At 36.6% G+C, this 144,179-nt stretch overlaps 2 protein-coding genes across 2 annotated transcripts; both read left to right on the top strand.

The window, feature by feature from the left end:
- Nucleotides 1–41: 41 nt before the first annotated feature.
- Nucleotides 42–16,985, top strand: LOC121391117 (the record flags this gene model as incomplete). The annotated part of the gene is made up of 7 exons (XM_041522855.1): nt 42–344; nt 1,466–1,771; nt 3,440–3,592; nt 4,686–4,744; nt 9,470–9,689; nt 15,218–15,318; nt 16,683–16,985. Coding segments are annotated over 7 exons (1,445 nt in total), but the record flags the coding sequence as incomplete, so codon positions are not given.
- Nucleotides 16,986–80,925: 63,940 nt separating this feature from the next.
- Nucleotides 80,926–134,534, top strand: LOC121391116. The gene is made up of 4 exons (XM_041522854.1): nt 80,926–81,049; nt 123,740–124,087; nt 132,435–132,549; nt 133,241–134,534. The coding sequence occupies exons 1-4, from the start codon at nt 80,956–80,958 to the stop codon at nt 133,305–133,307; spliced, it is 624 nt and encodes a 207-aa protein (XP_041378788.1). The 5' UTR covers nt 80,926–80,955; the 3' UTR covers nt 133,308–134,534.
- The last annotated feature ends 9,645 nt before the right edge of the window (nt 134,535–144,179 follow it).

The raw sequence follows: 144,179 nt of genomic DNA, 5'->3' as shown, positions 1-144,179 counted from the left end.
TGAGGAAAGTTATATGTGTTTACGCACTCAATATATTTCAGGTTCACCAAGACTGGACCATCGAGTTCTATTCCTGAAAGAGTTTACAGCAACAATAGGTGGTGACGTCACTCTGAAGATATCAGTGATTGCCAATCCAACACCCACATTCACCTGGTATAAACTTTCTGATGGAAACAATCATAGTCTTGGATCTGATATTTCATCTACAACTGACGTATCTGCTGTTGGAAAACTCACACTGACAAATGTTCAGCAGGGAAATATTGGGACCTACCAGGTTGTTGTGTCAGATGGAGCTAAAAACACAGATCTTGTGAAGAACCTGACACTTGATGTAGCAGGTATGAGTAGATGCATATGATAGTTGTATACTGTAGCTGTAGATCATTATCAGATTAATATGAGAGTTATTGAAATTGGATCTTACTATTACTCTCTCATGGTCTTAATAGATCTGACATCGCCCAGTGCTTTAGAAGGTATGAGTAGATGTATGTGCTAGCTGCAGACTAAGTAGTTGTAGCACAGTGGCGATGATTGTTATTGAAATAGGATCTTACTGCAACTCCGACTTCGTCTTTCTTTCAAATTATTTTGTGTTATTATTATAAAATTAATCACAAGGAACCACCTGAAAACAACATTGTAAGTGTAAGCAGGAAGGATTTCATTATGGTTTGCCTATAGTGGTTTGTTTTTCTTTTGTATTTAAAGGATTTTAAAAAAGCTTCCATTTCATATCATGTTTATGTCCTGACAGAAATAATTTCAAGTTGTCACGAGCTCTTGCAAGTGATAATGAACATTATTTCACGAGGTAGCAAGCGTAATATCATATTTGTTACTCATAAACGATTATTATTCATATCAATGAACTCATTTGGTTCACCTATGTCGATGAGTTTTATTTTATTGTGGGACCAGGGCCGCCGGAACAATTGTGACATTGGGGCGGCGGACTAGCGATGTTAAGTGCCACGAAGTGGTCCGAATTTGCTAGGGGGTTCTGAGAGCATGCTCCCCCGGGAAAATTTTGAATTGTAAATCTTGGAAAAACGATTGTAATGGATTCTAGACATTATAAATAATATTTGATTGTGATAAAATGTGTTGCTAATTATATAAAAAGAAATACAAATTATATAGTAAAACATTAAGAAGCGTTTAGTTACATTTTAAAAACGTTTTTGAAAATTTATAAATGCATTCAGGCCGCGCCTTCCAGTGGTGTGGCCTGAATGCATTTATAAATTTTCAAAAAAGTTTTTAAAATGTTGATAGGAACCAATATGTTTTAGCTATATGGGTAACAACATTTGTTCAGCATTTTATTTAGGTTGTATTATACATGCATTTTGAATTTAATTTAATGTTCACAGATAGTGTTTTTATTAACGTAAAACTTCATAAAGTGAATACTTGGAAATGCGAATATTTAAGTAAATCTCTTTGTTTCTCGAAGGTCCTCCAAATATTCCCTCTGATGTCGCAGCATGGAGCAGTGATTCAAACTCAATCTCAGTTGCTTGGATAGAGGCATTTAACGGAGGATCGGAGCAGACGTTTATTGTACAATACAGAGAAGACACAACATTATGGTGGAGAAATCTAACTGAAATCATTCTTGAAAATGGTCGTGGCACCATCCAGAAAGCTGTCATATCAGATCTTCAGTCAAACATGAGATATCTGGTGCGAGTTTTGGCTTATAACAGATATGGGTACAAAGACTTTACTGAGGAACAGGAAGCTTTGACATTACCCCCAGGTAATAGTCATAATGTACAGACTCACAGATAGAATTTTGCTGTAACGCTGAGACAGATGGAGTTCAGTGTCTCGGGTGCTATGAACCACGTGGTCAATCCACCAGGGTGGATCGAGTTGTTTTCCCATTCCAGACAGTTTCTCCATGATAGCTATATCAAAAGCCTTTCCTGATGTAGATGTGATATGATTTTTACATAGTATTAATGTTTCACGACATGCATCCAAAATGCATAGACGTGACTTATTCAAATGTTTTAAAATATTATTCACATAAATACAGCGTTTTATGGGTTTTAAAAAATTTAATTCATAGTAAGCTGTCGGGTTTTGTACCATATAAGGTAATATTCATAATGCACAGACTCACAGATTAGAGTTTTGTTGTAATGCTGAGACAGATGAAGGTCAGTATCTCAGGTGCGATGAACCACATGGTCAAGCCCCCATTTTGTCCCATTCCAGACAATGTCTCTATGATAGCTATAGTAAGCTGTCGGTTTTTGTACCATATAAGGTATTAATAAGGTATACTAATGTTTTAAGACATTCATCCAAAATGCATAAATTGACTTATTGAAATGTTTTAAAATATTATTAACATTAATATAGTGTTTTGTGGGGTTTTAGCATTTTAGTTCGTAGTACGCAGTCAGTTTTTGCATTGTAAGACGTCGCTGCTATTCTCATAATTTAGCCATACTGTATCATTGCTGTGTTTCTGGGGGTGGGGGTGGGAGGGTGTGGGGGTAGAAGGGCATAATGACTGCAACTTTTCCACAATCTAATTAAAATTAGCTCCATTATTACATGTGGATCTAACAGCAGCCCGTTGGAGCTCATGTCCAGTTGAACTTTCATTCGACTAATCAAAACCTTACTTCCAAATCATGCCAGTGATTTGAAAACATTCGGGATTATGCCGAGGGTATACGAAATGATTCGGGTGAATTACGAAGTATACCGGAAACTAATTTCAATATAAAATTTTATATAAAATATGTTTCAAGACGAAAATAAATCCGTGATGGTATAGCCATAAAATCTGTTTATACTAGTGTACAATCCAGAGTTTATTACTGCACTTTTCTCCCTGTTTTTTTCAATGTTGAAATAGACCAGCAAGTTCGACTATTGCATAAATAGTCTCGCCCGATATTTTTAGAATTTGTATGCTCCCGAATAACGCTATAAAAGGCGAAGTGTAATTGGTCGATATTTAAATTGTTATTTATAGATGAAATGTCACCTGGACATGAGAGTCCACGCAATGCTGTTAGATCTAGTGGTAGTAGACAGTAGAGCTAATTTTAATCAGATTGGCATGTTAAAATATTTTTCTACATTTAGGGTAGTGGAAATGACATAAATTCGAGTTTATGATTAATTTTGTTTCTCTTTTGTTTACTTTATTATGTTTGTGTTCATTGTTTTTACATGTTCTCAACAGACGTGTAGTATGAGAGCAAAATTTGTGATCTTAGCACCATGTATCTGTAGATGGTGAGTGATAATTATAGTTTATTTTATTTAAAGATCCATCTCTTCTATCAGCCTCATCAACTAAAGTATGTGGGCAAGGAATCGCAGTGGGGATTATAATTGGGATTCCTATTGCTGTCTTGGTAGTGACTGTCTTTGTGATAACTGCAGTTTATTTTATTTAAAGGTGAATGTCTTGTACCAGTTTCATCGAACAAAGTAACTGGAGAAGGAATTGCAGTAGGGATTGGAATCGGGATTGTTGTTGCAGCTGCAGCAGTGATTGTGGTTATCTTTATTTTGTGGCGACGAGGTTATGTGTGTGCATCTTCAAAATCAGGTAAGACTATTAAGGAAAACCGATTATGTAAATACAATTAAGAAATTTATTTTTGAGTTAATAATAGTTAATTGATAATTTCTATTATGTATATTATTATATTACAAGTGGCGTTATTCTGTCCCCACGTATACATCTAACACGTATGGCATAAATATGTAACACATGCATTGCTTTTGTTTGTATTGTTTGGTATTTTGGTATTATGTGTTTTACCATTTACCATTAAGACTCATTTTATACTCAGTAACAAACATAATACCCCGCGGATATTGATTTAGTTTATTATGTTTAAAATTAGTCTGTTTGAATGCCTTTAGGTTTTTTGTCTATTAAAATTATTAATATCTTGTGAACACTTTTGGACCATTTTGACAGTCTACTTACCAAATTAATATTATCATAAAAAATATTATTTTGGCATCTCTTTTGCTGTTCAATGTAACACAATTAGACACATCATGGCTTGTTTGTTTACACAGATGGGCAATAGTCTGAAAGTAGGGTGTAAGTATGACACTGCGTCTTTAATTACTTTGTATATAATTTGGAAACTTTCATACACACACGCATACACATACATACACACACAAAGACATACACACAAATGACACCATCATACGCAGTGATACAATCACACACAAACACACACATGGATAACAACAACAATCGGCGCATACGCACACATGAACACTTGTGTGCAAGCAGACACACATAGAAACAAAAACAAGTTGGCGTATTTTAAACATTAATTTATTAAGTTATGCATTAGGAGCCTTTCAGCAATTATGTAACACAAACATCAAATATTTTATACCCCTCATTCACATTGTGTCTAACTATAAGGTCACTCCTCCTATGACATTACCTAACGCTCGACCTCCCCCAAGCACTTTGACATAATTTGTTGGTATTTTTGTGTCATGCCTGAGGCAATGAATACTTAGCCAAAAATCTCTGGGTAAGGAACAAAATGGCTATATTATCTGCATTGTATTTTAGGAATAAAAATGAGACATTGTTTCTAAAATGTTACATAACATTTGAATAAAAACCCTCACTGAATATACCTTCGGTTGTTGCTTTCTTTCAGCCTTGTATCTAAACAGTTATACTCTGAATGAGAGGAATAGTGTGATAACTACAGTTTGGGTACTGCGAGAGAAATAGTGTGATAACTACAGTTTGGGTACTGCGAGAGGAATAGTGCGATAACTACAGTTTGTGTCCTACGAGAGGAATAGTGCGATAACTACAGTTTGTGTCCTGCGAGAGAAATAGTGTGATAACTACAGTTTGTGTCCTGCGAGAGAAATAGTGTGATAACTACAGTTTGGGTACTGTGAGAGAAATAGTGTGATAACTACAGTTTGGGTACTGCGAGAGAAATAATGTGATAACTACAGTTTGTGTCCTGCGAGAGAAATAATGTGATAACTACAGTTTGTTTCGTGCGAGAGAAATAGTGTGATACCTACAGTTTGGGAACTGCGAGAGAAATAGTGTGATAACTACAGTTTGTGTACTGCGAGAGAAATAGCGTGACAACTACATTTTGGGTACTGCGAGAGAAATAGTGTGATAACTACAGTTTGGGTACTGCGAGAGAAATAGTGTGATAACTACAGTTTGTGTCCTTCGCGAGAAATAGTGTGATAACTACAGTTTGGGTCCTTCGAGAGAAATAGTGTGATAACTACAGTTTGGGTACTGCGAGAGAAATAATGTGATAACTACAGTTTGGGTCCTGCGAGAGATATAATGTGATAACTACAGTTTGGGTCCTGCGAGAGAAATAGAAAACATGTTGGTAGTCAGTATCCTGTGTTAAATTCTAAATTGGAACCATCTTAATTTTATTTCTTGAGTGGTTATAAATGGCTTTAAATAGATAACAGACCAGTTTAGGTTGGAAGTGAAATGAAGTTGCCATTTTAGTATGGCAATATTCGGAAATTTCGACAACGTTAATGTATAATAATATAATTTTGAGCCATTTTTAATAGAGCAAAGTGTCCGTTGAACCGGAGAATCGTCCAAGGAGATATTTGTTTCAACTTTTTTAATATTTGTTTTCCTAAAATATGACTTAACGGAATTAACGACGCCATGGTATTCTAGAAAAGAAACATCTAACTCGTATATATCATTAAATTCATTTAAAGTCAAAAAATCTCCTCGCTTATTAACAAGATCGCAAATCTGCCTTTCTCAAGCCATTTCTTTTTCAAAAAGGTTTTCCTATCAATTTTAATTTGGGAATTATAGAAAATTGGTTCAGATAAGAAATCTTCAAAGGATATTACTTTTATTGCTGTCGAGAAGTCGTAAAAAGCCTGAATACAGTCCTTCCAAAACAGGTTATTTAAATTTTTGAAACATTTTGAGGGGAAGTCGTTACCAAATACAGAAATATTACGAAATTGAGGAAAACAAGCAAATAAAATAGGTTTCCATTTTGAATCTTTCGTTTCCAATTTTCGAATCCAGGTAATCTTTAAAGCCTTAATATAATTAAATATATCTATCATACCGAGGCCTGCTTCTTTAACAGGTTTACATACAGTTATTCTTTTTATCCTATCTGGTTTTTGGTTCCATACAAACCTGAATAATATTTTGTTTAATTCACACTGAAACGACTTAGTGGGGTTTGGTAAAGTTAAGAGTAAATAGTTGAGTTTAGATATTAATAAGGCTTTTATTATGAGTATTCTGCCAAGTGGTGTTACAAATCTTCTCATCCATCTATTTATAATCTGTTTAATTTCAAACAGTTTAGAGTTGTAATTAAGTTTAGTTATTTCAGAAATATCAGTACTAAAGATAATTCCAAGTGCTTTAAAAGTTGGAGGATTCCATTTTAGATTTAAATGTTGTAAATATCTTACTGAACTATTCTTTGGGGAACCAATCCAAATAACTTCAGATTTATCATAATCTTGATTTATCATAGTCCTGATAAATTCGCAAATCTATTTAAAGTTGCTATAGTTTCTTCAAAAGATGTTCTGCTACCATTAAGTATAGTATAAAATCTGTATCATCAGCGTATTGCGAAATAAGATATTCTTTGCTGTTTATTGAAATGCCTTTAATATTCTTATTTTTACAAATAAGCATTTCTACAGAGGAGGAATATATATGGAGATAATGGGTCTCCTTGCCTGCATCCTCTGTAAATGTTAAAGGATAATGATACATTTCCGTTGACTATAACACTGGATTTAATATTTTTATAGAACACAAAAATCCATCGTTTAATATCTTCTCCAAATCCAAAGAAATCAAGAGTTCTATATAAAAATGACCAAGAAACCGTATCAAATGCCTTTTCAAAATCTACTCTTCGAAACATTCCTGGAATATTTTGGGATTCAGTACAATACAAAATATCATACAGGATCCTTATATTGTCACCGAAAATATTTGACATAAACCCAGTTTGATCTTCACTTACGAGAATATTTTAGTCTTTCTGATATGCAGGCTGATGCTAATTTATAAACAATATTTTAGAGTGAAATGGGACGCCAGTTAGAAAACGTTTGGGTGTATCGCCTTTGGGTATGCAGGTAATTATTCCAAGTTTCCATAATTCACAGATCTAAGAACAAAATAACCAATATCTTTCCAAAATTGTTTTAAAAATTCAGCAGAGAAACCATCAGACCCTGGACTTTTATTGTTCTTTGTACGTTTTAAAGCATTTGATAATTCTTCATATGTCAATAAACCCTCTAAAGAGTCTTGACCTAAAAATAAGTCATGTAGGTCAGTATCAGCTATCGTATCTTCTTTTGAAGAATAGAGGTTTTCATAAAAGTGTTTTGTCTCATGCATAAGTTCAGTTTTACTTGTAACGATAGAACCATAATTTTTCTCAATTTGAGTTATAGACTTGCTAATAAAGTTCCTATTTTCTAAGTTACAGAAATAGTTAGAAATTCGTTCACCTTCATCTATCCATTTGGCTCTAGATCTGATGTAGACACCCTCCATTTTCTTTTCACGCAGGCTTTCTAAGTATTTTCTTTTTGTCTGTATAATTTCAAAATCTAATTGTTCGCTATTTTCTAATATCTAAATTTCTTCAATCAGCTGTTTTTCTAGTTTCTAGTTTTCTTTTTTCAAATATGATGAGTATGAAATTGTCTTTCCTCTAATTTCCATAAGTAATACTTCTAGGAATAATTGATCATTAATTGTAAAATTTATTTCAGATACGGGTATATCATCAACAGTATTCAAGTTATAGACAGACGCGGCATATTGTCTCTTAACATCAGAAATAACTTTTTTTATTATTGATATATAAGATTTATTTTTTAAGAGTGAATTATTAAATTTCCAATAAGTGTTGTGCCTTTCGTTTTCACTGAATTCGAGATTTAGACTTATAATAGAATGATCAGTTCTGTATCCACAATGTCTATTGGAGTTAAGGACATAAGAATACAACATTTCTGATATTAGAAAAAAATCTAATCGAGCTTGTTTTATTGGGTTATTCTTCCTCCATGTGTAATTACGTAGTTCGGGATTATGATCTCTCCAGATGTCCACAAGATCTAATTCACCTATTATATGTTATACTTCATCGCGAGCTTTTGGATTGTTTACATTTATGTAGTTATATGTATCAATATGTGGGTTTAGAACAAGATTACAATCTCCACCAAAAATATATTTATTTATTTTTAAGAGCTTTTGGTTCATTCTCCACTAAATCAGCACATTCTAACTTCGAAACTTGATAAAAAATAATTTTCAGTTTGGCTTTCAACAAGGCTTTTATTCTAAAGAAGTACATTTCAGGACACCATGTCTCAGTTTTCTTCTTTTAAGCAGTAGTAGATAAAACATTATCTGCATATGAATAAAGATACTGTGTTTATTAAAAAACCAGATACGTTACATGCTCAGTTTTCTAAATAATGCAACAAGAGCCAAATGACGATACAGTAATGTATCAGAAATACCAATTTCTGGAAAATAAAGTTACTGTGTATAGAAATACAGCTAATACAGAAAAAAATTATATTACATGTTTCCGACGCACTGGATACTCGTTAGGACATAAGGAAATGTTAAACTGTTTCACAGTTAGAATACACTTCCATTTTGAGTATTTTATTAACTTCAGCGTCAGCTGAGTAACTGTTACCATGAATATGCTTGCCATTATACTACTGTTTGATATTACAAAATACACATCCCAATCAGCATCCATTCATTGTTTTAAATAATCAATTTAAAAGTGAGTATAAGGTAACGTATCTGGTTTTGAAACCAATCATCTGTCCTCGATGAAATTCCAATCCACACAGCCTTTGCAATAGCATTGATCACGTATCGTGATTTTACCATTTCCATTTGACTGCACAGCGTGTAATTTCATAGTACCCTATATGGGTTTACACGAAAAGGTTTCACTTCACCATTCTTCATACTCTACTGCGTCAGCTGTGATATTCTTCAGCATTTCTGTAAGCTGGTCAACAGTGCGTCGGCACCCCCCCCCCCCCCCCACTACAACTTCGCCGAAGAGGAGGACAACGCCACCAGTGCAGACCACCTTTGACGCTACGGCAGGCCTACTGGACACCGTTATGGCCCAGTCGCCGCCACCGCCTCCTGTGTCGACTTCTACGCCTGCTCCGGTGCAGCGGTCAACTCTACCGACCGCTCCCGTTGAACAAGCAAGGGACTCTGTTGTTGCTGCGGCGAAGCGCAAGGCCACTACACCTGCCATCCAGCCCGACACGGACAAGCCGCCGAGCCGCCAACTTACCCCCCCCCCCCCCCCCCAAGCCGGAAGACGAATGGAAGATTCAAGTTAAGAAGATCAAGCCATCGTTCCGGCATTGCGTGCAGGGGGACACCACCGACCCCGGCAAGCTGATGGGGAAGTTCCTCAACCAGGGCTGGAGACCACTGCAGGATGGTACCGACTACGAACTACACCATCTCCGGACCAAGGAAGACCACTCGGGACTCGTTGTGACCCACCAGCGCCGAGACTGCTACCGACAAGCGATCCTGCTACGAGATATGGATAGCCAGACCATCCACAGGATCCTCAAGGCTATCTTCGGTACCACCAGGTCATACCAGCTATTATGGACAGGAAGCACGAAGTCCCGAACTTGACCACCAGACCCCTCATTAGCTCGATGTAGGCGTCAACCTTTCTCAGGACATATAGATTGGACTTTAAACTTTTAGACCTTCGTTCAAAATTTTATGTCGAAATTACTTTAAAAAATATATTATTAAATAGTCCGATCCTCTCTTCTTTCTCTTATTTATTTTTGGACTGTCCTTCTAAAATGCTCCAAATTATATAAATATTCGGCCGAGCAATCAATTCTTTTAATTTTGGCTCGTAACTTTTTTTCTTTTTTTAAAAATTTATTCTACTAACTTTTTTACTAATTGCTATTTTCAAAATTCTGCCCATTTTCAACACGTGAAGTTATGACGTTATAGTGCAAGTATTGAAGGACAACTATATGAAATTGTTTGTTATTCAAGCTATACTTTTAAGGAAATGTGTTTTAATGCAGTGCGTAGCATGAACATGCACTTGATTTATGTCACATAAAAATACCCACCAGTTACTCTTCTGTAGCTGGTTATCGCATGAAATGTGGTAACGTATCTGGTAGAAATCTCGCGCACTTTTCCACTTTGAACGAAGAAAGAGTAATACTCGGTTTTACTCTGGCTCCTGGAATTAAACCCTTGCTGAAAATGAGTTACTAATACTTAAAACTTTTCATCTCCGAAATAACATATCTCCTACACATTTATCTCACCTTTAAAAAACATCAGTTGAATAATGGTAACGTATCTGGTCAAGTTTTTAGCGACATAGACATTTTAGAAAAATCAACACATTATTAAAAACCTTGCTTAATAACTGACTGTGTAACTATTTCTTTGATATAAAACTGCAATAAATTCGGAATATATTCAAATGCAGGGTGATATTTTAACATAGTATACTGTGATTTCAAACTGGGGGGTTACCCGGTGACAGCATTAAATGTAGTATTTTGCTCCAATTAGAGTAAAGCGAGAGCTCGCATACTGATCAATGTAGGACAGGACAACATGTTTTCAGGAGATCGCATATGTAGATATATTTTGAAAACAATTTAAAACGATTTTTGTATTGCGGGGGTGCTGGGTAGTCCTAGGACACACATTTTACCTAATATGCTGGTTTAGTGGAGAATGAACCTTTTACTTCTTGTAGAACTTGCTTGTAAAAGATTGGTCTGTCTGAATTTGGTCCATATAGGTTTACTAGTGTTATACGTATATTGTAAATAGTTATATCCACAATAAGTAAATTTCTGCCGTCTCCTCTTAAATACTTTATGTATTTTATATTCAAAATTGTTATTTATTAATATAGCAACGCCACGAGATTGGCTGTTATTAGAATTAAAAATACATTCGTATCCCCATTCCGCGCGTATGAGAAGTTCCTTTTCTTTAGTAAAGTGAGTGTATTGTAGGAAATGAACCGAACAACATTTTGACTTTAAAAAATTAAACACATCTGTCCTTTTCTTTACATCAGCCACAATCTAATTAAAATTAGCTCCCCTATTACATGTGGATCTAACATGAAACATATCGTATACCCTCAGGATAATTCGGAATGTTTTCAAATTATTTTTAAATCACTGGCAGGATTCTGCAAGTAAGGTTTTGATTGGTGGACATGAGCTCCATCTGGCTGGTGTTAGATACACATGTAATAGTGGAGCTAATTTTAATTAGATTGCATCAGCCAAATCCCAGCAGTTCACCGAACAACATATAAATCTCTATCCATTTTCAAATATGAATATAAAGTATAGTAATATATATAGGAGATGCACATTAATTAAATATACTATTCCGTATACATTACACAGACCACTGACCAAGAATATATAAACAATTACCTCACAATACAATTGCCTACACATACATTCACACGCCATACAGATATAGATTACAAATACATAAACATGTATAAAAAATAAAAACAACCCTACAGGGTCAGAGGGAAACGTTGCAATGTCTATTTTTCCCTCACCCCACTTTTGTTATATTTTATATTAAATGAAGAATAATTAAATAAAAGTGAGAAATAATAGTAGCAGTAGTAAATTTAGTGGTATTGATAACAGTAGAAACTATTACTAAGACAGGCTAAACACAACCAACTTAAAGTACCGTAATATACACTGAGAGTAACATGAGCATAAATAATACACACGGTGACTATTTAAAAAATAATTGATACCATGCTTGATAGGTTAGGTGTGGATCCGGGGAGGGGGCACTGATGGTGTATGCCCACTTTTTAGCCGTCAAATAATAAAAGAAATAAAAGCCTATTCAAATGACTCTTAACATGAACAGAGCATACCCAAATGGATCAGCGAATATAGGTCATAAGGTGAAAATCAAAATTATGTTTGTTTGTCCTAACCCGACTGACCCACAAAAATCGGCTCGTGTCAAAATATTTTTTTATGCCTTTTGGGGAAGATTTTTATTTTTTATTTTTAGTACTATTATCATATATCTGTCGAATAAATATTGACATTCAAATTAAATTGCTGGTTAAATTTTAGTTCATCAAGATAAAGTCTCCGGCCGGCACGATATTTATTATTGTGATGTTTATTGCTGTGCTGTACGTTTATCCATTGGATCGAATTTTCCATATGCACTCAGGACTTAATAAAATCAGGCATATGTGATTTATTTCAGAGCCTCAACACGCACAACATATTTTAATAAATTTTAGATTAAAATATTAACTACAATACTTTTGGTAACCTTTCCAGGATTAGATTTTTGCAGATGACACATTTGAAAGTTGTCTTTATCCTGGCACAATAGAAAATCGAAAATGCGGAATGACAATTATTTGTATCAAGCATTTTATGTCCATCCAATAAAAAGAAATATATCGACACTGAATAGAATTGATTATTTGTTTTGTTATTTATGTTTTTATGTGTGCTTTGTGTGGGTTGCATTATATGCATTAGTAATATTTATGCCATTAAATATTTGTGGGTTTTTTTTATTCTTTTTTTATTATTAATTGTTTTTAATTGTCAGTACAGGTCATTACTTACTTGAAGGCTTTCATTTATTTACTTTTTTTAAATTATTATTTCCTTTATTTTTAAAAATATTATTATGACAGGCCATTAATTATTTCAAAAGTTTCTTTTTTTTTCTTTGTTTAATTATCATTGCAGGTCATTAGTTATTTTAAATTATTTAAAATTATTATTATAAATATTTTTTAATTAACCCGCACAACCCCCAACCTTAATTGATTTAACATTAACTAAGTTGCTGAGGACTCCCTTGCAACAATATGAACACTTACTGGAATTAATGTGTGATATAGGAGTGGGATTTAGCTCAATCGGTTCAGTGCTCGCTTGAGGTGTTTGCATCGCAGGACTGAATCACCTTGGTGAATCCATTCAGCTGATTGAGGTTTTTCTCATTCAAACCAGTGCACCACAACTGGACAAAGACCATGGTATGTGGGGAAAGTGCTTATAAAAGTTCCCTTGTTGCATTAGGAAAAATGTAGTGGGTTTCCTCTAATGACTACAATGAATGAATGAATGAATGAATGAATAATGAATGAATGTTTAACGACACCCCAGCACGAAAAATACATCGGCTATTGGGTGTCAAACTATGGTAATGCAAATAAATAAAGTGATGATCAACATCAATATAAAAATTCAAGACAAACAAAAACAATGTAAAGAACTGTGCAAAAACACAAATATCACAGAATTTTACGGATACTGAATTTTACTCAAAACTTAAATTTTGTGCTGTATTGGCCATTCTCAAAGAGAATGTTACACCCCTGCACCACGATGAGGTTGCAGCACACGGAGGGGCTGATGACTACAAGTCACAATTACCAAATGTTAGACATTCAACAGCTGACGATTAATTCATCAATGTGCTCCAGTGGTGTCTGAAATACTTGAAACTGTGACTTGGTGACAACTGCTGCTCTGTGTCTCTCCGTCTCTCGGTGTGTGTTAATATAATTTCCCTCTGTTTCAGAATGGTACTAAGAGTGGACTTTGGAATATCGAAAATGTCAAGGAAGAGATAGGGACATATAAACAAGCAAACAATAGCAGTGAAGTGAGAACATACTGTTAACTGTTGAATACATTACTTCTTTAATTGATGCCAATCTACTACGTAAATATGTGCGGATGTTATCTGGACGTTATCCGACTGATCTTAATAGCAGTATAGTCATTTCTGATGCATTGCCATTAATGCTACTGATTGATAAGATACAAAAAAAATATATAATCAGTTCGCTGTATATACACTAATATTTACACTGAAATTCACAATTTTGACAAAAAAATTGGTTTGTTTTAACAGTTAAGTCACTATACATAGTTCGTTCTATACATGGAATTTTATTAATACTATATAGTAGGCCTCCCAGCCACTTGTACATATTAAAATATAGAAAATATAGGAATTTACATACCCAAGTTTTATAGCAATTGTGAGGTCAAATATTGGAGTTTTATAGGAAAATTTGAACATATTATCATGATTATAGGCATTTTACATGGATTTCTAAAGAAATTTACATTACTAAGGCCAAACTTTTTTTATTTTTCGGATTACGGATCCGCCGACGTTCATCTTGCCAAAATGAAAATATTTTCTTCAGTTTTCAGGCAATTTTGGTTTTTTCCCCTCCGGCACTGTCGGGAAATATGAAATAAATAAAAGTACAAGCCTTAAAATAAGCTATATCAGCGTTTACAAGCCCCATCCAATTCCAACTGATTTTGTCATATTGTTAGAGATATCAAATATTTTCAAAATGAATAAAGATTGTGATTGATTCTAATTTCAATAGTCATGTTAATAATAATAATAATAATAATAATAATAATAAAATTCTTTATTTTCAGAAGGTAAACACATTCAGTTACAAGGTGACTGGTCTCCTATGAGACCCTCTCTAATCTATACATGATATTATACATACATACATTAAAAAACAACCCATCAACATACATGTAATATGTATAACATGAGGAACAATAGCACATATTATGAATATATAAATACTATTTAAATCAATTTGTTAAGAAACTTGAGTCAGTGATAACTCAATACATCATAATTATTTTAACAAACACATCAAAATCAACAACAAAGGTATATCTTAAAATTGATTATTATTTGAATAGTGCTTAAAATAACTGGATTTGAATGAGGCGAGGGATTGAGAATATTTTATCTTTGAAGGTAGTGTGTTCCACAGTTTAGCTCCCCTGCATGAAAAACTATGGCGATAAAATCTTGTTCTTGGTTTTAATTCATAAAGATGATTATGTTGAGTTGACCTCAGATTTAAGGAGTGAATTTCTGAAGTTGTTTGAAACATTGTGTCTAGATATGATGGAGCTAGTTTGTTGAGGACTTTGTAGACAAACTGGCAGGTTCTAAAGTCAATTCTCTCTTTGATTTTAAGCCATTTGAGAGAGCTGATTATTTCTGCAGTGGGCGTTTCTTTGCTTTTTTCAGTAATAAGTAAAGTCTTGCAGCTTGATATTGGATTTTTAAAAGTTTTTCTAGAGAATGTTTTGAACAGGTTCCCCGAATTGTGGAGCAATAGTCTAAGTGAGGTAATATGTAAGAGCTGTAGAATATTAATCTGGTCTTTTGGTCAAGATATTTTCTGTTTTGTCGAAAAATGTATAATAAATAAGAAGATTTTTTAATAAGTGCATTTATGTGGTTCGCCATGTCAGTGTTGGGTCAATGAATATAGAAGAAGTTTTTCAGAAGTGGAACATTGCACTGGTATGTGATCTACATATACAGTCAATGCTGTTGTGGGTTTTGCAATCGAGGTCAGTTTTTTAGATGTACCAATAAGCATGATTTTAGTTTTATTGAAGTTAAGAGACATCTTATTATGGTTGCACCAAAGACCCACCTCATTCAAATCGAACTGGACATGTTTTTCGAACAGAGATATGTCATCAGCTATAGATGTGGAGCTTACATCATCAGCAAACAGATCCATGAAATAGAGGGGCAGATCATTAATATATAATGCAAACAAAGTGGGGCCAAGTACTGATCCCTGTGGGATGCCATATGAGAGATTAAGAGGATCAGATCCGGCTTTGCCAAGAACAACAGTTTGTTTTCTACTTGAGAGATACGATTCAAACCATTTTGGAGATTTTGAATCAAAGTGATAGATGCTTAGTTTTTTTTATGAGTATATCATGATCTATCATGTGTTTGTGGTTTAAATACAATACCTAAAATATATTAATGTTCAGACGCATAGTGATATATTGATATAGTTTGCTTATGTTGTGGCCATAATAATTAAGTCATTGCACGGCATTTCATCTTTTCACTAGTAAGAAACACTTCGACTGAGTTAACATGGCTCCAGTGTTAGTAACGTAGCCGGTGTGCTGCTTAAGGAAACCCCAATTTGTATCTTTTTAAAAATCTTGGCTTGTTCTTTTTATATTCTTTTGTGGCTGGTGGATAGTAGTCAAATTAAAAATTTCACAACCATTTCATCTTTGCTAATTAGCAAATATGACAAAAAACGTGTTAAATAAGGTATTTTTTTTATTGTATGACATCCAAAGAAAGAATAGGAATACATGTTGAGTCAAAAATCTCTTCCATTCACCTACAGCATTCGTCAAAACCACAAACAGTCAAAATGGTAATTCACAAGCAGGGTCGACTGGTGAAATCACAGGTTCAGTACTGTGTATGCCCTCCATGTGTATCCACAACTGCAAGGCAATGCCTTTTCATCGACTGCCTGATGCATGTAAAGACTGCATTAGGGACAAGGCACCATTGTTCCACTAATGAGGCACCAAGTTCCTGCAAACTCTATGGAGGGTTCCTGAGAGTGCACAGGCATCTTTCCAGCACAGATGTGCTCCATGGGATTCAGGTCGGGAGATCTTGAAGGCCAATCCATGACATTGATGCCTGCGTTCCTCAGGTAATTTCTTGTCAAGATGGCCATGTGGGGTCTGGCATTGCTATGCTGAAAGATCAGACCTGGACCATGAGCTGCCACAAAGGGCACACATTCCTGGGAGAGCACCTAGTTGCAGTAAGAAGCAGCGTTGAGGATGCCACGGATGTCAAGTTGAGAACGTCCTTTTCCAGAGACAGCTCCCCAAACTGTTACACTTCTGCCTCCGAATCTGTCAACTTCACTGACACAACACTGAGCATCACGTTCACTACGTCGTCTCCAAACCGTCTGCCTGCCATCGGCAAATCACAGTGTGAATCTTGATTCATCGCTAAACACGACTATTCCATTCCCCGAGTCCATCACAAGTGGCGTTGTGCCCACAGTTGATGTCGACATCAATGAAATGGGGTCAAAATGGGTCCAACGTATGGGTGCCGTGTGTGGAGGTGAGCGGTTCGCATCCGATTTCGGATCATTTGCGCGGACACCCAACATCTTAAAAGTTCATTACTGGTTGCTGTAGATGTCATGAAACAGTTGCGGATGTGACGTAACACAATATGGCGGTCATCTGCCCATGACATCACACGTGGTCTACCCGGTTGGGGGCAATTAGCTGTGGTGCACGTTTGTACTCATGTCCGCAGATCATAAATTGCCCATCGACTGCAATCCAACGTCTTTGCAATGTCAACTACTGACGTTCTCGCGTGCAACATGCCGACGGCACGTTCACGCTGCACATTTGTGAGGCGTGGCATCAAAATAGGTCATAAGAAATATCAGTTAATGTGTTTTTTCGTTGTGTCAGACTACTGTGAGCAAGTAATGATGAAAACGTGCGTTATTGTAATCACGTGACCAGTGGCACGTGCAAAACCACTTTTGCCTCAATGGTGCTGTGCACGTGCTATGGATTGGGTCACGTGGGCTGTGATGGCCATTACAATATTTATTCCTGAAAAATATCTGCTTTCAACACTCATTGACTTTATTCAAATTTTAGATTGTGAAGTTTTTAATTTGACTCAGTATATATACCAAGGCTTGCCAGCAGTCCATGCCCATATCCAGGATACTTTGAAAGTTGGTGCATCTTGTATCAGTAATACATCCTCATCACCTCATTAGGTGATCAGGATCTTGATTGGCACTTGATACAGATCTCCCACATTCAAAGCATCTTCTGAATTTCTGACAGGCTGGCTGCCTTTCACTGCGAATATAACTTGGCACCATATTTTATTCATCGGCATTTTGACAAAGCAATTGAGTCAAATATAGGAAATGTAGGAAATGAATCTCAATATAACTCCTATATCTTTACTTGCGTAAAAAATTGTTATAGGATCCTATAAAAAATATAGGAAATATAGGTCTGGGAGGCCTGATATTGGAAAAAAATCGGGACTTTACAAGCGGTTCGTTCTAACCGGTAGTTTGTTGTAAGCGTGTTCCTTTTAAAAGTACTTTACTGTATGTATATATGCATATACATATATGTATACATATATGTATATGTATGAAGGAAACATAATGAAAAATCTGATAAGCATTTGTTTTTATTTAATTAATAATTTATTGATTTATTATTATTAAATAAATAATTTATTTATTAAGTTATTTATTTATTATAATTACTAATATTAATATTCATTAATTTATTATTATTATTAAGTATTCATTAATTTATTTATTATAGTTAATTCATTTGATATTACTAATAAATTAATTTATTATTATTACTATATATTTATTATTATTAAATGCGATATTCCATTTAATACTGTCCATCAGGGTTCGAATTTCACCACGGCACCCTAAAATATTATGGTGTCGACAGCAAAGTCTGAATGCTTGTTGGCACGTTAAGTGACAGGTCAGTTATACCAGGGTGTAAAACAAAATGTGCTAAAATGCCTATAAAAATAACATTATTTACAGCAGTTTGAGTTGACTACACTTATTCTTTGTGACTTACACATTATTGATTTTAATCATATTCACAAATATGTCATCCTACAGGTGGTGCAGGAAGGATGAAGTAGTCTTGTGCCATTTTTAAAACACTTTGATTTCTATATATACAATCTTAAAATATACTTACCATAATATTTGTATTGTAGAGCTCCTCACACTGTGGTTTTACATAATTACATAAATAATATTTTCATATGCTTACCATTGGTGACACCTAATAGCCGATGCATATTTTTGTGCTGGGGTGTCGTTAAACATTCATTAATTCATTACAGGTGTTAGTGTATATTGAACATTTCCATTTTGATGTATTAATTTTCACAAAATTATGCTTTTAATAATGTAGTATATCAGCTACATTGGGCATATATGCTACATGTTATTAACCTTGTAAAATACATTATTATGACATACATCTGTATCAAAAATAAAGATTTAGAGTTCAAAACCATACGGTGAAATAATTTTTGTCTCTGAAACTTGATAGAAAATAAGTTTACCTTCGTGCCCCTTCATCTTGCCTTGGTGCCATAAATTTTGTTATTAATTAAACCGAAGGCAATACTTGCCGTGTCCCCCCCCCCCCCCTCCCCCCATTTTTTTTTTTTTTTTTTTTAAATTGAAATTCGACATCTGGTCCATTGTGAAAGAAACTTGTGCACCTGAAACAAATAATTGTAAAAATAATCCTATTCCGCCAACAGGTTTTAATCACGTTTTAAATTTGCTTACAATAGCCTGCGGGAATATTTGAGATTTTATTTGTAACTGAAAATTGATTTACAGCAAGATTACTATTTTGACAAACTGTATTTATACGTGAAACGTAACTCGGAAGGTTTTCTTTATACAGTAATTTTTTATGTGTGTTGGTACATACTATTTTTTTGCCACGAAATAATTAATTCCATGATTTTATTGATTCCGCTTGAACATTGAGCAGAATTTGCACACTTGTTTTGTGGCTTATATAGACCTGTAAACATTGGAGGTCCAATTTATGTCAAAATGTAAAAAACCCGGACAGTAGATGTTTACCTTGGTAAACTAGTTAAAATTGTACAAATCATACATCTAGCTAGTTAGCACTGACAAAAACTTAGTCTGCAAGAAAGCATTATAATATCTTTGATTTGCTAGGTTTTGACTTGACAATCATGGACAAATTGTAATAACTTCGACTTACTAGGTTTTGGCTTGACAATTATGGACAAATTATGAGATATCGAAGACTTGCTAGGTTTTGCCAGGCAAAACCTAGCCATGACAAAATAAAAGAAACTAAGCATGTTTTTTTAATGTAAAATACTCTGTGATGAGGCCAAAGACAATAAGTCCAAAAATTACCCTAACCCAATTTTGACAAAAATGTTACTTACTACGTAGTCCGTCCCATCATTCTATAAAAATGTTTTTTTGTAAATAATTTCAGTTTTGTTTGACATAAGAAGAAAAGTAAATGTTTTGGAAATAACAACAAAAGTACTATTTTTGTATCAAATTTAGAAAACAATCATCTCAGAAGTATACTCTCACCCTATTGAGTCTTTGTCTCTATTAAGTTGTGCCATTTGGGATTCCCCCCCCCCCCCTTTTTAAAGTAATACACCACCCACCGTTTGTTTACGTTCCAAGTCTCACAGTAAGATGTGTAGACAATCAAGTAGCTAAGAAATTTTAAGTATTCCACTTCTTTGCTACAGTTTACCTTAAAAATTAGTTTTTCTACACATGAACCAAAATAAATAGGTCAACTATTGTAGTTTTCTTAATTTATGGTGATCATGCCCAAAATATATATCGAAGTGTCGTCTGCATATGCATGTTTATTTTTACCTATTTTTGAATGACGTCAGTAAAAATGTGCGGTCACACGTCAATAGTTTTTCCAAGCAAGCAAATAGGCTTAAGGGCTCTAAACTTTGAAAACGTAAACTAGGATGTAGATCAATACAGGTTTACATTAAAAATATGGCTATTACTGTAGCAGCATGGGTTTTGAGAGTTTACAGAAATGCAAAAGCTGCCCAGGGTTCAAAACTCATATTTATTCCAGGTTCGGGTCGTGTCCGAAATAATAATTAAAAACCCTGAAATGATTAAAATAAAATACATAAACATATATCCGACCAACACTACATATTACACATGTACATACATATTGTTCATGGCCATTACGTCGTGTATAACATCATCCATATTATTAATATCAAATCATCAATTAGGACAATGTATCCTAATGTACACTTACACATGTGACAATATCTGAACTGCACGTAGCGTACGCAATAAATACAACTTATGTAAATACTTTAAACACGCTCCTGCACTTACATACACATAATAGTTTAACCTTAAGTAGAGGGGATGACATTCCGTTTCAGATTAAGTGATTGTTATATCTTACATTTACATTTAGTATTATCTAAGTGTAATGAAATTAATATATATTAATAACTGCAAATAACTCGCCAAATATATCAGATGAAAACTCGGGTTTCAATGTATTCAGAACAAAATAATAAAGTTAAAAGCAAACACACAACCAGGACATCTGAAGTCAGCAAGTCAACTGAACATAACAACTGACTTGAGGCAGAAAGAAAAAGGAAAAGCTATGCTCAGACAAAAGAAAGAGTTCATGTGCCAGTGAACTTTGCTCATGCACAGTCTGTGCCTTAATATGCAAGTTAGACTTGCCTGAAATCAATTTCAATAAATACATTAAAACCTAGACTTTATCAAACTATATTAAATTAACTATATTAAAACCTAAACCTGCCATAACCTCAATATACAACAAATACAAGCCTGCCACATTACTACAAAATGTATAGTGATTATTATATTTGAATAAATATTTTAAAAATATTTACATAAAAAATACAATTAGAAATAACCAAAGCTATTTAAAAAAACAAAAATGAAGTTTGTCCCACCTTATCTTGCAAGCAATATTTTAAACATCATGCAGTAATCTGCTGAGTGTTAAATCAATAATTTTTCAAAATAAAAACAGGTTGGTTTTTTATTTATTTATTCAAGACATAAATTCAATCAAGCAAGTTGCAGCTATACACTTTGTTCTTATGACGTTTTGCGCTTTTGTACTTGAAAATAGTAAATAGAGTTACATTTTTTCGTTCAGTAGGCCGATTGTAAGCACGTGTGTACTTCTGATTGTAACAAATATGTAGATTTTTCTGCATTGTTTGTTCAAGTAACAATTAAAAAGTTTCTTCAACTAATAAGTATAATAAAATTACAAAGCACTTTAAAATATACTAATACAATTATTAAGTACCTCGAATCACCAGGGTCCCATGCTACATTACATAGCATGAAAAAAGGCGTTTCAGGTGGGACGGACTATCCTAATCTATCAAATTCCACTGTCTAGTGCACGGGGCACATTATTTCAATATTTTTCTTAAGAACCACACTTTCTACGTGACATCCCTCCAGACTAGTTGAGTGAGTTGTGAAATAAAACATTTCCTTCCTTCCCTCCAGACTAAACCTTAGTCTAAGTCTGTCCTATGAGGTTGGACTATACCAAATAAAATCCCATAGGTGACCATATTAACATTTGTGTTTAAAAAAAACACTATATGCAATATATCAACCAAACTATGACCTGTACTACAACCCCTACCTCAAAGTATTAACTGCAGAAAATGGTACCTTTCATGGCTCATTTTCAGTATTACCATCACTGTTGGAGAGAAATCCTGTATGCTGAGTGTGGGTGTCTTCAAGTTACCATGTGCGGGAATTTCAAATCCATCAGCTATGCAGATTTTCAAAATGGACCATCAAAAATACATTGGCAGACACCAATATTCCTGACTATATTTTATGTATACCCTACTGTAGTTGTAGGTTTTAAATATTTGTGATATCTGGAATTATCATGCAGCTTTCACATATTTATTTTTGATTCATTACTAAAAAAACCTGTTTTTAAATGACATAATTACCTGAACATCTATTTTATTGCATTATTTTCTAATCCACATCAATACAATATGTATATTGGACGTATTCCTACAATCTGTAATCCAGCAATTTATTTATCTATTAACATTGGATAGTACAGCTTTAACAATAAAATAAATTATCAACTTGCACCAAGGTAGCTAATCAAATCTGAAAAAAACTGGTTCTAGTATACACTTAAAATGCACTTCTTGTGAGCAAACTAAGTGATTATTTAAAAAATATATATTTGATTTGGAGACCTAAAGATATGTTTATAGCTTATTGTTGTGTATAAATGAAAACAGAAAGCACAATAGTGACACAAAAATTAATTATGGCTTTGGTAAAGTTTTTCTTCAAATTAAACAAATATTTTCCCTAAAATTACAAATTTGTCTAAAATATGACTTAGCACCCTATAAATATGTCAAAAGGACAATAAAAATCAAGGTCTTTAAAAAGTTAAGCTTTCAGAAGTACATACATGAAACATTAATTATGTTTATGGAAATTAAAGACATTAACCCAATATTGGCACGTTATTTTTAATATACAAATAAACTGCTATTAACATCTAAGTTCAGATTGCCTAGATATTATATTACCATATTTAAGAGCAGTTGCACAAGGCAAGTCAAACACCATGTAAATAAAAATATTCAAATCTTTATAGTATGAAATATAGGCCAAAACCAACTTTTCCTCAGTGCTAATTTTTATTCAAATTTATGTTGACGAATTGGAGATTTTGGCCCATATTTTTTACTTAAAATATTTTAAAGCTTATTTATCCAAGGTGTTGGACATGTCATATAACACTAATCCAATTTAGGATAATAAGTCTAGGCAAGATGAATTAAGCTATTAGTAATAATTTATTTTTATTTAAAAAATAATGTTAGCTGATATTAGGTTAATCTCTTAGATCTCCATTAACAATGTGTGTTTGAATGCAATTGATTTCTGTTGTTATTTTAATTTATTTTTTAGGATGGTGAATTATGTTTTAGGCAAATATGGAATTTTTTATCTGGATGTACACGCCACTAATGGTAATTGTATTTCTTGATAATAACGCGCATACCTCCATAAATTATATATAAATGACATGTTAAACATTCAATAAAGAATTTAATGGCTTAATTAATACAAAAGCTAAATCACATTAAAAAAAGTATTGAAACACTGAGGACCAAAATGTTTTTGTAGTAATATGATATACAGCCATTATTAGCCAAATGTGTTCAGTGATACAGATATAGAACACAATTGCACTTTAATTCAAAGTTTACCCTTTTTTTTCTCTCCCTCTTTTTTTTTTAGTGTGGGGGGGGGGGGGGGGGATTGGGGTTTTCTTTGGAAAATATTTAGTCACTGAGTGCGAATAATGTTTTTTATAGTAATTATATAATTATAGTAATTAGCCAAAAATTATTGAGTGACAGTCATTGTGTGGCAAAAACATGTTGTATAGTGTTTCAGCAATTGATACGTAATACATGGCCAAATGTTTTCATTGTTACAGCTTGTGAGATACCAGTGACTGCTGTTTGACGGGCGTGATTGCGTCCACACCCGTAAATCATATCTCGGCACCCCAAAAAACAAATTTGTAAGGTGAAAATGTTATACTGTTAACTTATATAATTTTTGAGAAATTGAAAATGAAACCAAAAGCTTTCGTTCAGAAAAAGAAAACAGTGGTGTCTTCCTTATTATTATCCACATGGTTCAACATAACCGAGTTAATAATAATCATACGAAGCACATGTGTAATAACAAGCGTGATGACGTAATTTTGGGAAGCGACATCATAACATGACGTTGTTTTCTCCAGTCCTAGCTCACACTTTGCATTTGGAATATGATGTCATTTCGTCGTTTCCTTCTAGTTGTTGAAACATTTTGAGACGGTCTTGTTATTCATAAAAAAAATATAACAATAATAACATGGATAATAACATGGATAATGTTTCCAAAAATTCGCCGATCGGCGAATCGGCAATTTTGTAAAACTTTTATTTTAACAAGAATTATGTTTGCACTTCATCCAACGCGTAGAACTGTTCATTATTATTTATATTGACTATGTTTACATGCACATTGTTATTAACAGCTTCAAGTCATAAAAGTGAAACACCAATTTTTAAAAATAAATAAATTGTGAAACTGACTCACGTGCAACTTGCGTCAGCTGTGGAAGAAATCATTATATATGATGGGTATCAGTTTGATCAGTTTGACTTTTCGATGTGCCGCCGATACAAAAAATAAATTAAAAAATGGGGAGGGGATTGGGTGGTTTGAGGGATGGATGTTTAAAACCAAATTGGCTATCAGACTATTTTGTTCCACACCAGTAACAACTTGCTGCGACTCTGCAAATTCGCACCGGTCACTTTGCTGCGAATCTGTGACCTCTTTATTTGTCGGTTGTTGTCAACTGCCGATATGTTATAAATTTAATTTTAAAAAACCCACCTTTTATGCCGCAGCGTTGACATATTTTTTTAAAGCAGAATTATTAAATTATTATCCTAAAACTTATGATATTGATATATTCCGATTGGCATCTTAAATCATTCACTCTATACTGACTATAATAAATTTAAAAACCAAACACATGATGTAATTTAACTGACCGGCAACTCTTGTAGATAGCTGAAAAAGGAAAACTATTAGTAGTAATAAAGGCAAAGGAGCGTCACTGCATGTTTCCGGGAAGGGGGGGGGGGGGGGTTGTTGTTAGGGTATTGCGGTTTTGAGAGAAAAGAAGTGAAATCGACAAATAAATGTGCATGTGGCTTGCCTAACAAAAACTTCATTTTATTTGTATTATTATTACATGTATTATTATTTAGGGTATTTTTTAAAATTTGTTTCTTTTTTTCTTTTTCTGTTTTTACCAATGCAGGTGCGTATGAAATAATGTTAGCAAGGGGGGGGGGGGGTCTAGACTGGCGAGCTACGTTTATGGGGGTGGGGGTTACAAAACAATGTACACAGGCGCATGTGCAGAAAATTGAGTATGGGTGTCTAGACTGGTGAGAGATGTCTTTAGGGAATGTCGACGCGGCAAACAAAAACAAAAATTTAAAAGAAAATTCGGGAAGGGGGAGGAGGGTAGACCCTGAAGCACACCCCTGTGCACACGCGCCTTCAATATCATTATGTTTGCGGCTGAATTTACCAACGACCCAAACGATCATGGGTCTGCAAGCTGCTTTGCTAATAGATGTCCAAAAGGAACTTGGGTACAGGTTTTATTTCAGGCTGTTGTTATTGTGGATATATTCCCTCTAGCCCCCATTTACATTTTCTTCACTATCTGTACCAATATCATTATACATGTATGTTTACCGCTGATTTGACAAATGATCGTTAGTCGTTTCGTCTGCGAACTGCTTTGTTAATATAAAAATGCGTTGGGAGTGATTTTCAATAGGAACTTTGGTACGCAGGTAACAATATCCGGGTGTGGGGGTTTGGAGCACAATCTGTAATGGAGGGAGCTCAGTCTCTAGTGGGGGAAGGGACACAAGGCAATTTTAAAAAATCTTTATTTATATATAGGACAAAAAACAATTAAAAAAACCCCCCAAAAAACCCGTACATATTCATCCACAAGTGGGAGGGTGTGTGCTACACGTGCCTGGAAGAGGTTTTATATGGGGATGTTGTTGCTGCAAATATGTTATATCTAACCCCATTTACCTTTTCACTAGCTGTACCAATATCATTCTGTTTCTGTTTACCGTCGATTTGACCAACGATCCCAATGATCGCCGGTTGTTTGTGTGCTGATTTGTCTATATGAGAGTTGGCGTGATTTCCAAAAGGAACTTCGGTAGAAGTTGTATCTGGGGCTGTTGTTGTTGTTGCAAGAATATTCTCTCTAGCCACCATTTACCCTTTCTCCTCTAGCTGTACCAATATCATGTTTACCGCCGATTTGTCCAACGATCCAAACCATCGTTTCGTCTGCGAGCTGTTTTGTTTAATAATTAATGTGAGTTAGCGTCATTTCCTAAAGGATCTTGGATACAGGTTTTATCTGGTGCTGTTGATATAGGCCCGGTATATTATCTCTAGCCCCCAATTACATTTTCTCTACTAGCTGTATCAATAACATTATATACTTGTTTACCGCCGATTTGACCAACGATCGCCGATCGTTTGTGCGCTGCTTTGTTAATATGTGAGCTGGCGTATTTTCAAAAAGGAACTTGGGTACAGGTTTTATCTGGGGCTGTTGTTGTTACTGGTGTATTCTCTCTATCAGTTTTGACTTTGATAAGTATTTACAATATTGTGACGATTTAAAAAAACTAAACAAAAAAACACACATTTTTATTCAAATTTTGTCTCGCAGCTGTTCCTTTTTAAGCACATAAAATTCACAGTGCAGCAGGAGTGGAGAAACAATTGCAGTCTGCATCCACGCTATATTTATTGTTTTATATTTTCACTTTCTGGACCCCCCCCCCCCCCCCCCAAGGTGCCTAAGTTCAAAAATAAAATAATAAGGCAGATGAAATAACACCTTTATTTATATATATTTATATATTATCCTAGATATATAGTATCTAGAATATTTTGTCTATTTCAGTTTGTAAAATAAAATATAATTATCAAAAGATATATTAGGTAACATGTAATTTAACCCTCAACCCTGCCTAAAACGACATGTTTTAAACAATTATGCTCCCCACAACCTAACTACAATCCGAAGTATGCAAAACATTTCTCTTTTACGGTCTTGTTTCGCCTGCTTTACAGCAAAGCACCAGAGGTCTCGAATACACAGACTCCAGACGTCTCGAATACACAGACTCCAGACGTCTCGAATACACAGACTCTCAAAGGAAGCAAATCACCACACCGTGCATGAGTGTTAATTCCCTCTTTTCCAAGTGTTATATGGGATGGCCGGTAATTGTAAAAAGGGGGGGGGGGGTATAGGTGTCATTGGGCCAGTTGGTTCTATCACATAAAGAAAGTACTAGTATATCAGGTCCGGACGCGGGCTTTTTAATGGGGGTGGGGGGTTGGAGGTGCGAATTCCTCGTGCTGGGACAGACAATGGGTAAGACTCGATAAAAATAACGTTACCTAAATTTGATAGAAAAAAACCCCTGTGGATCTTTGGTAAAAAAAAGAATAATTTTTAAAAATCTACACCATATGCGCAAGGTATCAACCGAAGGTAAATATATACATGGAAGATGACGCTACGGTACTACATATAGCAACTGAAATTTTAGATGTATATACTCTGCTTTTATAAAGTATAGGCACAGATCAAACATCAAAGAAACGGAGCCCATGATTTTGTTTATTCAAATTATTGCATTTACTTTTTAAAATCACCCCTAAAAATGTAGTTAGTATTATTTAGCACAATTAATTTATAATTTATATCCAAAAGATAATAATTATTGCGAAGACTAATCGTCGAACAGTGCACTGGCTAGTACTTAATCCATTATGGTGACCCAGACAATCTGTTAGAACTGTCCCTGATACAAGACGCAGGAGCTGCTTGAGAAATAGACATTGTTTTAGTTTTGACTTGGGCTTGTAGGTCAAACAAAAAGCAGACATGAAATTGAGAACGTTTTATCATCTAAGCCAAATCGCAGTTATTTTCGTGTTACTACATAATATTTGTAAAGTTTGTTTTATTTAACGACGCCACTAGAGCACATTGATTTTTTATCTTATCATCGGCTATTGGACGTCAAACATATGGTCATTCTGACACTTTTTTCTTCTTCTTTTTAGAGGAAACCCACTGGCGCCACATAGGCTACTCTTTTTTACGATAGGCAACAAGAGATCTTTTATTTGCGCTTCCCACAGACAGGATAGCACAAACGATGGCCTTTGTTGAACTAGTTATGGATCACTGGTCGGTGCAAGTGGTTTACATTGAGCCTTGCGGAGCACTCACTCAGGGTTTAGAGTCGGTATCTGGATTACAAATCCCATGCCTCGACTGGGATCCGAACCCAGTACCTACCAGCCTGTAGACCGATGGCCTAACCACGACGCCACCGAAGCCGGTACATAATATTTGTTTATATTACTCGTTTTTACTGTGGTGTTCTTTAAAAATTTACCTTTTATGAACATTTATCTTTACTTTATATTGTTAGAAGTTAAAGTGTATTGTTTAATGACACCACTAGAATACAATGATCATAGGCTATTGGATGTCAAACACCACGTTGTCATCAGAGGAAACCCCGCTACTTTTTTTTCTAATGTAGCAAGGGATTTGTTTATGCTCTTTCCCACAGACAGGAAAACACATATGACAGCCTTTGACCAGATGTGGTGCACTAGTTGGAACGAAAAAAACCCCAATCAGGTGAATGGATACACCGAGGTGGTTCGATCTTGCGACCCAAGCACCGCAAGTGAGCACTCAACCAATTCCTCAAGATATTGAGTTGAAATATTGTGTACACTTTTATTGTTAAATTGATTTAGCATTTTTGTACTTACAATTTTGAATCAGTTGCCATTTTAACAATATTTGTCCTAATGCCTACAATGTTTACTGAATGTGGCAATCGGTGTGTGTGTGTGTGTGTGTGTGTGTGTGTGTGTGTGTGTGTGTGTGAAACCAAGTGAATATTTCCTTTTCTGAACAGATCAGGCCCTTTACACTATGGGTAACCTGGGGAGACATCTCAACACCAATTAGGTCCCAGTAATGAGCTACACTCGGCATACTAAGTTCAAAAATATATATAGCTCCCCATTTCCATTTAGGCGGACCTTTAAAAATGCGTCAACTTTCCTACATTCAATTTGGCTTAATCCCTACGGGATATTCCAAATGCCACACCACCAAAACCACCTCCGCCTGCTACCTATTGGACGTGCTACTCTCTTACACATGCCAGTCCCCTCTCCAACCCACCACAACCCTTTCCTGTCCTGGACGGAGGAGCCAGCTGAGGCCGGCACCTGTGCCCATGACAGGCGTGCGCTAAAACAGATTGCTCTGAATGTGCACGTTAAATCCTATGACGTGACCTAACCTGATTATGAAAGCACTCGGTTTAAAATTTCTGTCAGGTCAAGTGATATTTAAATTGCACATTCAGAACAATTTTCGTTCTTATTGACGAACAAAATTTGAGACCACTGTCTGCATTTTTATTTTTGGTGAACCCTCTAAATTTGTGCCCAAGTTTTAATCTAATGTACACTTGCTTGGCTGAATTAGACTAAATGTATTGCATATTTCAGTCCATCGCATTTCCCCTTCTCCTCCTACTATGTAACCATTAACACAGGCACCAAGCTTTAGCCAGCAGAACAATACTGTAGAATTACGTACTATACATGAACATGCACGCTCTTTGAACTGAATACACATTACGCAATATGGTTTTATGGCTCTTTGCTGTGTAGCTTTGTACTTGCTTTGGTGGACTGTATGGAGAGATGGTAAGAACACATGTACGTACACCTGGTTGCGATGCAATACACATGAACACCTGCATACATGTGCATGTGCAGATGCAGACTGACATAAAAAGTTTGTCAACTGGATTTCGAATACGGGGTTGTTTTTTTGGTTTGTTTGTTGTTGAGGTTTTTTTTGGTTTGTTTGTTGTTGTTTTTTATCTGTTGCTTTGATATTGCAAATACTGTGCGGTCACGAACAAGCTTCATTTTGCCAATCCAATCTTGGAATAGTGGCAGTCCTCTTACTGCAGGTGTAGGAAGGATGAAGTTGTCTTGTGCCTAGCTCGGATGCATTCATTTAAGTCTAGAATCGTGGTCGATCCCCGCCAGTGGGATTATGTCTCGTTCCAGCTACTAAGGCATGGGTATGTACTATCATGGGCGAGGGGGGAGGGGCGGCATATTTATAAATAATAAAATTGAAGTGGAGATATTTTATTTTGATTTTTGGGGGGTTGGGTGGGGGAGGGATATAGCCTATAACAATGACCGCGGAATGTATTTGAAAGGGGTGGAGAGGGTGGGGGGCATGGTGTCGGTTCATTGGCCTGGGAGATGAAAATAAATGTATTTCACGGTCTGAACCTGCTTCCCTGAGCAACGTTTGAATTTCAGGTGTTAAAATGTCACATTTCCGGCCTTCTGAACAGAGTAACTGGAAAAGTGGGAGAATGAGGACTATTATGTCGGTACCTTTTAGGATATTAAGATTTATTCCATTGATAGTAATATAGCGTTGGATAAAAATGGGAATGACATGGAATTTTACCCAAAATATACCAGATTCTTCTTTGTAGTCTTTTATTATTTAGTTTTTGTATTTATTGTAACGCCTGAAAAAAAGAAGAAAATAAATCAAAATATTATAAACCAGTAAAAGATTTAGCATGGATGAAATATATCTTAAGAAGTTTTCCAAAAATAAAATTGTATGGATCAAATTAACAGGGGGACTATACCGGGTCCGCAACAATAACAGCACTAGCACTAGATACAACCTATATCAAAGTTCCTTTTGGAAATCACGCCAACACACATTTACATATTAACAAAGCAGCTCGCAGACGAAACGACTCGTGATCGTTGGTCAAATCGGCAGTAAACATACATGTATAATGATATTGGTACAACTAGTGGAGAATACACATGCAAAATAAAAGCTCCAGATAAAACCTGTAACCTAAGTTCCTTTTGCAAATCACGTAAATACATTTATGTAACTAAGCATATCGCAGACTGAATGAATGAATGAATGTTTGTTTAACGACACCCCAGCACAAAAATACATATCGGCTATTGGGTGTCACAAATGGTAAGTATATGAACATATTTATATACACTCATGTAAAACCACAGTGTAAGGAGCTGTGGGGGGAAAGTATAATACAATATATAAAATCAAGTTAAGTATATCTTAAAATTGTGCATAGAAGTCAAACTGTTTTAAAAACTTTACAATTAACATTGGATGGAATTTAAACGATTCCAAAACATTTCTGTAGCCAAACATATCATTTCTTGTCGGCTTGAGATGATCACACTCCACCAAAATGTGCCGCACAGTCAGTGTACACTGACAGTGTTCACACTGAGGAGGAGGGCCCTTCTTTAAAATAAATGCGTCAAATATGTATGGCCGATGCGGGAACGGCATAAGACTACTTCATCCTTCCTGCATCGCCTGTAGGATGACTGCCACTCTCCCAGGACTGCCTTGACAGAATGAAGCTTATTCGCAACCGCACCGTCCCAATCATCTTGCCAAGTCGAAAAGATATATTGGTTAATATGAAATTTAAAATCACTGTAGGGGACACCAACATGGACACGGGGCAAGTTCAAAGCAGACTTGGCAGCAACATCTGCCTTTTCGTTACCCCTAATGCCAACATGGCTGGGTACCCAACACAGTATAACATCTTTATTGGCAAGTGATAAAAAGACACACTTTCATATCACCATCCCAACTAACGGGTGCTCCAATTTCATGTACTGTAGAGCTTGAAGACACGAAAGTGAGTCTGTAAAAATAATATACTTGAATGCATTTGAATCCTTAATCTGTTCCAGGGCTTTAATGATTGCCCAAATTTCAGCAGTAAAGATTGATGCTGAATCGGGCAGTCTCATGGAAATGATTGCGTCTGATGGAAAAACTGTAGCACAAGCCACAGAATTCCCATCCCGTGATCCTTCTGTGTAAACAGGAATGTAATCACAATACCTCTCTTGGATTTCCATGAAATGTTGTTTATAAATAACTGCATCTGTGCGATCCTTTTTTAGATGCACAAGATCGAATACAATTTTTGGTGGTTTGATACACCGACGATCGTTTGTAAAGTTGGCGGTATAAACACACACTAGTGTGTGCATGTATGGCTACTGGTGAAAAAAGGCATATTTCATTATGGGGTGTTTTCCCAAATCAAATTGAATGGATAAAATTAGCATATAAATATATTTAAAAAATAATAATAGTAATGAAAAAAGCCCGGAATATTTTCCCCAAATCAAATTGTATGGATTAACATTGAAAAAAATGTATACACAAAAAAACAAAACAAAAACCCAGTAGAGAGAGAGATATCTACAAAGACAGTCCTATGAAAAGAAAATATACATATAGCTGTAATACAAACAGCCCCTGTACCGAAGTTCTTTTTGGAAATCACTCCTACACACATTTATTTAACAAAGTTCGTAAATGACATGTAACCCGCGATCGTTGTGATCGTTGGTGAAATCGGCGGTACACGTTTACAGGTAATATTGGTACAATTAGTGGAGGAAAAGGTAAATGGATGTTAGAGAAAATACATCTGCAACAACAACAGCTCCAGATAAACCCTGTACCCATGTTCCTTTTGGAAATCACGCCAACACACATTTATTTAACAAAGTTCGTAAACGACATGTAACCCGCGATCGTTGTGATCGTTGGTCAAATCGGCGGTACACGTTTACAGGTAATATTGGTATAGTTAATGGATGAAAAGGTAAATGGGTGTTAGAGAGAATACATCTGCAACAACAACAACTCCAGATAAAACCTGTAACCATGTTCCTTTTGGAAATCACGCCAACACACATTTATTTAACAAAGTTCGTAAACGACATGTAACCCGCGATCGTTGTGATCGTTGGTCAAATCGGCGGTACACGTTTACAGGTAATATTGGTATAGTTAATGGATAAAAAGGTAAATGGGTGTTAGAGAGAATACATCTGCAACAACAACTCCAGATAAAACCTGTAATCATGTTCCGTTTGAAAATTACGCCAACACACATTTATTTAACAAAGTTTGTAAACGACATGTAACCCGCGATCGTTGTGATCATTGGTCAAATGGGCGGTACACGTTTACAGGTAATACTGGTATAGTTAGTGGATGAAAAGGTAAATGGGTGCTAGAGAGAATACATCTGCAACAACAACAGCTCCAGATAAAACCTGTACCCATGTTTCTTTTGGAAATCACGGCAACACAATTATTTAATAAAGCAGCTCGCAGACGAAAGGACCAACGATTAGCGATAGTTGGGATCGTGGTAGATTCGACGATGAAAGTACAATATAATACATAAATCAAGGTAAGTATATTTTAAAACTTTGTATAGAAGTGTTTTAAAAACTTTACAATTAAAGGGACATTCCCGAGTTTGCTGCATTGTAAGATGTTTCCGACTAATAAAATATTTCTACGATTAAACTTACATATTAAATATACTTTCTTGTTTAGAATATCAGTGTCTGTATATTCAATGTGTTTCAGGTCGTCTTAATATTTGTAAGAAGCCCAAACTGAGTTTTGTCTTTAAATAATTTCGTACGTACGAAAAAATATTTTTTAGGAAATAAAATGAAAATTAACCTAGTACAAATATTAGAACTAGCATAAACACGTTTAATATACAGCCACTAATATTCTAAACAAGAAAATATATTTAATATGTTTACTCGTAGAACTATTTTATTAGTCGATAATATCTTAAAACATTGCAACAAACTCAGGAATGTCCCTTTAATTCTGGATGTTGTTTTATAAGTTTCTAAAACATTTCTGTTGCCAAATATATCATTTCTTGTCGGCTTGAGATGATCACACTCCACCAAAGTGTGGCGCACAGTCATTGTACACTGACAGAGTTCACACTGAGGAAGGGGGGAGGAGGGGGGGGGGGGGTCGTTCTTTAAAATACATGAATGTGTCAAATATGTATGGCCCATGCGGGCACGGCACAAGACTACTTCATTCTTCCTGCACCGCCTGTAGGATGACTACCACTCCCAGGACTGGCGTGACAGAATGAAGTTTGTTTGCAACCGCACCGTCCCAATCATCTTGCCAAGTCGAAAAGATATATTCATTAATATGAAATTTAAAATGACTGTAGGGGACACCAACATGGACACGGGGCAAGTTCAAAGCAGAATTGACAAATTTAACGAAGACACACAAAAAATAAGTAAATACTACAATATACTACTTGCCCCAAAACTTGTGGCAGCACATGGAAAGGTATCATAAAACATACTAATAGACTTAGCGTGGATCAAATAGCATATATGTAATGTCGTATTTTATTGGCGAAACAAAAAACATTAATTAATGTTTTTAAATTATAACACCGGCGAACAGATTCGACATCACAGGCCCGTGGGAAATGAGGTGGACCGGTGTGTGTGTGTGTGTGTGTGTGTGTGTGTGTGTGTGTTACAGCCAGCCCCGCTTGTACTCGAGGACGAAAATTGATAAAGGTAAAAATGTGGCTTGTGTCCCATCTCCACACTATGGAGGCTGTGATCCCCCGCTGTGATCTCCCATCTAACTCGCAGTATCCCCCCCCCCCCTTCATCCTTTTAAAAACATTTTTATTTTATTGTTTTCACTTTCTGTTTTCATTATTATTTATTTTACTTTTTTAAATACAGTAAACGTAAAAACAGATTCGACCTCCCCTCACAAATGAAATGAACTTTCCTGCTGTGCTAAATGTCACATACCAAAATCAAGCTTATTCTTTCTCTTCCCTCTTTTTCTCTCGATTTCACTTCTTTTGTTAGTAAAACGAAGAACTCTCCTTTTTTATTGTTTGCTTATTGTAATCGTTTCCCTTTGAACGATTTACAAGGGTTAATGGTCAATATAAATGTATTATTTAGTTATTATTTTCAGTGTAATGTGAATGCCTTGTAAACACGTATATCGCGATTTTGAAAAAAACAAACAAAAAAAACCTCAGTGAAATAAATATATATATATATATTTTTTTAATTCATAACGTAGTGTAACTGACAACATAGCGGCAATTGACAAGAAAAAGGTCAGAGGCTCAAATCAAGTAGCTCGTGCACGTTCGCAGTGACCGCCGATCAACCGTCTAACAGGATTTTTTCAATTTTCTCCCGACTAGCCTAGACGCCGTCTAGCTTGGTCGGCGTCGCCGTCTAGCTTGGTCGGCGTCGCCGTCTAGACGAATTATGGTTGGTTCGCGTACTGTAGTGATAGATATTAATTTTGTAAACAATAATTTGACAATTTACATAGGTAGTCTAGAACGAAATAAACCACGATTGAATTATCTTTTAGTTTAGACTTCAGCTGCAGCAAATAGTCTTGATCATACATAGTGTTTGTTATAAGTAGGCGTAAAAACAACGGACAGCAGAGAGGGCGCACATGAAAGGTCGGAAAACACCTCTTTACACCGATATTACATAATCACAGATACCGTAGCATATTAGCAGTACACACACCACTTAGATTCCTTGATCTCATAGTGAGCCGACTGTGTCACATGCTGTCCGACCTAACGATGTCTGCGAAATCTGTAGACATGTATTGCTTTTGCAAATAAGCCTTTGGTTAAACAATTAAAGGATTAACTTCGAACAATAAAATTTTCTATTTTCATATTTTGTAAACGAAACATACCAATCGTAGATGTCTGTAACCAAGTAATGATTAGACTGACGATGAATGTGCCTTGTTTAATATATTTAATGATGTTTTGTAAAAACATATTTAATGTATGTACGTGTATTTGTTGTTTTTAATAATAATTGCAATACATTATTTAAATGCTATCCAGTCATCAGTTAATATTAATTAGTATTTTTTCTAAAAAATATTTTTCCTACATTTATTTTTTGAACATATATACATGCATCGTGTTGAGGTGTATCTTTGTGCCAAATATGAACAATGGCATTAACATTCAGACTATGTTTTTGTCACTGGGCGATGTCCGGGCTCCGGGCTGCAAATAGGCTGACCGCATTTGGCTTGACGGATCATCGTCGGTGTACTACGGTTCAAACTGATAGGGAAGTACCCTAACAGATTTTTTCCTTCTTCCTCACCAATTGAGGTAGCATTAGAATAAATAGACAAATTAATGCGACAAGTCCAAAATGTTCAAACTAACGTCCGATAAGAATGAGCTATTTTCCGAAGAATCATTACATGCTGTCGCCATGCTAATCTACTAATGAATGAGTGGAATTCACCTGATGCTACGTCACAGGTCAGATGCGGGTCAAATCGACTGGATCAGTCCCCCCCCCCCCCCCCCCCCCCCCCGAGCGTTTTACAAAAAGTCGCTTTATTAATAATTCGGGTGGTATTTTTGTTTTATGGTTAATAATGTAATCTTTGTGTATGTTTTTTTTATATATTGTGTATTAATAATGTGCCATGATTGTGGACCTTTAAGTAACAATTAAAAGGTTTCTTCAACTAATAATTATAATAACATTACAAAGCAGTTTTAACATATACTAATACAATTATTAAAGGCATACTGTCACGGTTTTAAGGACCTTATATCTCTAAAAATGGATAATAAATAAAAATTACATTAATTGTTGGAAACCAAATCTAGCTATTGTATCACCTCAACTGAACCATTAGTCCGGCCATTTGGGGCTTAACCTTGTTTACAGTTTTGAATAATATAGTTTTTTTTTATTGCAGGGCGACCAACTTTCCGGAATTTTCCGAAAAATCCGGAATTTGTAACCCATATCCAGAATTAATGCCAAATATCCGGAATTTTGTCCAAATTCGCTATCATTATTTTTTGGGTTAAGCAACCATTTCTGAATATATTTTTAATTTTCTATATTTTTAAATCCCAAGTTTATTAAACAAGCGTTTATCATTCTGCATTCTCCACTGCAACCTGGACTTGGTATTATCGACTGTTTTGTGCTATTACTAAGACGTTTGTCTATTGGCTGTATTTGTCACCAGCCGACCAATGAAAATGTTTTTGACAATAGAGTAAACTGAAGCCATGTATGAAATTTGTCGTACTTGCTATGTAGTTTATCTATACATTTTAAAGATATTTCAAATATCATACAGTAATTACTACGGGGCAGACATCGCTTCTATGGCGATGCATGCAACTTTACCACGATGTGTAAAAACCTGAACATATAACAGAACACTTGCGATCGTACGAAAACAAAAGAAACTGATCCACAATTCTCTTCTTAAATTCTTTTCGTATGCTTTTAAGTGCAACATTTCACTAAATACCATTTGGCTACCAGTAATCTGTCACACATTCATGCCATTAATATTAATTAATTAATATACCTACCGATCTTGTTTTATTCAAGTAAGTAAAAGTATACAAATGTTAATGTTTACTAACCATTGTTAGATTTTGCTGCGAAACTAGCCCGAGTACTCTGACTGTAAGAGAGCTAGACGGACATTTGGACATAAACACGCTCTCATTACAGTCAGAGACCAGCCTATGTCTTTTTTTTGGCAATTCCTGACTACCAAACGGTAGGCAACGAGTCCCGCTCTAATACCACAACAATCCTATGTTTGACGTCAAATACCTTTACATCAATCATTTTCGAGTTAAGTGATACAAAAAAATCCACATATTAATCACTAATACACTTACTACAGAAAGAAACCCGACAGCACCCACATTTAGCTACGCTTCGTGACACTCCGTCGCAACAATTGCAAAGCTCGGCGATCTATTTCGAGACGTAGACAACGTGATCGCGCACTGGGCGATTCCGCCTTGTGCAGCAGTTACAGGGGCCGTCTCATATCAAGCGAAGTTACAACATGGAAGAGTTGGCTAATGCCGTTTTGGATGAATTTGGATTTCATTACGTCATTAAACCAAAACAATTACACATTATTGATTCCATTTTGAATTTGAAGGATACATTTGGGGTGTTATCGACAGGATACGGCAAAAGTATGTGCTACGTACTGCCTCCTCTTATGAGACGACCCCTGTAACTGCTGCACAAGGCGGAATCGCCCAGTCTCGAAATAGATCGCCGAGCTTTGTAATTGTTGCGACGGAGTGTCACGAAGCGTAGCTGAATGTGGGTGCTGTCGGGTTTCTTTCTGTAGTATGTGTATTAGTGATTAATATGTGGATTTTTTTGTATCACTTAACTCGAAAATGATTGATGTAAAGGTATTTGACGTCAAACATAGGATTGTTGTGGTATTAGAGCGGGATTCGTTGCCTACCGTTTGGTAGTCAGGAATTGCCAAAAAAAGACATAGGCTGGTCTCTGACTGTAATGAGAGCGTGTTTATGTCCAAATGTCCGTCTAGCTCTCTTACAGTCAGAGTACTCGGGCTACTGCGAAACGTGCTACGCTAATAGTAATGTAAGCGTAATGCAGAACAATAGCCAGTCTTAATGTGGGTATCAGACGTTTCGTCCCCGATTCAGTTAACCACAAATTAGTTCGACCCCACTGATGAAATAGTGCAAATGTGGCAATATACCTACATTAAAATAACATTTAGCTTCATATTTCGTAAAGCTTGAAGACACGAAAGTGAGTCTGTAAAAATAATAAATCTGGATGCTATGGAATCTTTAATTTCTTCCAAGGCTTTAATGACTGCCCAAACGTCAGCACTAAAAATCGATGCTGAGTCAGACAGTCTCATGGAAATGATAGTGTCTGATGGAAAGACTGTAGCACAAGCCACAGAATTTCCATCCCGTGATCCATCTGTATACACAGGAATGTAATCACGGTACTTGTCTTGAATTTCCATGAAAAACTGTTTAAAAACAACAACATCTGTACGATCTTTCTTCAGATGCGCCAGATCAAATACAATTTTAGGTGGTGTAAGACACCAAGGTGGTAAAACAAAATATGAAGAAGTTTCCAAAGTGTCTGATAAATCAATGTTGGAAAGCGATAAAAAAACGCTTAATGCGAAGACCAAATGTACAAATAGCATTTAGCCTTGCATCAAACAACTTCATATATTTGTTGTGAAACATCGCACCATGTGTAGGATGTGTTGGTAATGAGTTAATCTTGGCAGCATACTGCAGAGAAAGCTTGGCACGTCTAGCACCCAAACAAGGTTCGTGTGCATCAACGTACAAGCTCTCTAGAGGAGATGTTCTAAATGCACCAAGACAAAGCCTAAGTCCCTGATTGTGTATAGGATCTAGCATCTGCAAGTACGACTTGCGTCCCGACCCATACACAATGCATCCATAATCAAGTTTAGACCTCACGAGAGATCTATACAGACGGAGCATAACCTTTCGGTTTGCTCCCCATTCCGTATTACCAATAACCTTTAAAATATTTAGAGCTTTTAAGCCCTTCTTTTTAACATATTTAAGATGGGGCACAAAAGATAGCTTCCTGTCAAATATAACCCCCAGATATTTAGTCTGCTCCACAACTGGAATTGGATTTTTGTCCAAAAACAACTGTGGATCTAAGTGGAGACCTCTTTTCTGGCAGATATGCATACAAACCGTTTTTGCCTTTGAGAATCGAAAACCATTGTCAGTTGCCCATTGATGAAGTTTATTCAAACAAAGCTGCAACTTACGTTCAATGATACTCATATTGGACGATCTGTAACAAATCTCAAAATCATCGACATATAACGAGCAATCCACCCCAGGTGTTAAACACTGGGTGATGCTGTTAATTTTCACAGAAAATAAAGTTACAGACAGGATACTACCTTGAGGCACACCCATCTCCTGTGGATGAATGTCGGACAAAGTCGACCCCACCTGGACTTTAAAAGATCTATCTCTTAAAAATTGTGAAATAATTACAGGAAGTCGACCTCTCAGGCCCATGCCATGGAGGTCGTTTAAAATCTCATACTTCCACGTGGTATAGTAAGCTGTCTCCAAATAAAAAAACACTGAAACCAAGTGCTGATTATGGATGAAAGCTTCCCTACAAAACGTTTCAAATCTAACAAGATGATCAATTGTGCTACGTCTAGATCTGAACCCACATTGTACGTTAGTTAAGCAATTTGTGAGATTCAAGATACCAGATGAGTCTACGATTTATCATGCGTTCCATGGTTTTACAAATGCAACTTGTCAAAGCGATAGGGCGATAACTAGTAGGATTGGTTGGATCCTTACCAGGCTTGGGAATAGGAATAATAATAGCTTTCCTCCAATCAGAAGGAAAGTCTCCAGAAATCCAGATGTTATTAAAAATATTCAAAAGAACCATCAAAAATGATTCAGGTAAATGTTTTAATAACTGATAATGTATTTCATCCGGTCCTACTGAAGTATCATGGGCTCTACGAAGAGCATCCTGCAATTCCTTCATAGAGAAATGCCTGATGTACACTTCAGCATTTTCGGATGAAAAATTAATGGAATGCTTTTCAGCTTTAATTCGGACAGATGTAAAGGCATCTGTACTGAAAGCAGAAGATGAGTTATGAGAAAAGTTGTCTGCCAATGCATTGGCAATGTCACGATGAGACGTGACATCCGTGTCATTGACAGACAAATGATGAACTGTATTACTGGATTCTTTACCTTTGATTTTACGGATCCTATTCCAGACAGATTTTACTGATGTTTGTGAATTCAACTTGGAGACAAAAGTTCTCCAAGATGATTTCTTACTCAGTCTAATCTCTCTTCGAGCCTTAGCCCTAGCAATACGAAATGCATCCAGGTTGTCTGCTGTAGGTTCACGTTTGAACCGCTCAAGCAACCGTTTCGCTCTTTGAATGCATCTTTGCACGTATCATTAAACCATGGTTTATTGAAACGCTTTGGCACTGCCGAAGTCTTAGGAATAGTTTCATCTGCAATGTCCTTCAAGATGGAAGTGAACAAAGACATGGGATCATCAGCATCAGTAATGGCAAATTGTTGCAGACGAGTGCTGCACAGATGCTGAAACTGACCCCAATTTGCCTTCGCCAACTTCCACCTTTGAACCCTTTCAAGTGATGGTGGTCCATCATTCTCCAAAATAACGGGAAAGTGGTCACTACCACAAAGGTCTGAACCAACTTTCCAGGAGAAATCAATAAAAAGTGATGGACTACAAAGAGTTAAATCTATGGAAGTGAAAGATCCACTTGCAGAATGAAAATATGTACGACTTTTATCATTAAATAAAAGTAAGTCGTTTTTGAGAATTAAGTCTTCCAATTGTTTACCTCTAATATTGATATCCTCGCATCCCCACAAAGTGTGGTGACCATTAAAATATCCCATAATAATAAAGGAAGTAGGGAGCTCATGAATAAGATCGTGAAGATCCCTAGGATTAAAATTAAAATGATTGCGAAGTTGCAAGTAAACTGAACATAGGGTAACAGTTTTATGAGCTGTGACCTTTACAGCCACATCTTGTAAATTGGTATTTAATGTTACTATACTCTGAGGAATGTTTTCATTAACAAGAATGGAAACACCCCCAGATGCTCTATTTTCAGTTTCTTGAAACTTATGATAAAGGTTAAATCCTCTCATAGTAATATGATCAGTGTCCTTGAAGAAAGTTTCCTGAAGACACACTGCAAGAGGATTATGTTTTTGAATTGAAAGACTTAATTGATCAAAATTGGGCCTAAGCCCACAGCAGTTCCACTGAATGACTGAATTAGCCATTAGGGGGAAGTACTGGAGTTATCTTTGGCTTATGAGATCTGTGTGGTTGTGGAAGATCATCTGGCACTATATCCATTTGATCATCCACATCAGCCAAAGGTTCAAATGGATTGTTGGTCGGAACCAACTGCTTTTCATATTTCTTCAGTTGTCCCGAAGAAGAATCCTTGTTGTGTTTCTTAGTGTCTTTTCGTGGCGGAGGCTTACTGGGACCTGGCTCCCCAGAAGATAAGCCTCTTGGTGGATTTCCAGAATCCAAAGACACCTGGGAAGATTTTGAAACTTTGTTAGTAGCAGCTTTTGCAGCTTGCTTTTGCACCTTTTCAAGATCAGAAATCTTCTTAAATTTATGCTCACTGTTTGGCCAAGTCAAGTCAGTTTGAATAGCTACACTGGTTGTAGAAACCTTCACAGCTGTGGCATAAGATTTACCCGATGCCACGTGTGTGGAAGCATCTACAAATATTCTAGCATCAGTAAAGGACAGGTGTTTTTCTACTTTCCACTTTGGGAGTACGCAAAGTCTTTCCCTTTACAATTGGTACATATCACATCATTTTGACACTCTTTGCAGTCATGGTCAAACTGACCACAACGAGCACATGTCAATGTGTTGCGACATGAATTCTGTCCGTGTCCAAACTTTTGACATTTAAAACACCGTAAAGGGTTAGGAATGTATGGCACAACATGTATATTCAAATACCCTGCCTTAATAGAGTCTGGAAGGTTAGGTGTGTTAAATACTAGGATCAAAGTATTCGTCGGAACAAGTGCGTTATTCCGGCGAACATTTATCCGCTTGACTGACAATACACCTTGTGATGAGTGATTTTCGCAAATCTCATCCTCACTAACTCCTTCCAAGTCTCTAGACCGAACTACTCCTTTTGATGAATTAAGAGTAGCATGAGGACTAACATTGATGGAAATGTTACAAAACATTTTTGATTTAAGAAGATTTCTAGAATGACTCTCTGTTGAACATTCAATCAACAATGAGCCATTCCTCAATTTCTTAACACTTTTGGGCTCTCCAGCTAAGCCTTCAAGCCCTTTTTGTATCGCAAAAGGCGACAGTTTCATCAAGGCCCCATCGTAGGAAGAACCGATTGCAAGAAACCTTGGCCAAGATTTCAAAGAAATAACCTTTGATTTCTTAACATGCAATGTCATAGACTCTTCTTCTGACGACGAAGAGTCCGAAACTTCGGTGTGGACCCTTTTCAGTGTCCCATCGAAAGTTAGTGTTGTTGTTTGAGCCATAATATAGTTGATATAATTCATCAATCATGCTCCCCACCCACCACCGAGTCCAACAAGGGGACACGGTGAGGTTAATGCACATGCAGGGGGTTTGTGTAAGAAAACGTAATATGGTGACGGCAACGTATTCATCAAGGCATGTGCGTCGAGATACCTAACACAACCATAGCTATAAGATCCCCAAATGACAGTAAGAATTACGGGAACAACAGCAGACATAAATGAGAAAACAACGGAAGCTCCACAGAACACAAAATTAATACCAACAGTATTTCTATTAAATATACACGAACTACATTAAACTACCACCATGACCACAGCGGAATGTTTATAACCCAGCGACAGAGTGATGCCTATCGTCTTGTATTTTAGTTTTGTAACATTTCCATTTTGCAGGCCTTATTTCTATATATTGCAACTTAGTTTAGATTTTCTTCATGAGGACCTTTCAGGGCTACATATAGTCGTAGATTAGTTGATTGTTGTTCAAGAAGCCTTTCAACCTTCATTACACGGGCAATAGTTTGTCTCTACCGAACTATAGTGAGAACATTACAGCAGTTGGTTGCCCAACCTGCACAAAATATAGTGCATGCAAGCTTCGATTTGTTACACCAACATTTCATAGTGTTGCTCGGGGTGTCTGTTGCACATGAGCTATTGATGAGCTGCAAAATATCTCCAGGTGCAACATCTACATTGCTGGGTACAACAGTAGGTGAAAGGGATTTCGTTTGATCATCTTTCATCCAACCATACTGAACTGGATCAAGCTGGACAGGCTGTAATACCAGCGCCTCTTTCCATACATGTGCCTGCAAATGTGCCCTTCTTACATTTTCAACAAAAGGTTGGAGGAAGAAAACTAAGTTTCGGAGTGGATGCTGTTCCAGTCCCAGTTCTTAGAGCCCAAACTTTCAGACGTGCTTCAGACATTGTGACACAGTTCAGTTGTCCATAGCATGCTACAATGAACGCACTTGCTTGTTCGATGACCTGTGGTATTCCGACATTTATGTCACCCAACAGGAAGAGGGAGTATCCAGCCCATAGTGTCTTCAATACCTTGCCTTTGCCGATACCAAAATAGGATGCAACTGTGTCACATCCCGATAGAGCGTGAGCAACTATAAGTCCTGGTAATATGGCTTTATGCTTAGCTACAGTTGCCCGGATGTCTACAACAGCTCTGTCATGCACTGGAGATTTCATCAGGAATGGAGATGTCAGTTTCTGCTCTGCGTAGTGGTACATTGTTCTTGAGGTCTGTACAGATGACATTTATCAGCTGAATCTTGTTTGCGGTGATCAGAAGCACAACCTTTTGTGACACAAGTTCGGTATTAAGAGTCAGCTGGTGCACTCTATTGGCTTCCTTTCCAGTTCATGTTTGTCGTGTTACAGACTCCGTACAGTATTTACGATACCTACCAAACACGAGATGAACATCGCCTGTGTCCAACATTGTACCTATGTGTTTCTTGAAACTAGCTACAAAGTCACTAACTTAGCCATTTGCTGGCTAGTGTGGTATCCACAGTAAAGCACATCCATCGATCACAGTGCAAGAAATATCCTCGGTAGCATGCCTTCATGAGATTTTTACTTGAAACTGTTTTTTCAAGTTTGACTTTGATGTGGCTATTCGCAGATCTCCCGCATCCGTGAACATTGATGTTGCCACAGGTGCCAACTCATATGACAACACACACTCCAAGTCTACTTCCCTTAAAGCTTGAAGGCCCATGATTCTCTGGTATATGACGTTCGTGTCAATGACATTGGTCTCGCCAACTTTCACATGTTTCTTTGTCATTGACATTGTTTCGACTTTCTTGGAAAACCCTGCAGGCCACCTTTTTTTTAACTCTTTCATTTGCTGGCTACCAATTGCTAGTGTGTCATGGACATTCACCGATGATGGCGCAATACACCCACTGACAATATTAACATTATTTTCTGGGTGTCCTTCTGGATTGAGTGGGTCAATACAAAGTTCCAGTATTTTCCGAAGCCCTAACCTGTCCTGTTTATCTGACACAATCCTTGCATTCATCTCCTACTTGTGTACATTCTGGTATTTTGAGGTAGTTTCCTCACACATACGACTTATGTCTCCAACCAGTTGACTGCATGCATGGAGACTGAGTCAGGGCTCGTGCTGTATGTAGCCAAATTAGCCACTGGCTAATTTTTACAAAAAAATTGCTAATAAAATTTGCAAGTGGCTAAAATTTGGGCTAAGCCATTTTCTGTCTTCTGATGTGAACAAACGGTTACATAATCTATCCGACACCTCAAACATAATAATAATACCAAATATTCAATTAGCGTAATGGCGATCTCGCGACCGGTAACAAAAAAATGGTGTCATGCAGAATTCAGCGTAGGCCTTATAATGTTTGCTTATTTTAATAATCACGGTTATTAATTTTAACGGCATGCATTCAAAATGTATGACAGCAATGTCTGGAAGATCTGTAACTTCTTATTTTTACTTTGAAAAATCTTTGAACCAAAGTAATAAAAACAGCCCGACAAAGCGTGTCAATTTTAATACACATGCCAGTTCAGGGCCGAAAGACATGTAGGCTATCTCAAGGGAAGAGTTCAGCCTGACCGAGCGAAAACAAAACGTTCGCTAGACTGGTTTGTGCGCTTCACGTTAAACCAAATGGACATGACGAACACCAATCAAATAGTTCGTGAACGTTAGGAAGAACATTCGTTGGCTGAACTGAGGACAGCTCTCGGTGCGAATATACGTCACGCTTCAGTTAGCCGACACCCGCGTGTCAAGAGATATCGTTGCGGACATTAAACAATACGATTACGCAAAAGTAAATATTGATGTAAATTTGTAGAAAAAACAATAGTTCTTCACATCAATGAATACCTAACTGCAGTTTTTGTTTATTCCTTTGTCTTTGTTAATTTCGTACCCATGGTCGAGAGCACGCATGCAGATCACTATCGCGGGAAATGAACATGCATTATTTATACAAATTGCAGTTAAATGTACACTGAATAAAAGTAGTTTACAATAATCATATTTGTTAGATAATTTTAGCTATAAATTTGTAAGACTGTGAGGTGACATTTAATAAGTTAGCTGGATTTTAAAAAGACCGTACATTTTAATTTTATTAACGGTTTTTTTTTTGGAGTTTTTTTTAAAATAAATAAATGGAGTATACTGTGAAGTCGGTATTCTTAGCCGAGGTATTTTGCAAGCAGAAATCACAAGCATTTAACACGACGCTGAAATGACAGCAACAACATGGCACAAATTATGAAATTGTTTGGGGTGGGGAATTGATGAAGATAATGCATAACCCCATCCCCACCGCACCCCACTCCTGCTGAAAAATCGAAGTAATGTATTAACTGCCCGTACCCCCATTGAGGTTTTGTTATTCCTATTTATTCCAGTTTGTACACAATTAGCTGAAAAAGATACATTTTCATATTCATATATAAATACTCTATACAGTAGGCTACTGCGTAAAACAAATTTGGCTAAAGCATTTTCAATATGGCTAATAAAAATTCCATTTTGCTAATATTTTGGCTACAGGTATTTTTGATCCAGGGTGAGCCCTGCTGAGTGCCTATGTCTTAATGGTCTGTGGTTTGGTTTTAATGTTATTCCAATGATCCCACCTTTCCCATGCCCATATCGCATTAACGTTGTTTCTATAAACATATCACTCCATATCCCGTTCCATATGCCCTGGATGTGGCGTATCACATGTTCACCATCCATAAAGCGGTCTAACACTGCCCTTGGCAATGTTGTCATTGACTCCAGGTAATAGAGGCCATAACCAGCATAATTAGAAAATGACGTCATTAGAAACTGAAAGAGGTGAAGTTGACGATTCAAGGGTCTACATTTAGATTGTAGTATTAGATTGTAGCCAGATATTTTTTTCAAGAAATACCAAATATACAGTTAGTTCCGTAGATAAATGATTCAGTTTACAATGGACATAACCATATGGAGTTTTTAGATTTGCCCGGAAATGTTTCATTTTTGACCTGCAGGCTAACGCCTTCGGTCAAAAATGGCATTTGCGGGATAAAACAGACAATAACACCCGCAAATCTAAAAACTCCATATGGTTATCTCCTAAGTGGCGGGAAGCAAATGCAACGTGGTCTGTAATTGGACAATGCGCGTCTAACAATGCTATGCTGTTTTCTCAGGACTTTTTGCAGATACGCAACTGTTTCATTAACAATTATTGCCAATTTCAGAAAATCTACACCAGCTGTATATATCGAGAAATACAAGCAGCCATCATATTTCTGGAGGTGTTTAAGGATTGTATAATGGTAAAGGACAGAGTCCAAAAGCAGAATACTGTATGTTTATATGTATTTGCATACCAATTTTGCAATACAAAAATCTCTTGCAAAAAAGCTAATATATAGTAACATGTTCGCGACCTGAGAACAATTATGTGGCCAAATTTTGAGATTCGGTGGCCATCTTGGATTTTCTGAAAATACGAAATGATCTATTTACAATATAAATTTATCTAAATTTCGTTAGCAGTTTTAAATACATAAATGTATCATATTGTAACGACTGCATAAATTGTGCATACATATTCATGTTGTTTTAGTGTATTATACTCTGATTAGATTTACTTTGTAAATAAAGTCGTAACATGTGGTTAAAAGCCATGCAATGTTTACAAACACAGTATTCCAATCAGCGTCATAATAATGATGTCGCTACCATAACGTCACTTCCCTGCCGTCATTTTTCATGACGTCATTACTTAACGTTTGTGCGGATTTGAGCTAATAACATACATTTGAACTGGGAGTTCTTCGCTAGATTTTGAACGCGCTAGTCTTTTGTTCTTTTTAAGATGAGTCGGGTTGCCGGAGGGAAATATATGGCTATAGTTTTAAATAAATAAAAATGTTTACTTTTATTTATATGTATTAATATTTCCTGGTGGTATATATATTTTAATTAACAACAAACAAGTTTGGTTTTGGGTGACAAGTATACCATAGAATTTTATTTATTAATACATGTTAGTTACATGTAGAGGTGACGAGGATGCCTATTACATAATACCTCGATATACTACTATGGTACTCCATAACTAAACTAAACTATTATACTAACTACTTAAGTAAACATGGTGTGTGGTGGGTGGGTATAAAAATTTCTCAGCAGAGAGATACGTTTAACAGTGAGCTAGCCAATTCAAGAAGTGATTGGAATTGCGCGCAACTAGGACGTGTGTGCACCACACTGCAACATGGTTGGTGCGTTAAAAAAACGAGTGAGGAGTTAACCAATGGCGAAAGAGGGTGCCAAACAAGTGCTGTGGAAAATGTTGTACATTGTGCGATTGGTTAGTTTCGAAAGGTTCTTCGGAGACTGCCCCAATCAGCAGTGGGTATCATCCGGAGATGTTTCCCAAGATTGGAATGGTTAGCACAAACTAGACGAAAATAGAAATATATCGTATTCAGTCGCGCAGGACCAACTAAGCGATAACCAATTTATATTCTTTCCCCATGCGTAAGCTGCTTCACCCACCACACATTAATAACATATTAACACATTAAAAATAACATTAATATTTCCTGGTGGTATATATATTTTAATTAACAACAAACAAGTTTGGTTTTGGGTGACAAGTATACCATAGAATTTTATTTATTAATACATGTTAGTTACATGTAGAGGTGACGAGGATGCCTATTACATAATACCTCGATATACTACTATGGTACTCCAAATTCACCCAAAACCTGTAGAAGTAGGTACTCAGTTGGTTTGTCTGGAACTAGCAACACAGTTTACAAACACATTGTTCTGATTGGAATTATAATGTTCAGCATAGAGATGCAGTGGTTCCTACGTCAACGGAATACAACTACTGCTGGGTCACACATTGTTCTGACTGGAACTATAATGTTCAGCATAGAGATGCAGTGGTTCCTACGTCAAAAGAATATGACCACTGCCGGGTCACACGTTGTTCTGACTGGAACTATAATGTTCAGCATAGAGATGCAGTGGTTCCTACGTCAAAAGAATATGACCACTGCCGGGTCACACATTCTTCTGACTGGAACTATAATGTTCAGCATAGAGATGCAGTGGTTCCTACCTCAAAAGAATATGACCACTGCCGGGTCACACGTTGTTCTGACTGGAACTATAATGTTCAGCATAGAGATGCAGTGGTTCCTACGTCATAAGAATATGGCTACTGCTCAGTCACACCTCTCGACATTAACCTTCTGAGTACTGCAGGCGAGATATCTCACCCGACGTCATGTCAGTCGACATACTGTACACTGTATACAGTGCATTCCCCAATTCATATTTCCCGCCATTTTACACACGACACTCACCGGAAACGGAAATATAATAATTATTATTATTTATTTTTTTTAAATGGTGGCTTTTGTTTTGATTTTTTCAACTGAAAATAGCTTGAAATTTTGAGTTCAAAAAGTGGTTTTCGGCAAGTATTTTCGGTTGACAACAATGGCGGTACGTTGTGGTCATTTTCAGGGATCGATAGCTGATTGTGACCGCTAAGTTGATAATAAATTTGATCGTTTTACCAACAACTAAAATTACCAAATATTGCAATATGAATTGTAGTTCGGGTTTAAAAAAAAATTCTGGTCAGAAGACCACTGTTATAGGGAATAGTGGACATAAATACTGGACAGCTGGCCACAAATGCCCGTAAGTAAATGAAACTTTTTCGATTTTTTGCCTAATTTTAATCACCATTAGCTGATCTAAAAATAATAAAAATTACAAAAACAAAACACGAAAATAATACTTACCGATTCATATATGAACTTTATTTCATGTATTTATAAAACATTTAAGTGAATATATGTGAGTAAAAATTATAAACTTGTACCCACTCAACGTGGTTTTTGGTAAAAATTAATCCATAGTCATAAGGTTAAAGCATACTGGGTGTGCATGCTGTCATGGGTCAAGACCGCCTACCTTACACCACCAAGACACACAATCTGTTCTCTAACAAGAATTAAAATATAACAGTTATAATAAAAATTATATACACATACATCACCAAGTTTAATCAATACATACCTGAGGCTGTCCTACCTAAGAATGAAATTTTGCTATTTTGGAAGCTAAAGTATTGACTACTTGTACTCTCATGGCTAGGGAGGGGTCTAGATAGCTTTGGTAGACATTGCTAAGCCAGTCCACACTCTAGCGCAAATGTCGCACCCCCTCTACGAAAACTATGGCCTGAATACTGGGTTGGGGATATACATGCGAGCTGCAGACATTGCTTAAGGCGTGAAAGGAATCCTGTGTAGTTAAGTGGTGGTCAGCCCTCTGAGAGTAGTGTATGCGAACAGGGGGTAGGGCTTATTCTCTGTTGGTGACATCTTTATAGACAGAAGTAAAGCCTGTGCTGGGCAAAGGAAGGACCCTGGAATACGTGGGAGGGGAATATGCAAAGTGCGTTGTCGAAACCGGATAGTCTTTGTCCAAGTAACCGCCATAACAACCCCTTTTGTATGGAAGGATATGGATTCCCTCGTGAGATGTTGTGTGGGTTTGAAATCTGTCAACGAGTGTACCAATAGATTCGATTTCCGAAAAAAAGAAAAGAAGGCCACTTGGCATGCTCCCCAAAAGGTTATATCACGAGAATTACGAAGGTCTAGATGAGAAAAAATGCTTTTTAGAATACTGGGTGTGATGTGGAGTGTGGGAGATGAAGTGTCTCCCAACACCCTCTTAGCTCCCTTAATAAGAGAGAGTATATAGTGTGACTGATTTGGGTCCTTATAGCCTGCTTCCACATGAAGTAACCGTATAATAGACAGATACTGCCGCAGAGATCTAAAAGATAATCTACTGGATAGGTAGGCAATATATCGCCCCAAGTTAATTGGTGTAAGGGGAACTAGGGGAATGTCGATCTGTCTGCAAAAGTCCCTATATGAGGTTAGGTAATGTCTGTATGTCTTTTTCGTTGACTGTGCAAAAGTATTAGAGCGGAAAATAGCCACAGTGTTGTCCAGAGCTCTGGTCAGGTTCCCCCTGCTTGTAGTGCCTGTGCAAAAGAGAAAGGAAAGTCCCTTGTGACATGTGCGGTGTCAAATCTCCTAAGCCGAGGGGTTGATTTAGGGACAACATTACCTTATTGAAGGCAGAAACCTCGTGCATTCTAGATACTGCATCGGCGCTATCATTATTATCACCTGGAATATGCCTCGCAATAATACGAAAATTAAAGCAGGCTGAAAGCCAGAAAAGCGATCTAATAGCATGCATGTTTTAGTTTTTTGATGTGCCTTTATTAATAGCGCTTACTGTAACACTGTTATCTGAAAATATGTAAACTCTACTGTCTCGGAAATGTGGAGCCCACCTGTACACAGCTAAGACAGCAGTTATGATTTCTTTCTCATTTATGTGCATATGTGCCAAAGTTGGATAGTCTACATACCAGTTGGTGTAAAACCAATCATTTGCTAACAACCCCCTCCCACTGAACACAGGCATCTGTGTAAACTGCCGATATGGGGCGACTGTCAAGCAAAAGACATTTGCCATTAAAAACGGGCATAAACTGGATCCACTAGAGTATGTCCTGCCTAATATCTCCAATGAGCCTTTCTTATGGGAGCTATAATTGAGCGCTGTGCTACCATTAATAAGTCTGTGGATGAATACTCTACCACCAAAAATAATGGATGCTGCCCAATTTAATTTTCCCACCAATGATTGGAGTTGCTTTTTTGATGCCCGTGTGCGAATAGAAAAGACTGCCAATTCTTCCATCAATGCCTGCAATTTTTGTTGCGGAAGCTGTAAACACATAGCCACTGTGTCAAATTGCACACCTAAAAAGGTCAGTGTTTGTGTGGTGCCTACCACTTTAGACCAGTTTATCATAAACCCTAGATCCCTGAGCAAGGAAATTAGTGTGTCCACTGCTAGTGCACACCTACTTCTGTTCGCTTCACATAAAACGAAGTCATCTAAGTATGCGACTATTGTAAACCCTTTGCGCGACATAATGCATTTAACTGCCTGGGACAACCTATGGAAAATGCCTGGGGCTGCCTTAGACCCAAACGGCAATTTGTTGTCAACAAAATACCGCACACCATCTGGAAAAACCCATTTAAAACCTGTGACTGATTGACTATGCACACTTATAGCCACCGGCCTGTATGCCGATTTGAGATCTACCTTGGCCATGTAACAGCCCTTGGTAACCAGTTTGGCTGCGTCATCTACTGACTGAAAATGTTGCTTCTCAAAGTCACCAACATAATCATTGACAGCTTTTCCATGAGGGCGACTGCAGTCATGAATGAGCCGAACACCCCCATCCGACTTGGGAATTACCCCCATAGGGCTAACTATAATGGGAGGAGTGTGGACTTGGACATAATTGCCCTGTTGAATTTCATGCTCAATTTGTTTGGTAGCCAAATCGTACAGTGGACTTTTCTGTGATGCCGAATTATGGTTTTTTCTCTGGGACTGGAATTTGGGTCAATGATGTCGAACCCCTGTTTAATACCTGACAAAATAAAGTGCCTGTCTTTATCCAATTCTAATTCTTTTTCCCAGGCAGACAAACGCAATCCTGGCAGAGGGTTTACATTTATTTTTTGTTTGTTTAGCATATACGTGGCTTGTTGATGGGTGGGTTTGGCAGCACCCTTTTACTGAACAAACATGTTCGAACCTGCATGTAGTGAGTTTACAGCCCCTCCTGCCATTAAATAAGCGACAGATCTCCTTGCCTGATGGGGTATGAGATGCGTAATAACCTGTATTTGGAGGCCCCGACTGACATACCCTAGCTTGTTGAGGATGCAGTTGTTTGGGTTTTAAGTACACTGTCTGAATGTGTGGAATATCTGTACCCCAGCGGAATTTGTGAGTGTGCTGTAGAAGGCAGTACTCACGGTCATACAAAAAAACAGAAGTTTGATCAAACGAGGACAGGAGCTGATAAACCCTTGTGGTATATGATAAATAATCTAGTATCTGGTCCTGCCCAAGGCCCCCAAAATTGCTAAATTATCAACCAACCACTGGTTTTGGGATATAGCCTCCAACTTGGGTCTAGCTGAGCCAGACTTGTATACCAGTTGCCCGTTAGGCGTGCTGGAAATAAATTCCTCTGATATGACAGCCCCAGATACATTTACAAATTTAACAATATCATGGTGAACAGATTGTGGTTTTGGTGCAACTAAAGATTTCAGGTATATTTGCGGGTCTTGCCATGACAACATACCTTCCTGACTCGCAATCTGTGGTGTCCTGCTTGGCCCGTCCACCTCTCTCGCCGACGACTGTGCTGCCCCCGGCTGATTTAGCACTTCCTGCACGAAGGGGTCCTCAGGCTCGGGCTCCTCTGTCGTGGGTCCTCTGGTCTCTGGTACCGGTGTGGCAACTGGTGGTGATTCAGCCATATCACTACCCTGGTCCGGGAAGGTCTGTTGTATTGCCTTAAGCAAAAGTTTTATCTGGCCAACAACCATTTTTGGTCAGAAGGGCCAGGGGGCTTCCATGGAATCGAAGCCCAATGTTAAGATTTGTGTGACAGTGGTGGAGGAAAGTTTTTTTCTCTGCCCCCACACTTTTACCCTGTCCACATCGGACAACTCGTGGTAATTTTCTTCGGAGTCGCTCATGATTGAAATATTTCTAGTTAGGCGATCGTCTGTTTTCTTCACGCTTCACGCGCCGGAGTGATACACTGACCGGATGTGCATATTGGCAAGAATTCTTCTGGCTCGCAAAACAAGCAGCCTTCACACATGGAATACCCACATTATTGCCTCTGCGGCATTTGTCGTCTGGGTCATGTAGAGCGCAAGTCTTTTTTCCTCACACTCCGTTAAAACATACCAAGCCGACAATCGGAAAAATGCCTTAACTTCCGCCATAATCTTTGTGCACCGTTCACCAGTGGCGTAACAATGCTCGGCTTTGCATAGATTTAGTAGTATATAAAATTATATATTTACGAACATTAGCCGATATAAACATTTCTCAGCAGAGAGATACGTTTAACAGTGATCTAACCAATTCAAAATGTGATTGAAATTGCGCGCAACTAGGGCGTGTGTGCACCACACTGCAACATGGTTGGTGCGTTAAAAAAACGAGTGAGGAGTTAACCAATGGCGAAAGAGGGTGCCAAACAAGTGCTGTGGAAAATTTTGTACATTGTGCGATTGGTTAGTTTCGAAAGGTTCTTCGGAGACTGCCCCAATCAGCAGTGGGTATCAGATTGGAATGGTTAGCACAAACTAGACGAAAATAGAAATATATCGTATGCAGTCACGCAAGACCAACTAAGCGATAACCAATTTATATTTTCCCCCATGCATAAGCTGCTTCACCCACCACACATTAATAACATATTAACACATTAATAATAACATTAGTGCAGTATTTAAGTTAATATGTATAATGACATTTTAGTACAGTTTTGGTCTGGCGGAGATCGCCAGTTGTTAGCTAAAGAAATGTACTCTCTCCAGGGAGGAATTCTGTAGGAAAAGTGGAGGAACACCACTGGAGGGCCACCAGCCTCCAAAGTTGGTTTTTTAGATTTGGAAGTTTAGTCACAGAAGAATTATTTAGTTTGACGTGTTCCGCCAGTGTTTGTTGATGCTTTCTGTTTCTGGAGAAAACGTGGAGGAACTCTCTCTCCAAGGAGGAACCCCTCCAGGGAGGAATTCTGGAGGAACTTTTTTATGTATGCAGCTGTACATGCCATTAGTGTTAATTAGTTGTTAGAGACAACTAATTATATAAACTATAGTCATATTTATACTAATAGGAATACAGAAGAAGAATTAGTTGACACGCTGATTAAAAAGAAAGAAAGAAAAATAAATGTATACATTTTAAAACGCATTGAATTACATGTTTATTTCCATATTAGTTTTTATAAAGCCGATGACTCGAGCAAACGAACCCTAATACTTTTGTCTGAACCACTCGAAGAGAGGCCAAGCGACAATATATATAGTGGCGAATATATGAAATAATATTGATAGTTGGTGGCCATCTTGTATTTATGCAAATATCTAAAATTGCTCAAGGATGCCAGCGTAGCATCACTCGGATTCTAAATGTGGATGGTCTGGATATCAAAATCGCCAATAAAAAAACTATGTTATTCAAAACAAGATTCAGCCCAAAATCTCATTCTGACAGTCGGACTACATGATGGGAGTGAAATCCATGTCAACCCTCTCAGCAGTTTTACTTTTTGAATTATGGACCATTGCCATAATTCAATTATTTTTACAAAATGTCATTAATAAATGGAGAATGGTGGTTATGAAGATGGTTGAATAAAGTACATTTAGGGACAAATCAAATTATGTTTGTTCAGGTAATACTTTGTTAGACCATTAAATAGGTCAGTGGTCTGTGACAGTATGCCTTTAGGTACCTTGACAGGGTGTGCCCTTTACAGTCGTCCGATCTCCCATGGCGAGTCAAAATAGCGTCAGGCAAGTCAAAATCTTATCACGTGTCGCCCGCCTGGTGAGCGAAAATGTCCGCATATTGTATTATATATCAAAATGCAAATAACTAATGTTTGTAAGAGATCAGAAAGTTATTTTTTATTTATTGTTTTCAACTGGTTTCCTATTAATATCTGCGCAAACAAACCCATACAGGACATAATAACGGCCACTTCCCTAGTCTATCGAACAGTGTAAAGCCATTCGGAATGCCTTGGGCGGTTTTGATTATATATTCGAAAAACCTCGGCCATGTAAATGTATTCGTAGGTTCAATCGGAAAACCTCGGCCATGTCCGTATTTACTTTCAATTTAGTTACAATTGGAACAACTAATCACATTCCGCTACGCTATGTTTTGCAGATTGATTGATAACTACTTTAACATGCCCATATACCACTAGGATTTCGAACACGCCCATCCAGAGTCCGACCTCCGATAAGATCGGTGGCCTGACTCGGAATGGGGGGAGGGGGAGGTTAGAGTTGAAAATAGCAATTAGTAAAAAAGTTAATAGTATTTAAAAAAACATAAAAATAGAAAGTTACAAGCCAAAAATAAAAAGAACTGACTGCTTGGCCGAATATTTATATAATTTGCAGCATTTTAGAAAAATAAATAAGAGAAAGAAGAGAGGATCGGACTATTTAATAATATTAAAAAAAGAAAGTAATTTCGACATAAAATTTTGAATGCAGATCTAAAAGTTTAAAGTCCAATCTATATGCTCACGTGAGTGGCCTCGTTACGGCTATTTGGTTGCACAGCTTATAGGTACGAGATGGGTTGCATCCCATCAAGAAAACCCCTAGATTGACAGTCAATAGACATTGAAGGTGTAGTACTGTGCTGAAATACAGATCTTGAAAAGCCGGGTCCGTCTGAACGAGAGAGTATCAGACTCGGGTTTAGTCAAGTCGTAATGGGTTGGTATAGTGGTGCGGACAGGCCCCGACTCCGGAGGATACGAGATGGTATCAATATAAAGCAAATTAAAGTCTAGAAAAGAGTAGTAGGAGCCGACCCCGCTTCCTATTTCTTCTCACAGGCTCAGACATGTAGAGACTAAACGCGAACAACCATGGCGTTCTGCAGAATGGCCGTCATACGAGTCATGAAACAACAAGTCGACATAGTCAGCCGGAGAAATGACGTAGAGGCAAGGAATCTCGCTAAATAAAAATCCAACCTAGTGATGCAGGCTGTCGAAACGAGAAGCGTTCCAGCGTTCAATCAGTCCCAATGGCCACATACATCCCAGTAGAAAACTTCATTACACTGATAAAAACAACGAAATGAACGATCCCCAAGTCGACCACACAAAAGCACATGCAGTGTGTACAAGCGAAACAAACACATCTTACCGCGTCGAGCGCCAGACTGGGAATGTGTTTTGCAGAAAGATTTTGTTTACGAGCCTAAGGTTTTCCGAAGTTACATTGTGTTTGAACGTTTTCGTTTCTTCCGGAATATACCAAGTCTACTATAGAAATATTGTTATCGTTATTATCCATTTCATAATTAATGAGTGATTATGCCTTTAAGTTGTGTTGTGTGTTTATTTCTTATTGTTTATTGTTTGTATACTAGTACATCATGTACCAAACTCAATAAGTCACAATGCAGAGAGAGAGAGAGAGAGAGAGAGAGAGAGAGAGAGAGAGAGAGAGAGAGAGAGAGAGAGAGAGAGAGAGAGAGAGAGAGAGAGAGAGAGAGAGAGAGAGAGAGAGAGAGGGGGGGAGGGAGGCAGAGAGAGAGAGAGAGAGAGAGAGAGAGAGAGAGAGAGAGAGAGAGAGAGAGAGAGAGAGAGAGAGAGAGAGAGAGAGAGAGAGTGAGTTTAAATGTATACAGTAATCCAGAAGTGTAAGTGTAAGTGTAAGAAAATTGGAAAAATATTCACATCGCAAAATTAGCTTTTTAAAAACAAAACATTTGGAACATCACTGTATTATATAACCGCTATGATATTAAAGAAAAGTGAAAATAGAATGGCAACATCGAAACGAAAGAAAGATTCTTGAGGTATTCACAAAAAGACGTTTAACAAAAATAGTTTTTGTATTTTGTTTCATCTTTATATTATAAAAGTTTTATTTTATTAGAAGTATTATAGTAAAATCCTGCACATTTTTTGTATTGGGAATGAGACTAAACAAAATGCGTCAAGTTATTATTGCATCGATGTGTTCGCATTAATTACTTGCTCGCATTAATTTCATGATTTACAGTATATGGATTACTAAAATCAGTGACTACAAACAGTGTTTTTCTGAATATTGATTGTGGCTGTATCAATGGCATGTAATATTATGAAAATATTTGTCATGGTTACAATGTAGCTCTGACACTTAACAAATCCGCCATTTATGCATTTTGAAAGCAGTTGGCAAATTTTGAAATAATTTATGTAATAATTGACAATTTGTTAGACAATTAGCCTACTGAGTTTCTGCAATTTGTGAAGTTTAGTAGTTCATTTTCTAAAATGTGACGAAATGTTATGCTCCCCCAGAGTTAGACCTGTTTGTACTAGACATGTATATTATTTGCTTCTTGACCACAGTGATATTGGATAGCTGAATATTAATGAATAGTCACATTGTTGTATACTCGTAGATTGCTGTCAGCTTAGTATTTTTTAATTCCTCACCATATGGCCATAAAAGCACCTTATTCATTCCAAGACCGAGACTTGGTAAAACATTCCAGATGTTCGATTGTGTGGGTCCCTTGACAACGTAATAAGTATACTATAATTACCAGGGATAGCTCTTGCAGTCGCCAAATTCGCCAATTGCGAATTTTGAAAATAATTGGCGAATTTTATTTTGATTTGGCGAAGTAATTTTACTATATTTTATCAGAAAATAAATTGTTTTCTGCCATGTTTGAAGTTTAATAGATAAATTGGTGAAACTTTGTGTTCACCCAGAGCTAGGCTCAGATTACAATAGTTTGTATCCTCCCATAATATGTTTTTGAACAGATAAGCAAATATTGCAAATTTCTGTAATGAATTCTGAATTAAAACCTAAATAATCTTTCTTAACTGTTCATTGCAATATAATCCAAGAAACAGACATAATTATAGATGTTAAACACATTAATGGTTGCAGAAGAAACGTTTTTCCGACATCGTGTCTGGATATATTGTGAGGAAGTTACGTCATATGTTTTCGAACACATGATAGTTTCTACAAATAAACAATGTTCCGTAGCAGCACAAGAATATGTATATATGGTATGCCATGTCTTGGCTGTGACCAAGATGTTTAGCTTCCTCATTTTTAGATAAAGAGGTTTCAGGTTCAGATTTGCTACATGACACGTTAATCTCCCTCTACAGCGGTCATACAGTGTTGTAACTGGGACTGAAAACCTTTTGGCAGCCTTATGGATGTCTACGCGATCGTTTATTACAGCAGAATATGCCTTAGAAAGATGTTCTTGGGTGTATTGACATATTCTGTATCTCTCAGTGCGAGTAGTAGTCTAAAAAAGAAAAAGGAACCCTTACCTTAATAAAAGGAATATTGTAAAGTCTCGCAGATGTTAATAAGAAATGGTCTAAGCAGGCTTCCATATTTTTCTAAAAGAATCAGATTTATTTCCCTTTAAAGTGAATGACGTATTCAATATTTATATAAACAAAGCAGACAGCACATCGAGTGCAGATGTAGCCGATGCAGTAAAGTGCTACGTTTGTATAAAAATTTACATGAAGGTATGTACCCAAAACTTGGACAGCGATTCATTAACATTATTTTTCAATAAATTAATTGCCATAATTACACACAGAAGTTTTATACGCATCATTTTGGTAGCGAACGATGCACAACTTCTTCTTGTCAATCTGCGATGTTTGTTGACGTCACACGTTCAGTACGCACGTGGAAAATCGCGTATAAATGAGCTGTTCGAAAACATATGATGTTCGAATTTATATGACGGTACGATAATAAAACTAAAACAAGTTCTGTTTCCTTCTTTAGTAGTTCTGTGAGTGGCCCGATTGGCCAGTCAAAAAAAATCCCAAGTGCATACCCTGCCTCGACTAACCAGGGTCCCATGCTAAATGATTTGATTTGATTTGATTCTATAGACAGCGGAAATCATTTTCGAAATGTGACCAAACATTCTGAGCTGGACTTGAATCGTAATATCGAACACTGGAATTTGAAGATAATTTCACAAATATAAATGTTCAAAAACACTTACTTAGAACGTGTTCAATAACAGCGATAGAAAATAGTATGTACACAAACACAGCCATTGATCTGTATAATCCGATTTTCTTCCGGGTTGTGTGTGGGATATGTTCGAGTCTACTGTCCTGAACGTGTTCGGTCTGGTGGCATGTATTCAAAACTGCGTTCGCGAACGGCTCTCGACTGTCCCAGTGTTCTCAATGGAACACATTTTAGTTTACCAATTTACAGATCAAATTTATGTGATAGCAAATACCGACTATCTAGACATGGTTAATATTTTACATATGTTTTTTGTTTTTTTTGGAGATATTTTATTGATCAAAAACGAATCAAAAGGATTGCACATATAAGTGCTCTCCTAAACAAGATGGACATCAGACAATATTCATAATCATATATACTGAACAAAAAAAGAAACTTCCGATTTGTACATATAGTATTTGTTGTGTTAAAGAATTCATTGTGTAATGAAATTATATAGGTAGTATTAGCCTTGAGCTGTATTATCAGGATTCATGAATTTTATCGATTATTTTTGCACTGTTAATCGTCGACAACGTGAAATTCAATTTGCACGTGCATGCATGGTTCGACATGTCCCGTGTTGTATTCGGTCAATTTGTTTTACTTGTCTTACTGACATTGTTGTCAAGTGAACGAAAACGCTTCAATTTTTTTTTTTTAAAGTAACGTTTTTTACATTGTAGCATTTTTAGTATGCCAAGAATACCCAATAATTTTACGCGAACGGCGATTGGCATGCGTGATGCTGGCATGTCGACAAAAGACGTTGCAAGGCATGTTGGGAGTTCTAGTGGAGCGATACGAAATCTTCGCGTAAGATTTCGAACGACAGGAAGCACCAACGACTTGCCACGTCGTGGACGTCCGCGTGTTACAACACGTGGTCAAGACCGCTATATCATGAACACACATTTGCGCAATCGATTCCAAACTGCCAGTGCTACTGCTGCTAACACACCTGCGCTTCATAATAACCGAATCAGTGGGCAAACTGTTTGTAATCGTCTGCGGGAGAACGGTTTACATGCACGACATCCTTACGTCGGATGTGTTTTAACGCAAAGTCATCGTCTAAATCGTCTTACTTGGGCACGTGTACACACTCGTTGGATACGGCGACGCTGGAATACCGTTCTTTTTTCGGATGAATCCAGATTTTCTTTACAACGTGGTGATGGCAGGGTGCGCGTCTACCGTAGGAGAAATGAACGCTATGCTGACTGTTGTGTTCTTGAACGAGATCGTTTCGGGGGTAGGGGTTGTGTCATGGTCTGGGCAGCCACTGCCCATGGTTATCGTTCACCTCTAGTCGTCATTGATGGCAATTTAAATGCTCAACGTTACCGCGATGACATTCTCGCTCATCACGTCATTCCTCTGTTCCATAACAACGCCAACATCTCGATTTTTTAGCATGATAATGCCACCTCTCATACAGCTAGAGACACTGTAAATTTTCTTAGGACAAATAACATTGATTTCATTGATGACTGGCCCGCTAAACGTCCTGATCTCAACCCCATCGAGCATGTCTGGGATAGTCTGGACAGACAATTGAGGCGTCGTCCCAACCCACCCGCTAACGTCAACGAACTTTGTCAAGCGCTCATTCAGGAATGGAACAATATTCCACAGGCAGAAATCAGCACTTTAGTCAATTCTGTACACTTGCGATGCACTGCAGTGGTCAATTCAAGAGGTGGTCATACCCGTTATTAAGTGGGTTTTTTTTTTTTTTTAACCCCTACCACACTTGGTCAAAATTTCTCCCAGTTTCTGTTAACCTATGGCCATGATTTTTGCACCAAACGATGCATCATGGAACACTCTTTAAACGCATATAAAACAATTATTCCCGCGGTTTGTTTTCATCAAGTTATGTTCAAGCAAAGTTAGCGGAAGTTTCTTATTTTGTTCAGTATATATATAAAACATAATAACAATGTCCAATAGCATAAAATATTTAACATAATTAATATTTTTTAATATATAGTAATAAAAGGTAAAGAGTAGATAGAATAGAAATGGGATAGTCGAAAAAATATGCTAGTAATGATCCTATTGTTGGAGATATCCTTATATGGGGCAGTAAAATCAGAATAATAAGTTAGTTCAACTCGAATCTCTTTCTTTCAGCTATATATTTATGTACTGCTTTAAAAAATAAATTGTTTTCTTCAATTGGTAGGCTTATTGACCCGGATAGTAGTAGATCAATGTCTAAGATATCAAGGTAATTCCGTAACGATGCAAATAAATCATATCTTTGTCTGATGAACAGAGGGCAGACATAAAAATAATGAAAATTATTTTCACAGTTATCTCCACATGCACAGCTTGGGCTATCAGAAAGATGGCTTAAAAATAAATGATAGTTTAAGCTGCTAGCATAGTTACGAAGCTGACAATGGATAATGTTACCTTTACGAGTTCCATAAAGATAGAGAGTAGATGAAGGATTGGGATTTCCCTTTTTTATAAAAAAAAATTATAGGTACGCAGACATGGTTCATTTTGAATTAAACTGTCAAGATCATTCCATAACTCCAAAATATTAGGAATAAAGCTGTTTTTATATGAATTAGTATGGCATGTTGGTGGAGTGAATGGACGTTGATTCTGAGTGTAAAACGATTGGTGGGATTAACATATGGCAAAACTTCATCCAGTAGATATTGAGGTGTTTCGCCTTTAAGTATTTTATGCATTAGAATTAATTTACTATTTTTACGACGTTTATATAAATGTTCCCAACCAAGTTCATAATATAGTTTGTCTTTCCTAAGTCCTGTAATGCTACGGCAGCTTCAAGTTGCACTGACTCAATTGTATTGGATTCTTCAGCTGTACAATTATCCCAAATTATATTACCATATTCTAAGATTGGTCTTATAAATACAACATACAATTTAGTTAGGGAATTTCTATTTAATTTCTATTTTAGCATACGAAGAATGTTAAGTCGTTTACAAGCTTTAGTATATATGTCATTAATATGATCGTTCCATCTACCATTGGAGTTTAAAGTAAGCCCTAGATGTAGTAATAAGAGCATCTTCCACAATAATGTCATTTCCACCCGGATCAAGATCTACATTCACAAGATGAGTTGGCGGTTCATCAGATACCTGCTCATTCGAAAGATCATCTTCTGATATTTCTAACACAACATCTTCCGTATATCTGCATCTCCTTCTAAAACCTCATCCCCAGCACTAATGTCCTCTTTCTCTGGTCATCCTCTACTGCTTCCATTTCAGCCGGCCTATCAGCTGTAATATCAGCTGACACTGAAGTTTCGGATGGCTATGTGGAGATTATAACCAAATCTTCATCCCCAGACTCATCATTATCAACCACAGGAGTAGCTTTAATTTCAGTGCTATCTATTAATGAAGATGTTAATGTTCTTTTACCCTTTGGTTTTGGAACTGGCCCCAAAGGTTCTTAGTGAGGAATGGATGCTATGGGAAGTAACAAGTTTCTATGTAGGGTCCTCTTGCGATCATCTCCATTTTCCTTTCCAATGATAAAAACTGGAATGGATGGATTTGGTTGCTTCTGAACAATGTACACATCTTCTTCCCACTTATCCGATAGCTTGTGCTTACCATCGAAAGCAACATTCTCCACTAGCACTCTATCTCCTGGCTCTAACACTGCAGCTCTAGCTTTCTGGTCATAATAAAGCTTCTGTCTTTCTTGTGACTGTCGTGGAGGCTAAATCATAGGCATGCTTTAGACGTTCTCGTAATTCTGTATTGTATGCTCTAACAGATTTGGACTTCTTTGACTCCATATCCAATCCAAAAGCTAGATCTATGGGTAGACGTGGTTCACGCCCAAACATCAATGAGAATGGAGAGTAACCTGTAGTCTCATGTCGTGTACAATTATACACATGAACTAAGGGACCTACATGTCCTTTCCAATTCTTCTTGCTGTCCGGGTCTAGAGTTCCGAACATGTTGCAGAGTGTCCTATTAAAGCGTTCACACATTCCATTACCCATTGGGTGATAAGGTGTGGTTCTAGACATGCCTATCTGCAACATGGCACACAACTCTTGCATCAGTTTCCCTGTAAAGTTAGCTCCTTTATTGGAATCCCATAGTGAACTACAACGTTGTTGAAGAATGTCTCTGCCGTAGTCTTTGCAGTCATGTTCTTAGTGGGATAGGCCTGCGCATACCTGGTGAAATGGTCTGTAATAACCAAGACATACTGTTGCCCTCCTTTCGATGGTTCTAATGCCAGGAAATCCATACAGACAATTTCCAGAGGATGTGATGTTTCTATAATGACCAAAGGTGCTCAACTTGTGGGAGTCTTTCTGCATAGAAAGGCACACAGTTGTGTACATGTTCCTCAACATCTTTGGTCATTCCTGGCCAGAAAAAGCGGTCTTTAATGAGTGACAATGTTCTGTCTCTGCCCGGATGTCCAACATTATCATGTAGACTGGTCAAAGCCACAGATCGGCATCTTCTGGGAAGAACCAAATATTCACGTGTTTCACCATCCACTTCAGTGATTCTGTACAAAACACCATGCTTAAGTCAAAACTGTTGAAAGGTCTTCAAAAGTCCAATCATCTCCTTGTTTCCAATATACTGCTTTCTGTCAGGTCTGGTTCTATTCGTCAGGTGTCCAATTACTGCGGCAAGTGTTTTGGGAACGTCTCCATTCACGGGCATTCAGTTCACAGTTGTGATCTGTAATATTTACATCATCAAATCCATCAACATCAATAGACAAACACAAACTTTCTACTAAATTCAAAACACAAGTAGACTTACAAATTGCTTCATTGGAATCCTTTGACAAACTTTTCATTTCGTGTGAGTCATCTGTGTATTCTGGCACTCTTGACAAAGTGTCCGCATCAGCATTAGCCTTGCCTGGTCTATATCTGATACTGAAATTGTAATTAGCCAACGAAGCCAACCACCGATGCCCAGTGGCATCAAGATGAGCAGAAGTTAATATGTAAGTTAAAGGATTGTTGTCAGTCACCACAATAAAATCATGTCCATATAAATAGTCATGAAATTTTTCTGATATTGCCCATTTCAGACATAAAAATTCCAGTTTATAAGCTGAATAATTATTTTCAGAATGGCTCACTCCTCTACTGGCATAGGCAATGACTCTTAAAAGTCCATCTTGTTTTTGGTATAATACAGCTCCTAACCTTGAGCACAATTATCTGTGTGAAGTTCAAATGCTTCAGTATAGTCTGCATATCCTAATATGGGTGGAGAAGACAGTCTACTCTTTAAGTGTTCAAACACCTCTTCCTGTTCTTGTCCCCATCTCCAATGCACCATATCAGAAGCTTGTCTTCTTGACTTCTTAGAAGCAGAATTTGGCATAAGTTCATTTAATGACTTGGCAATCTTGGAAAATTTTGGTAAAAAATTTCTATTATAATCTGCAAACCTAAGACATTTCCTCACCTTTTCTGGATTAAGTGGGGTAGGTCATTGTCTGATTTTATCCACCTTGTCCGGATCTGCTTCTATGTCATCTGCGGTAACAATATACCCGACATACTTCACTCGTTGCTTGAATAGATTGCATTTCTTTGGAGCAAGCTTCAACCCACAGTCACGAAGTCGTTGAAACACTATCTCCAATCTCTGGACGTGTACTTCATCAGACTTCGAAAAGACAATCAAATCATCAATGTAAATCATACAAATGTTGAGATGCAATTCATCAAGACAAATTTCCATTAGACGCTGGTACGTTGCCGGAGCATTAGACAATCCAAAGGGCATCCTGTTAAACTCATAAAATCCAAGAGGCCCAACTGTAAAAGCGGTCCATTTTTTATGGGTTTCCTCAATTTCAACCTGATGATATCCGCTTTTCATGTCAAGAACTGAGAAATATTTCATGCCTCCTAAACAATCCAAAAGTTCGTCAATCCATGGCAATGCGTATGAATCCTTGATGGTTCGGTTATTCAACTGTCTATTATCAATACACAGTCTAAGCTTACCATCTTTCTTCTTTGCTAATATAACATTCAAAGCCCATGGACTGTGCAATCGTCGAATAACTCGAGCGGATAAAAGTTGTTGTAAGTGACTGTTTACCTCTTCAAACATGAATGGAGAAATCCGTCTATGTCGTTGTTTGAATGGAGTAGTGTCATACAAATCAATAATATGCCGGACTTGCCCAGAGTAACCAAGATCTTCATCGTTTTTGGAGAATATATCGTGAAACTTTTGAACAAGATTTATTCCTTGTTCCACCTCCTCCTGAGTAAGACCATTTTTCTCGATCACAACCTGACCTAACAATCTTGGTACATCAATCGGCTGTTGAGTTGGTGGATCCTCTAAAGTCACTGGGTGTAGTTCGCAAAGCAGCGTTCGTTGTGGAATAATTACCGTTCGAGATTTTACATTACAGATATGAACACCAATAATGTCCACATTCTCACTGTCAAAATTGAAAATAGTAGGTTCAATATCAATGTCGTCAGTTAAAGATGACCTTAGTGTCGGTTGGAGGAGTGCACAGATCTTCGGCGATCTCAGAACTTTATCCACTTGACTCTTACAACCACTCTACTGTTGGGAGGAATAAAAATGTTTTGATCTTCTACATTTTGGACTAAACCCAAACGCCAGTCATTCCTTATCAAGTTCTTCTCCAGCAAAACCATACTTCTGTAAGCCAAGTACCAAGTAGTAAACAATGGAGCTTTTTGCAGAAATCTGTTTCCATGTTTCGCCTTGCATTCTGCTATCAGACAACCTGTATGGAAGGAGCAGGAGGCCACTGGGGAGACAACTGGTATTATTGCAATTGGCAACTTAATTTACCATCAGCATTTCACCTTCATATTAATGAAAAAGAAGTCCTTGCAGTGGTTATGGCTGCTCATCACTGGGGGCACATGTGGGCTAATCACCGCATACATGTCTTTTCAGACAACATGGTTACAGTGTCAAGTATCAACAAATGCACTTCACGTAATAACACTATCATGGGATACCTGCGATATTTATTTTGGCTCTCAGCAAATTTAATTTCCATATTATCACGCGCCACATTAAAGGAAAGCACAATAAAAAAGCAGACATATCTAGGCTGCATGAGCCTAAAGCATTTAGGTCCTTTTTAAGCTATTTGTCATGTCTTGTTCTCATAGGCATATTGCTTGAACACATCTCATCCAGGTTTCTTTCATTTCTCCTGTCTAGGCACGCATGGAGGTGAACCGCTTGCAGTGCTGGATACTAGAGTTCGAAACCTGAGATGTAGTGTTTTCGCACAGTCTACCAAAAAAACCTTACTCAACATATTTGAGAACATATCTACATTTTTGTACGTTGTTCAGTATACTAGTTTTCCCTATCTCACACACTGACCTAGGGCAGTATGTTGCCTATCTGTCATTCAAGTTGAAATACAGATCTATAAAAAATTACTTAACTGTAGTCCGACTCCTTCATCTGGAAGCTGGTCACCCCAATCCTTTGGACTGTCATTTCATAAACTCCATAATTAAAGGGGCGCGCAGGATGTTGGATGACACAGTGTGTCAGAAAGTGCCTATCACACTACAGATTCTGCTTGACATCTTTGGCCACTTGAATTTCAAATGTACAAAAGATCTTGCATTTTGGGCAGCATGTGTAGTTGCCTTTTTCTCCTTTTTCCACAAGTCTAATCTGTTGGTCCCTTCCCTTTTGGCCTTTGACCCAGCTAAGCATTTGAGCCGACACAATGTGCAGTTCACTATACAAGGAACCATTCTAAAAGTACTTTGGTCCAAAACCATTCAGTACAGAAAAAGGACCCTAATAATTCCCCTGCCTTTTATTCCCAATTCTCCCCTATGTCCCAGCACTATACTCTGGCTGGCCATAAAGACAGTGCCTTGCCACTCCCTGCAGGCCCCAGTGTTCCAGTATAAAATTAGTGTAGGCACCATTCCCTTAACGCATAGGGTGTTTGTGTCTCATTTCAAGTGTTGCCTACAGGCATGTGGAGTTGATCCTGCCTTAGAGTGTGGAGTTCCAGTGGATCTCATACAGACTCAGGGAGATTGGCGTAGTGATGCCTATAAAAATTACATTGATCCATCCCTGGGTGCACGGCAGTTGAGTTTATTGGGTCAAGCAGTGGGGAGAGTCGAATTCAGTTAGTGGTTACTGCCCCCTTTTAGTGCGTACAGTTATGGTTTAGTCTGTTATCTGCCAGGACAGCTACCTACATTGTAATCATCAGTGACAACTGTATATCTGCTATGCTTGTGTGTTGTTGTTTGTATTTATCTGCAACTGCCCACACAGTTTTTGGATTCTATGATACAGTTGAATAATCCACTATAAGGTGTGTCTTTGTAGTGAGTAAATCATTATCTGGTAACCTGTGGCGGATAATAGCAGACTTTACTGATTGTGATTTTCACAAAAACTGTGGGAGACAAATATGTGATACATATGCCAAGTGTGTGTAACGTATCAATTATTGCCAGGATTCCTTTTGGTTCACCTACATCCTACAAATAGCATATTTACCACAGGTTTGGGTTGTTTTGGAATACATGGTTATTATTTTGTGTTTAAATTCATTATGTGCATTCAGTAAATACAGGGAATGCATTTGCGTATTCCACTTTCAAAATAAAACCATGATTTTCTCCCAAACCTGTGAGTTTTGTTTTGTTTACTTATATATGTATGTACTGATGTTAATGTAAATATTATTCATATACTGTGTTATTAATAGCAGGAATTAAGCCTGCACTTATGCATGCTGTGTAAGAAAGGACACTTACACTAAGTTACAGTGGCGTTTGGCTCACCGATCGGCTGGGCATAGGCCCTTCCGGCTGTGGCTCGTCAGCTAGGTTTCCCTTGTATATGTTTAGCCAGCTGTGCGAGTTAGCTGACGTTAACTTACAACTAGCAGTGCACGTAGCATATAGCTGGGTTTCCCTTGTATATTTTTAGCATATACATTGCTGAGAGGGAACGTTTGCATTGAAATAGACCAACAAGTTCGCCTATTGCATAAATAGTCTTGCCCGATATTTTCAGAATTTGTATGCTCCCGAATAACGCTATAAAAGGCGAAGTGTAATGGGTCGATATTTAAATTGTTATTTATAGATGAAATGTCACCTGGACATGGGAGTCCACGCAATGCTGTTAGATCTACTGGTGAGACCAGTAGAACTAATTTCAATTAGATTGATATAAAATACTACCCAGGACAGTAATCCTTTAAAACAGTAGAGACAAATACGAGCAAAATAAAAACAAAACTGAGGAGAAATAACAAGAAAACAAAAGAAAACACGCACAAGCGCCTGCTCAGTTGCTACCCCGAACAGTAATGCTAGAATATAAAAGTTGTTCATTTCGTTGGTAAAGAAAACACGGCTCACCCTACAAGGCAGAACATGTAAACCAATTAGTTTCTTCTACTTCATAATTCGGCAAACAGGTACTACACACAATAGGATTTTCTACGTCCCGGGCCGACACCCACTAATGTTGAATAGTTTTTGCCGTGTTTGACGTCATTGCAATAATTGTGCTTTCACTAAATCAGGAAAGAGGACAATGCTACTAATTATGCATACCCGATCAAACTTGATCTTCTCGAGTTGTTCAGAAGACAGACCCCTGTCACGCAGGCAGCTCTCCACAGCGTCCATGATTTTCAAAGTTTGTCTTCGGTACAGAAGAGTTCCAACGTTATGTACGGATTAACTAAATTGTACGTACGGATTAAGCAAACCGTACGTACAGATTAACTAAACCGTACGTACGAATTAACAAAACCTCCTCTGAAGCAAATGGTCCGCGTTCAGACCTAAAACATACAGGTTTATACATATGAAGTTTCTGGTGGTGCAAAAACAAAATAGAAAAGGTCCACTTGGTTCATATTCGAACCACCCCCACCCCCCAGGTCCAGCTCACGCTACGCCCCTGATTAACTTATACCATCAGTTTTGCCTGTTAACAAAATCAAAAGCTTTTTTAAAATCTACAAAAGAACAATAAAAACGTTTTCTATTCTTAACTGTTTTATCTATTAAGTACTGTGAAATGAAAATAGCATCAGTAGTGGACATCTATTTTCTGAACCCAAACTGTGCATCAGTAATCACGTTATTTCTTTGGTCAAAATCTATCAATATATTACTTAAGATAGACGTGAACAGTTTTTAAAACAGCTAACTAGAGTAATACATCTGTAATTATCTGTATCGTTTGTATTTCCCTTTTTAAAGACAGGAACTATACAACCAACTGACCAAGCGTATGGGAAATGACCAGATTGAAAAACGTTATTCAACAACAAGAGTAGACATGGCATTAGAGAATCCTTACAGTTAATAAAATATTCATTTAAAACGTTATCATAGCCACATTCTTTAACCCGTGTACAGCCTCAGAAATTTCCTTTTCAGTAATGTCTTGGTCTAATGCGTTAAATGATGAGTCACTAGTTATAATTTGATAAAAAAAAAAAATCATCTACTTCATGGTTGATGTTAGGTTTATTACTAGCAAGATTACAATTTTTTTTTTTTTTAAAGTCTTCATTACTTAACTCCGATCGGTGATTTTGTTTTTATTTCTTAAAATGTTTGTAGAATTGCTTTGGGTTATATTTACGTAAATAATTCAACATGTTACCCTGTTGGTTCTTATATTGTCTTTTCAATTTGAATTCTAAATTTGTATATCATTTTTTCACTCGGATAAGTTCAGCATGATTATCATTTGTTTTGTTTGCGTTGAAAATTCGAATAGCTTTTTTGTATTCTTGGTACTTTTTTTCAACATATCATTAAACCAAGGTTTATCTTCACCTTTAATCTTGGATGATCCTTTAACTTTCGCACTAGTTTTGTAAGTCCCCACGAGTCCCTATACTGCACTGTCTCTGGATTCGGATGATCCAGATGGGCGATGGCTATCTGATGTTGGAGTGGAAGACGCCCGTGGTCGTTTCGCTGTAGGTCGTCTGCCACGATCGTTGGCCTGTCCATGCTGCGAATCATGTGGGGTATTTTGTCCATACCGGGAATCTCGTGGTGTCCTCGGTGCAGCTTGCGCGGCATCTCTATAGGAGCGATGGTCAGTGTCCGTCGTTTCGTTAATTTCGTAAAGGCGTCCGTCTACGAACAGTTTGTCTCTAACCATTTTAGTTTTCGACATATATATAAGTGATAGTATTCTGAGATAGATCTATGTAGTCCATCGAGTTAGATATTTGCAATGGACGTTCAAGTGCAGTTTAATATATTGCTGAAGTTGTGAAAAGGGAGAACTGAAATATAGTTGCAGTAGTTGTGGGTGATGTAGTGCCACCCTACTGTAGTTCATAGTGTTGAGGCAGTAATTGAGGGTGATGTAGTGCCACCCTGTGTAGTTATTATAGTATTGAAGTGACAAACAGTGATGTAGTGTCACTCTGAGTGGAGACACATAGTATTGAAGTACATGTTGTAGGAAGTAAAGTGAGAGGTAGTATTAGAGATAGTGTAGTGAACTGTAGTACTGAAGATAAAACAATATGTTAAACTAGCACATCTGAAGTTAGAGTATAAGTAAATCTAGAAGTAGAAATTTAGTTATAATGGAAATAGTTGTGTAGTTGCATAATGTAGTTTAATGGTAAAATAGGTAACCTGAATACTACTTACCTTAATTAATACATTAGCTGAGACAACGTTAGTTCTTAATAACATTTAATAACATATTGGTCAATGTGTATGACCTAAAAGTACTTGTTGATAGCAAATACTGATTGACATACAAATAACACAGTGAAGTGCAAGAAGCATTTTATTGAGACTGTTGAAAAACTGTTTACCCTTGTTGATACAGAATAAATGATTAAACTTTACAAACTTGTTGTGTCTTCTTTGCTTTCTGTAATCATTTTCGAGTTTATTACACTCATTCAGACACAATAAATCCACTTAAACAGTTACCATATAAATACTTTCTAAAATTTGGATTACGCTCAAACCAAATAACCCACTGTAGACTGTTTAGATTGCAGTGATTTAAATGCCCATAGATTCACAAGACATATACATTTATGATAATCCTTATTGTAGTTGTGGCCATCCTTTTAAAGACAGTCCACTTTTTATTCTCTTGCCCTTTGTATGATCATATTCGCCCAACCATGTTTTTTTCTTTTTTTCACTATAGCGCTTTTGATATTATTTTAAAGCAGTGCTATTTGGAAACAAGGACTATCCATCCGAATTGAACTTAAAGACAGCGCAATCTATACACAATTTCATCATCTCATTAGAATGATTTACTTTATAAATTATGCATGTTCAACTATGCTGTTATAATATTAGTCTGGTGCACCATTTGCATGTTTCGCTTCAAAATTCTAATTATGTACAATGAATTCATGTATATAGATATTGCGTGCGCAAGTTCTTGGCTTGATTCAAATATGTGTACTGTATATTTAAACCCAACGCAGTATTTGTACTTTGTATGTAATGGCTGAAATTATATTTTTGTAATGTTATATTTTGTTATTGATTGAAATTTATACAGTATGTAACAGCATCTCTTGTAGAGGCATTTATATAGGCTTATCGCCTGTTTGCCGATCCATTTCATTTACTTGAATAAATATTGTTTAAAAAAAAAAAAAGTCAAAATGTTAGGTAAAATCTATCTACACAAGTAGTGGTAAAACTGATGGTTCTGGCGCACTTTGGCACATTCACTTAGCATGGGAGAGGTGTTACCCTCTTAGCGTCACCCCCCCAAGAGGGGATGGTGACGTCACAGCCCAGATGAATTTTGATTGGCTTACTAATGGCGATTTTAAAAACATGGAAATCGCATAGCCCGCCATAACCAGGACGTTCGATCGTATACAATATTAACTAACAGGTAAACCAACAATAAAGACAATTTCACAAATATTAGAGTGTGTAAATTTTTCTAGCCAAGCAATTAGTGTACGTGTCGACAGCAAAGCGCTTTAGGTGCGCGCTGAAAATAGAGCCCGGCTGGTTAACTGCAGTTGATAAACCAGATCAAGCATGGGACCCAAACAATGAAAGCTGTGACTAGCACTGTGCCGTGTTTACATGCCATATCATTTATATATTGAAATATGTTTTTCTACAGGCGAATAGCATAGTATACATACAGTTACAATGATACTCGAAACGTAGACGGTAGGCTAAAATAGTTGAATCCAGTAAATAATACATCAAAACAGCTCTCGATCGGCTGACCTCCATTCATAACCTAACCTCCATTCATAACCTAACCTCAAGCTATGTTTAGAAAAACAAATACTCTGTGTAGTGAAATGGCTCTACAACAACCCTGTGCGTATAGTTTAACAAAACAAATCTTATGGCTATAAACCCTTTGAGGGTTTGATATTCCAAACCAATCTAATGCAGCCACCTTTTAATAACCGTGAAAGCATAATGACATTTATAAACTAACCGTTCCATTCGACAGTTGACTGTTGTGTACTCCAGTGAAGGGACACATCTTCAGACAGAGACTGTCAAAACATGTCTTACCTCTACGGAGGCTGATGAGCGAATGAGAGCCAAAAATGGACCAGTATTTGTATTTGTCGGGTCTTTTTATGCTTCAAAAAAAAAGATTCTGCTCGTATTAACATATATATTTAAAAGAACAATGTCCAATATGCGAATATAAACAGGCATACCATATGTAAACAATAATTACAATTATATTACAGGAAACAGAAGCAGTTTTAAACTTTCCTACACCCCCTAGCTATGTTAGACCCGTCCAGAGGGTATATAAACCGAAAATTCACCCCAATTTTCAACTCATTCAACTCATTAGCACTAGCACAGACGAAATTAAATCCAAATGCGGCTTTAGGAACAGGATGTGTAAAGTTTATTAAAAAAAACAGGGAAACAAGACTATCAAACTAAATATGAAATAGCCAATTAACGAAGTAGGTAAGCTTATCATCAATGCTAAATAAGCCAGGTGGCATAAATTTTGCGGTGAAATTAACAACAGAACATCTATTAGAGAAATGTGGAAAAAAATTAAGGCTATTCAAGGATAAGGCGCTAATTCCACTGTCCTTCAAAAACATAAAACAGCAACTATTAATAAACAAAAGCCGACCTTCTCAGTAAAACATTCGGTAAAAACAGTAGCAACGAAAATTTTCCTAAATTTTTTTTTTTAGAAACTTAAGAAAGATAATTCTCTGCCAACTAATGATACTAAAACAGCAAATCACCCAACTACTGATAACTTAGAATTTAATAAACCGATAACAATGTTAGAATTAAAAACAGCTCTTAAAGTTAAAAAAAAGTACTGCCACCGGGCCTGATCAAATAAGTTACACTCAAGCACATGCCGGACGTAGCCCTAAAGGTAGTGTTATCGCTCTTTAATCGAATTTGGAGGGATGGTCACATGCCCACTGCGTGGAAACATGCAGAATGCTTTAGTCGCCCTAAAGTGGGAAAAGACCATTCCCTCCCAGGGAGTTATAGACCGATAACACTCACATCCCACATGTACAAATCCTTAGAGACTATTATCAATAAACGACTCAATAATTACCTACTCGAAAATAACCTAACTACAGAGCGGATTTAGAAGTAAACATTCAACAATAGATCAAATAGTTAGATTATAAAATAGCATTAATGATGCATTTCGAAAATCTCACAAGGTTTTAGCAATATTCATAGACATTGAAACAGCTTTTGATATGGTATGGCGTCAAGGTCTACTAAATAAATTACAGAGTAACGGTATTAAAGGTAATATGTTAAATTTTATCAACAATTTGATCTATAATAGATCAATCTCAGTTAGAGTGAACGGTCTCTATTCAGATAGAACTGAAATAATTAATGGCATAACCAAGCTCTTAGAATCATAGCTAAAGTTCCATCAAATACCTGCGGACAGAGCTTAGAAGTTGAGTTTAACATTATGCCACTGAAATATCGTCGCAATCTTCAAAATCTTAATTATCATCTAAAAATCCACTCTCTTAAAGTAGATCACCCAGTTCAGGAACTCACTCCTATCATAGCGAAATCAGGACTAGTATTCAAAACCAATAAAAAACTTAATGATTCTTTCGCCACTAAAGCTAGTAAAATAGAAATAGAAGTAGGAATAGATAACACGCTAGTCGAGTGCCACACACCATATCTAATTAAAAAAAACTACGGATTCAACTCCATTTCCACCATTTAAGAAAATCCTGTTCGAAGCCGCAGTTAATGAAAATTACCCTGAGCACATCCATATTTACACGGATGGCTCTAAAATTCCAGATAATGGTAGGGTTGGCTATCTAGACATTCTAAACTAGTTAAATACTCCAGGCTGTCAGATAATTTATCAGTATATACAGCAGAACTGACAGCCATACATGAAGCTCTCCTTTGGATTGAAACCTAAAAATATTCAAATAGCGTTATCTTTTCAGACAGTCTCAGCTCTATCCAATCACTTAAAACAAATAAATCTACTAGACCAGATATTATAGCAGCACTCGACCTCGACTTTGCACTCTACTCCGGTTGTCAACGGTGGAACGATCACTTTATTAACCATGATAACAATAAACATACGGGCAACGTAATAGCAATCAGTGACATAGATAAAATAGCAAAGACCGTCCCGCCTGTACATCCCTTGGATGGAGCAGCGCCCCTAAGCACTCGACCTCGACCCTGCACTCCACGCCGGGGGGTCAACCGCGGAATTGGTCAATTTAAACAATCTATGACGAGCGACACTGCCGCGCCGTCAGCCCGTGGGTTCCACGGATGGAGCAGCGACCCTGCGCACTCGAGCTACGATTATGCACTCTATTTCGGGGAATCAGCGGCTGAAGGACGGCAAATTATGACTGGCATACGACTAGTTTTATTATATTTTCTGTTTTTACTATTAAGCATAACTATATATATATAAGTGTATACCTTGTAGATAAATGTTTACAATAATGTAAATAAACCGCACGAATTTGTCTTTGCACTTGTACCATGTACTACCAAATACAAACTTTATTATAGCAACATAAGGTGAGTCCCTTAGGGTTCCAGAAGAAGAAGCAAATGGCTCTATTACAAAGATACCAAGAAACAACTGAAAGTATCCTATGCTGACTTCGAATGTTTATAAGTTCCAATTTCGAGACGTGAGAAACACCCAACCTCTTCCTATACTGAGCAAACTACCAGTCACGTGCCTTGAGGATTTTCTTACAAAGTGGTGGGTCTAACACAAGAACACTTTAATATCGCTAGTGGTGTACCGAGGACATATGACAGGAAAGGATTGGCAAACCTTCAAATATGCAACTCACTGCCACATCTGTAAGAAAGAGTTGGGAGAGGATCGAGTGAAGGATCACTGACACATCACTGGAACCTTTCGAGGAGCAGCTCTCAGTGGATGCAAACAAAAGAAAGGATGCCAAAAATGATTTTGAAAAATATTTGTTTAAACTGATGAATAAATCAGTATTTGGAAAAAATATGGAAAATGTAAGGAAGAGGGTGGATGTCAGACTCGTCAATAACAAGAAGAGTATGCAAACTGGTGGCCAAACCCAACTTCCATGCTTTCCAGATCTTTAATGAATACCTGGTGGCTGTCCACCTGTTAAAACACAGGCTGTATTTGAACAGACCAATCTGCGTAGGGTTCACCATTCTAGACGTGTCAAAAATATTGATGTACAACTTTCATTATAACTACATCAAAGTGAAATATGAATCAGTAGCCCAACTCCTCTTCACTGATACCGATTCATTGTGGTACAGCATCCAAACAAAAGACATTTTTGGTATACAAACTGCTAAGGGATGCTAAAACCCACTGCATCATCAGGCTCTACAAACGTTGGCAGCCTCTATATGACATTATCAAGACACCTGTAAAGGTCGAATTTGTCCAAGGCATACCCGATGACTTGGAAAAAGATCGTTATTTGGATCCCAAAATCAGAAATCTCATCGTGTTGAATGACCTGATGTCAACAACTGGTATAGATTCTCGCATCACTGACCTGTTCACAGAAAGAAGTCACCACAGAAACCTCTCGGTGGTTGCCATCAACCAGAACTTGTATCACAGCAAAGACCCGACTCAGAGAAGAAACTGTCATTACCTGGTGCTGTTCGACAACCCCATCGACAAGCAACGTTGGCCCGACAGATGTATCCAGGACATAATGAAATGTTTATGCATCAGTACGAAGATGCAGTGAAAACAAACATATGGTCACCTCTTTATCGATCTGAAGCTTTTGACCCCTGCTGCAGAACGATTACGACCCAATGCTCTGGAAAAAAGAAGTGAAATCCCTGACACTGGCAAAGAGGTGACACATTCTATAAAAGATGTCTTATTCTTTGTGACGGAACATGCTCTTATTTCTTTTTGCCTGTGGCGATATTAATTGTTTTAGCGCGCCGTATGCAGTCTCAATATGCACTTAAGCCCAGGTGGGCACTTTGTTACGTAATACCTCTGCGCGACAGTGGTCGAGCTGTACCCTCTAATACACACCCAGTCCAGGTGTGCAGGCCATGTGGCCAGTAGTTATGTAATACCTCCGCTAGTTCGGTACGATCGGGGTATTGCTGGCGAACTAGGCGACGACCAGTCTAGGCTTCTAAGCTGTGGAAAATTCACATGATACGTGAGGTGCCGCGTTGTACCCCCAGGCGATAGCGCGTCCGTTTGGACTTGGTAATTATATATTTTCTGCTCTGTTGTATAACTTTGATGTGATTGATGTGACTTTAAATATTTTAATACTGTATTATACCAATATTATTTAGACGGTGCTGCCGGTAATCTGACGCAGTAAACTGTAGGCTCACTGTTCTAATATATATAAGGCTTAACCAGTCATCCTAGAGGACCTAGGTAAACTGTAGGTTATTGTCTTTATTGTGATAGGTACCAGTATTAAGTCTGTATTACAAAGTTATTGAATGAGTAGTTAAGGGTTAATTAAAAATTAACCAGTTAGGAATAGAGTTGTAATTCCTTTATTAATTAAGTTCCCCTGGAAGCGTTTCTCAATTACCACACGTGTGGGTGTTGTGTCACGGTGAAGTAATTAGCATATTGTGTAAACTAGACACCTAGAGATTAACTAATTAAGTGATCAGTTCTGGGTTGTTATTATTTGTTGTTGTTAATTAACTACTGCGGCTGTACATTTGTCAGCGTAGGTTAATACAGATTCCAAAGTGTATTGTGTTTTTGTTGTGTTTTCTAGTGAACTAAACGTGCTATAATAATATATACTTTATATAAGATCTTATCTCTGATCATACCTAGACGAGCCATGCGGGTTGAACTGCCCGTTACAGAGAGATCTAATAGATATACAGTTGGGAGAGATATTTGGATAATCGTGTTTCATTCAGTTACGGATATTATAGGATACCCGTGACATTCTTATTCAGACCTTTAAAGTGAGCAGACGTGTGAAGAAGAGCTCCCCGAAATGCATGCTTGTGACGATTGTGGATTAGTGTTTCCGGACGTTCACGATCTGCAGAGACATGTGAAAACATGGTGTCCAGAAAATGGTGGGGAACCTCTTTCAAAAAGAGCTAAATAGGAAGAAAGCCTTATGTTGTCTGTTAATAACTCCAATTACCAAATGCGTTGTTGATATCAGGCGGCCATCTTGGATGTTTAGCCACTGATGAGCCAGTGAAAATCCATCTGTGTCACCATTGATCAGCCAATCAAAATTCATCTGGGCTGTGACGTCACCATCCCCTCTTGGGGGGTGATGCTAAGGGGGTGAAACCTCTCCTATGTTAAGTGAATGGGCCAAAGTGCTCCAGAACCATCAGTGTACGTGGACAATAAACAAGAACTGTCCGTGCTGCGTTACTAACATCCATTAACATGTAGGCCTATTGGAGCACAATGGACCCTTTTTTTTTTTTTTTACTCCTGAAAATAGCATACACATCTTAGGGTTTAATTTGTATAGTGTTTAATTTGTTTATAAAATGTAGTACCTCCCCACTAGGATTTTGATTGTGGACTAGGCATTCTCTTCAGATTTGGCACTTTGGGGCGGGACTCAAAACTATAAATTGTCTCTCTCATACTTGACCCACATCAAATAAACGTGGTTTAAGTTTTACCCTTTTTTTTCAGTGAAGGCAAGCGCTTCTTAAACAAAACAAACACAATAAGGGTGAACACTCTTCAACATAGTTAGCATAATTCTCCCCCTCTCCTTGTATTTCTTTAAATCCAAGGGGTGGGGGTTGGGAGGGGGGGGTTGGGGGGGGGGGGGTTATGTTAGTCAGTACGATTAGGGTGATAAGTACAACCTAAACAAATAATGATGCTCATTAAAAATACAGCACTCATATTAATTACATCACTATCAACTTTGGGTGCATTGACTAATAATAACAATGCATCCGAACACAAATAAACAAATGATGACCCAGCACGTACTCATAGGAGTTGGACAACAGAATACCAGCTCTTAGTACAAAATTGCAAATCACCCTCAAGGGGTTTGGACAAAAGAATACCAAACCTCCTTAACAAATCCCAAACACTTTCCTTGAGCACACTTGGCGTTGAGGCAGGATCACATCAGAAAGACAGAAGCGGATCGAGGGGAGTCGGTCGATCCCCGCCCCCCTCGTACGGTGACTTGTTTCCTCAATATGCCCCCGGACCCCCCTAAGCAATGCGGGTGCATCGCGCCCTCGTGTGAGGCACTTCGTGTCTCACCATAAGCCTAAACGACACACATACACACACACACACACACACACACACACACACACACACACACACACACACACACACCTCGAAATCCTGGCTACGGGCCTGCTCGGCTCACTAAATTAAAAAAAAACATCAGAATTGTTGAATCATAGTCACTTCGTACCTTAGTCATATCGTACCATCCATTTCGTACCATGTTGCTTGGTCATTTCGTTCCCTAATCATTGCGTACCTTGGTCATTTCGTACCATTGTGAAAAGTCATTTCATACCCTAGTCATTTCATACCAGTAGGCCTATATAGTAAACGAATTGACCATAGAATAAAAGCAGTGTTGTGTTTTTTAAAACTTTATTTTGATAGTTTGAAATCCAGAACACGTTATTGCGCAGCATATCGTTATTGATAACCATAATACCTGTCAATTATTATTTCCATTTTACCTGACAAGAACCGTATTTGGTATTTACTACTAACTGCTTGTTAATACACGGTACGATATATATGAGTTCAGTTATGGTACGAAATGACGTATTACATGACCAAGGTACGAAATGACTACGGTACGAAATAACTTTTTGCAATGGTACGAAATGACCAGGGTACGAAACGACCAAATTAGGTACGAAATGATTATGGTACGAAATGACCATGGTACGAAGTGACTAGCAACCGAATTGTTCGTCATTTTTCGTCACAAATTGTATAAAGTTGCTTAGCGTAACGATGCGATTTTATACTAAATTTGTGACTGATATTTATATGCCCCCGGCAATAACAAAGTCATTTACATATATACATATGTGTCCACTTTAAACACAAACATTAACTTGGTCGCCAATGGAATTTCATTAGGTATAGTACAACAGAATACGCAGCTGTTGGAGCACATTCGAAAGCAGCATTAATCTGCATTAGAACACGTCATATCAGGGCAGTAGACTCGAACGTAAGCGCGTAATCACCCAGAATCCATCGCGGTAAAAGGGAAATAATCGGAAGTTTTAAGAAGAATTTGGATCGATTTTGTAAAACACTTAGAAGATGGGTTTAATCTCACAGGTTCTCACTTTAGCATGCGGGAGGATATGCGTGTCGTTTATGTTGGTGGTTTTGCTGAACAGTGACGTTTGTTTAGGTTAGTATCCTTAAAAAACTAAATTTTCTGTCTGTTCTCGACTGTCCGCTTTCCAGGACCAGGCGGTTCGTCCTCTGGACGTTTCGTCCACCCACCTTGGACAATTCGTCCACTCGATTACAACATTTACTAGATTTAGACCAATAAATCTAAAATGTTATTCCTTAGCTATTGCAATGGTTATTTTCGTTTTCTGGTAAACTACTAAGGTCGACGACAGTCACTTTTCTCACCCGTGTTTTGGGTTCGTACTAGCCCGAGTAGGCCCTACTCTGGCCTCAGACCACAATTGATTTCGCTATATGTTTCTATATAGACTTAGTGGCTATAACATTTTTATTAATATCAGCAGGCCCGTGAAATGTTGTATGTACCTTTGCCTGCATGGGGGACACATACCCTGAAAAGGACAACCCCTGTTGTCCAGCTCTTTCTCCCAGCATATTGGTTTAAACAGACACACCCTCTAAACCAGGCCGGAGTACACCCATTTTACACAAAAAGCACTACTTTTGCATAGGCCGGAATTACCACAAACAAGTCTTCAATGTCAACAAGTTACACATGTTTACAAACTACATGCTATCCCCTGTCACTTCAGTCAAATAGTTGCCACTTCATAGCTGTCTGCCATGAATCAGTCCATTTTCCCCCCTAAAAACAGGTCCACACTAATGCATTCCAATGATATACATATTGAAGCAATGCTCAGTAAGTATCAGGATGTCACCTTTAAACTGAGAGCATACAGAGGCTGTGTTAAAACACCTACCACAGTGCCTTGCCATGGCCAATTTTAGCAAAGGAAACTTGAGGGACACCAACTTCAAAATGTAATAACTTTATCAAATGTTGGAATTTCTTCATACAATGAACAGCTATTTTTTCTTCTACATATGTTCTATCTACACAGTGATGTCTTGGAAAGATTTTAAAATATTTAAAGGAAAAAAAAATCAATCATTAGATTTTACTTCATTTTTAATGAAATATTAAACTTAAATTTAAATTTGTGAAAAAAATTAAAATCTGAAACTGTAAAATATGATAAGTGGAGGCTTATTAAAGATATGGTGACTGAATTGATGGTACATTATTAGAAATATGTCAGAAGGATGGTGAAAGACACAAAATTGGGGCCATTTCCAACAAATTTTTACACACTAATTTCAGGGAAAATTAGACATGATAGGCCTCTGATTCAATTTTGACCTGCTATATTTACTTAATCTACTTCATTTACTGTATTAGACATGTAGCCACTTTGTAAAAGGCAAAACAGCCCATATAAATGCATATTAATATGAATATGCCCTACAGGTGTTACTTAGGTATACACCATAATATGTTTTTTGTTGACGACAACTTTGAAAATGAAGATTTTATCACAAAATGCTGATATAAATCCTACCAAGAGGTACTTGCACCATATTTTTCAGTTTCCAGTGATAACTGTTAACAAGTGTAATCATGTACCAGTGTCTTGGATACCTCAGTGTAGTATTTCTTGATTGGAAGGATGTTTGTAGTAATGACCACTGAATATGCATTATGGATTATTCTGCCATATGTATTACAAGCCAAATGTTAACCTTTTTGGCACATTTTCTGCAATAAACTTGACCAGTGTACCAGCATCTGATTACTGAACACAATAAATACATTCACACAGCATAGAATATTAGCCTATTAGATTTTCTAAGGATAAAAGACCATTTTTGAAAAATGACTTAAGTGTGTAATTTACATAAATGTAGGTGAAATGTATTATTAGAGTACTTAATCTTGTTAAAAACTGTATACTATTTATTTAAAGTGTTTAATTACATTTAGTAGTGATATATTCATTATATTTAGATCTTCTGACCAATTGCAATAATTGAGAAACTCATTAAAATTCAATTTGTAAAAAATAAATTAAAATCTCAATATTGACCAACAAAATCCAACTTTTGCTCTTTTTTACCAAATTATTAGCTCAAAACTGTTAAAAAAATATTGCAACAACATGTAATAACATCAGAGGTAATTTTATGCTATTTTGGAGGATATTGAAATTTAAAAGTTGAAAATTTTAATTTTAATTTTTAATAAATTCCAATTTTTTTATTTATTATTTAATAAAATATTTAGAAAATAAATAAATGAGTTTTCATATTCCTTGTGGTATTCACAATCAGTCTGTGTGATTTCACCTCTCTGGTTATAATACTTTCATAAGAATCAAGCATTTAACCGGTGTAATGTGTGAACTATATCAGGCCTCAGACCACAATTAATTTCGCTATAATTATGTTTCTATATAGCCTTAGTGGCTATAACATTTTTATTAATATCAGCAGGCCCGTGAAGTGTTGTATGTACCTTTGCCTGCATGGGGGACACATACCCTGAAAAGGACAACCCCTGTTGTTCAGCTCTTTCTCCCAGCATATTGGTTTAAACAGGCCGGAGTACACCCATTTTACACAAAAAGCACTACTTTTGCATGGGCCGGAATAACCACAAACAAGTCTTCAATGTCAACAAGTTACACATGTTTACAAACTACATGCTATCCCCTGACACTTCAGTCAAACAGTTGCCACTTCATAGCTGTCTGCCATGAAATAATCACAGTCAAACAGCAGACTACTTGCGCGGTCAAATTTCCGGATTTTCGACAACCAAATGGGAAGATAACTGTAATCTGAGGCCCTCTGACTGTAAGAGCGCTAGACGGACATTTGGACAGTTATACGCTCTCATTACAGTCACAAGGCGGAATCGCCCAGTGGGCGATCACGTGATCTACGTCTCGAAATAGATCGCCGAGCTTTGTAATTATGGCGACAGAGTGTCATGAAGCGTAGCTGAATGTGGGTGCTGTCGGACTTCTTTCTGTAGTATGTGTATTAGTAATTAATATGTGGATTTTTTTTTATCAGTTAACTCGAAAATGATCGATGTAAAGGTATTTGACGTCAAACATAGGATTGGTGTGGTATTAGAGCGGGAATCTTTGCCAACTTTTTGGTTGTCAGGAATTGCCAAAAAAATACATAGGTTGGTCTCTGACTGTAATGAGAGCGTATTTATGTCCAAATGTCCGTCTAGCTCTCTTACAGTCAGAGTACTCGGGCTATCACGGCGTCTGCCGGCAAACCTCTTTACAGAAGATTTTCTTCAAACACATTCAGATGCATTAGTAATGTTCAAAAAAAAAAAAAATTCAATAGCAAGTTTGTACTGGAATTTGTCCAGCATTCTTAAAACGGGAACGTCATGTACCCAGTGTATGGTTATTGTAAGGCGATTCAAAGTGACGTCATTAAAATTTGAAATTAGCTATATTATTACAATGCTTTGCCACATTAAAATAAAAAGCAGGGTATAACTTAGACAATATTTTAAGGGTCCTTTTTTGGTCAATTGGGAAAAAATTACTTTTCAAATACCAAAAAAGGGGATTTTCAAGAATAATCAATACCAATCAGGGTGCAATTTGTTTTTAAAATTTTGATTAACAGTTTTCCTACTGGATGGAGAATTGATTAGCAACTATTGGAATTTGATTAGCACTTTAATAAAATGAGTAAACATGAATAAAACACATTCTTTTCAATAAAATTGCATATTTCTTATACATGTATCTGTATTGTGGGCTGCTTACCCCAAAATAAAACAAGTACAGAACAGTACATGTGAAGGGTCATCACTGTCACTTGTTTACAAGGCCGTATCCTCCGGAGGTCAAGGGGGGCAGTTGCCTCCCCCCCCCTCCCCCTCCACACACACACCCAGATAATCTCACTTTGGTTTTTTTTGGCTATATAGAAAATAGCATAGAAATGTCAGGGTTTAATTTTTATAGTACAACATATTTCTGAATAATATTTGTCAATGGTTATGCTAAGCAGCTTGGTCATCTTTAGAACTTGTTCAAAGTGATTTTTTAGTCTTTCCTGAGTTGATTTGTATGTCTGATCCAAAGTGCGATTGAAGCCCGAGAAAAATTCGTCATTTGGCTGATCATTCCAACGTATTCGGTGTTCATTTTTGTTATGAAAATTGACAATTACGATATATATACGTATTTTACCGGAACATTATTTGCCGAGGCAATTCGAAATTAAAAACGCCAAGCTGTTAAGGCCAAGTAAAAAAAATTGTTTGGTTCCTGTTACATGCCAAAAACAAATAGGGTAGGTAGGTAGGGAAAACTTCCCCCCCCCCCCCCCATTTTCGAGCTAATATTTCCTGAATAGTATAACAGATTAATATATTAAAAGCTCTTTCTTTGTTTTACAGTGCAACTGACAATACATACTCTAATGAGAATCATTAATTATCTTCTATAAAAAAACCCATGTCGTAACCTAGTCAAACCACAATCGGTATTAATGTAAACACCACCCAAGTCTAATACTACACGGTAAGGTTATAAACTACGATAACACTAAAATAACACTATAATTTGTTCATTGGAAACAAGTTTTAATATCAAAGGTCTGATCCACAACATGGTTACACCCCCTCACAACTACAGCAACAACACTGATCTTCCCGGCCTATTTCATTGCCAGTATTGCAGTAACAAAATGTACATCATGAACACAACGAAGATGTCAATAAAAATTAACAAAATAAGTTAACAAAAAGATCTCCATACTAACTATCCTCATAGCAGAGATATCAAAAGAAAACAACTATTTTCAGGAAAACAGTTTCCCTTTTGGTCGTCCATAAGGACACTGCACAGTATCTTTGCACTGTTGACAAAGAGGTAAAACAGGTTTATAATTTTGCTTTTAAAGGTCTGATCCACAACATGGTTACACCCCCTCACAACTACAGCACTGCAAACGCTAATAAATGTGAAAAGAGTTGTCATTTCTTAAGGTTTTGGGTACTACCAGTTCATTTCAAATGCCATGGATATCATCATATTTAATAATAAATACAGGGGTTATTTGTCAAACAAATGCAAAATATTGATAGAGTTGATGTCTAAATATTTAATTTAAGTAATCTTTTCAGCATAATCGGCTATTTTCATGTTTACTCTTTATGTTTAACATTGAATCGTAACTCGGTATTTCTAGAAGTTCGATTACGTTTTAGGGAATTCCCCTACCAAATTAGACTGGAAATTTGTATCATTCTGCTTTTTAACAGTAAACTAGCGTAACATTTTGAAGATTGGATTCACAAGTTCCGAGTAGTTCCGAAAGAGTACGAGAACACGTCCGAGAGCATGTGGTGTCAATGGCGTCTTCCATTTACAGAGTAGAATGTCAAAAATGTGCTCATTCAAATCAAATAATATTACACATGTATTTAAATCAATTTCAAATGAAACGACATTCAAGGAATCGGAACACCTCGTCACATTCCGCTACGCTTATATTTCGTGGAAATGTACGAGGAGTTCCGAATGGCTCTCGGAAGCTTTTCATTTGGAACTCTTCGGAAGTAAAATTGCGCGAAGTGTTCCGGGTCTTCTGGTAACGAGATCTTGGACTGACAGATCTCTGCAGTTGTTGTTTTTAGAGTCGACGAAAATTAGGATTGATATTAATGGATTATTAAATAAAACAGGTGGAAAAAAAAAAGGGTGGGGAAAAGGTTAAAAAAAGTTTAGGGTCGGCACCAAAAATTTAGGGACGGTCGGGTAACCGGAACCAAACAATTTTTTTTACTACGCCTAATTAGTCGATAATACCGTATGTATACGCAAACATTTTCGCGGCTAAAATAATTCGCAATCAAGCTTTCATTTTACATTTTCACGATAGTTTTGGCCAATAATAAAATAAAATCGACCAATATCAACTGAACTCCTTTCAGTGACAGTTTCACGTACGATATAATTATACTCGAGACATTCTCGCCATGCGGTCCGCGTGCCATTAGTCTTGTCCGCATGTATGTCTGATAATACATGATGCAGAAAACTTGAAAAATCACAAACTAGACCAAATACTATTTATTAGTAGTATTCATAGGTTGCATTCAGGTTTACAAATAACAAAAACCACAAGTATGTATCAAATATAAGAATAATCAGTGTAAAAACAACAAACTGAAATCTCGTAGTCACGAGATACCAGACGTGAGTTCAGCCAGCCGTTTGTCGCTAATGTTTGCTTGACTGTTTTTTATGCAACAAGTTAAACCGAACGACCACTTCGACAACCGGTCAAAATAATTATCAGACATTTTGACTACTGGCTATCGCTGAACGCAGATCATGCACAGCACCGAGTGTCACTTGTAGTATAAAACCACGTGGCAGGTAATTTGACGATAAAAATAAAGTGCATGCGATGCGCTATGTGTTTTGTATCTATAGGCATTATTCAAAGCTAAATCGGAAATAAGTTAACGCGTAATTAAATTCGTGGAGCTATCAGCATGTTCACAATTTTCGCGGTATATTTAATTCGTGAACATAATATATTTGCGTGCACGGTAGGCTACAAGTTCAGTGTACAAGGTCATAGCTGCTTGCAAATTAGGTTACCACGATGACGTAGCAACTAGTACGTTACGTCACTGTTCTTGTTAAAACGTCAAAGATCCTCCGCGTATTCCGACAATATTTTCTATTTGAAATACTAACACACGCGAGAAGGTTGTACACTGAGATACATTTTAAAAATTACCTTGGCTGCGATCATGGAAAATCGACACCCCTAAGTGCGTTCTTCTCCCGCGATCTCAATTCAAAGATCAATTTGGTTACAAAAAACATGCATTGCAAACTGCTAGTCATTGTTACAATATTGCATCGCGATCGCAAGATTTTGCATCGCTTTTTGCGATGCGAACCCGGTCATTTTGCAGCCTGCCAATACATTGATCAAATTAATGTTCCCATTTTATATACATCATCATATAAATCATTAAAAACTATACAAAAGCAATTGTTTCATTTATTTTAACAAGTTTCTCAATGTCTTTTTCATTGGTATTCCTAATATTTAGTACAGGAGATGACATCAATAAGTTTATTAAAGATGGAGTGTTTGGGGTGAGGGGTGGGTGGGGGGGGGGGGGGGAATAACCACTGTATGATGCTGCTTAATATATACATGTATGATATATTGTTCAAATCTCATAAGGGATTAAATCTTCTTACCTTTGTATGGCTGATGCAAATTAAATTAGTGGTGTATACACAAATTTATAATTATTTGACACCTAAAACATTGTTATTCTCAAAGTTGTATCAAATGTCACAGAGGGTGGTTTAAACAATATTTATTGCCGTCAAACTGCGGTTTGGGATTGGCCAACAGGCAAGAGCCTATATTAAGGCCTCTCCCTACATTTATAAATACAAGTTTGATACATCAAGATGACAGAAATAGTATAATAATTTAAATAAATTCAAATTAGCTAAGATGAGAAGAATGGAAGAGAGAGAGAAGAAAGGAAAAATAAAAATAGATAGTTGATATGATATTATTTAGTCACAGTAGGGAAGGGAGAAGGAGGAATAATGAATGGTTAGTTATCGAAACGTTTGCTATTAATTATAAAGTCTTGAACAGATTTAAATATAACACTATTTTCGTGGGTACTAAAATTTGGGTCACCAAATAATAAAGTCTTGCAATTAAGATTGTGATATTTTGACAGGTGAGTATTACGAATTACATTATATAGTGGACAATAACATAAAAAATTTTCTGCATCTTCAATAAGATGTCCACAAGTACAAAATGGACTGTCACTTACGTGTCTTGCAAATTTATGACCATTTAGATCGCTAGTTCCAAAGCGGAGTCGACTGTGTAATATCTGTTGCCTTCTATCACCATCGTAAAAGTAGCACGGTACAATTGGGTCTGATTTATTTAATTCTGATTTAAATCTATTTAACGATGAAGAATTCCTAATATCGGACGTTATATTATTCCATAATTTAACTGCAGAAGGAAAAAAGGAATTCGCGAAAAGTTTAGTTCGACAAAAGTATGTAAGGAGGCGATCTACATTACGAGTGTAATATGGTTTTTTTGCAGAAATGGGGCGTGGTAATTGTAATGTCAAGAATGTGGGGAGCAAGTTATTAGAGAGTTTATACATCATACATAGTTTATGGCGACTTCTCCTTTCTGATAAAGATATATAGTAACTCGTGAGATGTTCCCCGAACAGAACCACAAATTGTATGCAAAGCATCCAAGTGTATATTTTCAAGATTGTATGCCTGTTGGAGACTACAATTATCCCAAAGAATATCGGCATAATCAAAAATGGGAAGAATAAATGATCTATAGATTTTTACTAATGATTTTCTAGATAATCTATATTTAAAGGATCGAAGACAATTTACCATTTTACTGGCCTTACTTACAATATTTTGTATATGGAATTCCCATTCCGCAGATTTCTGGAATGTAAGGCCCAAGTGTTTATGGACATCAACCTCTGATACTTGTACGTTGTCTAAAAATAACTTAGGATTGCTGGGGGTTTTAATTTTTCGGCTAAACAACAAGGTTTCGGTTTTTTCGGGACTGAACTTAACAAGCCACCGTTTAGCCCACTTGTTAATATGCTCTAAGTCAGAGTTTAAAATATTACAACATAGTTCAGGATTTTCAACAGTAATAAATAATGAGGTATCATCAGCGAACAATCTAATATTTGAAGTAATCCCATTAACAATATCATTTATATATACCAAAAACAAAATAGGACCAAGAACAGAACCTTGCGGAACACCTGCGGAAATGGGTTTAGTATGAGAGAAATGGTTTTGTAGTACTACACATTGTCTTCGATCAGATAAATAGCTTTCAAACCATAATAAGAGTTTTCCCGAAATCCCAACAGTTTCTAATTTATAGATCAGACCCTTATGCCAAACTCGATCAAATGCTTTGCTTATATCGCAAAATACTGCTCTAACTTCTTTCCCTTCATCCATAGAATGACAAATAAAATGATAAAAATCAATTAGTTGGTTAACAGTTGAATCGCCAGGAATAAAGCCAGACTGGAATTTTGTTATGGTGTTATTTATTCTAAAGAAATAGAAAATGTGCTTAAAAATGCATTTTTCGAAAAGTTTGGAGAGATTACTTGTAAGTGAAATGGGTCTATAATTACTTGGTTCATGAATACTACCCTTTTTATGAATAGGATTTACGTTAGCAAGTTTCCAATCTGAGGGGAAAATGGAATGGTGTAATGATAGATTAAACAAGCGTGTTAGAGGGTATGAAAGTTCTTTAGCTAGTAACGTAAGTAATCTATTGCTAATGAAGTCGGGGCCGGATGATTTGGATGTATTAAGGGTGTTTAAGATATCTTCTACTTCGGATTGTACTAGCTCTATTTCCATAAGTGGATCAACTGTAAGATTGTTTAATAAAGAATTCATTAGGATTATCAATAACGTTACCATCGACAAGCAGCGGTGTTATAGTTGAACTAATACTCCCACGATTTTTAAAGTGAGAATTAACAAGTTTCCACCAATATTTTGTACCAATAACGGTTGAACTGTTAATTTTATTGTCTATTTTCTTAAAATATTCTGATTTGGCTTTGCGTACCTCCGATATTACCAAGTTACGGGTTTTCCTAAAGTTGGCCCAGTCATTAGGAGTATTATTGTTTTTAGCTTTATTGTGAAGTTTATGTCTTTGTCGCATTAATCTTCGAATGTTGCCATTCATAAAAGGTTTATCTCTAGGTCGGACAGTAACTATTTTATAAGGAATAAATGTTTTCGCTGAATTTAATAAAACGTTAGTTATATTTGTCGTTATTGTATCAATGGACTCCGATTGGAAAATGTTATCCCAGTTAAAACTAGAAATAAATGTTTTTAGACCACAAATATCGGCAGAAGGGTAATCCCAGATAGTTCTTTGAAATGCATGTATTTTGTTCTCGCGAGGTCTAGGACCAATATGAAGCACAACTGGAGAATGATCACTACAGAAAGGAGTAAGAACATTGGAAGATACTATGTATAATGGACAAGAAACGAATATCAGGTCGAGCGTACTTTTACTATTTTCTGTAATTCGTGTGGGTTCTTTAACTAATTGGGACAATTGAAATCGGGCACACAAATGATCAACTTTAGGATGGACACGTTCGAAAACGTTTGCATTAAAATCACCAATCATAATGACTTTGTTAATACGATCATCAATACCACTACTAAACGATTCTTCAATTAAAATCCACGATTCGGTAGTACTAGATGGTGCGCGATAAAAAGTACCTAATAGGATTTCACATTTATTACGGTTCAATTCCACCCAGAGAGCCTCCAGACCGGGGACATTTATATCTTCTCTATGTTTAGATATTATATTGTCTTTTACATAAACCGCTACTCCGCCCCAATTATTATATGTCCTATCCTTGCGATATGGTTCATGAAATCCTTTAATAATAATATCTTGATTGGAGATGTTAGGGTTCAGATGGGTTTCAGTGATCGCAATTACATCAAAATCGCACATTTCCGTTTCAATGAGATCTACTTTTGGCAGAAGTCCATTCACGTTCAGGTGGGCAACAGATATACTAGATGACACCGTAATGGGTGGACCTGGATTCAAATGGACATCACCAGATAAAAACAATTGTAAAAGAACTAAAGTTATACCTCGTTTTCCTAACAAACTACAACATAAATAAAAATACAAACTCATCAGATCGGTAATCAGTTTGCCGCATCCAAAACTATGGTACAACCCTACTCTTGCCCGGTACACAACTATATCAACCGACATCAAGTAACAATATTAAAAATAAACTGTGAATGGGCAAGGCAAGGGGTTCACCTAATATGAAGCAAAATAATACTAATAGATATACATGGCAACAAGCTTGACAAAATTCTGGTACATTAAACGTATCAAATACTATGTGCATTATCTTATAATCAGCAGCGACGCAATACCCACCTGTCAATAAAGCAATCTTATCATAGACAACTTCATATGTGTTTTTTTATCTGTAACCATTCAAAAAGAAAGGGGAATTTAGAGTAGAAGATACGACAGAATAAAAAAGCAGATAATAAAAAGGGTAAAACAGTACGTATAACCACAATTATGAAATGGTGTGGTTCGTAGCATTTAATTTTAAACAATAATAACATTACTAATAAAAACAAAAATTATATATACGTGCGACTATAATCATAAATGCACGTAAACTCGCTCACACAAATCCTTTGGTGTAACGCAAGGGTATTTTCAATACATACAAGCAATGAACATGTGTAGTTGTAAACATGTATATACACACTTCCACATGCTCGCACACTCACGTGCTCGCACACCCACGTGCACGAACCGTCAAAACGGTAGGACTTCACCAACCAGTCAAACAATAACCAAGTGTCAATACACACACATACGCACGAACGCTCACATATACCCAACATGTCGTTAGCATATATTGCGGATAATTATATCTGCAGTAAACAATATTTATTACAACAATATATCCTTTCACATGAATCAGAAAATTACCTTTGTTGTGACATTGATATTTGAAGTTACCAGATTTTCTAAATTAACTGCACGAGTTGCCAAGTGTGGATGGACAGAAGGACAAATGACAAGTTGACAAGCTTGACTGATAGACTGGTAGTTCAAACATATTTATCACCGTCTAGTCAGACACTACGCATACACGGATAAAACAAAACAAAACTCCACTCAGTGGCTCACGCGCTTTCATATACACATACTATTGATACGTGGTACTAATCGCTGTCAATTCAACAATACAACCTGCATACAGGAATATCCAGTGCAATAAAACTAAAAATTAACACAAACGTAATAGTAGCCGATACATTTGGTATAGGATTAATTTATTATCCGAGTGTCATACAAATTGTCTATTTACACCACACACTTAATACATGTATTTCAACTGTCACGTATCCCTCGTGTGTGCATACATCGTCAGTATTTGAAAATTAGATTAATATTCGCAGATCATAGATAGGGCAACACAAATTAGTCAACAACTCGGGTGTTTGTGGGACTGTCGTTGCGACAGTGACCTACATGGTGAGACGAAAAACATGTCACTGCTGTTGGGATCCAGGTAAGCATACTTTCACTTTCAGAAATTTTGTCAGCTGATCCAGGTTACGAATAATTTCTGGTTTTCCCGCTTCTGTATACTTAACAAAGAGTTTGCCATCAGTTGACCAACATTGAAATAGTTTGCCTACTCGTCGGAGCTTTACACTTTCCATGAAGAGATGGTGTTTAGTTTTAGTCATATCTTCGTTAATGAAAATCTTGCTTCCTTCAGGAGTGGCGTAGTTTTTTAATGTGGATCGGGCTTTGTAGAAGCGTCTGCGTGCTTGGTACGTTACAAACCGGACGATTATTGCTCGGTGTTTAGTTTTTGAAGGGGGGCTCACCCTGTGGGATCTGTGAATCTCCCATTCCTGAAGATCAATTTTTAGTGTGTCATGGGCCAAGTCAATAATCAATTTATCAGTATTCTCCGATTCAGTTTCCTTTATACCGGTCACGCGTAGACTGTACCGACGGGTATATTGTTCCAAGTCATCAATTTTTGCCTCCAAATTGTTATTTTCATTAATGAGGTCGGAATTTTGTAAACGTAATTTTTCTATTTCGACTCGCAAAGGTTTATTTATTTCTTCCATTAATTGACGGATATCAGGGATAATAACATTTCGAAGTTCTTGAGCAATGAGTACAATATCGGATTTTGTCAATACAGACTTTTCTAGGGTGGTCGTCTTCGAGGGCGGGGATGTATCCAGATCGGAATCCATATCAGTTATGTGTGGTTTCGGTCGTTTATCTTGCGAGAGCTGCAGTGGGCTTACATCTTTACGTTTTAGATCACCGCTGGCCATTAACAATCAACCTAGTCATACACAGAGCAGTGCACCGATGAGTGTAAACAAAGAGAAAGATCAGTTGGTAGTGGAGGCGTAACACTAATGCGCTGTGCACGTGTATTTTAGTGCTCGTGACGTCACCAATCTATTGTTATATCATTATTGCATTAAAACAAACATTTTACAAACAAAACGAAGGCAACACGTATGCCATAGGAACGTAGGCAATATCCAACAAGTTTTAACAGCTACAAACCAGTCCTAGCTTAAAGTTAACAGTCACATTGTCTGTTCTTCATGGGAGCCAAAATCGCCCGTTCTTGTGTGTCCGCCATCTTTCACAGAGGTTGATCTCACTGTCATGATTATATCATCATTCAAAATGGTAATGTTTTATATGACAATTGTAGTCCACTTTAAACATGTTTTTCACCCATCCCACACCCTGCTATTTTTTTATTGGACAAAACATTAATTTGATGGGTCCTGCAGTGAACCTATATTAATGAAAATAGTCCTATTAGGCTGACATTTGCTGGGGTGTTCATTCATAAGCTATGGACATTTTTTAAAAGTTTGCATTATTACCTGGTATTATTTATTTGTATTATATCAGACAATGTAGGCATAATTGTTACTAAAAACTATGATACAACAGACTGTATTAAAACAGGATAAACCTAATTTGCATTTCCAGGTCAGACTTGTTCGTCGTGTGTTCCTAATCGATCGGAAAACGGAAACGAAACCTTTTCGCTGTCAGTTTTATTTAAACTATACAATTAGCTAAGTTTGTAAACAAAACCCTTCTCCCAAGCAGAACTCTATTCTGCCAATAGCACATCTACACACAGTACCCAGTCATACATAACAACAAAGGGCTGACGCCATCGTTAGGCATTGTGGAATGGACATCAAATTACAAGACAAAAGAATTGCTTGTCGAGTGGGATGTGACTGGGATTATGAGTTCCAAGTGACCACAATAGAGCAACTTTGGGAATCTTAATTGGGAAAACTGTTGGGTCGTAATTGGGAAAAAGTTTGGTATTGGATTGGGAAGTTACGTTAGGGGAATGGGGCCGTTCACCGACCCCAAAATGTATGGTAGATTATACCCTGAAAACTGGTCTACTAACCTTGACCCCTGTCAAATATCTATAACAAGCGGACAACGTTGTTTACAGGTTGTTATTTTGTTATTTTTCATAATTCTGGACAAAATATTAATTTTAAGTTTCAAAAGATGAAAGAAATAAAAAGTACCTTTTGTCAAATATATCATATCAAAAAATTACCATTGGATATGTTTTATTTACTGTGTACGAAGCCAAAACAAGGTTGCAAAAAGTGACTGTCGTTGACCTTAGTATATGAAACAAACTAAATGTTAGTGGCACTATCAACTAGTTATTCATTGTCTATCTGTGTCCATTATAGTACTTTATTGATATGTTGTACTTTATTGATATACAGTGGAACCTGGTTAGTCCACGGACTCCAGTAGTCCGGAATCCTCACCTTATGGACGTTGTTTTTGCAAAACGAAACGACCACTCAGTATAGTTATTCATTAATCCAGATATTCAGCTTCCGGAACCGGACGGTCATAATTCTGAACCAAATGTAAAAAGTAAAGGCAAATTGCTTCGTTTGACCGGTCGCCGCTGATTGAACATAAAAGTAATCCGCCAATTAACGCTCAAGGAATCGACAGAAATAAAATGGCTGCACATGGTTTCACACCGCAGTTTATTTAACCATTTACCTGTGTCTATTTAGTGTTAGTCGGATAGAGCACAAGTGTTCACAAGTGTTTTGGTTTTTTTTAAAATATAATTTCTTTGATCTATGACCAGACTGGCTGTTTTGTTTTATGAAAAAAAAAAAGTATTTTATTTTTAAAAGTGGGTAACTCTTGATCATACCCTACGGTACCCCATGACCTCGTTTTGTAACTACCCTCCTAATTTACCTGTATGATTTATTACTGAATACTGTTCATAATTGTTTTGGTGTCCAACTCAAGAGTATTGCCAGTCACCCAAAATAAAGACAAAGAAAACGTCTTTATATGTTATTGCTATCAAAACACTGGCTTGCGACTCTTTCACAAGTGGAACAATGCTCATTCAGTTTCATGCCGGTTTTGAGAGAGTTGTATTTCTATGCTATAGGGGCGGACGGATGTATCATGTTGGCATTTATATTATATCAGTAGATATAGCAGAAATGAATTATAATTTCGCCATTTAATATGTTTAAAATATAACCTGTAAACATAGTAACTTTAAACTAATAATGATTGTATATAAGTGAGAAACAATATGCATTCCTCAACAACGTCCACTGCGCATGCTGTAACCTCACCGTGCTGCAGGGGTGTAACATTCTCTTTGAGAATGGCCAATACAGCACAAATTGAAATTTTGAGTAAAAGTCAGTATCTATCTGTGATATTTGTATTTTTCCACAGTTCTTTACACTGTGTTTTAATTGAACTGTTGAATTTTTATATTGCTGTTGATCATAAAACAATTGTTTTTGCATTTACCATAGTTTGACACCCAATAGCCGATGTATTTTTCGTGCTGGGGTGTCATTAAACATTCATTCATTCATTCATTCCTCAACAACGTACCCACTTTGTGGAAATGAACTCAACCACGTGGCGTAGATTTACAACATTAACCGGTACAACAAAACACGACTAATAAAATTTAAAACTTGTTGTCGCTAGTAATCAAACATTTAGTATCAACAATGCAACATGTCTTAAACAGTATTTCATTTTATTTAATCGCATTTTCTAACTTTAAGACAAGCACCTGACAGTACACTACTGAATAGTAGACTGGCCTCACGGACATGCAAATAGCGCTTATTCACACCACAAGGCGGATCAAGAGAACAAAACTGGTTGAAGAAATGTTTGGTTCTAAAAATCAAATGTGTCGTTTTTATTTTTTTTGTGAATCAAGGGAGGTTACTCATCACATACATTTCAGTAATCCGGAAATTCGTTAATCCGGACGTTTTTTTAATAACCATACTGTCCGGACTAATGAGGTTCCACTGTATTGTTATTCAAATTGCTCTTCAATTACACCTATAATTCTAATGTATTATTTAGAAAACAAAGCTAGTAACTAAACTCTTGCTAAATTACCATTTATACATTGTGATTGCTGTACACTCATGTCACCTTAGTCCGTGCGATACAAAAGTCTGCACACGTTAATTATGTTGGGGTTGTTTTGTAAACAAACATGGAAACAATGTTAATTTAATTCATAAAACAACACATCTTGATTGTGAATATATAATGCAGACTTTTAATTTTGACGGGCACGAGTGCTATCACGCCTGTGAACCCCGTCAACTCAATCTGATGGGTGCGAAATAACGTGCCCCTAAATTGAACAAATCACGCTTGCTTTTTGTTTTAACTCTGCCATTTTAATTGTTTATTGAATCCAATCCACAACGCAACAAACCTTTCCATTCTGTTCACAATGAACTTCCTAGAATACTTTTTATAAATTGAAATGTGATTGGTTGGTTATCTTTACACTGAGCCAATCAGCTAGGAGTTCACATATTATTAAGATCTTGTTGGTTTTGTTTTGTTTAATTTCGTACAATGCAGGTAATGATCGCAAAATTTATTTTACAATGTCGTCGTTTTGATCATGTACAGAAAAAATAATAGGTGTGTGTAAACACGTACACCAACAAAAACAAATTTAGTAAAGCAGGTTTTGTTTTCGTTAATAGCATAACGATGTACTCCAGATATTTCTACTTTCCGTTTCATAATACTGCCACATGATTTAAAGTCAAGGACATTGACCTTGGTAGAGTCAGATTTCTAGTACATGTAATCAGTTGACAAGCACCTGAAACAAACATACACCAATTTAATTTCAACTCAGTAATTTGAATTTACCGAATGTAAAGCATGTATATTTTAAAATTAAATTTACATTAGGGTGGTTTTGTTGGGGTTTTTTTTTGTTGATGGGTTGCTATGATTCGTGTTAGTAGTATAATAAATGACGTGTTAAATACAGTACCCCAATGATGATATCAAGATAAATGTGATAACCCTGTGTCATGTGGTTGACTTGTTGTAACCGTTGTTACAGGGCACAATATTTCATGAGGACTGTTGTTCTGTTCGCGTGTTGGTTAACCAACTTTAAAATCATGTGAACTGCCAATTAGTTACATGGTGAACTGTTACATTCTAAAATTAAAAGTGCCATATCAGTAGTCAAATTGAAAATCTTCTTGTTTTTAAAAAAAATACATTTGAACCATCAGTGTAGCATAGAACCGTAGTTTAAATGTTTTAGGATTAGGTAGGTCTTAACTCATCGGTTACGTGAATTATATTCGGTTACCTAATTAAAACTCACGTGAACTGACTTTCGGTTACCTAAGATTTTGAAATATTGTACCCTGTTGTTACACTTTTACATTCAGTTCACAGGTTTGTGTCCATGGAGAAAGCATATCATTCTGCGATGAAAACTAAAATTATTGTAATTGTTTTAAATAAAACAGAATAAGCACAAACAAATCAGTTTCAATTCCTTATTCATAAACAGTCAACAGATTATTATGATTCAGAATTTTAATGCAACATGATTTAGGAGATAACCATATGGAGTTTTTAGATTTGCAGGTGTTATTGTCTGTTTGATCCCGCAGATGTCATTTTTGACCGAATTAAGACGTTAGCCTGAGGTAAAAAATGAAACATTTGCGGGCATCAAATAGACAATAACACCTGCAAATATAAAACTCAATATGGTTATGTCCATTGTAAACTGGATCATTTTTCAATGGAACTATCTTCTGTATATTTAGAATTTCTTGAAAAAAAATACCTGTCTACAATCTAACTAGACCCTTGAGTCGTCAAATTCGCCTGTTCCAATTGCTAATGACGTCACTTTCTAATGACGTCATTAGCTTTCTGGGTGTTATTGTCTATTTGATCCTGGAAAAAGAATGTAATTAACCAATCACAATACAGAACACACTCGCCATCAGTTTAGAAATGCATATAGGGCAATTCCACGAAAAATGATACCTCTGGAGTGAAATTCCCCCCCCCCCCCCCCCCCCCCCCCCCGTTATGCCTTTATTTTTACATAGAATTATTTGTTAATAATCAATACACCACAAACTACTCAGGTTTTAATTCAAAACTGTGTCATGTGACCTGGTGGCCATCTTTAATTTGTGCTATTTCCTCCTTAGAATAGAACCCAAATTGCACTGAATTTGTGTTTTTTTAAATGTCATTAAAATTGGATGAATATGAGTATTGTATTTTGTTTCTAAGATCTTAATGGTAATTCCCAAACAACACAAATTAATAAATTTGGAATATATTTTTAGGAATAACAACTTGAACTTATAGCATGACCTCGTTGCGTCAGTTACCTTTTGAAGCTTAATTTTAATATTGACCTACAGTGCTACCATATATTATATATTTTTTATATTCTCTTATTTGTGCCATGGTTATACACAACATGGCAACATAATAATCTAAGTGGGCACACCAAGAATTAAAATTTATTGGTAACTGACGTAACTCCCCAGCCAGTAACTGACGCAACACATTAATACATACATTATTTTCCATTGTTATATTTCTCGGAGGCATAATGTAAGATTGTGAAATGTGTTAATTCCCAAACTAGAATGAGTGCAATAATAAATGTAACAATAAGTTTAAGAATTTTCTTCACCTTTGCACTTGTAAGTTTTATATAAAAAAAAAATATTATCACATCTGTGTAAAACTATACAAAACAATAGTTTTCAAGAACTGCAAATACTGTCACTCTTAATTAAATGTTAATCCAAAGATGTCTATTTCACTAAAATAAAATAATCATGACTCAGTTGACACTGTTTTTAAATAGATACATGTATGTAGATGATAGCAATTTCACAAGCATCAGTGCATATACCCTTATACTTCAAGATATATATTGTATAGCTTTTGACGTCAGATGCACATATAATTTGTTTCATTAGATATATTGTATTGCTTGTGATGTCAAAGGTAGACATTATTTCATTAGCTTAGATTAATATATGTACAGCACCGTTTATTGTAAACAGTATCTATAATATCTATAATATGTTCCAATAATAATTACTGGCAACACTAATTTAAAATTGCAGTTTCATACATGTAGTGGCAAGTCACTTATTTTGCTATTTTCACATTTATTTATGATAAATAACTACACATTAGATGATTTCATACATAATCTTTCATAATTAACTCAGAAAAATAAATCAACATTACACCTTACTGCCACAGTGGGTTCCCATGAATTCTTAGCTAAAATTGTAAAGTACATAAACAGTTTGCATCAGTTATTCAACAAAACAGTCAATCCTTTGTCATTGTGCAATTGCAACTCAAATTCAAAACATGATATCATGCAATTAACTGTTGGTCACCTGAAATTAATTTTGTAATGATATAATTCTTTTTTTACCTCTAAATGAAGTTATTTGGTTGTAATGTTTTATGGACATGTAACTTAATTCAAGAATAATCTTTATATTTCAAACGATAAATAAAGTAATAATAATAATAATTTTTTGAAATACATTATGCAACTATGAGATTGCCCCTTTAATAGTTCTAAATAGCAAATGTTCTTTCATTTGATAAATTGATTACTCCTCCTAAAAATATCCCAAGTTGCTGATATTTTTAGTAGAATACCTCCCAAGACAACAACCTAGAAAATAAACGAGAATCGAGCACATTTGAACGAAGACAGAAAGAGGTTGGAGAGGGAAAAGAACAGAGAATAGTGAAAAATTTAGCAAGATAAATTGAAATCAAAAAAGAAAAAAAATGAGACAGGACAGCATGCTGAGAATAAAAAAGCTCAGATTTTAAAGAAAGAATGTATGGGTAATTTACAATATCTGCCTTATTCCCATCGATTTCTTACGAAATATTTGGTTCGGTTCAGTCATATGGTAATGTCATAAGAAAGTGAATGCAGTATATATACTTGGAAATTTTGAAAACCCCAAATCATTACACTTCGAATCAAGCTGTTGGCTCATTGTTGAGGCAAGTGTGCAAAACATTTCGAAGGGAGTGGGGGTTTAGACTGACTGGCATCGAGGGTGCAACTGCCCAAATTTAAGTTACTTGGGAGGGGGATATGTGAAAAATTGTGAGAACCTGATGTCCTAAAATGCAATTTCTTGCATTCTACAAGTAAAATTCATCATGACAAATGCATGTATATGCATTTTAAAATAATAATTTGCTTTGAGCAGGGATAGGATTGAGTAATGGGGGTTTGACCCCCCAACCCACCACCCTGAACATGCCCCTATTGTTAGTTTTTTTTAATTCGCTTTAACATATATGTATTTCTTACAATTTAGATGAACCAGTTGCCTGAGACAAATGTTTCATTTTTAAAATATGTTCTGATTAGTTATGATTCGCAAATGTTGCGTCAGTTACCCATTAATTAAAAAGTTAATAAAAAATTCCTTGTAGAAAACTTGGTTCTCTTGTTCTAGTGATCATAGATTACGTGTGCACTACACATGTCTATATATACCTGAACACTTGATACTTCAGATTCAGAGAATTTTGGTAAGTTCAAAGACATGTCAAATACAAGTTACTTTTTTGTTGCGTCAGTTACCCACACTTCATTTGTGATTGTAGTTGCGCTCAAATTGTATGCAATGAAATTTTCTTTCAACATGACTTTGTCACAACATATTTATTTCAATCAAAAACATTCTTAAATTTTTTATTGAATACTTAAAAAAATAAAAAAATAATCAAGACGTTAAAAAATGTCTGAATGTTGCGTCATTTACCATGGAATTGCCCTATAATACATAAGAAATTGATAAATGTTGTGATCATGGTGTTTCTTTTTCTTGTGTAAGACTGTAATATGGCCCATATTCCTTCATCTTTGAGAACAACCATCATATTAGTTAAATTAGGATATTTATTTTTAAAACACAAAACATTAACCCTTAAGATATTTAATTTACAAATCATTCCTCAAACTTTATCATGTTCATGGGTGCAATTCCTCTTGGTCTCTTGCCTCTAATTCTGAATATTTTGAGGGGTGCGATATTTCCCATCTCTGCATTTTGAGGAGTGTGATTTCCAAATCCCCCCCCCCCCCCCCCCCCCCCCATTTTGAGGAGTGCAATTTTTTTTAGCACTTTAATTGTGGGTTTTTCAAAAACGAACGTCTGATAATGTATAAAACTGGTAGATAAAAATTTGATTGAAAAAACCCCTGAATTAATGCACTAAAAGTGATACGTATCCAAAAGCTTACCGCCCTGTGCAGAGCCGGCTCTGCCCAGGACGGTCATGTGACGTGTACGGGTCATTGCAGCCAGCGCTACACGGGACGGCGCTACCCAGTACGTTCATTATGTGTGCTACCGGTTGTGTTCTGTCAGTTTATATCAGTATAGACCTACAGATATATCAATATTATCATACATACATTTCAATGAGCTAATGGACATTGCTAACTTTAGACTATATAAACGTTTGTCTACCCTATATAGACATACCGTATATAGACACGTCGGTTTTGTAGATCAAATTTAATTCACTATTACTAATAGAGGAGTGATATCTGTGTAAACTATTGTGTACAATCCATGTTGGGTGTATTGGATATATAAGAGAGAAGAGAGAATGAGCGAGTTCTGCAACGTACATGGACCAGTAGCAGCCCCCACCCTCCAGTTAAAACTGTCCTTTTTTTTTTGTAATGAATTCAGTTACCTACCTACCCCACTTCTGGTACTCACATAGTGTACAGGGTGTTCATATTCAACCCCCCCCCCCCCCCCCCCCGTTAATTAAATGAAGAAAACAGTGAACAAGCATGGAAATCAATATAAATTTATTTACGTACATAATTCTATAGAGAAACAAAATACATCAGATACAATACATACCGAATAGGCCTGAATGTAACTCGACACATTTTTATTATGGTTATATGGCTATATTGTTATACTTTTCTTATCCATAAAAGATATCTTTATATCTTTATATGGCTATATGGTTATACCTTTCTTATCCATAACAGATACCTTTATACCTATATATTAGTACTTAATTGAATTCATTTAAATTATTATCTATACACGGTTAATAACTTGCAGCCCGACTCGAAAAACCCAGTAGAAAAACCTTTTTAAAAGGTAAAACAAAAGTGCTGAATGCTGGACAAGTATAGCTTGAGAGATTAAAGCTCACAGTTGTTAATTAAAGATATGGTTTAAACAATATTTACTCCCGGCCCTCAGTATTCATTTCATCAAACACAATACATACCTGTATATCTATACCTATACCTATATTTATACCTATATATTTATATCCATATACATATATACACAAGTAGCATAACAGTACTTCAAACACAATACAGACCTTTATATCTATACCTATATTTATACCTATATATTTATATCTATATACATATATACACAAGTAGCATAACAGTACTTCAAACACAATACATACCTGTATATCTATACCTATACCTATATTTATACCTATATATTTATATCTATATACATATATACACACGTAGCATTTAAATTGAAGATATACCAGTATGTCTTTATTTATAACTCTCAATCTATTAACGGAGACATAGTTACACAGGTATAAGAAAACTCTCAGGATTCCACAGGTGGCACAAGTACGTCTTCATGATGGGAAACAGATACATCTTGTCGGATGTACACTGAAAAATAAAAAAGTAAACAGCAGTATTTCGCAGAAACTATGGATTTCTGTCAACAATCGGGAAAAACCCCATCTTGTTTTATGTGTGTAAGGATGTAAGGTGTTCTTCATCGCCGAAAATATGTCTATTAAATTAAAACGGTTTATTTAATTATTTGACATATAACATTTCATTTTAGTTCATTACATCAAATTCTGTATTTAACAAGCATTAACATTGCAACTTTCAGTGACACCAAATATTATTTAACTTCTATACTTAACTCAGTTTTTTTTTCATTTTCTGCCGGACAGTTCAGTATTTCGTATGACCACTACACCTCTTGAATACTAAGTCAGTGTGAATGTACAACTTAGAAAGCAGTACGTGCTGAGGTACAGTGTTAGTGATCACACACAGCTCTTGATAACCATATTACGAATATGGCTCCTTTCTCGAGGAAACAGAGAGTTGTGATGTTTCACACTTACATGCAATCATACGCATGCTCCCTATATTTGCCCTGTCATCAAGTTAATTACACTGAGAACAGAACCAATTAGTCTTCCTAGGCACCCGTTTCAAGCCGGCACACAGCAGGTGCATCCACAGCAAACAGTGGCCACACGAAATACTGATTTCTCCTTCAGTAATGTTGATGTTGCAGACATGGCATGTCCAGGTCTGTTTTCGTTTATTTTTTTGTACTGTCTGATTCAGACAAACCCATGCATCTCTGGACATTAGTGGCTGTATTTCGTTTAGTATGACATTGGTGTCCAGAATGCATGAAGATATACAGTCGGGTCTAATTTCCAAGTCTTCCTCTTCAATTTTATGTCCATCTAATATGTCATCTATGTCACTAATTCCTATCCATTTCATAATCATAATTTGTCGAGTTTGTCGTGGTAGGTCTGTAAAGGGTGTTTGTCCAGTCTTCCGTTTCTTCACCTTCATGCGATCGGTTGGCTCTGGTTGTTTTCTCTTTTTTGCTGCGTTGAAAGCCCTCTCAGATCGATTGGTTCTTTTGGTTGTCTTTCCGTCTAGAGGTATCGTTGCATCGTAGTGTCCCGAAAAGTCGAACAGAACGACGAACAGGTCAACGGTATTGATTCCTTTTGGTTCAAATATCTGTTGTTCCTGTCCGGTTTTTGTCTTGTAAGCCACCATCAGTCCCACCTGAAATCATAATTGAAAAAAAACACTCACTTTCTTTACACACTTAAACAAAAAACAAACCAAAAAAGAAACAAACCTTGCTTTACACATTATTAAGTATGTAACATAATCTGCATTTAATTTACAATAAATATTATTTATTTATTATTATTATTATTATTATTATTATTATTATCCATCTATATATATATATCTATCTATCTATCTATCTATCTATCTATCTATATATATATATTTTCATTTAGTCATTTCTTGTTGAATAACAATTAGAAATATATAAATACCTGTAACACATTTGCCAAAGCAGTCAGGGCGCACTGTCCTACAGGTGTGTCTGGAGTGGCTAGTTCCTTCAGCTCGTCGTCGCTGATGTCCATGCTGTTCCGATTTTCAGAACACCACTCGAACGCTTTCTTTCTGAGTTCTAGGTGTTGTTGTTCAGTCCATCCTGGAAAGACAACACCTAGATATCGAAAAAGACAATTCCCATCCCCAGCAACTTTCAGTATTTTGTAGTTGGTCCCGCAAACTGTGATGATGTTGTCTGTTGTCTGTGTCGATGTGTTGGTGTCATTTCTTGTAATGTATCAGGCTCATTTGTTGTTGGATGTGCCTCGGGGCTGTTGTTTGTTTGGCTGGGTCCAGAAATTGAGGGACTGGTTATAATTGCTTGGTCGTAATGTTGTTGACTTGGTATTACATGGAGATAATCGGGTGCGTCTCCTTTCACGAGTTGTCCAAGATCGTTCAGTTTCAGACTGAAAATGGTTTTCGACTGTTTCTTTATTGTGTCCGCGTTTATTCTGTAGTTTTTCAGATGCGTTACGAGTCTACAGAAGTTTACATAGAAGCTTCAATACATACCTCATTGTAATTTATGAATCCATAAATGAAATCAATCTTTTATTTAACATAAACATCCAAGCATACTTTGAATTTCCGTCCGAGTGACAACATAACAAATATGACTGCCCATGCCGATATAAAGCTTACAAGTTACAGCATGGCCTATTTTAAGCTATAGTCTGTTTCAACATTATCATAGCTAGATTGTCCTATATTTCTAACGAACACTATTTGTGCTCATTTGCACAGTTAATAACAGACAACTTTTATTGAATAATGATCATACATTTTGACATTGACTTTTTTTATATTATCATTTTGTGTTATCCAAATTAAGGAGCATGAAAAGCCATTTATATTTATCTCATTTGTATAATAAAAAATTCCTGAAACAGACTATAACAGGAAGTGTTAATTTTGTTGTCTAGAACTTACAGAAAGTCGGATCCATTATCTGTTGTTGTTTCTGTGAAAATTAACGACAGTAGTGGTTGTTTTAATGGTTGCTGCGCAGACTTATGTGCCATCATGCAGGCCAGTAAATACAGTGGGGGTGCCACTAAAAATGTGCTCATTACTTCAGTTTAAAATTTAAAAAAAATTAAAATAACTTTCAGTAGTAATGCGTTTATTGTTCCATTGTACTGTGGCGGTGAAAGATTTTAACTTTAAAATATAACACAAATGCTTAGGTGCGCAGACTTAGGCGCCACCAGTGTATTATACCGTACACATTTCATCCACAGGCGAGTATTTGTCCACACGCTCATACATCATTTTCGTCGTTTCTACTAGGAAGTTTGCGTTGGAAGATTATAGTCCATGCGCACCGGATGAAAATTTCTTCATTTATGTCAAAAATACCATAACGTGACGTCGTTCAAAGTAACTAACCAATAAACAAAAATATTATCTCCATTCCACTACCAAGTTCCAGCCAAGTTCTATCATCTGTTACATCCATAAAAAACACAAGACATGCTCATGCAGGGCTCGAACTTAAGAATTTATCATCCACGTCAATTAAAAGAACAAATTGCTGTCGGTGAAAGGGTCCACCGACGGCAATTTTGAGTATACCGACGGCAATTTTTTAAAACAAGACTCCTGCAGCAAATAAACTTGACTGAAAGGTTATTTTTCTGTATATGTACATGTTGTAAAATTTCTTCAATTTATACAATAAACTTCAATAAACAAGAATTTATTATAATTGGAATCATGGACTACTAGCATATACGCTAACATTTACCGGAATCTGGTGTTTCTGAGACGAAGTTGCCCAAGTTTTCAGTGAATATGACATGAAAATAGTTTTATGGATGACATTAAATTGTGCAGTGTTCTCCATGGGTGAAAATTAAAAGAGGATGGTCGCGCCCCCCACCCCACCATTTAAAAAAACAAAACAAAACACTGAAAAGCAAAAAGAAAAGAAAAAAGGAACGTTTGGTTACCGTATATCTTTGTGTGTTGGTCGACTTTGTGGAAAATACCTATCGCTTATTTTGCCCCTCGGTATCTGGTACTTAAAAGTTGGTACAATGAAAAGCTTCCTTATCGGTTGTGCACTGTTAGTTAAAATGTAGTTGATCAGTTAAAACAGTGTCAGTCTGACATTCACAGGTATTTGTTTTGCTAAACCGATCAAACTTTTAATATTATTTTAATAAAGATTTTAATAAAGAGATTTTTTAATGTGATTCCTTATTGTGTGATAAAAAAAAATTCTATTCTTTTTATATCCATCTTCATCGAGTGAATCGATCGCATTGATATTGACAGCAGTTTCGTTTTTGTAAAGGTGGTGTATATTTTATTTGGCACCCAAGATAAATGATTTTTAATAATGACCACTACCACTTTATTTTTATAAGCAGTGATACCCCCTCCCCCAATTTTTTTATATATTTTTTTAAACATTTCTAATATTTTATAAGGAAATTAGGAATTGCTGAATTAAACAAATGACAATAAATAAAAATCATCAGCTACGACCAATTAAATCTGCAATTGAGGTTAAAATATTAGACACGAGTTAGTGGACACAAAAGACAGAATGACCGTTGTTTTTTTCAGTCGGAGATTGCCGAAACGATAAAAATAAAATGTTTTCATTGCTAAAATAAAATACAACTCAAACATACAAATGGACACTGGTATGGTTATTATTTCTTTAAAAAATATGTTTTGATAACATCTTTGTAAGTTAAAAATAGTTATTACAGTACATATACAATGTAGTTGTAAATTAAGTGAAAACATTAATTAAAAGGTGCAACTTCCTATTTTTGAAGTAATGTCCGTGCTCATTATGCCAACTCATGTGGCGAACAGCACGTGCGTGTTTGAACACTGTTAATAGTTCTGCTCAGCGACCATTAAATTGCTAGATCGAGTCACCTCCAGCCCTCCCCTTCTTGCTATGTAGGGGAACTACATATCAATAAGGGGAGAGCATATAAAATTATAAAATTCATCTCTGCCTTAAGATTTACTACAATTATATCTTTTGATTCAGAATTATTGTTGTGTGTGTGGTGTGTGTGGTGTGGGGGCAAAATGTATAAACTTGTATGAACATTATCTGCTAGTATTTAACATCTAGGCATTTGGGACCTGGTTGGAGTTAATGGTTGTTTAGTTATAGTACCATTCACGGAACGAGTCATGCGCTCACCACGTAGCCTATTGTTGTTTAATATATGTTATCACTGCGGTTTGCTGCCTCTCTTTCGTATTATGCCGCTCCCCCACCCCGATTTCAAGTTCGGTCGCCCCGCTTTATTTGTCAGCGCTCCTTTATGTTTTTTCCACATCCCCCTATAAAATTTACAGCACCCAGCTTCACTATTTCAAAATGAAGTCATTTTTCCATACTGAAAAACATCAGTCAGTCTGCACACTGAACATCAAAGAAACAAGCTGCTGTGTTTACGGAAACGCGACTGACGAAAAGCTTCAGTAACTTACGACAATTACTGTAACATAATTTAACAGTATTTTTAACAGCCTTATTTGTGTCTCATATCAGTATCCATTTGTATGCTTAAAACAACCAATGAGCAATGAATTTTTTGTTTTTTCATTGCGGTATTCTCCAACTGATAACACGCCACTTATATGGTGCCATATTTGTCACGTTATCAGAAAGGTCATTCTGTCTTTTGTATCTACTGACTCGTCTGATATTTTGTTCTCAGTTGCAGATTTAATTTGTTGTAACTGGTGATTTTTACTTACTGCCATGTGTTTATTCAGCTATTACTAATAAAACATTAAACACTTTTAATTTTGTTAGGTATATCGCCGCTGATAAAAAGCAACGGCAGTGGTAGTGTTTATCATTAAAATAATTTATCTTTGATGCCAAATAATATGTACACTGCCTTTACAAAAAAACCCTACTTTTATTAGCTTGAAATATGATATCAATGGAATCAATTTCTTTTGGGAGGGTCCTGATGTTTTTAAGGGCGAGGGGTACTTTTCACCCAGTGAGAACAGATTCCATGTGATATTCACATAAAACACTGTGGGCAACTTAGTCTCCACTTTGCAAGATGATTGGGTCGGTCTGGTTGCGAACAGTCTAGCTTGGGAGAGTGGCGGTGCAGGAAGGATGAAGTAGTCTTGTGTCATTCCATATAGAACATGCATATTTAACGCATTCATTTACTTTAAAGAAGGGCTCCTCCTCTGTGTGAACATTGTCAGTGTACACTGACTGCGCCACATTTTGGTGGGATGTAATCATCTGAAGCCGATGAGAAATGATATATTTGGCAACAGAAATGTTTTAGAATCTTTTTAAATTCCACCCAAAATTAATTTTTGAAACACTTTGATTTCTATAGAAAGTTTTAAATTATACTAACTTGATATTTGTATTGTATTATAGTTTTCCCTACAGCTCTTTAAAGTTTACACTGATTTTACATAATTGTATAAATTTTATTTCCACATACTTTTCTGACACCCAATAGCTGATGTGTATTTTTGTGCTGGGGTGTCGTTAATCATTCATTCAGTCATCTCAGAAACACCAGGTTCCGTTAAATGTGAGCGTATGCAACTAGTCCATGATTTCATTTATAATAATACATTTTCCTTAGATTGACACCCAGTAGCCAATGTATATTTTGTGCTTGGGTTGTCATTAAACTTTCATTAATTCCATTTATAACAAATTCTTGTTTATTGAAGTTTATTGACATAAATTGAAGAAATATGACTATATCTACATACAGAAAAATAAAAAGTCAGTTTTAAACAATTGCAGTCGGTAGACTAAATATTGCCGTCGGTGGGCCTTTTCACCCACGGCATTTAATTGTTTCTAAAAATTGCCGTGGGTGATAAATTCTTAAGTTCGAGCCCTGAATGAATTCCAAACTATATGGGTTACGAATATCTGCTGAACTAGTATGGAGAATACCTTGACCTACATTATTTTCAATAACCAGTCACCAAACATTCTCGTTGCATGTCACATAATTATGTGGCGGCACCGTTTTTTAAAAATTATTATTGGAATAGATTAAAGCTAATACTGTACCAGTGGCGGATCCATGGATTTTATATATATATATATATATTTTTTTTTTTTTTTTTTGGGGGGGGGGGGGGGGGGGTGGAGGGAAGCGCTGTGCATGTTTTTTATGAATAAGTTAGCGTAATATAAGCAGTGGAATGGTTTGTACTTATTTTTGTATGGTGGAAGATTATTTTTAAAAAACAAACTAGGTGTGTGTGCTGGGATTTTAGTTGTGCATGTGTGGGGTGGAGAGTATATAGAGAACAAAGTTTCTAGGAGATTTCAGTCATGTTCCCCCGGAATATGTGTTGAAATTAATTTTTAAAATTTAATCTGTTCGAGCAGGTACCGAGAAAGGGGGGGGGGTCGATCCACTTCCTGCACACACATCTGCAAATGGTATAAAGATAAATTAATCATGAGGTAAACTGCAATTGTGTGGGATCTATTGTGTTTTGATAAATATATTAGTACCAAAAGCTAAAATTTGGGCGAAAACGACAGAGATATTCAGGCAAAATTAGCTGGCCTGAAACCTTTTCATTATGTACTAATATTTCCATCATTTCTCCCACAATATTAGTTGTATTCCATGTAAAAATAAGTAGTGCTTCATTTGAAACCCTATACATGTATTATATACTCAATAAAATAAATTAAGGGCCAGTAGATATTTTGGAATTTTTTATTGTAATATGATATAAACTTTATCTGTTTTTGTTGATATAAAAGCATACAAAGTTGGAGCTTTTATTCTCTGTTGAGAATGCGCACTAGTCGTATGGAAAACTGACATTGAAAAATTAAAAAAAATTAGTGATTGACAATGATTTTAAACAGAACAACTCTTCAAACAATAACACTTTTCCGTTCAGGAAATTACTGTCAATAGCATGTGTGACCTCCACATGCTTGAATTACTGCTCGGCATCGCCTTGGGAACCTTTGTACCAAATTTAGAAACTCAGCTTGAGGAATTTGGAGCCATTCTTCTTCCGAGGAGTCTGCAAGTTCTTGAAATGTATTTGGAGCTTCTGGTCGGTTAGAAATTCTTTGTTGAAGAATGTCCCAAGCATGTTCTGTTGGGTTGAGGTCAGGTGAGTAAGCTGGCCAATCCATACGTTGAATTGTTTCCCTGTTGAGATAGTTATTCACCAATCTTGCTCGATGAGGTCTGGCATGAACCCATCTTCAATAGCACCAGCATACGGTCGAACAATTGGATCACGGATCTCATTTCGGTATCTCATAGCAGTCAAACTTCCATTTGGAATGACGTATAGGTCTGTAGACCCATCCAAACTAATGCCTCCCCAGACCATAATGGAGCCGCCTCCAAAACGATCATGTTCCACCACACAACAATCTTTGAACTTTTCATTTCTCTGTCACCAAACACGTCGTCTACCATCATGAAAGTCCAAGCAAAACCTGGATTCATCTGTGAAAAGGATAGGACGCAAATCGTCTCTAGGAATGTCGACATAATTTCTGAAAAATTGGACTCGATATTGACGATGATGCGGGCATAATGGAGGGTGTACAGCAGGTCGTTGTGCGTATAGATGAGACTTATGCAGCCTGTTTCTAAACGTTTGTGTAGAAATGTTTATGCCAGTGGCATTCCTGAATTGTCTATTGAATTCTGTAGCAGAAGACAGACGGTTTTGTTTTGCCATCAACGTGATTTATCGGTCTTGAGGAACTGTTGTTTTCTTTGACCGACCAGTTTTTGGTCGTCTTTTGACAGTTCCAGTGTTTTGGAACTTATCCCATAACTTATCGATTACACTGTGACTAACGCCAAACCGATTCCCAACCTGACGTTGGGATGAACCCAGCTTGCAATAAACCAACGGCTCTAGCAGCATCTTCGGTTGTAAGGTGACAACGTTATGGCTTTCTTCCAATTTTAACGATTTAAACAGCAAAAAAACAGCAAGCAAAAGGGTGTGGGTTGTACGGGATTACCATAAAATGAAATTAAGGACACCACGAATTTCCAACACATGTTGGGATATTCACGAAATAACTGCTAGTCCATGGTCCAGATACCGACCCAATAGATACATTGTATTTTAGCATGTTCCTTTAAATATGGGGGAAAATACAACTTCTTCCGTTGAAAGTTGTCAGCATTGTGGCATGTTCTTAAACTTAATGACTTAAATAACAATTTTGAGGGAACACAATGACAAAAAACATTCTGAACAAATGTGTAACAAATACTTGCCTAATGCTCATTTCAATATTTTTCATAAGTATGTGAAATCCCAGTGTTTTTTGCGTGTATAACCAGTAAAAGTTTACTGAAACAATGTATAGAAGCCATATATATGACCAAAACATGCTAAAATAATATGACAGTAACAAAGAATTATATTATAATATAAGAAAGTTTACTAGCCCTTAATTAATTTTGTTGAGTATACATGTATGTGCATCAATATTATGAATATGTCCCTCTTTACTAAACTCCAGTATTAAAAATTTAAAGCATCAGTTTTGTGTACCTACCATAATTTCTTTTGCACTACATGTACAAGTCATCTATCTCACAGAAGTTCATCTTATACTAGTCTGTGTTTGTAATATGTTTAGATTTGCCTTTATATTTACATTGTGCTTAACTTATATAATTAGTTTCTACATCAGATATTGTCTAGGAAAGTTTTGACTTCCTTTCATATTCCTTTGCATTTTCATGCAATTAAAGTATGTCTGTCATGTTCACAATTTCTGGTATTCTCCTTCTCCAGGCTCTGCTCTGGTTCCCCCATCAGTATGTCCATCAGCTCTCATGGTATCATATCATTATTTCATCTCTGTTTGCCTTCTAAAATTTCTCAGCCATATGACAATTTGGTTGAGGAATAGCCTGGTATGCCTGGCATGCCTGATACCAAATGACAACTTGGCAATTTGTTCTCCTTATTGTTCTCCTTATTTCCATATATTTCTCAAGTCATGATGTTTTTGAATGTTATTGGCACCTGCACTCCCATAGAGAAGGTATATGAAATGATCTGCTTCTTAAATATATGAACATCAATTTTTGCTGAACTTCCATGAACTAACAACATTTCAAGGAAGTCTTGGTGTTGCTTGAGAATGTTCAAAACCTCCAGTTTTCCATTCTGCATAAAAGCACTGTTGGTATCATAGCCAGTAATGGCAAGCACAGCTGGAATTGCTAGTTGGTGTCTTCCCTACATCCTTAATGATGCTGTGCACATCTATAAGATGCCTCTTGTTGCCAAATCGAGTGTATACAAATGTCCGTATCTGGGTTGGTGAACTGGCAGCAATGTACAGACATTGAAGTATAATCTTTGGTTCTGCATTTTCTTGTGCACTTTACAACACCCTCAGACATAGTTTGCGTTTGAAACATGTACTTTGTCTCACAAATAGAACCCTCTTCCCAAGAAGCTGAGGGCAGAGTTTTCATTTTTTCATTTAAATGGTCTTCTAGTCTCTTAAGACCTTTGTAGGGATTCCTTAGATCAAGTGTGGCTTGGAACCCCTTTCACATGAGAAATTTAGTGCCAAACCACGAATGCTGTTATTATGCTACTGTGGATTAGTTGCAAACCTTCCATCCAGTAGATAGTCCCTGAAAATATGCTGTACCAATAGAGCAAATTGGAAGAGAGCAAATTGCCATGGTCTCATATGGTATTAGTTATATCACAAAGTCCAGGGTATTCCTCAACCACATAGAAATGGCTGAGAAATGCCCAAAGAAATACTGAAGCTGAATTGGATGGTTTGTGATCTGATAACAAGAGCTGTTGACATACTGAGGGAGGAATAAGAGCAAAGGCCCAGAAGACAAAATAAGAAATTACAGATAGTGTGAACATAATAGACATTATATTTGAGTCGCTGTGGAAATATCACTTGTAGGTATTCGGTACTGCCTTGTACCCCCAGGCGATATTCGGTTTTGTAATAAATAGATAGGATTTAGAGATATCGAAGGAAACAAAAGGAAGGCTCCCAGGGAACGTTAGTCCCTTTGGACTTGGTAAATATATATTTCTGCTCTGTTGTATAACCTTGATGTGATTGATGTGACTTTAAATATTTTAATACTGTATTATACCAAATTTATTTAGACAGTGTTTCCTGTAAACTGACAAAGTAAAGTGTAGGCTTCACTGTCTAAAATTATTAAAGCTTAGCCAGTCATCCTAGAGGACCTAGGTAAATTGTAGGTTATTGTCTTTATTGTGATAGGTACCAGTATTAATTCTGTATTACAAGGTTACTGAATGAGTAGTTAAGGGTTAATTAAAAATTAACCAGTTAGGAATAGAGTTGTAATTCCTTTATTAATTAAGTTCCCCTGGACACGTTTCTCAATTATCACACGTGTGTGTGTTGTATCACGGTGAAGTGATTAGAATATTGTGTAAACTAGACACCTAGGGATTAACTAATTAAGTGATTAGTTCTGAGTTGTTATTATTATTGTTGTTGTTAACTAATTAACTGCGGCAAATACATTTGTCAGCTTAAGGTTAATACAGATTCCAAAGTGTATTGTGTTTTGTTGTGTTTCCTAGTGAACTAACGTGCTATATTATATATACTTTATATAAGATCTTATCTCTGATATACCTAGAGCCGAGCCACTCGGGTATAGACTGCCCGATACAGAGAGATCTCATAGATATAAAGTTAGGAGAGATATTTGGATAATCGTGTTTCATTCAGTTACGGGTATTGTAGGATCCCCGTGACAGGAGTGAAAATTGGGGGCGCTCGTCCCGGATCTGAAACATATTTAAAAAAGTATTGTTTGTAAATGGGGGCTTTATAAATTATTTTTACAAATTACCAGAAGTAGCAACGTTGTTCACTAGAAAATTTATTAATGATAAGTGCGTCATACCTAAACATGGATAAGAATTAGCTGGATAGTCCTACGCTCAGTGTAGTGGAGATTAAGCGAGCACGTAAGGCCGAGTTAGTTGAAATCGCAAATGAGTGGGAAATTGATTTAGCATCAGCTAAAACCTTAGGTGATATAAAGACAATTATTATCCAGGAAGTTTTTGGTGATAGGCCTGTTATGGAAGACAGTGAGCTTGTTCCAGAGATAGAGATAAATGAGTTAAGTGTGGAACAACAATTAGCTTTTAAAAAACTTGAGTACGAAAGAGAAGAACGTGCATTAGATAGAGAGAGAGATAGAGAAGATAGAGAGAGAGAGAAAGAGAAGAGAGGGATAGAGAAGATAGAGAGAGGGATAGAGAGAGAAAGAGAAGATAGAGATAGAGAAAAAGAAGATATAGAAGAGAGAGATAGAGAGATGGAGAGAGATAGAGATGGATAGAGAGAGAGAGAGAGAGAAGAGAGGGGTAGAGAAGAGAGAGATAGGGATAGAGAATTCCAGTTAGCAAAATTAAAAGTGAACATGAGTTGAAATTGAATACTGAAGAAGTTAGACGAGAAGCAGGAAATGGGTTTAACATGTCGGAGGCTTATAGATCAGTGCCTGTATTTGAGACCAGGAGGTAGATATGTTCTTCCAACTTTTTGAACGGGCCGCCAAGCAGCTAAATTGGCCGCAGTCTAAGTGGACATTGTTAGCCGTGTCTATGTTTAAGGGGAAGGCTAGTGTAGCTTATAATTCAATGAGTGATGAGCGAGCAAGTCAGTACGACCTAGTTAAGGCTGCAGTGTTGAGGGCTTATAAATTGCGGCCTGAGGATTATCGTTTACGGTATAGCGAGTTGAGAAAAACGCAGGGTCAGTCTTATAGTGAGTTTGTGGCTAAGAAGGCAGGGATGTTTGATAAATGGGTGGTTTCTCATCAGATAGAGTCATATACCGAGTTACGGGAGTTGTTGATCTTACAGGACATTAAAAACGGATTACCAGTTAGCTTACGTATTCATTTAGAGGATCGTGATATAAAAAAAAATAGAGGAGGCAGGCATAGTGGCAGATGACTACGTGTTAATACACAAAGCTCAGGCAGTACAGGGTAGCTTTATACAACAGGGTGATAAGAAGAAATTTCAGCCAGGTTTTTCCCGGGAAAGTAACTATCGGGGAGAGTCATCTAGTTGGTCAGCTAGTCAGGCAAGGAATGCACCTGGTGGGCAAAGTAAGGATAAGCCTGCATTATCAGCCAATGCACGGACCTTTCGTCCACATTGCAGTTACTGTAAAAAGGATAACCACCTTGTCGGGGACTGTTTTAAAAGGAAACGCGATAATGCGCAAGTGGTCGGTTTAGTGAGGTCAGCCCCGTTAGCGAGAGAGTTAATGGTTAGTCCCATGGCAGAGAAAGTAAACCCGTATGTGTCCACTGGTATGGTTTGTGATGTGAAACAAGAATTGAGTCCTAAGGCAATACCAATCTATCGAGATACCGGGTGTAGTCAGTCACTGATAACGTCAGAGTGTTTAGCCGGTATAGAGAATTCAGATAGAGGACGTAGTTTGGCTTTAACCTCAGTTACTGGAGAAAAAATGGTTGTCCGGTTACATAACGTTTTCTTGTGTTCGAAGTTTGTGACGGGACCAGTCATTATGGGTGTTGTGAAGGACTTGCCTGTTGAAAACATAGGAGTTTTGTTGGGTAATGATTTGACTAGTCAGTGTTGTCAGCCGAAATGTGACCAATTGTTAATTAAAGACAGCCCTTTACCAATAAAAGAGAGTGAGGTTGATGAGATTAGATATCCTGCGTGTATAAAGACTAGGGCTATGGCCAGAAGGGTAACACGAGACCCAGAGGATATTTGTGATTTGTCTGATACGTGTGTGAGCCATGAAATTGGAGTGGATAAGGTTATCAGTAAAATGGTAGATAAGTCAACTGAGGAACTAAATGTGGTGGAACCTGTTGACCTCCCGCAGAGGGGAAATGAACCAGTTGTGTTTGATAGAGGGGCCTTACCTTGTAATAGACAAGAGTTAGTTCTAGAGCAGGGTCTGATCCAAATTTGTTGGCAGCTCGCACTACCTTGTTAACTGAGGGTGAGATGGAGGATCAGAAGTCAGGTTATTGTATGGACAAGGGAGTATTAATGAATAAGAGAGTTAGAGATAGGAGGTGGCAGGCGACCGAACTAGGTAGGAAGCAACCGAGCCATGCTCAGAGCAAAATATAATCAGTGTTTGATAGGAAGGCAAGGAGTCGGGAATTTAAACCTGGGGATAAGGTGCTGCTGTACCTTCCCATTAAACGGGGTTCTGTGCAGAACAGGTATTTCGGGCCCTATGTTGTGCACAAACGGGTTAATGAGACAGGGTATGTGATAAACACTCCTGATAGGGTAAGGACAAGTAGGTATTGTCACATCAATTTGCTAAAAGGTTATTTTGACAGACTGCCGATAGTTCCAGTGTTACCTGTCCAGATTGAGAGTCACTCAATTCCCTGTGATGACGTCAAGACTGCAGAGATCAAGTTGACCAACAGCCAGATTCTAGCAGACTTGAGCCCCCAGCGAGCAAAGTTGACTACATTGATACAAGACAACGTTTCCATTCGTCAGGACCTGTCAACGGTTACCAATACCTTAAGCCAGGATGTGCGCTTGGAACCCAACGCTACACCGATTCGACAGCATGCCTATAGGAGAAAACCTGGAAAACGTGTGACACTGAAAAAGAAGGAAACGAAGTTCCAGTGGTCAGATGAATGCGAGAAGTCATTCAACCGTCCTAAGCAGATGCTCTCCTCGTCTCCCGTGATGACAGCACCAGACTACCGAATGCCTTTCAAGCTAGCTGTGGATGCCAGTGAAGTTGTTCCAAGAGGACGAAAATGGACTGGACCATCCTGTAAGTTTCTTCTCCAAAACATTTGACAAACACCAGGTGAACTATTCCACTATAGAGAAGGAAACTTTGGCCATGGTACAAGCTCTGAAGCATTTTCAGATCTACGTGAAATCGGCATTGCATCAAGTGGTGGTCTTTACTGATCATAATCCGCTTACTTTCATTCACAGAATGAAAGCCACCAACCAGAGAGTTTTGAGATGGAGTCTTCTTCTGCAGGAATTCCCAATTACCATTGAACATATCAAGGGCACATCAAATGTAATCGCTGATGCCCTGTCCCGAAGTTGAACGTTATGATAATGTGTTGACATTCTTGATTTCTGTTTTGTTTTTATATATTTTATTGTATACCAGGGACTCAGAGACTCAGTGTGATTACTGGTAGTCACCTTATTATAAGGTGTTATAAATGCCCGGATGCGTCGGTTAACGGACACATTTGTTTTGTTTTAATGTAGTATATTTCCCTATTCCTAGAGTAGAGGAAATATCCTTTTTGAGGTTGGGGTGTGTGACGGAACATGCACTTAATTTCTTTTCGCCTGTGGCGATATTAATTGTTTTAGAGGGTCGTGTACAGCCCCAATATGCACTTAGACTAGGTGGGCACTTTGTTACGTAATACCTCCGCGCGACGGTGGTCGAGCTGTGCCCAGTACACACCCAGACCAGGTGCGGAGGCCATGTGGCCAGTAGTTACATAATACCTCCGCGAGTTCTGTTTTACGACCGGGAATTTTTAGCGATTGGCGACAGCTAGTCTGATCATCTAAGAAAAATATGCCGTCTTGGTCACTGTTGAAATATCACTTGTAGGTATTCGGTACCGCCTTGTACCCCCAGGTGATATTCGGATGTGTAATAAATAGATAGGATTTAGAGATATCGAGGGAAACAAAAGGAAGGCTCCCAGGGAACGTTAGTCCGTTTGGACTTGGTAAATATATATTTCTGCTCTGTTGTATAACCTTGATGTGATTGATGTGACTTTAAATATTTTAATACTGTATTATACCAAATTTATTTAGACAGTGTTTCCGGTAAACTGACAAAGTAAATTGTAGGCTTCACTGTCTAAAATTATTAAAGCTTAACCAGTCATCCTAGAGGACCTAGGTAAACTGTAGGTTATTGTCTTTATTGTGATAGGTACCAGTATTAATTCTGTATTACAAGGTTACTGAATGAGTAGTTAAGGGTTAATTAAAAATTAACCAGCTAGGAATAGAGTTGTAATTCCTTTATTAATTAAGTTCCCCTGGAAGCGTTTCTCAATTATCACACGTGTGTATGTTGTATCACGGTGAAGTGATTAGAATATTGTGTAAACTAGACACCTAGGGATTAACTAATTAAGTGATTAGTTCTGGGTTGTTATTATTATTGTTGTTGTTGTTGTTAACTAATTAACTGCGGCATATACATTTGTCAGCTTAAGGTTAATACAGATTCCAAAGTGTATTGTGTTTTGTTGTGTTTCCTAGTGAACTAACGTGCTATATTATATATACTTTATATAAGATCTTATCTCTGATATACCTAGAGCCGAGCCACTCGGGTATATACTGCCCGATACAGAGAGATCTCATAGATATACAGTTAGGTGAGATATTTGGATAATCGTGTTTCATTCAGTTACGGGTATTGTAGGATCCCCGTGACAATTACAAAATCCTAAAGATAAAAGGAACTCACCCTCTACATATTATCTACATTTGTACAGGCCTGTAGGAATGATACAAAAGGGTGCACATCGTTTTTTCGGTTCATACTTGCATGAACCAAAACATAATTGCGGTCAAATCTTATAATTAAATTTATATGCATACTTTAACACTACATAACTGAATTTATTTTGTTTAGCTTTAAATACGCCTGTAGTATTGTTTGTGTAAACTTCGATCATTGATACTTATGTCGCGTAAGAATGCAAAATGTTCATTCACTATTATTTGAATCAGGTGATGTTTTGTAAATGACGTGATTTTGATAAGTGACGCCATTTCCTCTAGCTGCTGTGCATTTTTACGGATCATTTAATTAAATTGGAAGAAATTGTCCTATTCGTGTTTAGTTTATAGTTTATGAAAGTGAATGAAGGGAACATGTCTAACATTTATGCTGTCGGTGGAACTGTTTAATGTTCGCCCACATCTGTAGAACATCGCTTACAAGTAAGTTACAGGCGTGAAGTTTCCTACGTGATTTCTTTGATTTTTAATCCACGTGATTTCTTTCATTTCATTTTTAATCCAGATACAGACTCCAAACCCTGAGTGAGCTGCTCCGCAAGGCTCAATGGGTAGTGGCCTGTAAACGCTCTGGGTTGGAGCTTGCAACCGACCAGCCTGATACAACCACTACGCCACCGAGGCTCAATGGGTAGGTGTAAACCACTTGCACCGACCAGTGATCCATAACTGGTTCAACAAAGGCCATGGTTTGTGCTATCCTGCCTGTGGGAAGCACAAATAAAAGATCCCTTGCTGCTAATCGGAAAGAGTAGCCCATGTAGTGGTGACAGCGGGTTTCCTCTAAAAATCTGTATGGTCCTTAACCATATGTCTGACGCCATATAACCGTAAATAAAATGTGTTAAGTGTGTCGTTAAATAAAACCTTTCTTTCTTTCATAAATTAATAATGCTTGCTTTTCACTCGCCTTAGCATTTAGTGACTGCGATTTTTTTTCACTCGCCTAAGCGTTTTGAGGTGTGTGATTTTTCACTCGCTTTGGTTTTTCAAAAGGCAAGGACTGAGACTTGTCATCTGCTTGGCCATGCCATAACCCTAGGATACACTTCCAGGCATCATACTTGTTATATTAGCACTTCTGGTAATAGTAACTAAGCGATAATAGTTTCTATATCGCTATTGGTATTAATGATATATACATTACAGTACTAATTACTTATAATATTAGTGAAAACGTTTGGCTAACTATGTAAACGGAAGTTTGTTTTACAAGTTAAAGTTGTTAGAAGACAAGTTTTTTACTGTCTAGTACTGTCTAATAAAAGTATTCACTTTTGACAAAAAGTTACTCTTGTTGAAGTCTAAAATGCATTTGACTAAACTGGTTATAGCTTTCAGATCGTACCACACAAGTTACTGAATTCACAAATAATTTATTTTCTCAAATGTGGCATTTTGCTTGATCTTGCCCATATGTTTTGTTGAACAACAGACAATGCTACATATTTTGATAAAACACTTGACAAGTTTTGTGTTTGAAAGTTTTTTCTGTAAGCTACATGTATAGGACTAAACGTTTCACTCACGGAAACAAGTTAAGTAGTCAACAATATTTACTGCTGATGGCATGCTACAGTTTTTGATGCACCTGTGGTAAACTTAGCTACATAGCAGCCAGTTTAGTACTCATTTGAAATGTAGAAATACTAATAAAAAGATAGCTATTTGGATAACAATTGTCTGTTTATAAATATTGGTATGCTTTAGAACATGCTTATGCTCACAGAAATTGGTTCACCCAAGATACTATAGTCCTTCCCAAGTAAAAATACCTGTAACCAAAAAATTAGCCAAGTGGCATTTTTATTAGCCATAATGAAAATGCTTTAGCAAAAATTGTTTTGCGCAGTACCGTAAGTATAGAGTATTTATATATGACTATGAAAATACATCTTTTTCAGCTAACTGTGTACAAACTGGAATAAATCTGAATAACAAAACTGTATTCTGAATTTCTTTGATTAAAAACAAAGACAGCAATGGGGGTAGCGGAAGTTAATATATTACTTTGATTTTTCAGGGGGGATACACTATCTTCAGAGTTGGAAGCCAGTACCCCGTGCAACCAACTACCCCCACTTCTAAGGCCTATGACATTAAATCAACAAACACACAGAAATATCGGGGTGGATGGATGTTTATGGAGCATGTTGTTTTTACTTTCCTTTCTTCTTGTTTTTTTCCAAATACATTTTTTAGAGCTAATAATTTTTTTCCAAATAGAGGTCGTTATTTCTTTAAACAGCAATATTTATGTTTGAATTTGTTTGTTTTTTAAAGTAACCCATCAATTCCCCACCCAATAATTTTGTAATTTGCGCCATATTGTGGCTGTTGTTGATTTCAGCTTGTAAAATACCTAGGCTAAGAATGCTGACTTCATATTATTACAGTTGCTATTCCATTTACGTCAGTTGTTTTTGATCAGATAATCTCCGTGTGCAGAAGTTGGGCAAAGTAAGTACTTCAATAGCACCACCACAATTTGGAAAACCCCGGCCAAGTCTCGTCATATCCATCAATAACAGTTTTCAGAGCTGCATCAATTTGGAAATACGACATATTTTGATAATAGTGAATTAAACAGAGCATTACAGACATCATGAATACACTGCCAATCACTTGTTTTACTGATGCCAAATAGATATGCTGCACTGGCCACCCTATGATCCAGGTGGAGGGGTTCCAGCCCGCACTGGTGTAACAGGTTGAGACAAACTTTGACAAAGCTCTTCATAGAAAAAATTGAATGTTTCTTTTTTCATTCGAACGTTTTTAGCCTATTGATCATTGTCAAAAGATTCCTTCACAATATATTGCCACCAGTCACGAGATCGTTCCCTCATTCAAATTATCTTTTAATCCAAGAACAAAGTTTGTTTTGTTTAATGACACCACTAGAGCACATTGATCAATTAATCATCAGGTATTGGATGTCAAATATTTGATAATGCCGATACATAGTCATCAGAGGGCACCCTTTACCGTTTTCCATAGACAGGAAAGCACATATCACGACCTTTGACCAGTTGTGGTGCACTGGTTGAAATGAGAAAACCCCAATTAGTTGAATGGATCAAATGAGCAACTCAGGCTAGAACTTGACTTTTTTTTTTTGGATGTGGCGCTATGGAATTGAATGCAACCATAGTCAACAGGGGGTATGGGGGCCTCCCACAGAAAGAAAATTGGTTACGTTTAGGGTTAGAGTTAAGAAAATCATACAGTAATGATAGAGTAATTAATTTTGTCAAAAAGTTAACATAAAAATTTGGGTATGGCGCCATACCCATTTTACCCTCTGGCAGAAACCCTGCCACCTCTAATCCAAGAACAAGATCTGAGCTTAAGTAATATTGAAAATCTCTCACTCTTCTTTGCAATAAGTAGACTACTGTTGTCGGATGCTGCTAACTAACTGATGTTTTGATAACTGATATATACACTCAGCAATGAAAGTTTAGCAAATATTGTTTATGACGTCTAAATTTGCCATGGTTGAATAAACTTAAAAGAATACCAAGTCCTCCTGTTGTGTTAAGGCAAAGGTTAATGAGTTTATGTTGTTTGTAAATCGTAAACATTTCAGATGTGAATACTAATTAATACAATTAGGTTAATTTATAATCCATACGCAAATATACTTACATGAGTACTTTTCTGCATGAGAATGGGGCATTAGAGAGGAAACTTGCTACATTTTTCCATTTGTACTAAAGGATCTTTTTTATGCACCATCCCACAGACAGTATATATAGCACATACTATAGCTTTTGATATACCAGTCATGGTGCACTGGCTGGAACCTGATAAAATTAGATCTAATTGTTAGTTCATGTACATCATTTGTAATAGCTTTCTGTTGATTGTTCAGTGAGATATTAATTTTATTTAAAGGTGCAACACTGAAGATGACTGGCTCTCCATCTGAAGCAGTTCTTAATGAGTCATTTACATGGACATGTACAGTGACACAGGCTGCTAATTTAGATGATAGAGTAACATTTTCAAGAAGGATAATCGGCACTATATTTGCAGCACTGTGGCAAAATAATGCCGTATGTTCGGAGTTCACTGGTGCACCAGACGGTTACACTGCATCCTGTGGGAGTGGAACAGACAGCAGCTCATCCACCACTAAGACGTATACTCTGATGATTGACAAAGTCGGAATAAACGATGTCACAGTTTGGGGATGTTTCCTGAGTTCAGCTCAGATATACAGCCCCAATGTTACTCTTCAGGGTGAGTGATTATCTACATGTACTCAAGTGATTTGTTTATACATACTGCATGTATACTGTATTATGTTTTAATACTAGTCATTTCATATATAGTTTGTATAGTTATTTTGTACGATACACTTTATACTACATGTATATGTATTTCCTTTCTGTAAAATTACTTCTCAACCGTATGCATTTCCTAGACCTCCAATTTAAAAATTTATTATCCACAATAATTTTTTTTTTTAATTGTGATAGCTAAAATGCCAGTCTACAGCATATTTTGTGTCTGCCAACTGCAATTTTAAACCAGTAACTTTTTGAAAAAAGATAGTCATATAAATAATGTTGTCAACTTAAGTGAAATATGAGGTCAACCTGGAATTAAAGCTAAATTTGGTATTTTTGGAAGCACAATTTCATCATCTGTAACATATTAAAAGCATCACTTTGCCTCATTTGGACAAAAATAATGCTATTCCGTTAGAAGAGGCTGTTCCATTGTTCCAAGGTGCTTCTTTTGGAAACAGACCTTTGTTGACGGAAGCTTCACTGCAAGATTTTGGCTTGCCCTTACTGCATGAAGCGCACAAGTCGCTCGCTGAAATCGATGTCCTGATCGCTGGTAGCGATCAAATTCTAGGTGCTGTGGTCGTGCAGTACCTGGCAGATTTAGCTACCAGGATGCTTTTATCTTCTTATAAGCAACCTTCCTTTGTCATCCAGCAGTCGTTTCTGCTAGGGTGAAGAGGAGACTTTCGTAGTTGCTCAATAAGGGAAACATGGACCAAGAAGCGACAAAGTTCGTTCCAGCAACCCAGCCCCAGAATGTCGGTTCTGTGGAGCTGGCATTGAAGCCCTGCCTTTCATCTTCATTTCTTGACATGCATGCAGTTACCAGATTCCTTTGATTTCTGAGTTGGGCGTGCAGACGAGTAGTGCCCACCTTTTGGTAAAGAAAGGACATTCGCGGGTAAGAGCGCCACACTCAATTGGCAATGTGCGATTTTGAGGTGAGTCCAGGAGCGCGAGGCTTGCAAAAATCATATAGGACTCTCTAGATTGGCTAGCATACGAGACCACATGGCTCATAAAAATTATTTGTACAAATTACATTGATTCTTTGAAATGACACAGTCAACATATATTTCAAAATCCTGGAAAACCACAGTCTTGAATAGTGATCTTTTCCCTGGTTTCATGCAAAACATTTAGTGTATCTTCTGTTCTACTGGAGACGCATGGCAAGGCTTGCTGGGTTGGTGGTGGGCTCTAAAGATTTGCAAACAGGGAGACCTTATGACACATACATTTTAAAACCAAAATCGCACAATGGATCGGCAACTGCTAATGGATGTTCTGTTAGCAGATATTGCTGTGGGTGGCAGACTACCATTTCATTCATTGTGAGGGTTTCTGCCAGAGTGTATAATGGGTATGGCGCCATACAAAAATATTTTTGCTGATTTTTAAAAAAAAGTTAACCTTTTGACAAAATTAATTACTGTATGATTTTCTTAACCATAACCTTAAACGTAACCCATTTCCTTTCTGATTGAGGTCCCCCATACCCCCTGTTGACTGCTGTATTCAATTCCATAGCACCATGCATACCCAAAAATTTATTTCTGGCAAAAACACTGATCATTGGCATGAACTACCAGATCTGGACCCATGGTTGTGTCAGTTGTCTGATTTGGATACAGAATACCCTTTTCATCTACCCCTTAGTCTACTCTGTCATCCTCCCCAATGTTACCTCCAGTATACCATATGTGGACAGATGGTTATGCTACAATCACATATCCACCAGGCCCCATACAAATTTTCCTACATACGGCGGATTTCTAAGATTTCGGGAAATCGGGGGTATCGCAGGGGTCTGCGGCATCCATGTGCAGCAGTCCCTTTGAAGTTTTCTCGACTCCAATCACGATGCTGTCTACGACGCGTCTATGGGCTCATGGTCAGTAAAAAAATTTACGACATATCAGGAACTTTTGACTCTGCGCTAAAAGCTTCCGATGTGCCCTACGGCGAGGAAAGAATGCCAAGGCGCATGCAAGACAGCTATGGCACCCTTGTGGCCGCCGTGAGATTTTGCAAATTTCCCCCGAAATTTGGGTCGGTACGGGTGCCTTATCCCGAATCAATGGATATGTGACTGTAGCATTACTAGTGGAGAAGATGATTGTTGAGAGTCTCACCAAGGGAGCCACCCAGCAGGGGAATGTGGACACTCCGAGATTTTATTCCTATTTGATCGTCACCCAGAAGAAGAATGTTGAGTGGCAACCGATCCTAAACCCGAAGCCACTGAACTCTCATGTCGATATTCCTTAGGCGGTTCATTCAGTCAGGTAGTACTAAACCAAATAACTTCCGGCTGGGTTAAAGTTCGAGGTGCACCCAACTTTTGATAGAGAAGTTAACGCCACAAGTCCTGTGATTGGTGATAAATATGAGTGTGTTGGTTGTGAAAAAAATAAAGTTTCATCTGGGCAAAACATGTATGGCTTTTTATTTCATCTAGTACCACTATGTCAAGTAGCCATGTGCTTGAAACATGTATGGGGTACCTGTAAAAAACCACCACTGGAATTTTGTGCGGAACTAGGATAGTCATAGAGGCTACCCTCATTTTTTCTGGTTCACTTTAAGGGTGAGGGGTGGTAGTGTTTATATCCATGGCATTTCTGTCGATTGATACACTGCAGGTAGATGTTTTAGCCACATATGTTACTATTGTCGTGGGATTTGATTTGTTAATATACACCCATCAGGGCCTTGCTTCAGGTGGGAGAATGGGCGGCATACCAATCCACAAGAATGTTTGGAGGTACCTGCATTTCCTCTATGGTGCGAAAGCTTACAAGTTTTGCCTTTCGGTTTGGCCACAAGCTCTCGCGCCTTTACTTGCATGGTCAAGGCGGTAGTTGGGCGAGTGCATCTGTTGGGAATGCAGATGCACAATTACCTGGACAACAGGTTAATACCTGCTTCATTGCAGACTGCATGTAGATTGGGCGTGAAGCTCGTGATAGACATGATTCTCTGATTGGGATTTATTCTAAAATGGGTTAAATTGGAGTTGGGTATCTTGTAAGCAGTAAATTGAGCAATCTAATTTTCTAAGATAATTGTGTTTATTTAAATCACCTAGTCCCTGACAGTTCACTGATAACATTTTGAGAGCCATTGCTAACATTATCAAAATATATAAAAATATGTGAAATTCTTTATACATTCATGTGAATAGTAGAAATAGAAAAACTATAAGTGCTGATGACATAGACTACTGTAGATGCATTAACCAACAAAACAGTTGATTAAAAAAGCATATACATGTGTGTAACAATAATGGTGAAAAAGGTGTGCCCTCCAAAAAATATACATAATGTACTGGGTTTCTCTCCCAGTGCTCAAGAAAAAAACACAAAAAAACAATATGGTATACAATACATGTAGATGTTAAAGCCGCACACCCTAGTTTCATCCAGCGAAAATAAATTATAATTTGGTTAATCTACAAACCTGTAACACACTTAGATCACGTTTTTATCAAATGGAGTGAAAAAGCAGGTTTTATATCGATAAATACCATGGGAATCCCCATGTCCCAGTTGCTTGAAATAATTTTGAAAGTTAGTATTCTGATGTCACCGGTAGATGTCGCTCGAAGCACAACAATGCCTACGTCATGACAAATTTCACAGACTTGGGGTGTGTTCCTTTCACCTCTCCTGGACATGTTCCAACTGTTCTGTCCTAGTTGTATCCTCTCTCCAGATATCGTAAGACCAAAATTATTGGTTTTAAGGGTTTGTAACGTTTTGTATTGAGACACTTACTTGTCTGAACTTATTGTTACTGAAAATGTTCACGAACTGTGAAGAAAAATCTCACAAATGAACAACAAGCAAACGACAACAAATCGGATGTTGATTGCGCAAACCGTGCACGAGAAAACAAACCGAACCAAAATGATAACGGTCACGTGGTATACCAACGTCTGTGACGTTTACACAGGAAGATTCCCTCTAAAAATAGATTGGACCTTGCTTGCTTAACGTTTTTTTATCGAGTGCGCGCGGCTTTTTAAGAAATACAAAAAATGCATTTCGTGGTTTTACAAACATCAGGATTACCAGGAATACCAAAACGCACTTCAGGTGAATGGACATGTGTATTCTAACTAATAAAATGTAAGCAAAGTGCAATTATATTTGTGAAAAAATGGGTTTAATAGCGAAAAACAACGCTGTAATGGTTAACAACTAGCCGTACCTAGGGTGTGTCCCTTTAAAAAAAAAATATTAATACAAAAAATATAATAATAATAAAAAATCCCACCAAACTAATAATAATAATAATAAATAAATAAATAATAATAATAATAATAATAATAATAATAATAATAAAAAATAATATTAATGAAAAAAAACCCCCAAAAAACAAACAAACAAAAAACAAAAAAAAGACCCCAAAAAACAACATATTATACATACATACACACATACTATGTGACAAAAGGAAATGAGAGGTATTGAATGTAAACCAAAATACTAACTTTATGTTTTGCTTAAAGACATAGTTTACTCTGTCAAGATTAATTAGATATACACCATATTTGCTTTAACCTAAATTTAGACTACTGGATTAATTTTGAACAAAAACCACGTTGAGTGGGTACAAGTTTATAATTTTTACTCACATATATTCACTTAAATGTTTTATAAATACATGAAATAAAGTTCATATATGAATCGGTAAGTATTATTTTTTGTAATTTTTATTATTTTTAGATCAGCTAATGGTGATTAAAATTAGGCAAAAAATCGAAAACGTTTTGTTTACTTACGGGCATTTGTGGCCAGCTGTCCAGTATTTATGTCCATTATTCCTGATAACAGTGGTTTTCTGAACAGAATTTTTTTTTAAACCCGAACTTCGATTCATATTGCAATATTTGATAATTTTTGTTGTTGGTAAAACGATCAAATTTATTATCAAATTAGCTGTCACAATCAGCTATCGATCCCTGAAAATGACCGCGACGTGCCGCCATTGTTGTCAAGTGAAAATACTTGCCGAGAACCACTTTTAGAACTCAAAATTTCAAGGTATTTTCAATTGAAAAAATCAAAACAAAAGCCACCATTTTGAGAAAGAAAAAAAAAAATTCTTGTATTATATTTCCGTTTCCGGTGAGTGTCGTGTGCAAAACAGCGGGAAGTATGAATTGGGTTATGCACTGTATGAACTCGTGAAGAGGTGATTCCTAGTTGTTAAATAGTAATTACAAGTTACTGTTTGTGTCCGGTTCCACTAAAACAGTGAACGACTATTAACTATGATTATCAAATTCCGTACCCAATAATTGTATTAAACAAATTTAAGCGAATTACTATTTTAATGGCACTGCTGAAATATGCATTTAAATTGCAGTACTCATTAAAAGTTAAATAAAAGCATTGTGATAATATCTACCAGGATTCAACGTGTTACTAGTAGTTGCCAATATGCTACCTTGCTTTTGGTTTAAATAATATTTATTTTCGTCACATACTGCCTTGTAAATCCATAATTACTGTTTTGTAAATAGCCGTGTCTTTAAAGCTGTCTAAAATCGAGTCATGAAATTAGAAATGATGAATAGATTACGAGAGGACAACGCCGGGGGTGCCTATTGTTTTCGGGGTGCCGTTTGCTGATTGGCTAATCTCAGGGACGGTGCTCTCATTGGCCAATTGATCACGTGACGTCCCAGCGTATTGCTCTGTGTTGTGCAATCGCGGGAATGTCTCATCGCGCTATAAATAGATCACGCGTCACTCCTCAGTCGGATAGGTCTAATAAGGTCACCGTTATAAATCGTAGCGTGTGCTACTACTAGTATGTTACGTAATCTACAAGTCGGAAATTAGTTTAAGCACTAGTTTAATGAACAGTGGTCAACATCTTTTTCGGGGCTAAATAAACTGTATTATATTGTGAAAAAGGAAAGTAAATTTGACATTAGCCTCCACCATGTCAAGCAGTGGCTCGCTGCACAAGACGCTTACTCGCTTCACCGATCGTTGCGCTACAAATTCAAAAGAAACAGACTCGTGGCGAGTGGATTGAATTCCCGATGGGATGTCGACTTAGTTCACGTGTCTAATATGTCCTCCTTGTTGTTGTTCAGTGTAATATATTGTATGAGTATACTCCAACATGTCACCCCTCTGATTAAACGTATTTGTTTCAATCATGATAAACATAATATTCATGTTTATTTTAAAAAAAGAGCTTGTCCAACTCATTATCAGTTAGTTTTAGTGTCTTTTGGTAATTTTATCATAAGCGTACGTTTTTGTAGTTCCTTTGATGCATGTGTACAAATGATAGTATCTTGTTGAACTGCTATTGTTAAACACTCTTGACTGTAAAAAAAAATGTAAGGGACTGACTAAGAATGCTAAACCTGATAAATACTGAAACAATTCAAATTTATTTCATTTAATCTAAAATCATGCCAAGAGAAGGATGGAAGGGGTATTTGTCAGAAATTTATTTTAATCCAAAACACCCAGCATCCTTTTCGGGAGTAAATAAATTGTATTATATTGTGAAAAAGGAAGGTAAATTTGATATTAGTTTAAACCATATCAAACGATGGTGGTGGTGGTGGTGGTTGTGGTGGTGGTGAAGTTATATAGAATTATCTGGATGGTACTTGTGGTGGTGCTGGTGGTGGTGGTGGAGTTATATACAATTCTCTGGATCGCACTTGTGGTGGTGGTGGTGGTGGTAGTGGATGGCTGGTCTGTCTATGTCTGAGCATGGCATCCCTCCTCGAAAACGTTTCCGGACAATCTAAACACGATGTTGATCCCATGATGTCCAGGTATAAACTAAGTCGAATTACTAACATCAATATTATTTATACTGACTGGAGATTTGCTTCTGGAATCCAGCTGTTAAACTTCTTAGGATAGCCCATCCACTTAACAAACACCTGTTTCTCACCTCTCATCTTTCTCCTCTTAAGCACTTTCTCCACTTTCCAAATGATATCGTCCGTTTTGAAGACTTGCTGTAACTCATTTTCGTAGAAGCTACCTTCAATGGGGTCATCTGAATAATCTTTTAGTTGATATATGGGAAAACCATCTCTGTAGTATCTCCTCTTAATGATAAATATTTCTTCAGTCCATTTTTCTTGATAATCTCTTTGAAAGTTGTATCTCAAATGAGAAATTCTTACTTGACCTCCAACCTTAAATTTAAATAGTTTCTTTTTTGACTTTATTTTCAAAGGATCAATATATTGTTCTTTCCACACAATAGCTTCATTTTGTTCATTTATTTCTGAAGACGATCGTTGAGTTAACGACCTGTGGGGTCTATGATTGTAGTCGTCCACTAGATCTTGTAGAATATCCAGGTAGTGATAAGTCTGTTTATATGCAAAATATCTATACATAGCAACCTTTAGAGTTGTTATAACTCTCTCAGCATATGAAGCTTTTGTCTCGTTCTGTGTGACGTAGTATGTTATACCTTTGGCTTTCAAATACGAGTTCACTTTATTGTTATTAAATTCACGAACCTTATCCCATCTTATGATCCCTGGGAGAGGTGCAGTAGCAAAAATATTCTTTAGTGCTTTAATGACAGATTCTGGTTGTTTATTTTTCATGGGTTCAACCCATAGATATCTTGTAAATACATTGATAGCTATCAGCAGGAATTTCACACCTTCATTATCTGAAACAATATTAGATACATCAGCTAAGTCAACATCCCAGCGTGCATTCAGTCCACTGGCCACGAGCCTGTTTCTCTTGAACTTGTATCGTAACGTTCGCTGAAGTGAATAAGCGTCTTGTGAAGCGAGCCATCGTTTGATATGGTTTAAACTAATATAACATTTACCTTCCTTTTTCACAATATAATACAATTTATTTACTCCCGAAAAGGATGCTGGGTGTTTTGGGTGCAATGTTCGTGTTTCCATTGGTCAGTTGGTAAATTAAGCTCAGCTGATAGCTCACGTAGCCCGCACACGGTGAAATGTTTGCTGCACGATAGATATTTTTCTCACAACCACGAGAGAGGAAAAACTCGCATCCACATGGACTGAGCAAAAAGTCTCAAGATGAATAGCGCTCGTGTGCGCTAGGATTTCATTATGTGGATGTCATTATGTAATAAAAAATGTATTGACCGTCATTGAGGGCAATATCAGGTTTTATGGACCAAAGAAATTGATATTGACCTTTGCCCTCGGTCAGTATGAAATTCTTCGGCCCATAAAACCTGATATTGCCCTCAGTGATGGTCAATAATTGATAAGTATTGTTTGTGTTTCTTTTTCAAAGCTCCTCCAAATCCCAATCCACAGAGTCAGGTTTCGGAATCAACCATTGTCATAATAGTAGTGGTTGCTGTTCTACTGGTCGTGGCTATTGCAGTATCTTGGGTCTGTTACAAGAGGTAATCCAGTCTCTTCAATATTGTTGATGATAGGCTTTTAAAACTGTGTTGTTGTATTTCTTTTCTTTATCTATATTCGCCCCCCTTCCCTTCACTTCCCTTAAATCAGCCAGAAAACATGACAGTTGATATATAACTACATTGTGGAAGGAGATATAATACAATAATACGGTTTCAACACGTTTCCAATATTTACTCATATAAACAAAATGAAAAACCTTTATAAACAAAACAAAAACAAAAACAAAACATTCATTATATATATATATATATATATATATTGTGCACAGGTGTGGGTACAGTGCAATATTACTTAAGGGCTCTGTAAAGAAATAAAATCTACTTTTATGCTGTATCCTGTGTACATTTGGGTTTTCTAAGAGCCTTGGTAGTGGCAGTCCTCCAACAGGCGGTGCAAGATGGAAGAATCTTACTTATCTCCTACTATTTCGACTCTGCCTTGTTTGGTATGGGAATACGGTTTTCTCGTTCAGATTCACAGAATAACGGTAGCTTTCCAACCAAATCTATCATGGCATATTTACAAGGATGGCAATACTGTAGTTTCTGCAATCCTCGAATTTTTATACTACATATAATATGTCTTGATTGAGTTGAAAAAATTAAATAAATACAATTTATACTATTCAGTAACCGCTGTCTAATAAACTTAATACTTTGATCTTAACAGAATGAAGCAGCAACGGAAATCTGAGGAAGAGAAAACTGAAAACAAAACTCAAGAGGCTGAAGATTAAAAGGGCCATCATGACAAAGACTATCCTTCTTTCGAACCGATAGAATAATTAGTTGTGGCGTTACTTTAATGGAGTCCATCAACCATTTGACCGATTAATCGAGTACACGTTTTATGATCGAGTATAGTTTTCCATCATTAGTGATTTTCTGATTAATGGATCCATCAACCATTTGACGGATAAATTACGTACATGTTTGATAATCTAGTACAATCTGTCATACTAGTAACTGTTGTTGTACTAATTAATGCAGCTCACCTACCACTGCCCACGTGATCCATTTGCCTAAGTGATCGAGTACATTTTTCAAGATCAAGTACAGCACAGACTGTTTCAAGTTGTTTCTAATCCAGTTCTTTGATGGGCAATGCCTAAACAAATATGTTTAGTGCCTGTTTAAATTACTCTTTATTCTAAAATTGCAATAAACAATGCCTTTCAAACATAGCAGGGGTTGAAATACTATTATAAATAATCAGATGCCAACTGGTGACCATGATGTGTTAAGTTGGAGCCTAGTTAGGAACCAGAGGTGACTAACATAACATTATAGAGACTCGGGTGCTAACTGGTGACCATGATGCGTTAAGTTGGGGCCTAGTTAGGAACCACAGGTGACTAACATAACATTATAGAGACTCGGGTGCTAACTGGTGACCATGATGTGTTAAGTTGGGGCCTAGTTAGGAACCACAGGTGACTAACATAACATTATAGAGACTCGGGTGCTAACTGGTGACCATGATGCGTTAAGTTGGAGCCTAGTTAGGAACCACAGGTGACTAACATAACATTATAGACTCGGGTGCTAACTGGTGACCATGATGTGTTAAGTTGGGGCCTAGTTAGGAACCACAGGTGACTAACATAACATTATAGAGACTCGGGTGCTAACTGGTGACCATGATGCGTTAAGTTGTGGCCTAGTTAGGAACCACAGGAGATTAACACTACTATTTTAAGGGGTCTACTCAAAAACCTGTATATTATTTCAACACCTGCACAGATCACACATTCTGTGTAATTATTATACTATTTATATAAACAAATAAATATGTTTGTTTGTATATGTGAGGGAGGGAGAGAGAGAGAGGGTGTGTGTGTGTGTGTGTGTGTGTGTGTGTGTGTGTGTGCGTGCGCGCACGTGCGTAATCGACCATCTTCACATTGGTGGAGCCCAACCGATTAATTGTCAACTATAATCGAACATTGGCAGTGGCGGAATCTTGATCTAAAAAGGGCATGTTTAAATAGGCAAATGACAAGGCCCAACTAAAAAGGGAGCAACTGTTACGGTGGTTCGCGAGTTTGCTATTCAAAGATTTAAAAATAATGAATAGGCCCAACTCACAAAGGTTGTATAACTGATATATTAAAAAGTGTAGTACAAATGGGTGGGCGATGTATCTGGTCATTATAGTAGAAACAAATTATGGTCTTGTAGTAATGTATGTAATCATGTATATGGTGTGCTTTTAGGGTTCGTACGGTCATGAAAAGTCGTGGAATTTGATAATTACCCTTCTCAGGCCTGGAAAGTCATGGAATTTAAAACATGCTCAAAATGGTTTGAACACAAGCTATAGATTTTTGAAGCTATCTTAGCGCTACGATATTGTAAAACCGTCGTAAGCTATGACCATAGACGTACTCCCGTTTTTGTATGGACGTGTGGGGGGAAGCAGATTCTAGGGTGAAAATATTTAGGGTGACAAGGCAAAGGAAGTGGCACCATGGCCATTGAGGACGGACCAAGGCAGACGAGGAGGACGTAAAAAACCTACATATACCGACCTCCTCGTGAAAAAACCCTACATATACCGACCTTCTCTATGCAATCCATGCTTTAAAAAAAAATGAAAAAAAAGCTGCATCCCTGCATCAATTCTGAAACTTTGGTCTGACCAGAGAGAGACGCTTTTTTTGTTGCTTTTTTTTCCTGCTTTTTTTGTTGTTGTTGTCTGACAACAATTATTCATATTAGCATTAACGCTAAACAGTTATATACGGTTGCAAACGAATCACTGCGCATTTGTATCTGGATTACAACCAATATTGTGGATAGAATGACGCAAATACATGGTGAAATTGTTTCAGGCCAGCTAATTTTTTCCTAATATCTCTATTGTTTTTTCCCGAATTTAAGAATTTCCTCCAAACCTGGGGGGGTTAGTCTCATATGCTTATGGCTATGACGTCACAACGGTGCATGCCATGGACTATGACTGTTTTACGATATCGTAGCGCTAAGATAGCTTTGGCCCTTGTTTTCCATGTAAAGCCACTGTAACGTGGGTTGTGTTTCAGAACCCCTACATTATTGATATATAATATACTAGTTAAACCTTTAGATTTGTTATCTTCGTGTTCACATATTACTTGTTACTGACGGTACCAATGTTTGGGTTTTTTTAATCGGACTCCACTACCCTGAACACTGGGATAGGATCTGAAGTGTCGGGTTTATTCTTGTAGGTTTTGTACTAACCGCTAACATGTTAGTTTAATGTTACAAGAAAACTTGGATTAGCTCTGACCCAAGTTATAAACATGACAGGGCTAGAGCACACTCCAGCTAATCAGATATCTGGATAGGGTTTTGTTTGGTTTGGTTTGGGTTTTTTGTTTTATTCTTAATTAAATTCTTGTTCTTTGGCAGAATAAATTTTGTATCTGGTTATGACCTTAGAGATGTTTCATCAACAATATGTGTTTGTTGCTGGTTTGTTGTTCTTGTTGGGGGTTTTTGGGGGGCGGGTAGGTTTTTTTTGTTTTGGGGTTTTCGTCATTGCGACTATAGGAGGAAAAAGTGGTAACTCAATATTTCAATAATATTTGCTTTCAAATAAACAAGACTTTGAAGCTAAATATTCGTCAAAAATTCAGTGAACTTGTTAATTTAATATCGCAGGCCTGTAACCACCATGCTAAGTAAGGGGGGTAGACTTTGAATCAAGCGAAACTCGTGTGGTGGGCGTAATCAACGGATGGAATGGGGTCATCCCTCAGAAAAAGAAAGAAAAATAGTGATCCTTCTTAAGCGCTATTCTAGTGTGGTTTCAGCTGCTTTCGGCGGATTTTTAAAATCATGCTTTTATTATTTCATTAATAAGAATTTATTTTATCCAGCCCGTGGAATAAACTGCAGACAGCGTAACCTTTAAAAAATGTGTTTTGTTTAACAACACCACTAGAGCACATTGATTTAGTAAATCATCAGCTATTGAATGTACGTAATCGTTTAGTATCGTAATTGAGTTATTACTAAATTGTCCAACTAAAGTGAATGTGGGGGGGGGGGGACACCAACACTGCCCCTCCTCCTCCGCGCACACACACACACACACACACACACACACACACACATCTGGTTATGGGCCAGTATCGTGTCTTGAAATAAAACAGAAATATGCAGATCAGTACACAATAATACAAAGTGAATTTTAAATAATGGCTTTAAAATCAAACGGCACACTCGAATTCATGGTATCTAACACTGGCGTAGCTAGGGTTTATAATGGAGGGGGTGGGGGGGGGGGGGGGGGCAACCCACACTATCTACCGGTATAATTTTATAAAATTTAATACAGTAAAAAAAAAACCCCAAAACCCCCGTTGCATTGCACTCATCTCACACACGCTACGCCACTGGTATTTGACGTAGCCGCATGAAGAGGAATTTTAGCAGAGGGAACACTAACCTTAATACCAGACGTGTTCGTCCTTCAAAAGCTTCGGGCTTGATACTTGGAAGACTTCGTGCGTTAGCCAACATTAACTCTGTATTTAGCCGTGATAGTCATCGACAATTTAAGAATTAGTGATTAGAAAATACCGAGGTAAATACAAATAACTGTTTTTTAATCATTCTTTTGTAATTGAGAAGATTTTTGTAAAAATGTTTTTCTTTTTCTAGAGCACCGTTGTGTTTGAGCAAAAACATCGAAAGACTGAGTTGTCACTTAAATTGTGTATATAATTGTAAACTGCCAATATGCAATTTTTCTCAATATTAAATTTATTTTGAAAAAGAAAAAGATTTTTAAACAGAAAATAGAAAGTCATATTACAACATTCCACAAAAAGTATGGCCGTTTACATGTTATATTTATTATAAGGTGCAAACATGATATTGACCGAATATCCTGCGTTGGATCTTGGTGCCTAAACGTTGTTACCACAAGGTGGAACCACCATGTCAGTTTCATTCTGCAGATGTGAGCAGATTTTTAAATTGTTGCCAATGTTAGGGCTAATTGTGGGTTTTTTTAAATATGGTGCTATTTTTGGATATTGACAACAAATTGATTAGGCCTACCATAATTATGTTTTGTAGTATTTCAGAATATTTCATAAAATATTGTTTCAAAGCTTAGTTTGTTAGAACAAATTGTAATATATGTGAAATAAAATATATGAAAATAAACAGTATTACATGTTTTACTTTTTAGTGTGTGGGTTTTTTTTTTTTTTTTTTTTTGTTGTTGTTGTTTCTCAATTTTGAAAACCATCAGTTTCCACCCTCCAAAGAATGGTTCATACGTATTACTGGTATGTCAGGGAGGGTTATAGATACAGTGTGAAAGTTACGGTATTTATGTATGCATATAAGAATACGAAGGAAAATATAGGACTGAAATAGTATATAGCAACAATATTCATGCTCATACTGGATAAATGAATGTGTTAAACCTAGAAATTGTTATTATTGAGAAATACTTAATCGTTTTTATGTTACTCAATTTGTACCTGTATTTTTGTTATATCCAAAATAATATGAGTCTTATGTAACGGTCACACTATGCAGTTATTTCAAACTATTGTACACTATTAATCAATATACATAGTTACATGCATAGTAATGCTGAAGCACACTAAATGAGATTAACATGATTAATTCAAGTTTAACAAGGTGTTAACCGCGTACTGCGATATTAAATATACTTGCCCATTTATATTTATACAGTTATATCCTGTGAATTTCTTATTAATATAGCTAGTATCTTGGCGCAAATTATGAACACACGGCTCGAACTTAAGAATTTGTCTCCCACGGCAATTTTTTTAAAGAAATCCCATGGGTGAAGCAGTCCACCGACGGCAATTTTGAGCCTGCCTATGGCAAAAAAAATTAAAGTGACTTTGCAGAAAATAAACCTGACTGAAAGGCTATCTTGTCATTTGTAGACATCTTTTAAATGTGTAAATGTTAAACATTGGCAGATAATGTACACCAGTTGTATACATTTCGCCATTGTTCAGGAGCTTTATCGACGGCACAAAAGTGCCATCGGTGATAATCTCTACCTAAGGCAATGTGTATCTCAACGACGGCAATTGCCGTCGGTGCCGCCGTTAAGTTCGAGCCCTGCTGAACATATAGGGGGGAACGTGCAGCTACTTGTCTACAACCTCTTTCTAGTTTAAAACTTTCAGACAGAAATTCATTTTGTAAAATCCTTGATTCGGAGTTATTATAAAATGTTTTAATCCATGATCTAATTGACATTTTAAAATTGAAAAATTCAAGTGCTTGTTCAACAAACGACCAAGAGACGGAGTCAAAAGTATTTTCAAACTCTACCAGGAACAATAAGCCTGGAATTGTATGAACTTCTGTATATTGCATTATATCGAAGATTAGTCTTATATTTTCAGCTAAAAATCGATCTTTAATGAACCTAGTTTGATCTTTTGACATTACTTTATCTCGCACTTTTTAATTCTGTCAGCAATGCAGCCAAATGCACTTTTGTATATTCCATTTAATAGTGTAATTGGTCGCCAATTTTTTAAAAGGTGTTTAGGTTTATTAGGTTTTGATATACAGGTAATAATTCCTAATTTTTGTGTGTTGGACATTTCGTTTGTATTATAGCTGTAATTAATGGACCTAACAATAAAATGCCCGAGATCCTTCCAAAACATTTTTTTTACTCCGCAGAAAATCCAACAGACCCTGGGCTTTTATTGTTTTTCATAGTTTTAAGAAAGGTTAATGCTTCTGAATATGTTATTTCTTCTAGTTCCTGTGCTTCTGTATCTGTTAAATTATTAGCGTCAATGTTATAGATATACAAAGTGTTTTCGTTATTTGCTTGATTTGTTTTGGAGAAGAGGTTTTGATAAAATACTTTCGGGTTTTTTTCTACAATTTGTTTTTGGTCTGTTATTATACTACCATCTAGAAATTAGTTTTAATATTATGAAAGTTGCGCGATTCCATATTACAAAAAATATTTTGTCGGCTTCTCTTTTTCGAGCTACTTTGCCCTAGATCTAATAAAATGAACTTTTAATTTATTTCGTCTAATTTCAATTAATTCATTTCTTTTTTTTTGGTAACAATTCGGAATTAAAGGTAGGGTCAACTCAAACAAAAGCCTTATGTGTTGGAAAGATGCATACCCAGACCACCAACACATACTGACACTTTAACAAATGAAAAACGCGTTATTTTTTAGTTAATAAAAAAAAAACATGATTATTCTTGCTAACTGGGGGCAGCCATTTTGTTTCGTTTTTGTGACGTCCGGTGGTATAGCTTGGGTCGAAGTGACGTCAGCTCCGTCCATCTGCTCTATGCACAGTGTAAACAAACACTCTAATTTACGACAAGGCGCTTCGCTTTCATCAACCTGACTTGTAAAACAACATAAATGACATGATAGTATAATAAACTATTTAACTAAATATATTTCAAATTGCATCATTAGAACGAAATGGAGTTAAAGTTTTGTTTGTTTTTTTAAATCCAAAGAAAAAATGCATATTATTAGGCCTATTGGTAGAGTACGTTCGAGCAAAAACGACCACTCACGATACCCAAGTGATACTTTTCTTTTCTTTGGGACGACGTAATTGGTCAGTTTTGTGATTTTAGATGGGAAAGTCTACTTAATCAAGGGTTTTACAGAATTACTTACAGTAATAAAGCAGGACGATTCGAAGGGTATCCATGCGGTTATCACACAATACCCTGTGATCTTATTAAAAGAGGCTCATTTTTTTAGTGTGTATAGACACAGTGTCTGGGGACCATTTAAATATACACCTGCCAATCAGGAACACAGGTAGAGGCCACGGAAAGAAAATACCAATTAACCAAGAAAACACTCCTATTATTATTTCAGTACATGGGTTAATTTATGTACAAAACATAATACAGTTATTTCAACACTTTGACAATGGTGGTTTATTTTGTATTGAAAAATAATATATAATTGTTGTTGGCTTACTGGAATGGCTATTATTACAGAACATTGCGATGCATCCGCAAAAATCATGTATGTATTGTTTCTTCAGTTCGAAGACGAATTCCTGACGTGACACGTTAGGTATTACGCAACCATCAGCTTGCCAGAGGGCGTATTCACTGGGATGGTACAAAATGGCTGGGCCCGTTATATATAATAGCCGTCACATTTAAGCGTTTTATTAATTAACTATACAATTATACTTGTTGATATTAAACAATAATGTGCGTTATATATCATTGAATATGCATACCAGGCCCAATGCCTTAATTGTCCCTTCCTTAAATACCGGTACATTTCTTTTTCACATATGCAAACAAATGTTATCACAACTTGATACAATCATCAATAAATTAAATTTAAACATACAGATTCCTGAGTAAGATTTTACTAAAATTTTCAAGAGCCATTGTTGTTATGAATTTTTATATAGTCTTAATTATATTATAAATGAAGGTTGTTTGCAAAATACATTGAAAACAGACGTACGCTGACTGATTTAGTCAGATTATGGTTGCGACATGACAACACAGGCCCGTACGCAGGGGGTGGTGGTGGTGTGTGTGTTGGGGGGGGGGGGGGGTGCGATGAGTGCGTATGCACCACCATTTTTATTTATTTTTAACCAAAGGTCACATTATTCTATCAAATTTAGATAACGTTACGTAAAGATGTGTGTGTGTGGGGGGTGGGGGGTGGGGTTGGTTTAATTAATTAATTATACGATTATACTTGTTGATATTAAGCAATAATGTGCATTATATATCGTTGAATATGCATACCAGGCCGAATGCCTTAATTGTCCCCTCCTTTAACTGTACATTCATCTTCTTCTAATACTTGCATTTCCTCTATTAAATGTTTCTCTTTAACATCTGTTTTCATTTTGAATGCTGAGTATGAAATGGTTCTTCCTCTTATTTCTATTAGTAAAACTTTTGATCAGAAACAGTTGATCATTAATTGTAAACTGAATTTCTTTATTTAATAAAGTGTGGATATTTTCTAGGTCATATAGAGGAATTGCGTATTAACATTTAATATTTGAAATGGTTTCCTTAAAGGTTTGTACGTATGTTTTATGTTTAAGTAGTGACTTGTTAAACTTCCATTGTCCCTTTCTGGTTATAATGTGCTGTAGCTTTAAATGTAAACGACCCCGGAGTGGTTAGATCTATATGAGCTGTCCATTTTAACTTTTTGAACAAATTGCATTAGATTATCTGATAGAAGAAAAAAGTCCAGTCGAGCTTCTTTTACTGGATTTTTGTCAGTCAAGTATATTTTATTAACTGGGGATAGAGTTCTCGGAATGGATCTTTAAACTATATTTTTCAAAGTTTTCTGCTATTTTGTCTCAGGGTTTAATTTTAAGATGTCTAGATTATATGCTGCCAAAATAAAATAATAATAATAAAATTCCCTTAACAGTTGACACAAGGAATATGCACACTTTGACGGCAATTCGCGGCATTTGGAGACAAAAGTGGCGAAAAGTAAGACCGCTGCACAACCTGCTGCATTTTTCTTAAATGCAATATAATGTGAATCTTAAGTAACTGTCACAGTTATTTGGAATTGTTGTACACTGTATTAATCAAAATGCATAGTTATACGTACAGTAATGTTGATGCACCTTGCGGCACACTAAATCAAATTAATGTTCATCAATTTATGTTTCCCATAATGTACTATGAAGGTAACAGAACGATCAACAAATCTTACTGAATTTTGAAAATTGTTACTAGCCCTTATTGTTCAGACACTAGATATTACAGTTACACAAACTTAAATACTATCTGTTAACATAAAACTAAGCATGTTAGAATAGCTTAACTACTTGTTAAATCCAGCTAAAACAGAAATAATATTAATACATAACATAATGCAAATAGCTGGAAGCAGCGGTGTCATTGTTCGGCAGAAAATTAGCATTGCAACAATTGTGATTTATATTTCTAAATTATGATGCTTTGCGTGTTGTTGGTTTTATATTTTTAGACATATTTTTATAAATGCTTTCCGTTTACATACATTGGGGTTCATACCCCGCTCCCCCCAAAAACCCCCCAACAAATTCATTGACATTAATTGGCTTTGATCTGGGCGAGGGAGATAGAGAAGGAGGAAAGAGAGAGAGGGAGGGGTGATGTAGAGTGTCGTTTTGCAATAAAGTGCCGAATTGCAATACCATTTTTTTTTCAAATTTGCGATTCCAAACTACTCTAACATGATCTCTGGTCTCAATTGAATACCACCAAACCAAATTTGTCATAATGTTTCATAAAATTGTTGATCAATGGACTTTTGAAATTTTCAGATATACTGCATTTCCACTAAGTGCCGTTTTGCAATAAACTGCTTTTTCAACAGAAAAATACTTTCTTATCATTTCAAAATCACTGTATGTCTTTAACTGGGGGTGGCGAACAATTTCCCATTCCAACTTTTATCAATAATAAATTACACAAAAAAATATTTGAGTTTATTGCAAAAGGACACGCTAATGCAGTTTTTCAAAGTGTCGTTTTGCAATAAAGTGCCGAATTGCAATAAAAAAAAAAAAATAATAATAATTTCCAATTCCAACTTACTCTAACATGATCTTTGGGCTCAAATGAATACCCGCAAACCAAATTTGGCATATCTTTTCATAAATGTGTTGATAAATGAACTTTTGAAATTTTCAGATATACTGACTGCATTTCAGTTAATGTGCCGTTTTGCAATAAACTGCCCTTTTCAACAGAAAACGACTTTCTCCTCATCTCAGAATCACGGAATGTGTTTAACTAAACATGGGAAACAAAATCCCATTCCAACTGTTATCAAATATAGCATACAATTTGTTTTATTTGAGTTTATTGCAAAACGACACGCTAATGCATTTTTCCAAAGTGTCATTTCGCAATAAAGTGCCGAATTGCAATAAACTGCCCTTTTCAACAGAAAACGACTTACTTATCATTTCAAAATCAGTGTAAATCAACTTATATCAATAATAAATTACAAAAAAAAATATTTGAGTTTATTGCAAAACGACACGCTAATGCATTTTTCCAAAGTGTCATTTCGCAATGAAGTGCCGAATTGCAATAAACTGCCTTTTTGAACAGAAAACTACTTTTTTATCATTTCAAAATCACTGTATGTCTTTAACTGGGGGTGGTGAACAATTTCCCATTCCAACTTTTATCAATAATGAATTATATATATAAAAAAATGACTTTATTGCAAAACGACACGCTAATGTGTCGTTTTGCAATAAAGTGCCGAATTGCAATATAAAAAATAATTTTAATTTCCCATTCCAACTTACTCTAACATGATAACTGGGCTCAACTGAATACCCCCAAACCAAATTTGGCATATCTTTTCATAAATTTGTTGATAAATGGAAAATTTCAGATATACTGATTGCATTTCAATGACTGTGCCGTTTTGCAATAAATTGCCCTTTTCAACAGGAAACAACTTTCTCCTTATCTCAAAATCACTAAATGTCTTTAACTAGACACGGGCAACAAAATCCCATTCCAACTTTTATCAATAATAGCATACATTTTTTAAAATTTCAGTTTATTGCAAAACGACACGCTAATGCATTTTTTCAAAG

Source organism: Gigantopelta aegis, unplaced genomic scaffold (genome assembly GCF_016097555.1).
Source record: "Gigantopelta aegis isolate Gae_Host unplaced genomic scaffold, Gae_host_genome ctg1748_pilon_pilon:::debris, whole genome shotgun sequence".
In the NCBI taxonomy this organism is placed as follows: domain Eukaryota; kingdom Metazoa; phylum Mollusca; class Gastropoda; order Neomphalida; family Peltospiridae; genus Gigantopelta; species Gigantopelta aegis.
Note: the sequence above shows the minus strand (reverse complement) of the source record. Positions and strands in the feature narration are given on the sequence as shown.

What these genes read in the sequence shown, in the direction of transcription:
- LOC121391116 (XM_041522854.1), top strand. Translation starts at nt 80,956, where the DNA reads ATGGGTTTAATCTCACAGGTTCTCACTTTAGCATGCGGGAGGATATGC. An exon ending in CCCCAATGTTACTCTTCAGG is followed by an intron (nt 124,088 to 132,434) that starts GTGAGTGATTAT and finishes TCTTTTTCAAAG; the next exon opens with CTCCTCCAAATCCCAATCCA. An exon ending in TCTTGGGTCTGTTACAAGAG is followed by an intron (nt 132,550 to 133,240) that starts GTAATCCAGTCT and finishes TGATCTTAACAG; the next exon opens with AATGAAGCAGCAACGGAAAT.